The sequence below is a fragment of the Sycon ciliatum genome, chromosome 4 (assembly GCF_964019385.1).
Source record: "Sycon ciliatum chromosome 4, ocSycCili1.1, whole genome shotgun sequence".
Lineage (NCBI taxonomy): Eukaryota > Metazoa > Porifera > Calcarea > Leucosolenida > Sycettidae > Sycon > Sycon ciliatum.
Window position 1 is genome coordinate 14657828 of NC_088646.1, and position 141613 is coordinate 14799440.

At 53.1% G+C, this 141613-nt stretch overlaps 4 protein-coding genes and 2 long non-coding RNA genes across 6 annotated transcripts in view; 2 read left to right on the forward strand and 4 right to left on the reverse strand.

The window, feature by feature from the left end:
• Positions 1-8969, forward strand: part of LOC135813628 (uncharacterized) — a 21690-nt gene extending 12721 nt beyond the window's left edge. The window contains exon 3 of the long non-coding RNA XR_010553054.1: positions 8627-8969. This is a non-coding gene — a long non-coding RNA (uncharacterized LOC135813628). The remainder of the gene's footprint in view (positions 1-8626) is intronic.
• A 1609-nt stretch (positions 8970-10578) lies between these two features.
• Positions 10579-37691, reverse strand: LOC135814613 (uncharacterized). Its single transcript, XM_065327766.1, has 36 exons — positions 34704-37691; positions 33571-33666; positions 30503-30560; positions 30135-30192; positions 29770-29827; positions 29402-29459; positions 29035-29080; positions 28669-28726; positions 28301-28358; positions 27934-27979; positions 27566-27623; positions 27199-27256; positions 26832-26889; positions 26465-26522; positions 26097-26154; positions 25731-25788; positions 25364-25421; positions 24997-25054; positions 24630-24687; positions 24263-24320; positions 23896-23953; positions 23528-23585; positions 23162-23219; positions 22795-22852; positions 22428-22485; positions 22061-22118; positions 21693-21750; positions 21327-21384; positions 20960-21017; positions 20593-20650; positions 20226-20283; positions 19858-19915; positions 19491-19548; positions 19124-19181; positions 12824-12881; positions 10579-11304 (listed from the first exon to the last, which is right to left on the reverse strand). Exons 5-12 carry the CDS (start codon positions 29823-29825, stop codon positions 27226-27228), a joined length of 411 nt encoding a protein of 136 aa, XP_065183838.1. The 5' UTR covers positions 29826-29827; positions 30135-30192; positions 30503-30560; positions 33571-33666; positions 34704-37691; the 3' UTR covers positions 10579-11304; positions 12824-12881; positions 19124-19181; positions 19491-19548; positions 19858-19915; positions 20226-20283; positions 20593-20650; positions 20960-21017; positions 21327-21384; positions 21693-21750; positions 22061-22118; positions 22428-22485; positions 22795-22852; positions 23162-23219; positions 23528-23585; positions 23896-23953; positions 24263-24320; positions 24630-24687; positions 24997-25054; positions 25364-25421; positions 25731-25788; positions 26097-26154; positions 26465-26522; positions 26832-26889; positions 27199-27225.
• Positions 37692-40863: 3172 nt separating this feature from the next.
• LOC135813629 (uncharacterized) lies at positions 40864-59652 on the forward strand. Its single transcript, XR_010553055.1, has 4 exons — positions 40864-41267; positions 51144-51319; positions 57351-57385; positions 58725-59652. It is a non-coding gene; the product is annotated as an uncharacterized LOC135813629 (long non-coding RNA).
• Positions 59653-83482: 23830 nt separating this feature from the next.
• LOC135814617 (uncharacterized) lies at positions 83483-88577 on the reverse strand. The gene is made up of 2 exons (XM_065327767.1): positions 87863-88577; positions 83483-85672 (listed from the first exon to the last, which is right to left on the reverse strand). The coding sequence occupies exons 1-2, from the start codon at positions 88272-88274 to the stop codon at positions 84696-84698; spliced, it is 1389 nt and encodes a 462-aa protein (XP_065183839.1). The 5' UTR covers positions 88275-88577; the 3' UTR covers positions 83483-84695.
• Positions 88578-91303: 2726 nt separating this feature from the next.
• Positions 91304-91858, reverse strand: LOC135813414 (uncharacterized). The gene has a single exon (XM_065326511.1). It carries the CDS (start codon positions 91856-91858, stop codon positions 91304-91306), a length of 555 nt encoding a protein of 184 aa, XP_065182583.1.
• Positions 91859-92216: 358 nt separating this feature from the next.
• Positions 92217-94594, reverse strand: LOC135813415 (uncharacterized). Its single transcript, XM_065326512.1, has 2 exons — positions 94510-94594; positions 92217-93034 (listed from the first exon to the last, which is right to left on the reverse strand). Exons 1-2 carry the CDS (start codon positions 94592-94594, stop codon positions 92217-92219), a joined length of 903 nt encoding a protein of 300 aa, XP_065182584.1.
• Between the last annotated feature and the right edge of the window lie 47019 nt (positions 94595-141613).

Below are 141613 nucleotides of genomic sequence, written 5' to 3' on the forward strand. Positions count from 1 at the left end.
TGGAGTGAATGTATACAGGGTGATCATTGGGCTTTCTGTACATGTAGTGTTGACCAGTATTCAAGTTGAGAGTCACATCTAGATAGATGACTATCTTTCGGTTTATATCGATCGTAATGCGCAGCCCCAACACATTAAATGTTTGAATCAATATTTTCCTAGTGCAATCTGCCTCACTCCCGGTGTTGTGGCGCAATACTACAAATCCATCGTCACGATACAGGCTGATGTCCTCCTTCTTCAAATCCTGCGTCAGCTTGTGTGGCGCGGAACTGCCAATTAGCTCGCACAGCTCTGCACCTTCGTAACACCCCATCGTAACATCAAATAGCCCGTTACCGTCTCTCTTCCAGCTATTTGATGCAGATTGGGGTGTTACGAAGGTGCAGAGCTGTGCGAGCTAATTGGCAGTTTCGCGCCACACAAGCTGACGCAGGATTTGAAGAAGGAGGACATCGGTCTGTATCGTAACGACGGATTTGTAGTATTGCGCAACAACACCGGGAGTGAGGCAGATTGCACTAGGAAAATATTGATTCAAACATTTAATGTGTTGGGGCTGCGCATTACGATCGATAAAAACCGAAAGATAGTCATCTATCTAGATGTAACTCTCAACTTGAATACTGGTCAACACTGCCCGTGCAGAAAGCTCAATGATAACCCTATCTACATTCACTCCAAGTCCAAAAATCCGCCCAACATCATAGGACAACTCCCCGCTGCTATAAGTCGCCGGGTGACAGATCTGTCACACGACAACGAGACTTTTAATCTGGCTGCCCCTCTCTACGATAAGGCCCTCCACGCCAATGGATCTGAGGAGGAGGTTGAATATGAAAGAAAACGGAAAGAAGGGCGAAACCAGAAGAGGAGAAACCATCAGCGCAACATAACGTGGTTCAACCCTCCGTTCAGCAAAAACGTACAAACATAGGCGAAAATTCTTATGTCTTATTGATAAACACTTCCAGAAAGGCTCACCACTCAATAAAGTATTCAACAGGAACACAGTCCAGGTCAGTTATAGCTGCATGCAAAACGTACGAGGCATTATCAGTGCCAGTAACAAACGAGTTCTCACAGCGACTACAAACCACCCACAACCCCCTGCCAAGAAATGTACCTGCCTGCCGTAGCGCCGCACAGTGCCCCCTTGATGGTGATTGCCTGTCGAGATCAATAGTGCACCAAACAACAGGAAATGACGACAGAGAGTACATTGGGCTCACCGAGCCTCCCTTTAAGAACCAATGAGTTTCCGCCACGAACGGTATCAGAACAAGACTGAACGGTCAAATCATGTGTGGACCTGAAGCATGTGGGGACACCATTCTCTGTTCGGTGGCATGTTCACACAAGGACACAGGCGTATTCCAACAAGTCGAAAAGGTGCAACCTATGCAGAATCGAGAAGCTTACTACAGTCAGACCTCGCTTATCCGGTCCTCTTTTATCCGGATCCCTCGCCATCCGGAAGAAGATCATTGGTTACCGATTTACAGCATGTGCCATGCATACATACAGTATGTGTGTTCGATTATCCGGTTCCCTCACCTATCCGGATATTTTTGTGGAAAACAGATGTTAGCACCATATCCCTCACACACTCATACTCAGCCCAAGGCAACAAGGAATTTTATTAATGCGATTAATAGTATAAGTGAAGCGGACATTACAAAATGATGAATGAGAATACATGTATCTAAAATGGTTGTTCCTAATCGATTTTCTTGAGACTATCATCAGGGAAAATCGTCTCACAATAGAGGCTATACGGAGAAACAAACTACTTATAGGTTAATGGATAGTGGGAAGTATACAAGGTGAGGTGTGAAAAAAAACTAAAGTGGGAGAGAAGACGAAAGAAATTAGAAGAAAAGATGTGAGAGTGTTCTGACGGTGTGAGCTACTACAAAAGGTGAGTGAAATGAAGGCGTGGAAGCAGGTGAATGTGATAGAGTGAGGAACTGTGAGGTGTAGGTGTATGCGAATGAATACGTGTGTGAATGCTAGGTGAAGAGTCTCAGTTTTGTGACATTTTCTTTCTGAATGCATAGATTAGGATTGTGTTTACGGATGAAAACAGCTTCTAATACCTTAAGTTCACGAAACCTACGAGCACGACACAAAACAGTGAAGCATGAATCATCATACACTGAGCGGCATTGGCTACTAGACAAGAGGTGTTTCTTAATGGCTGACCCTTTCGTTGTGGTCTCACCTTCAGTCCGGTCATCTTCATCTTGGTTGTCCAACTCACTCTCTTCATCACTGCTCTCACCTTCCTCATCCTCCTCCGCTTCCATCCCGTCCTCTGCACCCAACGACATTCATTCATCATTTTGTAATGTCCGCTTCACTTATACTATTAATCGCATTAATAAAGTTATTGTCTCCTCGTCGCCTTTTCATTTACAACAAGGAATTGTTTTGGAGATAGTGTGCTGTTTCGAGTAACTGGTCTTGTAATGCAAAAGCTCACAGAGCTGGAAAGCAATGCCAGGCCCCTGGCAGCAACTGGCTCACGAGGAGCCGCAATAAACCCATATTGTGCCACAATGGGGTTGCAAGGCAAAGCCAATGCAATTGGCAACAACTGGCTCGTGAAGAGCCACAACTAGCGAAGCAAATGCAAATGGCCAGTTAGGAGCGATAGAGCTAAATGTCGCTAGTACCATTAGCAAGATGATAAGATGGGAGGGATGGAGGGTGAAATTTGATGCTGGCACAAGCTAAACGTCACCACTAATTAGACTTTGAAGTGAAGCCAACAGCAAGAAAGAAAAAGAAAGTTCAAAGGAAGCAGTTGTGTGACGTCAGGCTAAGCGCGCCCAAATCCATGCGCTGGCAGTGTGAGTGCAGTGAGCAAAAGTCCAAAGGAAGCAGTTGTGTGACGTCAGGCTAAGCGTGCCCAAATCTATGCGCTGGCAGTGTGAGTGCAGTGCGCAATGCACTGATGCAGCGGTGCGTGGCAGATGCAAATATGGCAGTGTGATCGGTGGATGCTAACACACACTAACTACATTACTGGCAGTGTGATCGGTGGATGCTAATACACACTAACTACATTACTGGCAGTGTGATCGGTGGATGCTAACACACACTAACTACATTACTGGCAGTGTGATCGGTGGATGCTAACACACACTAACTACATTACTGGCAGTGTGATCGGTGGATGCTTACACACACTAACTACATTACTGGCAGTGTGATCGGTGGATGCTAATACACACTAACTACATTACTGCGACATTTTCAGTTTATTTTTAATTTTTTACTATTATTCCCAAACCCAACTGGTAAAATAAATAAGTTATGCGACGTCTGACTGTATACTGAACAATGCCAACAACCCGAAGAGCCTGAGCAAAAGAAACGAACTAGTGTCAAATATTACATAAAACACTTCACACCTAGAGTGACATAGTGGAACAAGTAGCAGCCAGTCGCAGCTGCCGCGCAAGGACAGTACCCGGCACAGTCACGACTGGTTTTGGCAAATATCAGTGCTAATATTATATTTATCCATCACAACCATGACTGGTTTGGCATACGTCAGTGCCAACATTGTTCCATTACTTATCCCTCACATCATCCATAACGTCTGTGTGATATTGACCTTCATTCGTTGAATCGTGTAGAGTAACGTCAATCTAAGTGCCAAGTATCACGCATGATCTTATTATGGTAAAAACGGAGAAGGACAAGAGCTTATGAGTTATGATTAACTGTCCACCAACGTAACCAGATCTTATACAGTCGGCGAGTACGACAAAATGGCACAAAACTGACATGGAGTACTGAGGCATTCGGCGATCTGACGCCGAATGCCTTAGTATTCCTTGTCAGTTTTGTGCCACTTTGTCGCACTCGCTGACTGTGTATGATCTGGTTACGTTGATGGACAGTAGTCATAGCTCGTAACATTTTCTCCTTCTCCTTTTTCCAGAATTAAATTGGCTCACCATCCGAGTTCAACCATGATCTTATTCATAATGATTAGTCTTAAGTTCTTATTATCAGTTGTCTGATGATTGCAGTTGCATGATACTTTGAAAGGAATTTGGGTGGACGCACCCATTCCCATAGCGCTGCACATCCGAACCAGTTCTGTTATTTCTACAACGTTTCGGCACTTGGCCATCGTCAGGTAATAACAATGAATACCGTGAAAGCCACACAAGAGCAGTATATATACGCAAAGTGTAGCGCCAAAAAAATGCGAATTATGTCACCTAGTATGCAGAAGGGGGGGGGCAGAGAGAGAGAAGGTGCAACTAGCACATCAGGGAGAAGACGCAGCAGAAGGTAGCGCGCCATTGCATTGTGCTCTGTGAAGTAAGGGCGCGTGCCGTGGCGTTATACAGAGTGTAGCGCCTAAAAAAGGATGTGAGTTATGTCACCTCTATGCAGAGGGGGGAGAGAAGGTGTAACTGTGCACATCACGGAGAAGAAGCAGCAGAACTGATACTTTGAGTTACGACAAATCCAAACTGCACCTATTTCTCTTCTTCCTTTTTTCGTGTGAAACGCTCTGCAGTTTGTGCAGCATTGAGCACTTTGCCGGTAATTGCCAAATTACTCCTTTGCACTCGTACTCACATGTAGTTACTTGGTCAAGTGGTGACAAACAAAAGTTGTGTCACTTGTATGATTGTACAGCCACGGTGTATGCGGTACAGTGCTTGGTCTGACTGTAAAAGAGCTGGTAGGCGACACAGCAGGGATGGTGATCTATTGACTGTAGTTTACGGTAGAACAGGGCCGAGGGGGGGGGGGGGGGTGTGAGGCTGCAAGAACATGTCAAATTATCATCTTGTGGTTTATCACTCCCTTAGTATTGACTCACATAGATTTTTGCCATACCTAAGCAGTCAAACATTCCTGCATATTTCACTCCTTAGGGCTATATTGACTGCTTATATTTGACTGCTTAGGGGTTGCGCAGTTTAACGGTGCCTAGTGCAGCATTGTCACTGCATGGGTAGGTGGTGGTGCAACGGTTGTGCAATCATAAAACCGGGATTCATGAGGTTATTGTTCTGGAATTTGAAATACGGACTGTTTGTCGTGATAAATCTAATATTGACTTCGTACTTGGTCAGTATAGGAAATAAAAACCTTGTAAAAGACCTCGGCTTCGCCTCGGTCTTTTACTCGGCCTTTATTTCCTATATTGACCTCGTACTCAGTCAATATTAGATACATAACGTCAATCGCATCAAAACCCTTCTGGGCAGACATTGTTCAGAAGGGGCTCAGATGGGGGAAATGTTCGTATAATGAAGGAGTGACAAATAAGCTTGTAGCATAGGGCTCATAGAATGACCATGTACAAATAAGCTTGTAGCATAGGGCTCATAGAATGACCATGTACAAATAAGCTTGTAGCATAGGGCTCATAGAATGACCATGTACAAATAAGCTTGTAGCATAGGGCTCAAAAAATGACCATGTACAAATAAGTTTGTAGCATAGGGCTCATAGAATGACCATGTACAAATAAGTTTGTAGCATAGGGCTCATAGAATGACCATGTGCATGCGTGTGATACAGATTCATCATCGAAAATACGTGTTGGACTCAGTAGAGCGTCCAGCCCCTATATGATGTCCAACCCCTATATAGAGTCCATTGGTCCAAAATCCACTGTACAGAGTCCAAACATGGAATCAACTGTGAGCTCAAAGTTTAGATGGACATCACTCCCTGTATAGAGTCCAGCCAATTGGCTTCACCCCTATATAGAGTCCATTGGTCCAAAATCAACTGTATGGAGTCCAAACTTTGAAATCAACTATAAGGAGTCTTTATGTGGACAACACTCCCTGTATAAAGTCCAGCCAATTAGGCATCCCCTATCCAGAGTTCGAAATTAGACAAAGGATCTGCTGTAAGCAGTGAATATTAACCAAAAAACGGCCTCTCCCTTTAATCCTTTACATCATTCACTTCTCAAGATAAAAAATAAGTATTGAGGCGCCACTGCAGCCACTTCATTACATGAAAAACCCTACAAACACCATCCTCAAATCAAGTGGTCTTTTCGCAGACACTGCAAATTACAATATCTCAATCATGTAGTGTTGCCAAATTATTGTGCACGCACACACACACATGCACATACCCACACAACGCCAAGAAAATACCTAGAAAAAAACCAAGAATCGAAAGAGAATAATGGAGAGCCAAGGATTAATTATTTGTTTTCAAATTATTGTGCACGCGCACACACACAAACACACACACACACACACACACAAACTTATACAACGCCAGGAAAACACCAAAAAAAGAGTAGAGACACAATACACACGCAACTCCAACAGCCATGCAAACGTCCACCCATTTACACGTAAAGTCAAGAGGGATAACAAATAATTATACGAAACGAATGCATACATGGGCGGATGCGCGCACGTTTACATACGTGTAGTAGCGTAAGAGAGTAACATAGTGCAGTAGTCAGCATAATACTAGGACATGCTGAGAGTGCAATAGCAAGCTTCACCATTGCTCATGGCCATGCGAATGTTCAGCAGCACTCAGTTCCGCAATCTTCTGAAGATCAGCACACCTGCAACAAATAGATAGCACAAGGATACGCGTATTACCGTAATGATGCATGGAAGCACACAACTACCAAGTTCTCAACGAATGTAATGCTCAATGAAAATCCATCCACTCAAAGACCTGTGAACAGGTGACGGTGGGGACAATAATCTATTAGTAATACGAGGAATACTGTAAGACATGTATAATATTACGAGGAAGCAAATCTACCGTTTTAACGGATGACATTTCTTCGTTATAATAAGATCCGTTGAGGCCGTACTGATTCATATTATGCTGTGTGTGGATATGGCAGAATACTGCAAGATCGTTAACATATCTTCTCGTTAACCTATGAATTTTGGACAATCGTTAAATTTGCGACTCGTTATAATAACATGTCTTACAGTAAGATCGTTTGTGCACACTCAAGATGCACAGACACACCACCATACATGTAGTGTACACAGTGTTTCACTTCACTGCAACTAAATTGAAATGAGATGATTTGAACAATCTGTACAGCGTTGCCGTCAGTCAGTCTTCCCCAAGATGGAAATGCAATGATTTGTTGTCACGAGGCAGTTTCACTGACACAATGTCATGTTTGTGACATCAAAACGGTTACTTCATGGAATACGAGTACATGTATTAGCTTGAGAAGCTTTTTCTTGTCATCGGCATACGAGAAATCCTCCTACTACTACTACTACGGTACACTGGCACTGCGTTTGTGGATCCCATTGTACTTGACATCATACTAGAGCCAAGTAGAGGAAGAGTGTCGTGGAGTTCACATAATTATCACAGGGATAAAAATACATTTCTCATGAAATAAAATAATAATTGATGATAGCTAGACGATCGTATACGATTGATGCAAGTCCTTGCAGTCCTTGAGGACTATTACGAAGTGGTTGATTACTTTTAGGGCATTCATTCAAGCAACATCAAACAAACGCGATACGATCCTTGAAAATGGAAAAAAATTCAAGCATAACGACAGAATAGCAGACGAATCGAAACGAGTAAAAGCTTCCTTACCTCAGTCATCGTCCTGCCATGTAGTTGGACAGCCTTTTGACACGGTGGTACAGGCAGCTCTTGTCCAGTCAAACAGGGTATCCTTGTGGCGTCGAACGAAAGAGAGTGTCAGTGTATCTGACTCGTCAGATTGGAACTGTGCTGAACTTTTCTCGTTCTCCGCTTTCTGCTTTCATCCCTCGCTCTGATGAAACCGTTCAAACGCCTTACTGGCAGCAATGGCCAGCCAAACAGGGGATCCTTGTGGCGTCGAACGAAAGAGAGTGGCAGTGTACCTGACTCGTCAGATTTGAACTGTGCTGAACTTTTCTCGTTCTGCAATTTCTGCTTTCATCCCGCGCACTGATGAAACGTCTTCAGAGAACCACAAGACGCTTTCCAGATTTGATTTTGAACGTCTCCTTATCCTCCTTGGTTACCTCGAGACAGATTACTGTCAGCAACTGCACAGCAGAACTGGCAGCCATGGCTGAAGTGAAGAAAGGAATGCGCTGCCACCAGGCAAGCAAAACTGAAAAGGTGTTTGTTCTCTTCAGTTTCGGGCACAACACACAGGACGGCGTGACTGGATAAACTGGACCCCTGGACCGTGAATAGGGGACTTGTAGAAAAAGTGTACTCCTTATAGGGGATTGCGCGGCAGGATGAAACTGATCAAAACTGAGTGGACTCCTGGACTCTGTATAGTGGATTTTGGACCAATGGACTCTATATAGGGTGCTGGACATCATATAGTGCATGGACTCTATACTGAGTCCTACATACGTACTACCATGCATTGACGACGGGCATGCTAGCAGCACACACTTACCTGGTATATGTACAGACTACACGAGTGCATTGGTGAAATCAAGTACTGCGTTGTCATCTTTTTATTGTTTATATTTTTTGGAATTTTTGGATGACCTGCCATTCCGGGTAATCGGCCTTCCGGCTGCCATTCCGATACTTGATCTTGCGGATAGTTGATGTGGGGATAATCTATGTTCCACTGTATTTGTGTGATCTTTTTCTTTGCCTTCAGAAGTGCATCGGACTGAACTGTGGGCCACTGTAACGCACGCTATTACTGCTGCAAACATCTACAGTGATGCAGAGGACATCAACGGTCAACGTTCAATTTTGCATGTGTCTGAAAAAAATAATTTTCCGAGTGTGCTGCTTGTTGCCGCTTGTTGCTGCTTGCTGCTGCTGCTATCTTGCTTGTTGTGCGTGGATCATGGTCGTCGTTATGTCATAGCAGTGGGCTTGTGCGCATGTCTGTGTGTGTGTGTGTGTGTGTCTGTGTGTGTGTGTGTGTGTGTGTGTGTGTGTGTGTGTGTGTGTGTGTGTGTGTGTGTGTGTGTGTGTGTGTGTGTGTGTGTGTGTGTGTGTGTGTGTGTGTGTGTGTGTGTGTGTGTGTGTGTGTGTGTGTGTGTGTGTGTGTGTGTGTGTGTGTGTGTGTGTGTGTGTGTGTGTGTGTGTGTGTGTGTGTGTGTGTGTGTGTGTGTGTGTGTGTGTGTGTGTGTGTGTGTGTGTGTGTGTGTGTGTGTGTGTGTGTGTGTGTGTGTGTGTGTGTGTGTGTGTGTGTGTGTGTGTGTGTGTGTGTGTGTGTGTGTGTGTGTGTGTGTGTGTGTGTGTGTGTGTGTGTGTGTGTGTGTGTGTGTGTGTGTGTGTGTGTGTGTGTGTGTGTGTGTGTGTGTGTAGCTGTGTGGTGTAGCGGTCAATTCTTCAGCCTTGCAAGCTGTTGAATGGTGCAATCCCAGCACAAGCTGATATGGCTTCTGCTGTAGCATCGCTATCATCACCTCCGGCGATGGGCGTCCAATGGTGTGTGTGTGTACGTGTGTGTGTGTGTGTGTGTGTGTGTGTGTGTGTGTGTGTGTGTACTGAGGAGATGCTACCTGCATGAAACTCACGGTTGCTAGCATGGCTGCTTGTACCCCATGGGCTTACAAGGAGCGCAGCATGGATGCTTCCCCTATCGTCAACCACTCAGCAGTTTACAGCTAGCTTTTTATATTCTAATGCCGGGAGAGAACTGGCCAGAAAAAGCCACTTCATAGCTGTGTGGTGTAGACCAGGCTGAATAGTGGCAGTCAATTCTTCAGCCTTGCAAGCTGTTGAATTGTGCAATCCCAGCACAAGTGGCTATAGCTGTTGTAGCATCATTAGCATCGCTTCGGGCAATGGGCGTCCAATGAGCCAATAGTGTGTGTGTGTGTGTGTATGTGTGAGTGATGGCAGAAAGGAGATATTTGGATGTAACGGCACTCAGTGTCTAGCTCGAGTGCTGTTTGAAATAGGGTTGTGATTGGGTACTAGGGTATACGTCCCTGCTTCAGGTAGAGTGAACTCTGATTGACTGAATTTTAGAATTCTCTAAGCCGGCAGAGAGAATTCTAAAAATTCTGAAATGGCTGGTGTCAACCACCCTCAACCAATCAGAGTTCAACAAGTGTTATCTTCTTGGCCTGCTGATGGCTGAATTCTTGTTTTTTTTCTGGAGGAGAAACAAGCCTGGAGAAGAAAATCTAACCCCGAACCCAAACCCCGACCACCATCCCCATTCTACCCTCATGCAGAAACAGCAGTGTTTCTCCTTCCTCATGCAGAAGTTTAAGCTGAGAAGAAAATCAAAATCTGCCATCCCAAACCCCGACCACCATCCCCTCCTGGAATGATTACTTTTATAGCCTATCCTGGCTCAGCACTTCACACCTGAAACGACTGGCCAATCAGAGTTCAGCATGTGTTTTTTTTCTTAGCCTGCTGATGGCTGAACGCTTATTGTTTCTGCATGAAGGAGCAGAAACAAGCAGGAAAACTCCACTGGAGCAGAAAATCTTAGAAGCCTCTTCTCAGGCTTGCTGATTGGTCTCTCCCCCCCCCCCTCTCTCTCTTCCCCCACCCACCCTTCTCTCTCTCTCCCTCTATATAATTATATCTTTCAATCAATCCATCTCCTTCTCCCTCTCTCTCCATTTACAAAAGGAGTAAATTTTGACAAAATCTATCTCCACTTATCTGTCTCGCCATGCTGGACATGGCAATCTTTCTTGGCCGAGGTATCGAAAAGTTGGAAACTCAAATTTACAAGGCTTTGTCTAGACGGAGTAGGAATTTTGCATGTTAGCAACAGTAAATAGCATACACCAAGGTCATCACAAATCTCCATACATAAAGGACACTACATTGGCACCAGCTATGCAATGCAGTATATAATCCGGTGGAGTGCGGGCCACCGGATTTTGTCCCGTGACCAAAGCAGTCGAGTGTGCACATCCTTGGCAGCCTGGCAGTATCTGATTCATAGGAGTGAAGTCCAAGTTCCATTATAATCCAAAAGGCCACTCATCCCAATACAATCAAGTGCTGGTCATATTTCGCTATACCAGACACAATGTATCTGCACAGTAACAAGGCATATGTATATTCTAAACGCCAAGCAGTGTGCGGGCCAACAAGCAAAAAAAACCGTTCGCGTGTGTGCGCGTGCGGAGTGTTCTTTCAAGATGGTAAGAGTCATTGTAATGTTCAGGTACCTTGTCAACTCTTCCTTATAGAAACATGTTCAGATGTAATTGAAGCTGGTCGAGGTCCTGTTCATTTGGCTCCCGGTCTGCAGGGTTGTAGTTGGAAATTCTTTGAACAGCCTTTTGCTTGTATTCATCATTGCCCAACTTTCATCATCACAACTATAGTGTCTCAGCTGGCCTCCTCCTGAGAAAAACGAGAGTAACGAACAAGAAAAATACACCCGTGCCACGCATGCACAAGTGCACGCATTTACACAGGCACACACACACACATACACACACACACCAAACATGGCAATGAACTACACATATATCCGTATTACAGTAGAGTTGCACGTCCAAGAACGTTGTTTCCAAGCGATTGGCCTGGGGCGTTCTTATTATTTTTCTTGGGCAATCTTGCTGCATTCTTATAGCACGTTCTTGGAAACAATTCGTTGTGGATCATATGTATCCCAAACGCTGCCGGACAACCAACACTGCCGTTCTTAACTTTAGGCTGTGGCGTTCTTAGCATTTTATGCCGGACGTTCTTTGGCTCGACGTTCTTCATCGAGCGTCTCTACCGTACTAGTATTACCTAATGATCATCGTAGTCTACACATCCTACCCGCTATCACATGCTTATCAACATCATCGTAGTCTACACATCCTACCCGCTATCACATGCTTGTCAACATAATTATTATGTTGTACAATATATTTGGCTACGGCCATTGTAAGAATAAAGATCAATCAAAAGTCAGCAGGGAAGACCTGTGATACACCTTGCAAAAGGTGTCATTTGAAATCTGACCCGCAATATAAAAGCTATCGCCGAGCTTGTCCCAATCACTTCACCCGACAGTACGTGTCCCATGTTGTGAATCAACCAGTGTTACAACACAGTATGCATCTGATGTGCATGTGTCATTCAACTATTTTATTCATGTGTCATTCAACTATTTTTCATGTAGTGTAATACATCATTGTACTAGCAAGACGCTTCTACATGTTGTCAGTACTGAGTGCAGGATAACTGGGTAACTTTTGTTACAACTCTGGTCGTACTTCTCAACTTTTAACCACTGGCAACGCGTTGCGCATATACCGATACCTAGTTAGGTTGACAAAACATTCAAAGTTGGACGTGCCTGTTATACACTGAATATCAACAAAGATACAAATGCTGGGCTCGAAAGGAGGGGAGACGGGGGTGCAGCTTAAACATGGATGCAGCTGTCAAACCCGCAAAATGCAGCATGTACACAAGCGGAATGTTCACTGAATAGCGTTAGCCTGGGTGAGTTTGTACGTGCATAGCACCATTCATACGAGTACAATCATACAATTTTCAGGTCGTCAAGATAGCATGCAACTTCCGTCTTTTTCGTTAGACAGGTTCCTCTGTCCAAACACACAATGAGAACAGTATGATTGAACGGCATTCACAAGATACAAATTGCCCAGGTCTGCTCAAACCTGAAATCAATCTACTAGTATCTCGAAGTTTTGGGCCTTTTTGCCCGTGATTCTTCACTTTGCGACTAAACTATTCACAGCAGTCCCAAATTTCCGGCGTCGCTGAATGCGGGTGCCAGCGGCCTACAAGTAAACTAAAAATGAAATCAATGCGACCACTCACATCACAGCTGGGTCATGTTGTACAGAGGTACGTTGGACGTGACATGTCACCAAATGGTCAAAAAGCGACAATTTCTCACCTTCCTGCCCGTTCGAAGCTCAAGAACCGACCATCGCCACCCTGATCTTGTTGCATAGCTGGACATAGGGAAGTGCACCAAGACAAATTTTCACATTTCAATAAACACTTCGCCCAGGGCTACTCAAAGCTGAAATCCATCTATCTCGAAGTTTCGGGCCCTTTTGCCTGTGATTCTTCACTTTGCCAATAAACTATTCACAGCAGTGCCAAATTTTCAGCGTCACTGAATGCGGGTGCCAGCGGCCTACAAGTAAACCAAAAACTAAATCAGTGCTGTTGGTACGACCAAGTCACCCCACAGATCTCCACTAGTAACTTGCTCAGTTTAGACCAAGACATGAATAACCTTGGGTAGTAGTAAACCTAGGTGCTGTTGTGCACATGTCTGTACTGTTCCCCGGCCCTCAGTTACCTCAGCCTGCTCATGACTACTGTGTGTTGTGTCTTGTTGATGTCCCTATTCATAACTGCTGCATGCATTCATTGCTAGTTCCATGCATAGTTCTTTGCCCTGCTGTGGCGGGAAGGTCGTCTCGTGCAGCCGCAATGATCAGCTGCGCTATGGAGGTTCAGTTCCGGCAAACATGCGTGTGGATTTGCATTTTGCTGCTTGATTTTGATGTATTTTGTAGTGAGTGCAAGGAAAGAGCTTGCTGGTGCAGTGGTGGTGTTCTTGGTCTTTGGCTGTTTCTGTTACTACCAGGTAGTAGCTAGCCTTTTTGAAGTATTGCAATCAGTTTGCAATGGATACAGTCTTCTCCTAGTGATAATATTCTATAAACCTCAGACTCTGTGTTGTGAGTGAGAATACCGGCGCAAACATTGGTCCTTCGAGCCGGATCGCGAATGGCGGAGGAACAAAGAACGAGTGCTCGTTCAACCAAGGGAGTTGCTCCCAGGCGACTGGGGTTTGAGGACGAAGAGAGTGCGACCAGTCCAAGAACCAGCTTCAGCAGGCAGACACCGTCGCTCGCATCAAGCCGCACGTCAGGAAGTGCGCCATCAGTGATGGAAGCAAGGGGCGCCCTGCTAGAAGCGAGAAAGAGGGTCGCAGAGGCGGAGGCTGACCTGGCCAGCTTGAATCTCGAGAGGGCGTCCAGACGCTCTGGCACCCCGAAGTCTTCATCGCCCGCGATGAGAGAGGAAGTGTTCGAGGAAGAGCGACGATCTGAAATGCAAGCGCCCACAGCTGCAAATGGCAGCGATGAGGTGAGCGTGTTGTACCCTGCTAAATCCGTACAGTCAGGGCAAACTAGTGACCCGGACTTGATAGACCTGAGTGCAGATAGTGTCTGCGACCCACGTACAGTCAAGTCCCGTTCTACAAGCGGTAGGACAGTAGAGCGACTTCAAGGAGTTGGCAAAAACTCAGTTTTAGTGTCAGACTCAGTAAGTACCGGTACACAGCGCACGGAGCAGGTAGAGCAAGGTACTAGTGCCTCTTCACACATTCCGTACAGCATGGCAGAACGCGCAGATGCCACACCGCTAGCTCTAGCGCCACCAGCGCTCCAAACACTGCACAGTAGTCCTGAACCTGTGAATCTCCCTGAGCAGTCAGCTGTAACCGCACACAATGCACAGTCACAGGCCAACGAAGACGCACTCAGTCACGCACACCGGATGATTGATTGCCTGCAGCAAAGTTTACAACAGTCCGCTGACGAAAGTCATGAGAAGGATCTTGTCGTGCAACAACTTCAGTCTGAATTGCGGCGAACACGTCGCGAGCTAGACCTCCACAAGAGCACAGCTCAAGCTGAGAACAGCGACCTGTATGATTGCAACACCGAACTGCGGGCTGAACTCGACAAGATGAAGCGCGTATCGGAGCAGCGCAAGGTAGAGTTCGAGGCGATGGCCTGCCAGAGACAGCGGTCACGCGAAGAACTCCAGGAGATCGAGGAGCAGGCTGCGCGCGCGGAGGGTGACAAGGATCACCTACGTGAGCTCCTGAGTCAAGCCAGGCAATCTGCGGAGCAGCAGCAAAGGAAAGCTGACCAGTGGCGCCAGCTGTTCCTAGAGGAATGCGCAGCGCGAGGTAGCCCTGCAGACCGGGCAGTCGAACAGAGACGTGATACCGTGACTGACACGAGTAGTCCTGGTAACGATGCTCTATTCCACGCCGTCCACGAGTACGAGCCTCGACCTGCAGAACTCAGGGGAGCGAGGTCTGTGGACAAGTCATCGTCATACCACCGCCGGACTCCAGCTGAGTACCACCAACCCGTCCCGAAAGATACTGAGGATGTGGAGTCCCTTGGCGACAAGGCTGAGCCGACACAACACCTGCCGCCCGCAGCACGCGCTAGGGACCAGCCAATCGCAGATGAAGAGCACACCCCGGCCCAGGCCGCTCAGACTTCAGTGGTGACAGCTGTCAGCCAGCTTGCGGAAGCCTTGGCCGGACACCTGACGACAGCCACGCAGAGACATGGCTCCCAAGATACTGGCAGCGACCTTCAGAAGATAGTCGCCCGACAGTCCACCGCAAAGGACCTCCCAGAGTTTAACGGCGACCCGGCGTCCTGGCCGATGTTCCGCCATATGTTCACGTCATCGACGAGTGAATGCAAATTCTCCAATGCGGAGAATATGGCCAGGCTACAGAAAGCCCTCAAAGGGAAGGCTAAGGACACCGTCAAAGCCATGCTCATTGTACCTGATAACGTCGATCGTGTCATGCAGACTCTGGAAATGCGGTTCGGGCAGCCAGAGCAGGTGATACAGACCATAATTGACGGCGTCAAGAAACTGAAGCCAGCTGGAGAAGAGGACTTCGAGGCCCTCATCGACACGGCAAATGCGGTCGGCAACCTCGTCGCAACAATGCAGCTCATGGACGATACCGGACATCTCACAAATCCCACCCTGCGGCAGGAAGTGATCATGAAACTTCCCAACAGCCTGAAGCGGCAATGGGGGGAGTTCGTCCATACCCAACAGACCGGAGTGACCCTGGCAACACTCTCCGAATGGCTATCACAACGAGCGGACGCTATCAGCCACGTCAGAAGACTCACCGCCACTGACAGAGCTGAAAAAGCCGCCATCTGGCAGGCGACCAGGCGGCCTCCGTGGGAACACCTTCACCGCACGAGAAGAACAATGTGGTTTCTGCAAGAAATCCGGGCACTCCGCTGCCAACTGCAACACCTTGAAGAAGGCGCTAGTCAAGGACAGGTGGAAGTGGATCAAGAATGAGAACCGCTGCTTCGTCTGTTTTGGCTGTGGACACCAAGTCAAGGACTGCCCGAAGAAAGCACGGTGCAGACGTGACGGGTGCGAAAGGCTACACCACCGACTCCTCCATCTGCCGCAACCGAGCACGCAGGAGAGGACGGGGGACCAGCCAGCGCCGTGCAACGCAACTCGACGACCTACCAGTGGGAGGGTGATGCTGCGCACAGTACCCATCAACGTCACAGGCACGAAGGGGACGGTCCACACGTTCGCTCTGCTCGACGAAGCATCTACAGTCACGTTGCTTGACGCTAGCCTAGCCAAGGAGATCGGCGCCAAGGGGACGCACTGCCCGCTGACACTGACCTGGACGGACGACACCAGCCAGACTGACAACAACTCCAGGAAGGAGGAGGTTTCGGTGTTCGGAAGCGGGCAGGAGTTCTACCTGAACGATGTACGAACCGTTACACTGGATCTACCCAAGCAAGACCTCGACGTCAACAGCACCTGCCAGCACTGGAAACACCTCCGAGACGCTGATCTGACAGTGGAGGATATGCAGAAGCCCAGAATGCTCATCGGGCAGGACAATTGTGACCTGATCATGCCCCGAGAGTGGGTCGAGGGACCGCCCGGATCGCCGGTAGCCACGCGGTGCAAGCTAGGCTGGGCAATCCACGGCAGAGTCGATGACCTCAGCACCGAAAACGCCCACAGCAGCCTGTCAGGGCAAATCAAAGATGGCTGCTTCGATGACGACCTACATCTGCTCGTCAAGTCTTTCTTCACCACAGACTCGTTTGGTGTCAAGGTCACCAGCACTAAGATCCGGTCCCGACAGGAAGCGCGAGCTGAGAGGATCATGGAATCGACCACCAGACGAGTCGGAGACCGCTGGGAAACCGGACTCCTGTGGAGAGAAAGTGGCATACTCCTACCAGAGAGCAAGCCCATGGCCCTCCGGCGGCTGTTCTCCTTCGAGCGAAAGATGGACAGGGATCAAGTCTTCGCTGACGCGTACTGCAGTAAGATCGAACAGTACCTGGCTGCCGGTTATGCCTTCAAGCTGACACCAGAAGAGGAGACAGCATTCCACGAGCGCAAGTGGTACCAGCCGCACTTTGGTGTCACGAACCCGAACAAACCAGGGAAGCTGCGACTAGTCTTCGACGCGGCAGCCTCAAGCAACGGCATGAGCCTAAACGACGCCCTGGTTCCGGGTCCGGATCTGCTGAATTCTCTCACCGGCGTTCTATTCAAGTTCAGGGAGCACCGTATTGCCTTCGGCGGCGATATACAGCAGATGTTCCACCAGGTTCAGATTCGGGAAAAAGATCAACCATCCCAACGCTTCCTTTGGCGAGGCATGAAACGTGACAGAGAGCCGGACGCGTACCAAATGAAGGCGATGACGTTCGGAGCGGTATGCTCGCCTGCCTCGGCCCAGTTCGTGATGCGGAGGAATGCTGAGGAGTTCAGGGACCACCACGAAGAAGCTGTCTATGCAATCAACCGCAAGCACTACATGGACGACTACTTCGATTCAACGCCAACCGTGGAGACAGCTGTCGCCAGAGCGCTTCAAGTCGTCAAGATCCACAAAGCCGGCGGGTTCACCATTCGTAGCTGGGTAAGCAACTCGTCAGAGGTCCTAGCAAGCGTGCCACCCGAGCTCAGGTCCGACAGCGCTCTCACGATCGACAGCGGTGAAACGGCCACCCCGACCGAAAAGACCCTTGGCCTCAAATGGATGCCGCGGGAGGACATCTTCAGCTTCAAGCTAAGTGCACGACTGGTGACACAAGAAGCAGAAGTGACGCAGCCGACAAAGCGACATGTGCTACGCATGTGCATGTCAGTATTTGATCCGCTTGGCTACCTGGCATTTCACACGGTATCGGCAAAGGTACTTCTCCAGCGGATATGGCGCACCGGAGTCAGCTGGGACCAGCCGCTACCGGATGACCTCGTGACACGCTGGAAAGAGTGGTGGCAAATGCTACTCAAGCTGAGCGAGCTGTCTGTGCCACGCCCCTACAGTGAAGATATGACCAAGAGAGCCCAAGTTCAACTACACGTCTTTGGAGACGCCAGCGAGTCGGCCTTTGCGGCTGCAGCCTACCTCATAGTCACCTTCGCCGACGGGAGTGCCCAGGTCGCTTTCGTGCTGGGAAAAGGAGGAGGTGGCTGCATGAATACCTGCCGACGTTGACGAGAAGGACGAAGTGGCATCAGCGACAGCAGAAAGAAGTCAAGGTCAATGACATAGTCGTGATTGCCGACAGAGACCTACCCAGAGGCAGCTGGCCGAAAGGTACCATTACGGCCGTCTATCCCGGCACCGATGGACATGTCAGAGTGGCCGACGTCAAGACAGCGTCCGGGACATACCGCAGGCCGGTGTCAAATATCTGTGTGCTGGACGTTCTGAATAAGGGTGACGCTTGAAGACGTCACCGGGGGGAGGATGTTGGTACAACCAAGTCACCCCACAGATCTCCACTAGTAACTTGCTCAGTTTAGACCAAGACATGAATAACCTTAGGTAGTAGTAAACCTAGGTGCTGTTGTGCACATGTCTGTACTGTTCCCCGGCCCTCAGTTACCTCGGCCTGCTCATGACTACTGTGTGTTGTGTCTTGTTGATGTCCCTATTCATAACTGCTGCATGCATTCATTGCTAGTTCCATGCATAGTTCTTTGCCCTGCTGTGGCGGGAAGGTCGTCTCGTGCAGCCGCAATGATCAGCTGCGCTATGGAGGTTCAGTTCCGGCAAACATGCGTGTGGATTTGCATTTTGCTGCTTGATTTTGATGTATTTTGTAGTGAGTGCAAGGAAAGAGCTTGCTGGTGCAGTGGTGGTGTTCTTGGTCTTTGGCTGTTTCTGTTACTACCAGGTAGTAGCTAGCCTTTTTGAAGTATTGCAATCAGTTTGCAATGGATACAGTCTTCTCCTAGTGATAATATTCTATAAACCTCAGACTCTGTGTTGTGAGTGAGAATACCGGCGCAAACAAATGCGATCCCTCCCATCTCAGCTGGGTCATGTTATAGAGAGGTACGTTGGAAGTGACACGTGGGCACAAATGGTCAAAAAGCGGCAATTTCTTACCTTTCTGCCCGTTCGAAGCTCAAGAACTGACGATAGCCACCCTGAACCTTTTGCATAGCTGGACATAGGGAAGTGCACCAAGAAAAAATTCCACATTTCAATAAACACTTCCCCCAGGGCTGCTCAAAGCTGAAATCTATATATCTCGAAGTTTTGGCCCTTTTGGCCCGTGATTCTTCACTTTGCGACTAAACTATTCACAGCAGTGCCAAATTATAGGCGTCACTAACAGCGGATGGCAGCGGCCTATAAGCAAACCAAAAATCAAATCAATGCGACCACTCACATCACAGCTGGGTCATGTTATAGAGAGGTACGTTGAAAGTGACACGTGTGCACAAATGGTCAAAACGCGACAATTTCTCACCTTTCTGCCAGTTCGAAGCTCAAGAACTGACCATCGCCACCCTGATCTTGTTGCATAGCTGGACGTAGGGAAGTGCACCAAGAAAAAATTCCACACTTCAATAAAAACTTCCACCAGGGCTACTCAAAGCTGAAATCAATCCATCTCGAAGTTTTGGGCCCTTTTGCCCGTGATTCTTCACTTTGCGACTAAACTGTTCATAGCAGTCCCAAATTTTCGGCGTCGCTGAATGCGGGTGCCAGCTGCCTACAAGTAAACCAAAAATTAATTCAATGCGACCACTCACATCACAGCTGGGTCATGTTATACAGAGACACGTTGAAAGTGACACGTGGGCACAAATGGTCAAAAAGCGACAATTTCTCACCTTTCTGCCAGTTCGAAGCTCAAGAAATGACCATCGCCACCCTGATCTTGTTGTATAGCTGGACATAGGGAAGTGCACCAAGAAAAAATTCCACATTTCAATAAACAACTCGCCTACGTCTGCTCAAAGCTGAAATCAATCAATCTCGAAGTTTTGGGCCCTTTTGCAGGTGATTCTTCACTTTGCGAATAAACTATTCACAAGCGGTGCTAAATTTTCGGCCTCACTGAATGCGGGTGCCAGCGGCCTACAAGCAAACCAAAAATGAAATCAATGCGACCACTTGCATCCCAGCTGGGTCATGTTATAGAGAGGTACGCTGGAAGTGACACGTGGGCACAAATGGTCAAAACGCGACAATTTCTCACCTTTCGGCCAGTTCGAAGCTCAAGAACTGACCATCGCCACCCTGATCTTGTTGCATAGCTGGACATAGGGAAGTGGACCAAGACAAAATTCCACATTTCAATAAACACTTCCCCCAGGGCTGCTCAAAGCTGAAATCAATCCATCTCGAAGTTTTGGGCCTTTTTGCCCGTGATTCTTCACTTTGCGACTAGACTATTCACAGCAGTGCCAAATTTTCGGCGTCACTAACAGCGGGTGGCAGCGGCCTATAAGCAAACCAAAAATCAAATCAATGCGACCACTCACATCACAGCTGGGTCATGTTATAGAGAGGTACGTTGAAAGTGACACGTGTGCACAAATGGTCAAAACGCGACAGTTTCTCACCTTTCTGCCTGTTCGAAGCTCAAGAACTAACCATCTCCACCCTGATCTTTTTGTATAGCTGGACATAGGGAAGTGCACCACGAAAAAATTCCACACTTCAATAAAGACTTCCCCCAGGGCTACTCAAAGCTGAAATCAATCCATCTCGAAGTTTTGGGCCCTTTTGCCCGTGATTCTTCACTTTGCGACTAAACTATACACAGCAGTCCCAAATTTTCGGCGTCGCTGAATGCGGGTGCCAGCGGCCTACAAGTAAACCAAAAATTAAATCAATGCGATCACTCACATCACAGCTGGGTCATGTTATAGAGAGGTACGTTGAAAGTGACACGTGTGCACAAATGGTCAAAAAGCGACACTTTCTCACCTTTCTGCCCGTTCGAAGCTCAAGAACTGACCATCAACACCCTGATCTTGTTGCATAGCTGGACATAGGAAAGTGCACCAAGAAAAGATTCCACATTTCAATAAACATTTTGCCGAGGGCTGCTCAAAGCTGATATCTATCTATCTCAAAGTTTTGGGCCTTTTGGCCCGTGATTCAACACTTTGCGAATAAACTATTCACAGCAGTGCCAAATTTTCGGCGTCACTGAATGCGGGTGCCAGCGGCCTACAAGCAAACCAAAAATGAAATCAATGCGACCACTTACATCCCAGCTGGGTTATGTTATAGAGAGGCACGCTGGAAGTGACACGTGGGCACAAATGGTCAAAAAGCGACAATTTCTCACCTTTCTGCCCGTTCGAAGCTTAAGAACTGACCATCGCCACCCTGATCTTGTTGCATAGCTGGACAAAGGGAAGTGGACCAAGAAAAAATTCCACATTCAATAAACACTTCCCCCAGGGCTGCCCAAAGCTGAAATCTATCTATCTCGAAGTTTTGGGCCTTTTTGCCCGTGATTCTTCACTTTGCGACTAAACTATTCACAGCAGTGCCAAATTTTCGGCGTCACTAACAGCGGGTGACAGCGGCCTATAAGCAAACCAAAAATCAAATCAATGCGACCACTCACATCACAGCTGGGTCATGTTATAGAGAGGTACGTTGAAAGTGACACGTGTGCACAAATGGTCAAAACGCGACAATTTCTCACCTTTCTGCCTGTTCGAAGCTCAACAACTGACCATCGCCGCCCTGATCTTTTTGTACAGCTGGACATAGGGAAGTGCACCAAGAACAAATTCCAAACTTCAATAAACACTTCCCCCAGGGCTGCTCAAAGCTGAAATCTATATATCTCGAAGTTTTGGCCCTTTTGGCCCGTGATTCTTCACTTTGCGACTAAACTATTCACAACAGTCCCAAATTTTCGGCGTCGCTGAATGCGGGTGCCAGTGGCCTACAAGCAAACCAAAAATCAAATCAATGCGACCACTCACATCACAGCTGGGTCATGTTGTACAGAGGTAGAGTTGAAAGTGACACGTGGGCACAAATGGTCAAAAAGCGACAATTTCTCACCTTTCTGCCCGTTCGAAGCTCAACAACTGGCCATCTCCTCCCTGATCTTGTTGCATAGCTGGACATAGGGAAGTGCACCAAGAAAAAATTCCACATTTCAATAAACACTTCGCCCAGGGCTGCACAAAGCTGAAATCAATCCATCTCGAAGTTTTGGGGTCTTTTTCCTGTGATTCTTCACTTTGCGACTAAACTATTCACAGCAGTGCTAAATTTTCAACGTCACTGAATGCGGGTGCCAGTGGCCTACAAGTAAACCAAAAATTAAATCAATGCGATCACTCACATCACACCTGGGTCATGTTATAGAGAGGTACATTGGAAGTGACACGTGGGCACAAATGGTCAAAAAGCGACAATTTCTCACCTTTCTGCCAGTTCGAAGCTCAAGAACTGACCATCGCCACCCTGATCTTGTTGCATAGCTGGACATAGGGAAGTGCACCAAGAAAAAATTCCACATTTCAATAAACAACTCGCCTACGTCTGCTCAAAGCTGAAATCAATCAATCTCGAAGTTTTGGGCCCTTTTGCAGGTGATTCTTCACTTTGCGAATAAACTATTCACAGCAGTGCTAAATTTTCGGCGTCACAGAATGCGGGTGCCAGCGGCCTACAAGCAAACCAAAAATGAAATCAATGCGACCACTTACATGCCAGCTGGGTCATGTTATAGAGAGGCACGCTGGAAGTGACACGTTGGCACAAATGGTCAAAAAGCGACAATTTCTCACCTTTCTGCCCGTTCGAAGCTCAAGAACTGACCATCGACACCCTGATCTTGTTGCATAGCTGGACATAGGAAAGTGCACCAAGAAAAGATTCCACATTTCAATAAACATTTTGCCGAGGGCTGCTCAAAGCTGATATCTATCTATCTCAAAGTTTTGGGCCTTTTGGCCCGTGATTCAACACTTTGCGAATAAACTATTCACAGCAGTGCCAAATTTTCGGCGTCACTGAATGCGGGTGCCAGCGGCCTACAAGCAAACCAAAAATGAAATCAATGCGACCACTTACATCCCAGCTGGGTTATGTTATAGAGAGGCACGCTGGAAGTGACACGTGGGCACAAATGGTCAAAAAGCGACAATTTCTCACCTTTCTGCCCGTTCGAAGCTTAAGAACTGACCATCGCCACCCTGATCTTGTTGCATAGCTGGACAAAGGGAAGTGGACCAAGAAAAAATTCCACATTCAATAAACACTTCCCCCAGGGCTGCCCAAAGCTGAAATCTATCTATCTCGAAGTTTTGGGCCTTTTTGCCCGTGATTCTTCACTTTGCGACTAAACTATTCACAGCAGTGCCAAATTTTCGGCGTCACTAACAGCGGGTGACAGCGGCCTATAAGCAAACCAAAAATCAAATCAATGCGACCACTCACATCACAGCTGGGTCATGTTATAGAGAGGTACGTTGAAAGTGACACGTGTGCACAAATGGTCAAAACGCGACAATTTCTCACCTTTCTGCCTGTTCGAAGCTCAACAACTGACCATCGCCGCCCTGATCTTTTTGTACAGCTGGACATAGGGAAGTGCACCAAGAACAAATTCCAAACTTCAATAAACACTTCCCCCAGGGCTGCTCAAAGCTGAAATCTATATATCTCGAAGTTTTGGCCCTTTTGGCCCGTGATTCTTCACTTTGCGACTAAACTATTCACAACAGTCCCAAATTTTCGGCGTCGCTGAATGCGGGTGCCAGTGGCCTACAAGCAAACCAAAAATCAAATCAATGCGACCACTCACATCACAGCTGGGTCATGTTGTACAGAGGTAGAGTTGAAAGTGACACGTGGGCACAAATGGTCAAAAAGCGACAATTTCTCACCTTTCTGCCCGTTCGAAGCTCAACAACTGGCCATCTCCTCCCTGATCTTGTTGCATAGCTGGACATAGGGAAGTGCACCAAGAAAAAATTCCACATTTCAATAAACACTTCGCCCAGGGCTGCACAAAGCTGAAATCAATCCATCTCGAAGTTTTGGGGTCTTTTTCCTGTGATTCTTCACTTTGCGACTAAACTATTCACAGCAGTGCTAAATTTTCAACGTCACTGAATGCGGGTGCCAGTGGCCTACAAGTAAACCAAAAATTAAATCAATGCGATCACTCACATCACACCTGGGTCATGTTATAGAGAGGTACATTGGAAGTGACACGTGGGCACAAATGGTCAAAAAGCGACAATTTCTCACCTTTCTGCCAGTTCGAAGCTCAAGAACTGACCATCGCCACCCTGATCTTGTTGCATAGCTGGACATAGGGAAGTGCACCAAGAAAAAATTCCACATTTCAATAAACAACTCGCCTACGTCTGCTCAAAGCTGAAATCAATCAATCTCGAAGTTTTGGGCCCTTTTGCAGGTGATTCTTCACTTTGCGAATAAACTATTCACAGCAGTGCTAAATTTTCGGCGTCACAGAATGCGGGTGCCAGCGGCCTACAAGCAAACCAAAAATGAAATCAATGCGACCACTTACATGCCAGCTGGGTCATGTTATAGAGAGGCACGCTGGAAGTGACACGTTGGCACAAATGGTCAAAAAGCGACAATTTCTCACCTTTCTGCCCGTTCGAAGCTCAAGAACTGACCATCGACACCCTGATCTTGTTGCACAGCTGGACATAGGAAAGTGCACCAAGAAAAGATTCCACATTTCAATAAACATTTTGCCGAGGGCTGCTCAAAGCTGATATCTATCTATCTCAAAGTTTTGGGCCTTTTGGCCCGTGATTCAACACTTTGCGAATAAACTATTCACAGCAGTGCCAAATTTTCGGCGTCACTAACAGTGGGTGACAGCGGCCTATAAGTAAACCAAAAATCAAATCAATGCGACCACTCACATCACAGCTGGGTCATGTTATAGATAGGTACGTTGAAAGTAACACGTGTGCACAAATGGTCAAAACGCGACAATTTCTCACCTTTCTGCCTGTTCGAAGCTCAACAACTGACCATCGCCGCCCTGATCTTTTTGTACAGCTGGACATAGGGAAGTGCACCAAGAACAAATTCCACACTTCAATAAAGACTTCCCCCAGGGCTACTCAAAGCTGAAATCAATCCATCTCGAAGTTTTGGGCCCTTTTGCCCGTGATTCTTCACTTTGCGACTAAACTATACACAGCAGTCCCAAATTTTCGGCGTCGCTGAATGCGGGTGCCAGCGGCCTACAAGTAAACCAAAAATTAAATCAATGCGATCACTCACATCACAGCTGGGTCATGTTATAGAGAGGTACGTTGAAAGTGACACGTGTGCACAAATGGTCAAAAAGCGACACTTTCTCACCTTTCTGCCCGTTCGAAGCTCAAGAACTGACCATCAACACCCTGATCTTGTTGCATAGCTGGACATAGGAAAGTGCACCAAGAAAAGATTCCACATTTCAATAAACATTTTGCCGAGGGCTGCTCAAAGCTGATATCTATCTATCTCAAAGTTTTGGGCCTTTTGGCCCGTGATTCAACACTTTGCGAATAAACTATTCACAGCAGTGCCAAATTTTCGGCGTCACTGAATGCGGGTGCCAGCGGCCTACAAGCAAACCAAAAATGAAATCAATGCGACCACTTACATCCCAGCTGGGTTATGTTATAGAGAGGCACGCTGGAAGTGACACGTGGGCACAAATGGTCAAAAAGCGACAATTTCTCACCTTTCTGCCCGTTCGAAGCTTAAGAACTGACCATCGCCACCCTGATCTTGTTGCATAGCTGGACAAAGGGAAGTGGACCAAGAAAAAATTCCACATTCAATAAACACTTCCCCCAGGGCTGCCCAAAGCTGAAATCTATCTATCTCGAAGTTTTGGGCCTTTTTGCCCGTGATTCTTCACTTTGCGACTAAACTATTCACAGCAGTGCCAAATTTTCGGCGTCACTAACAGCGGGTGACAGCGGCCTATAAGCAAACCAAAAATCAAATCAATGCGACCACTCACATCACAGCTGGGTCATGTTATAGAGAGGTACGTTGAAAGTGACACGTGTGCACAAATGGTCAAAACGCGACAATTTCTCACCTTTCTGCCTGTTCGAAGCTCAACAACTGACCATCGCCGCCCTGATCTTTTTGTACAGCTGGACATAGGGAAGTGCACCAAGAACAAATTCCAAACTTCAATAAACACTTCCCCCAGGGCTGCTCAAAGCTGAAATCTATATATCTCGAAGTTTTGGCCCTTTTGGCCCGTGATTCTTCACTTTGCGACTAAACTATTCACAACAGTCCCAAATTTTCGGCGTCGCTGAATGCGGGTGCCAGTGGCCTACAAGCAAACCAAAAATCAAATCAATGCGACCACTCACATCACAGCTGGGTCATGTTGTACAGAGGTAGAGTTGAAAGTGACACGTGGGCACAAATGGTCAAAAAGCGACAATTTCTCACCTTTCTGCCCGTTCGAAGCTCAACAACTGGCCATCTCCTCCCTGATCTTGTTGCATAGCTGGACATAGGGAAGTGCACCAAGAAAAAATTCCACATTTCAATAAACACTTCGCCCAGGGCTGCACAAAGCTGAAATCAATCCATCTCGAAGTTTTGGGGTCTTTTTCCTGTGATTCTTCACTTTGCGACTAAACTATTCACAGCAGTGCTAAATTTTCAACGTCACTGAATGCGGGTGCCAGTGGCCTACAAGTAAACCAAAAATTAAATCAATGCGATCACTCACATCACACCTGGGTCATGTTATAGAGAGGTACATTGGAAGTGACACGTGGGCACAAATGGTCAAAAAGCGACAATTTCTCACCTTTCTGCCAGTTCGAAGCTCAAGAACTGACCATCGCCACCCTGATCTTGTTGCATAGCTGGACATAGGGAAGTGCACCAAGAAAAAATTCCACATTTCAATAAACAACTCGCCTACGTCTGCTCAAAGCTGAAATCAATCAATCTCGAAGTTTTGGGCCCTTTTGCAGGTGATTCTTCACTTTGCGAATAAACTATTCACAGCAGTGCTAAATTTTCGGCGTCACAGAATGCGGGTGCCAGCGGCCTACAAGCAAACCAAAAATGAAATCAATGCGACCACTTACATGCCAGCTGGGTCATGTTATAGAGAGGCACGCTGGAAGTGACACGTTGGCACAAATGGTCAAAAAGCGACAATTTCTCACCTTTCTGCCCGTTCGAAGCTCAAGAACTCACCATCGACACCCTGATCTTGTTGCACAGCTGGACATAGGAAAGTGCACCAAGAAAAGATTCCACATTTCAATAAACATTTTGCCGAGGGCTGCTCAAAGCTGATATCTATCTATCTCAAAGTTTTGGGCCTTTTGGCCCGTGATTCAACACTTTGCGAATAAACTATTCACAGCAGTGCCAAATTTTCGGCGTCACTAACAGTGGGTGACAGCGGCCTATAAGTAAACCAAAAATCAAATCAATGCGACCACTCACATCACAGCTGGGTCATGTTATAGAGAGGTACGTTGAAAGTAACACGTGTGCACAAATGGTCAAAACGCGACAATTTCTCACCTTTCTGCCTGTTCGAAGCTCAACAACTGACCATCGCCGCCCTGATCTTTTTGTACAGCTGGACATAGGGAAGTGCACCAAGAACAAATTCCAAACTTCAATAAAGACTTCCCCCAGGGTTACTCAAAGCTGAAATCAATCCATCTCGAAGTTTTGGGCCCTTTTGCCCGTGATTCTTCACTTTGCGACTAAACTATTCACAACAGTCCCAAATTTTCGGCGTCGCTGAATGCGGGTGCCAGTGGCCTACAAGCAAACCAAAAATCAAATCAATGCGACCACTCACATCACAGCTGGGTCATGTTGTACAGAGGTAGAGTTGAAAGTGAAACGTGGGCACAAATGGTCAAAAAGCGACAATTTCTCACCTTTCTGCCAGTTCGAAGCTCGAGAACTGACCATCGCCACCCTCATCTTTTTGTACAGGTGGGCATAGGGAAGTGCACCAAGAAAAAATTCCAAACTTCAATAAAGACTTCCCCCAGGGCTACTCAAAGCTGAAGTCAATCCATCTCGAAGTTTTGGGCCCTTTTGCCGGTGATTCTTCACTTTGCGACTAAACTATTCACAGCAGTCCCAAATTTTCGGCGTCGCTTAATGCGGGTGCCAGCGGCCTACAAGTAAACAAAAAATTAAATCAATGCGATCACTCACATCACAGCTGGGTCATGTTATACAGAGGTACGTTGAAAGTGACACGTGGGCACAAATGGTCAAAAAGCGACAATTTCTCACCTTTCTGCCCGTTCGAAGTTCAAGAACTGACCATCGACACCTTGATCTTGTTGCATAGCTGGACATAGGAAAGAGCACCAAGAAAAGATTCAACATTTCAATAAACACTTCGCCCAGGGCTGCTCAAAGCTGATATCTATCTATCTCAAAGTTTTGGGCCTTTTTGCCCGTGATTCTTCACTTTGCGAATAAACTATTCACAGCAGTGCCAAATTTTCGGCGTCACTTAATGCGGGTGCCAGCGGCCTACAAGTAAACCAAAAATCAAATCAATGCGACCAATCACATCACAGCTGGGTTATGTTGTACAGAGGTAGAGTTGAAAGTGACACGTGGGCACAACTGGTCAAAAAGCGACAATTTCTCACCTTTCTGCCCGTTCGAAGCTCAACAACTGGCCATCTCCTCCCTGATCTTGTTGCATAGCTGGACATAGGGAAGTGCACCAAGAAAATTTCCCCATTTCAATAAACACTTCGCCCAGAGCTGCTCAAAGTTGATATCAACCTGTCTCGAAGTTTTGGGCCTTTTTGCCCGTGATTCTTCACTTTGCGACTAAACTATTCACAGCAGTGCCAAATTTTCGGCGTCACTGAATGCGGGTGCCAGCGGCCTACAAGTAAACCAAAAATGAAATCAATGCGATCACTCACATCACACCTGGGTCATGTTATAGAGAGGTACGTTGGAAGTGACACGTGGGCACAAATGGTCAAAAAGCGACAATTTCTCACCTTTCTGCCAGTTCGAAGCACAAGAACTGACCATCGCCACCCTGATCTTGTAGCATAGTGTGACATAGGAAAGTGCACCAAGAAAAAATTCCACATTTCAATAAACAACTCGCCTACGTCTGCTCAAAGCTGAAATCAATCAATCTCGAAGTTTTGGGCCCTTTTAGAGGTGATTCTTCACTTTGCGAATAAACTATTCACAGCAGAGCTAAATTTTCGGCGTCACTGAATGCGGGTGCCAGCGGCCTACAAGCAAACCAAAAATCAAATCAATGCGACCACTTACATCCCAGCTGGGTCATGTTATAGAGAGGTACGCTGGAAGTGACACGTGGGCACAAATGGTCAAAAAGCAACAATTTCTCACCTTTCTGCCCGTTCGAAGCTCAAGAACTAACCATCGCCACCCTGATCTTGTTGCATAGCTGGACATAGGGAAGTGGACCAAGAAAAAATTCCACATTTCAATAAACACTTCCCCCAGGGCTGCTCAAAGCTGAAATCTATCTATCTGGAAGTTTTGGGCCTTTTTGCCCGTGATTCTTCACTTTGCGACTAAACTATTCACAGCAGTCCCAAATTTTCAGCGTCACTGAATGCGGGTGCCAGCGGCCTACCAGCAAACCAAAAATCAAATCAATGCGACCACTCACATCACAGCTGGGTCATGTTGTACAGAGGTAGAGTTGAAAGTGACAGGTGGGCACAAATGGTCAAAGCGCGACAATTTCTCACCTTTCTGCCCGTTCGAAGCTCAACAACTGGCCATCTCCTTCCTGATCTTGTTGCATAGCTGGACATAGGGAAGTGCACCAAGAAAATTTCCCCATTTCAATAAACACTTCGCCCAGAGCTGCTCAAAGCTGATATCAACCTGTCTCGAAGTTTTGGCCTTTTTGCCCGTGATTCTTCACTTTGCGACTAAACTATTCACAGCAGTGCCAAATTTTCAGCGTCACTAACAGCGGGTGACAGCGGCCTATAAGCAAACTAAAAATCAAATCAATGCGACCACTCACATCACAGCTGGGTCATGTTATAGATAGGTACGTTGAAAGTGACACGTGTGCACAAATGGTCAAAACGCGACAATTTCTCACCTTTTTGCCTGTTCGAAGCTCAAGAACTGACCATCGCCACCCTGATCTTTTTGTACAGCTGGACATAGGGAAGTGCACCAAGAAATAATTCCAAACTTCAATAAAGATTTCCCCCAGGGTTACTCAAAGCTGAAATCAATCCATCTCGAAGTTTTGGGCCCTTTTGCCCGTGATTCTTCACTTTGCGACTAAACTATTCACAGCAGTCCCAAATTTTCGGCGTCGCTGAATGCGGGTGCCAGTGGCCTACAAGCAAACCAAAAATCAAATCAATGCGACCACTCACATCACAGCTGGGTCATGTTGTACAGAGGTAGAGTTGAAAGTGACACGTGGGCACAAATGGTCAAAAAGCGACAATTTCTCACCTTTCTGCCCGTTCGAAGCTCAACAACTGGCCATCTCCTCCCTGATCTTGTTGCATAGCTGGACATAGGGAAGTGCACCAAGAAAAAATTCCACATTTCAATAAACAATTCGCCTACGTCTGCTCAAAGCTGAAATCAATCAATCTCGAAGTTTTGGGCCCTTTTGCAGGTGATTCTTCACTTTGCGAATAAACTATTCACAGCAGTGCTAAATTGTCAGTGTATCTGACGCGTCAGATTGGAACTGTGCTGAACTTTTCTCGTTCTCCTCTTTCTGCTTTCATCCCTCGCTCTGATGAAACCGTTCAAACGTCTTACTGGCAGCAATGGCCAGCCAAACAGGGGATCTTTGTGGCGTCGAACGAAAGAGAGTGTCAGTGTACCTGACTCGTCCGATTTGAACTTTGCTGAACTTTTCTCGTTCTGCAATTTCTGCTATCATCCCGCGCACTGCTGAAACGTCTTCAGAGAACCACAAGACGCTTTCCAGATACGATTTGGAACGTCTCCTTATCCTCCTTGGTTACCTCGAGACAGATTACTGTCAGCAACTGCACAGCAGAACTGACAGCCATGGCTGAAGTGAAGAAAGGAATGCGCTGCCACGAGGCAAGCAAAACTGAAAAGGTGTTTGTTCTCTTTCGGGCACAACACACAGTACAGAACGGCGTGACTGGATAAACTGGACTCCTGGACCGTGAATAGGGGACTTGTAGAAAAGTGTACTCCTTAGGGGATTGCGCGGCAGGATGAAGCTGATCAAAACTGAGTGGACTCCTGGACTCTGTATAGTGGATTTTGGACCAATGGACTCTATATAGGGTGCTGGACATTATAGTGCATGGACTCTATACTGAGTCCTACATAGATGTTCGCGCTGTACTTGTTCGCACTGTACTTGTTCGCACTGTATATGTTCGCACTGTACTTGTTCGCACTGCACTTGTTCGCACTGTATTTGTTCGCACTGTACTTGTTTGCGCTGTACTTGTTTGCGCTGTACTTGTTTGCGCTGTACTTGTTTGCGCTGTACTTGTTCGCACTGTACTTGTTTGCACTGTACTTGTTCGCACTGTACTTGTTCGCACTGTACTTGTTCGCGCTGTACTTGTTTGCACTGTACTTGTTCGCGTTGTACTTGTTCGCGCTGTACTTGTTCGCGCTGTACTTGTTTGCGCTGTACTTGTTCGCACTGTTCTTGTTCGCGCTGTACTTGTTCGCACGGTACTTGTTCGCACTGTACTTGTTCGCACTGCACTTGTTCGCACTGTACTTGTTCGCACTGTACTTGTTTGCACTGTACTTGTTTGCGCTGTACTTGTTTGCGCTGTACTTGTTTGCGCTGTACTTGTTTGCGCTGTACTTGTTTGCGCTGTACTTGTTCGCACTGTACTTGTTTGCGCTGTACTTGTTCGCACTGTACTTGTTCGCGCTGTACTTGTTCGCGCTGTACTTGTTCGCGCTGTACTTGTTCGCGCTGTACTTGTTCGCGCTGTACTTGTTCGCGCTGTACTTGTTCGCGCTTTACTTGTTCGCGCTGTACTTGTTCGCGCTGTACTTGTTCGCGCTGTACTTGTTCGCGCTGTACTTGTTTGCGCTGTACTTGTTCGCGCTGTACTTGTTCGCACTGTATATGTTCGCGCTGTACTTGTTGGCGCTGTACTTGTTCGCACTGTACTTGTTTGCGCTGTACTTGTTTGCGCTGTACTTGTTTGCGCTGTACTTGTTCGCCCTGTACTTGTTTGCGCTGTACTTGTTCGCACTGTGCTTGTTTGCACTGTACTTGTTGGCGCTGTACTTGTTGGCGCTGTACTTGTTCGCACTGTAATTGTTCGCACTGTGCTTGTTTGCACTGTACTTGTTGGCGCTGTACTTGTTGGCGCTGTACTTGTTCGCACTAAGTCCACACGGCCACAGACTCGTAGTACATGGCACATGCAGTACCCTCATGATCTCCAGAAAACTTGACATTAAGGGGGCAGCCTGGTCGTAAAATCCCTGAAAAATCGAATTTGTGAATTCATATCGAGGACTACATCAGTTGAAAGAGCATGAACAGCTGCAAAATCTCTGGAACTTTTGTCTCGATCTCACCAGCCGCAAGAGTTATGGCCGAAAATGTGCCCTTGTAAGGAAAGATTTGCACGCTGTCATTTGTTGGCAGCACTGTATTTGAATGTGAGCAGACCGTGCGCAACTTGTCGTATCATAGAAACACGCGAAAGTGTGCACAATTTTGCTCCAAGTCCAAAAGATCACGTTTTTAAGCCACGTATTGAGCTGCACGGCTTCACCCGCCGCCGTGCAGCAGGAATTTTGCCAACACCCTCGTGACGTTGTAGATATGTGGCTTGATTATTGTAGTTGACGTTGATTTAGTGACTTTGGCAAGTTTGAGTCGTGTCAAGAAGTCAGATAGGATTCCGTACTAGGCAGTAGTGGAACGTGAGTGGAAGTCTTTGCCGATTTTTGAGGGTATCCTGAATTCGGTTTGCAGCGCTTTGGAAATGGCTTGCTGTGGAGGTTCCAGCACTGGATGTTGTATCAAAGGTACGACCTCGTAGCACACCCTAAACCAAAAAAAATCCAAAAATGACTTGGGTTTGTGGGAGTCTGTGAAACAACGCCCACTCCTGCCGTTGTGACAGATTCCAGGGCCACGTTGAAGGGCCCTATCCCACCACCCATGGCTGCTTCTGGACTTTTTTTAGGTTTGGATCCGCGCACGGACACAATGGGCAAGAAAATGTGAAAAAAATTGTAAATGCATTTTTTGGCTCCTGGGTGGCTCGCACACCGTGGCACTATGCCGGAATTTTGAGTTTTTCCGGCCTGGAAAGCCTGTCAGTGAGGCGCAAGAACTTTTAAATCATGTCCAGAGGGCCAGCATAGTGGCAGGAGTGTGTGGTGAAAATTTCACTCAAATCCATTGAGAGACACCAAAGTTACGGTCAATTCAATGCCATATGAAATTTACGACCAGGCTGCTGTCGTAACAAAACAAATATTATGCCATGGTCCAAACCAAGCGGAATTGCACAATCTTGTATATGTACTCTTGATAGTACCTTAAATGTTGAAGTTGAATTGGCAGACTGGCCTTCACTCAGCACAGGATAAGAAGATGTCTATGAAGACATCAGACTTCGAACAGTGCAGTTAGTCTGCAGCAGAGATGGAACATAAGACACAAACCAAGTCCATTGTCATCAACTACAGTGTAAACACAGATACAATATACATGCTCAAGATGTTATGCTGCTGTTCTCGGATGTTATGCTTCTGCTAGTAAACAGAGCCCCACACTTCTCTTGAAGGAGTGAGGTTTGTTGTAAAACTGACTCAAAGCTGAATGCCCAGCAATACATAGCCCGAATCACCGGTTTTGTGATCACAAGGCTGGCCCACATTGTCAAGCTTATCAGAGCCCCACACTTCCCTTGAAGGAGTGAGGTTGAATGGAAGACTGGCTGATAGCTCAATACCAAGTAATACACGGCCCGAATCACCGGGTTTGTGCTCGCAAGGCTGCCCCACATTTTCAAGCATATCAGAGCCCCACACTTCCCTTGAAGGAGTGAGGTTGAATGCAAGACTGACTCATACCTCACTGCCAAGCGATACACGGCCCGAATCACCGGGTATGTGTTATCACAAGGCTGCCGACAACGTCAAGCACATCAGAGCACCACACTTTCCTTGAAGTACTGAGTTCAAATGCAAGTCTAACTAGTCGCTCTTTGCTAGTAACAGACGCCACGAATCACGGGGTATGTAGTCCCAAGTCTTCACCCCGTTATCGAGGATATCAGAGCTCCTCCACTTTCATTGAAGTGCACTACTGAGGTGCGAGGATTGCTCGGGATAGTACTCATAATCCTTCACTTCAAAATGCCAGAATATTTACACCTCATTCTCAACATGAGGGACAAAGGCCATTGTCCTTAAAACCTCATCATCCATCATGAAGTAACATATAACCATGGAATGGATGCTGCTAGTTCGTCTCTCTGCTCATTCCTTGCCATGTCCAACGTATTTTGAATCACTGCGTTCGGAGTCACAACATTGCCCCACATTGCAAAGCATACGAGAACCTCAAGATAGACATTATAGGAATGAGGCTGAATGCGAGAAAGACTCATTCCATTGCCAAATAACGGACACTCCGAATCAGCGGGTATGCAGTCACTAGACTTACCGACATGGTCAAGCACATCACCGGGCAACACTTCTCTTCGAGGAGTGAGGTTGAATGGAAGACTGACTCATAGCTCACTGCCAAGGAATACACGGCCCGAATCACCGGGTATGTGTTTTCACAAGGCTGCCCCACATTGTCAAGCATATCAGAGCCCCACACTTCCCTTGAAGGAGTGAGGTTGAATGCAAAACTCATAGCTCACTGCCAAGCAATACGTAGCCCGAATCACCAGGTATCTGATCACAAGGCTGCCTCTCATTTTCAAGCTTATCAGAGCCCCACACTTCCCTTGAAGGAGAATGTTTAATCGCAAGGCTGACCCACATTGTCAAGCATATCAGAGCCCCACACTTCCCTTGAAGGAGTGAGGTTGAATGCAAGACTGAGTGATAGCTCAATTCCAAGTAATAAACGGCCCGAATCACCGGGTCTGTGTTATCACAAGGCTGCCGACAACGTCAAGCACATCAGAGCACCACACTTTCCTTGAAGTACTGAGTTCAAATGCAAGTCTAACTCGTCGCTCTTTGCTAGTAACAGACGCCACGAATCACGGGGTATGTAGTCCCAAGTCTTCACCCCGTTATCAAGGATATCAGAGCCCCTCCACTTTCATTGAAGTGCACTACTGAGGTGCGAGGATTGCTCGGGATAGTACTCATAATCCTTCACTTCAAAATGTCAGAGGATTTACACCTCATTCTCAACATGAGCGACAAAGGCCATTGTCGTTAAAACCTCATCATCCATCATGAAGTAACATACAACCATGGAATGGATGCTGTTAGTTCCGTCTCTCTGCTCATTCCTTGCCATGTCCACAGAAATTTTGAATCACTGCGTTCGGTGTCACAACATTGCCCCACATTGCAAAGCATACGAGAACCTCAAGATAGACATTATAGGAATGAGGCTGAATGCGAGTGGAGACTCATTCCATTGTCAGATAACGGACACACCGAATCAGCGGGTATGTGTAATCACAAGGCTGCCCATAATTGTCAAGCTTGTCAGAGCCCCCCACTTCCCTTGAAGGAGTGAGGTTGAATGCAAAACTCACAGCTCACTGCCAAGCAATACGTAGCCCGAATCACCGGGTATCTGATCACAAGGCTGCCCCACATTGTCAAGCATATCAGAGCACCACACTTCCCTTGAAGGAGTGAGGTTGAACGCAAGAGTGACTCATAGCTCAATGCCAATTAATACACGGCCCGAATCACCGGGTATGTGTAATCGCAAGGCTGAACCACATTGTGAAGCATATCAGAGCCCCACACTTTCCTTGAAGGAGTGAGGTTGAATGCAAGAGTGAATCATAGCTCAATGCCAAACAATACACGGCCCGAATCACAGGGTATGTGTAATCGCAAGGCTGAACCACATTGTCAAGCATATCAGAGCCCCACACTTCCCTTGAAGGAGTGAGGTTGAGAGCAAGATTGACTCATAGCAGACTGCCAAGTGGTACACGGCCCAAATCACCGGGTATGTGTTATCACAAGGCTGCCCCACATAGCCAAATAAACAGAGCCCCACACTTCCCTTGAAGGAGTGAGGTTGAATGTAAGACTGACTCAAAGCTTAATACCCAGCAATACATGGACCGAATCACCGGGTTTGTGATCACGAGGCTGCCCTACATTGTCAATCATATCAGAGCCCCACACTTCCCTCGAAGGGTTGAGGTTGAGAGCAAGACCGACTCATAGCTGACTGCCAAGTGGTACACGGTCCGAATCACCGGGTATGTGTAATCACAAGGCTGGCCCACATTGTCAAGCATATCAGAGCCCCACACTTCCCTTGAAGGAGTGAGGTTGAATGCAAGACTGACTCATAGCTCAATGCCAAGTAATATACGGCCCGAATCACCGGGTATGTGTAATCACAAGGCTGGCCCACATTGTCAAGCATATCAGAGCCTCACACTTCCCTTGAAGGAGTGAGGTTGAATGCAAGACTGAATCATAGCTCAAAGCCAAGTAATACATGGCTCGAATCACCGGGTTTGTGATCACGAGGCTGCCCCACATAGCCAAATAAACAGAGCCCCACACTTCCCTTGAAGGAGTGAGGTTGAATGTAAGACTGACTCAAAGCTTAATACCCAGCAATACATGGACCGAATCACCGGGTTTGTGATCACGAGGCTGCCCTACATTGTCAATCATATCAGAGCCCCACACTTCCCTCGAAGGGTTGAGGTTGAGAGCAAGACCGACTCATAGCTGACTGCCAAGTGGTACACGGTCCGAATCACCGGGTATGTGTAATCACAAGGCTGGCCCACATTGTCAAGCATATCAGAGCCCCACACTTCCCTTGAAGGAGTGAGGTTGAATGCAAGACTGACTCATAGCAGACTGCTAAGTGGTACATGGCCCGAATCACCAGGTATGTGTTATCACAAGGCTGCCCCACATTGTCAAGCATACCAGAGCCCCACACTTCCCTTGAAGGAGTTAGGTTGAATGGAAGACTGACTCAAAGCTCAATACCCAGCAATACATGGACCGAATCACCGCGTATGTGTAATCACAAGGCTGCCCTACATTGTCAAGCATATCAGAGCCCCACACTTCCCTTGAAGGAGTTAGGTTGAATGGAAGACTGGCTGTCCGTTTACAGGAAAGTAGCACACGCCCCGAAACACTGGGTTTGCAGGTCCTAGGCTTGCCTAATCGTTACAAATTTCAAGGAATAAAATATTTAGAATTGATCTATCGAGCCGAAACGACTTACTGGTATCTTTTTTTCGCATCCACGACCACCCGCTATCCATTGCTGCCTTTTTTTCCTGATATCAATTCAGACGTCAACGACCTCGCTTCTCTGGGTATTATTTCTCTAGCAAGCCTACCATTGAAATGGTAAGTTGATGCACTTCTTGTGTCTGGTCTAGCGGCATTAGTCACATTGAAAGAGGCTCTCATGGATCCAGGCGATGATCAAACAAATGTACAAACTACTTCTCTGAATCAAGTCAAGAAGATGCTGTGCTACTTGGTATACGGCGCATGCGTACTTAGCCCTAATTGGCGCGATAATCCGTTGAAACCGGTGCAAACCTGCCGAGACCAGTTAGAACTGGGTGAAACTGGTTGGAACTGGGCGAAACTGGTTGGAACTGGATGAAACTGAGGGCCGCCCTGGTTCCGGGCTTCACTATGTGACTTGCCCTATACCATGTATACTGTATACATCAGTTTGTCCTCTTCGCGTTTCGCCAGATGCCGGCGCATACACACGTACATACTGACATAGAGCGGTGCTGTGGAACAGGTGGAAGGACGTATGGAATCGTCGTTTGGGACACCATATTTTCTTTATTGCATGGTCTTCCGTGTGGAAAGACAACATTGAGAATGAGTGTGTTTTGTTAGACAGATTCCACTGGACACAAGCAAGTGAAATCTCGACCGAGAACCACAGTGTGGTTGTGCTCGCAGGACGAGGAGGAGACAACCCTACTCGCAGGCAACGCACTCAGTAACAGCGCAGTCACATAGTTTCGACCAGGGAGTCATACAAACTCCCTGGTTTCAACCTGCGCTTGGGCAGTGCCTGTACCGTTGTGTAGATCTACGAGACCAGAGTTCATGCCGGCGTGAGTGAGTGAGTGCAGTGCCACAGTACAAACTCAGTGCGCCCGCACGAAACCCAGGCGTGACAGCTGTCGTGTAGAGACTCTAGACTAGTCTAGAGCAGGGAGTCGTAAAAGCCCTTACGACTCCCTGGTCTAGAGAGTAGATCTGCAGCATGCGGACGAGCTAGTAATAATAATTATATAACTGCAGTGCCATGCAGGGCGAGAGCGAGTCCATTTGGGATCCGGCCTTCACGTCGCCGAACGGAAGTCAAAACTCAAAGTCCAATGTTACAGTCAGCGCATCCGATCTGTGTGAATGTGTGACCGGTCTACTTCTACAAATCTACATGACTGTACCAAACTCCAAAGGCCAAAGGCCAACGGCCACTTCACCGGACCAAATCACCCGTTATATCAAACTAATTATTTGTCATACCCTCAGTCTTAGGAATATCTCAGTAATGATATTGATTTTCAACGTCTTTCTAGATTTACCCTGCAATCCACCTCAAAAGACAAAAAAATGATGCAGTTTGAAATCTTGAATCTTGTTGCCGAGCACGTGCCACATGCAGAGAAGGTACGCTTTCCAACGGCCAAAGAGAGTTGGAACGCTTGTGTCTTTGTGGGTAACTTGAACAGTGGGGCTCATGCAAAATCGCATCGATTTTGGGATTTTCCCGCAACTTTTTGCTTCAGCAAAAATGTTGTGCTGGACCACATTCCTGTCACTTCGCAGTGGCTTATTGTTGGTGCAGTTAGTCTCCCACCCTCCCATCCCTGACTTCTGGGTGTGTGTTTATCGATATATCTAATTGGTTTTCTTATTGCCAATATTGGCCATGTGGCTGTGGCAGTTACGACTGCTTTTCTTTCTTAGTTAAAGGGGAAGTTAAGGCAAAAATTAAAATTTCACCAGTTGTAGTCTTCGGGGTACCGGGTGCTGAGTCGAATGGTCTTGGTCCGAGAAAGCTGAGACGCTCCCTTCCTACTTGAATCCCAATCGAACTCGCGCACTTCCACCGAAACTGGGTGACTGCGCCCTACTAGATGGGGATTTGTATGCAAAATGTCACTAAAAGCGCCATTTCGTTCTTATTAAAGCACGGATGACCGCGATTGGCCCATATGTTGTACTTTTTTGGATGCTGAGTCGACTGGTTTTGGTCCGAAAAGGCTGCGATGCAGCGTTCCTCCTTTATTCCCAATCGAACATGGTTGAACAAGCGGTCACGTGCTCCTGGGTGCCCAAATCACCTGGTCACCACGCCAGCAGGCGACAACTTTCACACCAAGGTTCAACTCGAGTTCAACTCGAGTGACAGGACTGCACCCAAAAAAGGTCAAACAGGCTAGTAAGTTGTACCCTGCAGGCACGGTGACCAGGTGACTGGTGTACGCAGCAGCACGTGACCACTTGTTCGACCATGTTCGATTGGGAATAAAGGAGGAACGCTGCATCGCAGCCTTTTCGGACCAAAACCAGTCGACTCAGCGTCCAAAAGAGTACAACATATGGGCCAATCGCGGTCATCCGTGCTTTTATAAGAACGCAATGGCGCTTTTAGTGACATTTTGCATACAAATCCCCATCTAGTAGGGCGCAGTCACCCAGTTTCGGTGGAAGTGCGCGAGTTCGATTGGGATTCAAGTAGGAAGGGAGCGTCTCAGCTTCCTCGGACCAAGACCATTCGACTCAGCACCCCGAAGACTACAATAGGGGAGGTGTGCGTCGTGGGCCATTGTATGCCGTGGTTACATACAGCTTCAGAATGTATGGCTAGTATAGTGACAGGGGGGGGGGGGGGAGTCTGCAGGGGAAGAATACAGTGATTGAACTGAAGCTGGATGATGACCGTGTGGTCAATGTGTGGAGATTTAGAGATGCCGTCCTTGGGCAGGGATATAGGTCCTTTAGCATGGACGGTTGTTGTTACAATTCATTGTAACATTTTGTCGTTTTCTGTGTGTTTTGCTGTGGGACTACAGTAGCAGCAGTGTCTTGTACATATTTTTTTCTTACCAGGCTCTATGCATACAATTATGCAAGGAAAAAAAGAAGAAGAAAAATCAGGAAAGAGATAGTATTATAATAATATCAATAAATAAAGCCGTTGCCGAGCCACCGTGCTCACAGCAGCTAGCAGAGACTTCTGTGCATGTTTGTGTTATTGTTGTGAAAGTGGAGTCCTTAGTGGACCACAAAGACCACGATATCTGCACGTAGTCTACATACTGTAAAAGCAGAAATTTTCGGTGGTGTAATATTTTCGGTATTCTCCAAAATCGGCGGTTCGGTGGAGGGAAATTTTCGGTAAAACCCGTTTTCCAGGTAAGTGTACTAGTTCTGCATGTATACAGTACAGGTAGTACCGAAATTTTCGGTGCGTTTTATTTTGGGTAAAAATTGTCAGCACCGACGTTACCGAAAATAGACACCACCGAAAATGTCTGCTTTTACAGTAGCTGAGTAGGTGCGTGTACGTGTGACATCATGTTCGCGCGGATGATATGTGCACCGCGAATTAATGATTTTAACTTTTACTCGGCACAATCATACTTCTACTTGCTTGCTTTTCTCCTGTTCTCATTATCTTCTTGCTTTTGGTCTTGCGTTCTAGCCGCGGTGTTGGTTCAAGCAAGCTTTAACTGGTTTAGTTTGCAAGAGCTTTTTAACTGGTTTAGTTTCCAAGAGCTTCGAGTGAAATTCCCGATACAAACACCCCTCTCCTCCCGGTGTGGCCTAGTCAGCTTCTTTCCTGGCAAATACTTGAGCAATGTTTGGAATATTATTTGACAAGCAAGGAGGAGAGAATTATTTTTACTGCTGTCAGCACGCGAGCAGTGGCAAATAACTCAAGCTGTCTTCTGGAGCTGTGGCACTAGGCTTGTGGGCCGTCGTATTTGCCCATAACGGAGAAACTCGCGGAATACGTTATGTGCTGACGACCTCTGTTCTACTGCTCAAGGTAAATTAAAATTTATTGACGTTGAGTGAGGACAAGAGTGGACCATGTGTATGGCCAATCAGCAGTGGTGCTCACCGGCCTTCCCTTCCTTACCGCGAAATAAGCCTTTACGAAATTATCAATGAAATACTGTAGTCCCTGGACTCACGACGAAGGCACTGTACATGTACTTGAAACTATTTTGAATATTTTCACTTTGCTACATATTCATACCGGTACTACGGAAGTACACTAACAACAGGGCCAATTACCTATCGGTATCCGTTGACGGACAGCGCTTCCTCAAGCTCCAATAACAGGCATCACGCTAGAGACCTGTATGCCAAACACTGCAGCATGGTCACCTCTAAGCAGTCTAACAAAACATGCACAGACAGTCCTTGTCACTCCAAACAGCAAGCATATCCTCTCTGGGGCCACATATCCTGACAGTATGACCGAAGTCAAGCGTGACACTCTTGCGTCATGAGAGCGGTGCTGCAGGGCCTGCACTGACCATGTGTCATAGTAGAATAGCGAGTTTGACTGATCTTCCCAAATCAATGAGATCACACTAATCGGGATTTGTTCAATACCTTTTGGACTCCAACAAAGCATTGCTGCTGGTGAAACTCGAGTCACTTCGGAGAGGATGTATTGTATTTTGAGTGACGCAGGATGTTTGTGCAGATGTCTTGTTAGACTGCATAGAGGTGACCAGGCTGCAAGGTTTGGCATACAAGCGTCTGGTGTGGTGCCTGTTGTTGGAGCTTGATGAAGTGCTTTCCGTCATCGGGTAGGTAAAATTAATATATTTTCAGGAAAACCTGGAACACACCCAAGATGTTCACTATCTTGCAGTGCATGGTTCAGAAAGTATGAGCCATACACTGATACCTCAGTTGTCCGGAGACCGAAGTCACGGGCACTTCGGTCTACCGGGCACCCTTTGGACGAGTTTCGGTTGAAATATTACTACTCTTTTGTCACTTTTCGTGGAAATAGTGACATCATGTGCCATATCTATAGCCTTTCCCCATCAAGATGTACATGACTCAGAGTTACAGACATTTCAAAGTTACGGGCAGTGCTCGGTCCCGGACCACCCTGGATAAACCAGGTGTGAGTGTAACTTATTCCTGTTGGGGCGCTTGAATTTTGGCAATTTTGTGATGCAGTCCATTGAAGTCTGCACATGATGGCTATTGCCTTCCAGGATGTAGGCCTGGTTTTGTGTGGTGGTGATGTGACTGAGGTGGTGATTTCACTCATAATTATGGTTTGTTTTTAGCTTTTGTCATGTGCTGGTCGGATGTTGTACCAGCATTTACTTCAGTCGTTTCAAAGTTATTTTGTTGTTTTTTTGGGTTCGGGGGGGGGGGGGTATTTTGAGGCGTACCCCGATTCCAAGGTGTAGCCAGGCTGTAAGTTGAGCTACGAATCATTTTGCATGGTTGTTGTAGACCCCAAAAGAAGCATACTTTGCAACATTTGATAAGAGTATTTCGGTGGCACGGGAATGTACCATGGTAGTCACATGGAACTCTACGGGGAAAAAAATCACGGTTCGCGTCAGACTCGGCTTGAGGCCAAGTTTTGCGCATCCGTAGAAATGCCACCACCCTTTGGGATCAAGGCACCGGTGCGTAGAAATGCCACCACCCTCTGGGATCAAGGCACCGGTGCGTAGAAATGCCACCAGCCTCTGGGATCAAGGCACCGGTGCAGCTCCTAAAGCGGTGGTAACTATACAGCTATACAAACTATTCAGCAAGCGGACAGTGTAATAAAAACACATACATGGACAGTGTAATAATAACACATACATGGACAGTGTAATAATAACACATGCAGGGTTTCAGGCACTGGTACTCGGTTCTTGCTACGTGTACTAGAACTAAGTTTCACAATACATCTCATTATCCTCAGCTACAAGCACAAATCAATACCAGTCATTATCGCCTTCTTAGTATAATGGATGGCGGCAGATAATCTGAAGGAGTCGCCACAACTGGCGGATATTGACATACATATATTGGACAGAGCTAGACAACAGCAGCGGAAGCATGTACAGCACGGCTGTGCATGTTGTACGCGTATCTGTGTTATTATTATTATTATTATTTCTCCTTTATTCACTTCTTTCGAAGGCGATAAGCCAGACCCACCGGGAAATATTTCCATGGGTGGGACAGCAAAAAGAAAGTGAAAAAACAAAAACAAAAATAAATAAATAAATAAAACCTAAAAACCAAAGGGACAAGAACTAGTTGAAGGAAGAGGAAGAAAGGAAAGAAACTCAATCCGAACTCCAACATCAAAACAATAATAAAGAATTTGCAGCGACAGGCAAAATACATCAACCAATGAAGGGAGTAGTAACAAAGGAAATATCAGTCTTTATCAGTCGTTATTCAAGTCTCTTAGCTATTGAACATGCAAACGCAGCAGAGGTGCATCTACATGTTAAGGATAGTTCTCAGTATTTTAATCGAACCTTGTATAGCCTCCTGTTGCACAATAGCCAGGTCTCCTCCCTGCACAGTCCGAAGGCATTGAGGAGTCTCCCCCACCAAGCCTCCCAGGGCACCGACAACCACAGGGACCACGTCAACCTGGTTGAGGGACCAAATCCTCGAAATCTCCCGCTTCAAATCATAATATTTCGAGCGCTTTTCAGCCATTTTCTTATTGATGTTGTTCTCACCAGGAACGCTGATGTCTATAATGTAGGCGATGCGCTCCTTGTCATCAACAAGGAGCAGATCGGGCCTGTTTGCTGATAGTTTCAGGTCAGTTGGGACCGAATACTCCCAATAGAGGCGATACTGATTACTCTTGACCAATGCCTTGAGCTGGTGGTCGAATCGTGAAGCACCAGTAGGTAGATCTCGTGCTTTACACATTTCGAAGTGCACATACTTTACTATCCGGTTATGTCGTTCAATGTAACTGGTCCGAGCAAGAACTGGGCAGGCACTGACAATGTGGTCAATTGTTTCTAAGCTGCCCTTGCAAAGCCTGCAATTGGCATCAGTTCGAGGAATTGACTTCATTATGGCGTATTGGTAATTTTTCGTTTTGAGGGATTGGTCTTGTGCTGCCATAATCATGCCTTCAGTTGAAGGTTTCAGTGTCCTTGATTTCAACCACATGAAGGTAAGCTCCTTATCTAGGCGATTCTCCTCCAATCGGCTCCAATATCTCCCATGCAGCGGCATAGTGGAAAGTGTTTTGGATTTTCGCTCAGCGCACGCTTGTTTAATGGTATGCTTATTGGGTAAAGCTGGTCCAGCTGCTGGCAGATCCAAACTCGACAGGAACTTAGCGGCCTTTGCAGTTATTGAGTGGCTTTTTGTTGTAGGTTTTTGTTGATGATACTGATAAAGCAGGCTTATTCTGTCTATTGGGCTGGTACTCATGTAGCGGGCCAGGCCACACATGCTCCGGCCGTGCATATCCTCACAAGAGACCAAGCCCCGGCCTCCATCTCCCCTCTTCATGTAGAGCCTGTTGACTGAGGCTTTGGGGTGGTGAAATCCAGACGCAGTCAAGGCTGATCTTGTCACTCGATCTGTGGTCTTGATTTCAGCCTCGGTCCAATTTACGATTCCATAACTATATGTCATAACCGGCAGAGCATACGTATTGATGGCCTTGATCATGTTTCGCGCATTCAATCCACTGTTAAGAAGCAAATACAATCTCTTTTTGTATTCTGCAGTGAGTTGCGTCTTGAGCTTCGGGTGAGGTATCATGGCTGCTTGCACTACTCCAAGGTACTTGTATGTTTCATTGAGTCGTAGCGACTCTGCAATGGTCTCATCGCCAACCTGGATAGAGCATCCTTCATCTGGTTTTCCTCTCCTGACGTGCATTATTATTATTATTATTATTATTATTATTATTATTATTATTGTTATTATTCGGATGGTGAGCCAATCAAATAATTGTGAAAAGAAGAAAGACAAAATGTTACAAGTTATGACTAACTGTCCACCAAAGTAACCAGATCTTATACAGTCAGTGAGTGCGACAAAATGGCACAAAACTGACATTGCGTTGCGCTTTCCTTCCCCTCTTGGACCTTTCCGAACATGAGCCTTCCAAGTTGGAAGGTTGTTGGTTTGCGCCTTGGAGAAGTATTGGAGCTAGGTGTCAGGTCGCCGAATGTCTCAGTACTCCTTGTCAGTTTTGTGCCATTTTGTTGCACTCGCTGACTGTATAAGATCTGGTTACGTTGGTGGATAGTTAGTCATAACTTGTAACATTTTGTCCTTCTTCTTTTCACAATTGTTATTATTACTATTATTATTATTATTTAAAGAGTCGGCGTGGAGAATTATTATTAGTACCGGTATGTAGTTGTCCGTGGTGTACATGCATGCATACACATTATACATGTGATATGATGATGATGTGATACATTAGATATGATGATGATGTGATAAATGTGATATGATGATGATGTGATACATTAGATATGATGATGATGTGATACATTAGATATGATGATGATGTGATACATTAGATATGATGATGATGTGATACATTAGATATGATGATGATGTGATACATTAGATATGATGATGATGTGATAAATGTGATAATTATGATGATGATGTGATACATTAGATATGATGATGATGTGATAAATGTGATATGATGATGATGTGATACATTAGATATGATGATGATGTGATACATTAGATATGATGATGATGTGATACATTAGATATGATGATGATGTGATACATTAGATATGATGATGATGTGATACATTAGATATGATGATGATGTGATACATGTGATATGATGATGTAGTGATACATGTGATATGATGATGAAAACGCTGAAATATAAAGAGTAGGCTATGGTCAGTACAGACTGTACTGTGAAGGTGATAATGACTGGTATGACTTGTGCTTGTAGCTAAGGATAATGAGATGTATTGTGAAACTTAGTTGCAGTACACGACGAAAGAACCGAGTACCAGTGCCTGAAACCCTGTATGTGTTATTCTTTCACTGGACCGGCTTTAGTGCCGTTGCTGCACAGTTCAATGTGCCTCCCATTGTACATTCCCATCCCACCGAAATACTTATCAAATGTTTCAAAGTATGTTTCCTTTGGGGTCCACAACAACCATGCAAAACGATTCGTTGCTCAACTTACGGCCCGGCTACATCTTGGAATAGGGTACGCCTCAAATATGCCCCCCCCCCCTCAAAAAATTGAAACGACTGAAGTATGGGACACAGGGTAAGTGCTGGTACAACATACGACGAGCACATGACAAAAAGCTACTAACAAACCATAACTATGAGTCAAATCATCACCTCAGTCACATCACCACCACACAAAACCAGGCCTACATCCTTATTATTATTATTATTATTTATTCTTCTTTTACTAGGGAATTCCCAACAGGCGTCAGCTGGAAGGCAACAGCCATCATGTGCAGACTTCAATGGACTGCATCACAAAATTGCCAAAATTCAAGCGCCCCAACAGGAATAAGTTACACTCACACCTCGTTTATCCAGGGTGGTCCGGGACCGAGCACTGCCCGTAACTTTGAAATGTCTGTAACTCTGAGTCACGTACATTTGAGGGAATGGCTAGATCTATGGCATGATGTCACTACAGAGGTTCCGCACTACGTAAGTGGGCGGGAAACCCGTAAATTCGCGAGTTTTCACTCCACTTTTGGAAAGTTGTCTACGAAGACTACATAAATTGAGCTCTACTAATGGAGGTGCTCCGTAAGTGGATTAGGGTGTAAATTTATGACTCTCCCTCCGTAAGTGGATTGGGGTATACATTTATGACTCTCTCCCTAAGCCGTACACTGTCGCGTTTGGAGTTGCCAAGGGCAGCTACATGATTGGAAACTGCGTATGGCGGAACACGGATCCATATGCAGTGTACGTAAGACTTTCCATAGATCGACTACGTTATAACGTTAGTACTAACTTAATTGCGTTGTGCGGATCCACGAAAGTGACAAAAGAGTAGCAATTTTTCGACTTGAAGTTTCCCAAAGAGTGCCCGGTAGACCGAAGTGCCCGTGACTTTGGTGTTAGGGTAATGAGGTATCAGTGTACACCTCATATTATCTCAACCATGCACTGCAAGATACCTGTGACTTTGGTGTCAGGGTAATCAGGTATCAGTGTACACCTCATATTATCTGAACCCCGCACTGCAAGATACCCGTGACTTTGGTGTTAGGGTAATCAGGTATCAGTGTACACCTCATATTATCTGAACCCCGCACTGCAAGATACCTGTGACTTTGGTGTCAGGTTAATGAGGTATCAGTGTACACCTCATATTATCTGAACCCCGCACTGCAAGATACCCGTGACTTTGGTGTCAGGTTAATCAGGTATCAGTGTACACCTCATATTATCTGAACCCCGCACTGCAAGATACCCGTGACTTTGGTGTCAGGGTAATCAGGTATCAGTGTACACCTCATATTATCTGAACCCCGCACTGCAAGATACCCGTGACTTTGGTGTCAGGGTAATCAGGTATCAGTGTACACCTCATATTATCTGAACCCCGCACTGCAAGATACCCGTGACTTTGGTGTTAGGGTAATCAGGTATCAGTGTACACCTCATATTATCTCAACCACGCACTGAGTGACCATGCACTGCAAGATACTGTAAGTCTACAAATTTTCGCCCATTCAAATTTCAGCTTCCCAGGGCTAAAACACATTTTGGCTGCAACAAATTTTCGGCCTGTTCTGCTGCTGCCTGTATACACTGTCACACTAAACTTTGCAGAACAAAATTTCGGCTGCAACCAATTTTCAGGCAAATATGATCAGGGGAAGAGTGTGTTGCTCCCTACATGGGAGCTCGCGGTTTTCCTGCCGACTTGAATTCTCACTTGACTGACTCACGACTGCCATCCAGAGAACACGAGAAGTCCATCGAACCGTCCACTCGGCAAACCTGCAAGAAGGCACCGCTCCCTGCTCAATACACAGTGTTTCGGTGAATTCACGCCTCATCAGTTGAGCTTGAGTAGGCTGAGGAACTGTGTATGTTTGTGCCTGAAGAGCACCACTTATACAGTGCTCTCCAGGCACAAACGTCACCAGTACAGGGATACAAACTTACGGAGACGCTCCGTTTCCAGCGCGACAAACACCTCGTGAACACCAGATAGCAGCGTGAGTCAGTGTCGCTCATGGAGGTGCTGAACAAACGCTGAGGAGCGTTGGCCATTCACAACGTTGTTGCCTCCAAACCATTTAATTTGCAAGCCCGCGCTGGGGACAACAATGTGAAGAAGAGGTTGGTGCGACTTTGGCGATATTGGTTGACTTCCAGTAGTGAACATCTCTATCAACGTCCAATACATGGGTATACCCGATGACGGAAAGCACTTCCTCAAGCTCCAACAACAGGCACCACACCAGACACCTGTATGCCAAACCTTGCAGCCTGGTCACCTCTATGCAGTCTAACAAGACATCTGCAAAAACATCCTGTGTCACTCAATATACAAGATATCCTCTCCGAAGTGACTCGAGTTTCACCAGCAGCAATGCTTTGCTGGGGTCCAAAAGGTATTGAACAAATCCTGATTAGTGTGATCTCATTGATCTGGGAAGATCAGTCAAACTCGCTATTCTACTATGACACATGGTCAGTGCAGGCCCTGCAGCACCGCTCTCATGATGCAACAGTGTCACGCTTGACTTCGGTCATACTGTCAGGATATGTGGCCCCAGAGAGGATATGCTTGCTGTTTGGAGTAACAAGGACTGTCTGTGCATATGTTTTGTTAGACTGCGTAGAGGTGACCATGCTGCAGTGTTTGGCATACATGTCTCTAGCATGATGCCTGTTATCGGAGCTTAAGAAAGCACTGTCCGTCGTCAATGGATAGTCAATGGATAGGAAATTTATCTTGTTGTTAGTGCAAGTAGTATGTGGTAAAGTGTGAACATATTCTAATATGCCTATTTCAAGTAAACGTGCAATAGTTTTTGGACAGTATGCCCCATATTCTAATATGCCTATTTCAAGTAAACGTGCACTAGTTTTTGGACAGCATGTCCCAGTTCCCTTCGGGGAACGGACACGATAATTTACTCTTTTTTTAATGTCCCAGGTGGTAACGGAGACAGTCCACTATCTTGTAGTGTATGGTTCAGAAAATACGAGTCCTCACTCCTTCCTGTTGGGCTGCTTGAAGCTTAGCTATTTTGTTACGGATGCAATTCATTGACATCTGGACATGATTATGGGTATTGCCTTCCAGGTTGTAGGCATGGATTGGTATGGTGATAGTGTGATTCGGATGAGGCAATGCAGCAATTATGCTTGCATAGTGATGATGTGTTCTTAGTTCTATCATGCATGTTGCACTAGCGCTCGGTTTCTGTCCCCAAAGTCGTTTTTTGTGGGGGGGGGGGGGGGGGAGGCATAGCTACATTTCTGCCACTCTCATCTCCATCTATCTTCTTCTCCTTCTCGACATCATACTCCGTTTCACAACCACCGTATTTTCCTGGTTAGAAGTCGACCTTTTAGTATGACCTACAGAAAAAATTAAAAGAAGGTGGTCGACTTGCTTGAGTTACTGGCAAACAGCTTTTGATCATATTGATATTGAACCGGTGAATCGAGACCCCATGTAGTGGGATAGATTTATCACGGGTAAAATACGGTGCTCTCGGCTCCATCTTCCTCATCTACAGAGAGCCAGAGACAGGCAGACAGAGAGAGAGAGAGAGAGGGGGGGGGGGGCAGCAACAGAGCGAGAAAAAAAACTTACCTTAGTGTACGCAAACTCATTTGTGCCAGCCTGGTGGCAATCTGGTTATCCAAAATCCACATACCGTAATCTAGCGCATATAAGACCATGGTGTCATATTCGAATATTAGACCACCTCTGTGAATGAAAATCAGATGCGTACACTGTACATTGATCTCCGTCCCGATGCACATGCTAGCATGTGATATGTGTGGAGCATGCATGCATGCTGTGTGCCGCTGCACATGTACTAGTATATATGATAACAAGGAACCGAGTGACCGAGTGTCTATTGAGTGTATCTACACATATATACACCAATATGAAAACCCAGGCGAAGCCGAGGTTTTTATAACTGGTGTATATATCTCGGTATACACGAGGTTCATGTGTTATGATATACTTATACCTCTTCATATTCACCGTGTGTGACCTCCTAACGGCTTGTTCCCCGCCGACAACTACTGCTAATTTCCCTTAGCGGTGTATATGGAGATACACACACCGCTAAGGGAGAGCATGCCTAAGACGGTAAGTGCATATGGAGTGAGGTATAATTGCACATATACATGTTGATGCCATGTTTGTCTCTCGCATATAAGACCATGTTCTTATATGCGATGTTTGTCTCTGGCATAAAAGACCATGTTCTTATATTTGACCATGTTCTTCTATTTGAAGGTAAAAGCACTAGTGAAAGGACAGAAAACAGCGATTTTTCCACTATAAGGGGCCGTCCAAGGTTACCAATAGTATTTTCAAAACGAAAAGTTTTCGTTTGGGGGTGGGTGGGTTTGAAGGAGTTTCGTTTTGAAAATAATTATTGAATGCAGATGGAGAATACCCAGTTACTTCTGGGTGTCGAAAATTGACATCAATATTTTATTGGAATTCGTTTTACCTGCAGAAAAGGTAGGTGGGTGGGTGGGTGCTGAAAAATACTAAAACTTTTCGTTTAGCAAAAACTATTGGTAACCCCGGACAGCCCCTAAGACGGCGGGCGCAAGATTACGGTAATTAGAGTGGAGTGCACATCAGCGCTCACCATACCCTTTGTGGCGATTTTGTAACATTTCTTTTTGTCCAGTATCTGCTTTTATAATTGGTGTACAGGCCAACTCTTGACTCCTTTCCAAGTACGATGCCACTTGGGCTTAGCGGTCCCTGCATCAAGTGGAATCCTGTCCGTATCGGACAAATTTTCATGCACGGAAGGGCTGCCATAGAAAACTCACCGCAGCAAGCGGAATACTGTCGAACGTGGAAAGCAGAACGGATTTCATGCACAGGTGAGCACAGATAGTTTCAAAACTGACATTGAATTGCTAGTTGAACAAACTGTTGTGATTGTACATTTGTTTGTAGGATGTGTTTAGGTTGGGTGTGTGATGTAGAGGGTGTGGCATGTAGAGGGTGTGTGATGTAGAGGGTGTGGCATGGGGGGGGGGGGGGGGGGAAGGGGGGCATACTATCATGCGAAAAAGGGAGAAGGGGAGAGTTTTTGTTGGCAGAAGTTGTTTACTGTTTGGCGTTTGGAACTTACAGAAAGGGGGGGGGGGGGCGGGGGCAGTGCCCTCCTACTCTGATTGACCTCCCCCCCCCCCCCCCGTGAAAAAGTGGCGCTCCCTCCTTTGTCGATTTTTGGTGTTTTTCATGTCATTCAACGAAAACGCAGTCGATAGTCATGAGGGGGCTCAGAAAGGCACATTTGTCTGGGGTGAAGGGTTCGCCACCGTACGTTGCTTTCGGCATGGCACGACAATATTTGCAAAATGGGTTACTGGGTAACTGTTTCCCCTGCCCCCCCCCCCCCCCCCCGACCCCACTATTTTGATCTGGCTTGAACCCTGCACACTCAAATAACTACTGAAATACTGTAAAAGTCATATATATATATATATATATATATATATACACACAACAACAAGGTTGTCAGTTTCATAACACTAAAAGCTTTTCACCCATTTTCATCAGTAGATACATGGGAATGAGCAAGAACGAAAACGAAGCCAGAATTTATACTGGGGGTAGAGAATCAGCAAGAATATTCTTACGCGCCTCAAGTTCACACTACACTACCATAAGAATGTATGGAGCAGTGGAAAAATGCGGGAAACAACACATGAGGGGAATGCAGTACCAGAACAAACACGTGATAAAGTTTTCAGTCCGGTTGCAGCTTGAACAGCCGCAGCACCTTGATGTGCTTCTTTTGTCGACACAGCTCTGGCCTCAAACTGCGAATGTACAGCGCCTCCAGTGTGAATCTGTGCACGCTGTTCCGGGCTGGTGTGATGACACTGAAGCTGCTGTTGCGTTCTTGCGGGATGCATTCAGGTTGCGCCTGCAAATGCTTTGTGATGGCGCTATCACTTGTTGCCACACGTTTGTCAGGCGGCTTCTTGTACAGCTTGTCTGGGATATGCTGCTTGATCCTTTCCGAGAATCGCTGACATGTCTCACCAACGTACGTTCGCTCACAGCGACACGCATACTTATAAATAAAATTACTATTTTCAAGAGTTGGTGAAACATCCTTCGCGATAGACCTGAATGCGGGCCTGGTTGTATAAATTACAATGGGGGATACTGTAGGATAGCAGTTCAAAATTGCAGCTTTAATCTTTTTGCGGAAGGCAATGCAATTTTGCCCTTTCCACGGCAATTTTGTGATAATACGCGTTGCAGGTTCAAGTTGTGCAGAAGCTGTATCTGGGCTAGGTTCAAGAACGCTTGTCATGACTCGCTTGAGTACTTTGAGTGGGTAACCGTTAGAACACAGAATATCCTCTAGCTTAGCAATTTCAGCTGATAATAGTGATGGTGAGCAGATGGTTTTAGCTCTGAAAGTTAATGATCTGATCAAATTGATTTTGTTTCTAGTGTCACAAAACGAGTCCCAGCGGGTGTAAAGACCTGTGAACGTCGGCTTTCTATATACTGTGGTGAGCAATTCTGTGGAAGAATGCTTAATCAATACATCAAGAAACGGCAATTCTCCATTATTCTCCTCCTCCATTGTAAACTGGAGAGCTGGGTGAAGATTATTTAAACGCTCAGAGAATTCCAATGCCAGTTTCCGGTTGTGAAATGCTGCGAATGTGTCATCCACATAACGCCTATAGAATTGGGGCCAATGACTGTCTGGAATTGTGTTCTCAAAATATCCAACAAAGATATTGGCTAGCACGGGGCCCAAGGGTGAACCCATGGCTACTCCGTCCCTCTGTGCGTACATATTGCCATTGAAACTGAACTGCACGTCTGATGTGGCTTTGAAAAGCAGCTTCTTGAAAAGATCTTGGGGTATTTGCGGGGCTGATATTTCATCATCATGGTATAGCGACTGTATGCAGATATCTATTGTTTCCTTGAGAGGCACGTTTGTAAAGAGGCTGACTACATCGAAAGAGCACAGGAACAGCGATCCAGAGTTCTCTGCCTGCTGCTGGCCAAATTCCCGTACATCATCCACGAACTCGAATGTATCCTTAGTTGCGTGGGCGGAATATTTGTTCAGGACTGGTTTTAGTAATTCAGCTAACCACTTGGCCATTTCGTGTTGGGGAGCATTGATCATGGACAGGATTGGTCGAAGTGGCACGTCTTTCTTATGTATTTTCGGTACGCCATAGAGCACAGGTCGGCACGAGCCAACGGGTCGGATCCGGTCGTAATCTATATTGAGTATTTTTCCAGCCTTTTTGTATCGCAATAGGTATGCCTGCAAGGCGCGTTCATCCAGGTAAGTGCGGTCATGCGTTTCCGTCGGTCCCAGGAGTTGAAACTTCGATGCATCAGCCAGAATAGCATTCATCTTGTCATTGTAATCACTTCGCTGCATTATCACCACTCCATTCCCTTTGTCCGGCCTGCTGATTATTATATCTTTGTTATTCTTTATTTTCCTGATGGCTGCCATATGCTTGTCGTTGAGAGGATAATCGGTTTTATCTGCTTTACTGTTACTAAACTCTTCTGCAAGATTCGCCAACGCTGCTTGACACGTATCCCTCTTGGCATCACTCACTGGTACGCAGCGCTCCAATTGATCATTTGTTAGTTCGAATTCTGCCTGCAAAATTGCATTGCCTTCCGCAAAAAGATTAAAGCTGCAATTTTGAACTGCTATCCTACAGTATCCCCCATTGTAATTTATACAACCAGGCCCGCATTCAGGTCTATCGCGAAGGATGTTTCACCAACTCTTGAAAATAGTAATTTTATTTATAAGTATGCGTGTCGCTGTGAGCGAACGTACGTTGGTGAGACATGTCAGCGATTCTCGGAAAGGATCAAGCAGCATATCCCAGACAAGCTGTACAAGAAGCCGCCTGACAAACGTGTGGCAACAAGTGATAGCGCCATCACAAAGCATTTGCAGGCGCAACCTGAATGCATCCCGCAAGAACGCAACAGCAGCTTCAGTGTCATCACACCAGCCCGGAACAGCGCGCACAGATTCACACTGGAGGCGCTGTACATTCGCAGTTTGAGGCCAGAGCTGTGTCGACAAAAGAAGCACATCAAGGTGCTGCGGCTGTTCAAGCTGCAACCGGACTGAAAACTTTATCACGTGTTTGTTCTGGTACTGCATTCCCCTCATGTGTTGTTTCCCGCATTTTTCCACTGCTCCATACATTCTTATGGTAGTGTAGTGTGAACTTGAGGCGCGTAAGAATATTCTTGCTGATTCTCTACCCCCAGTATAAATTCTGGCTTCGTTTTCGTTCTTGCTCATTCCCATGTATCTACTGATGAAAATGGGTGAAAAGCTTTTAGTGTTATGAAACTGACAACCTTGTTGTTGTGTGTATACAAATTTTGTTCGCCTACGTCTCTATTTAAATATATATATATATATATATATATAACGAAGTGCTAACTCCAACGAGTTAAAGGGGAAGTATACCCTAAAATCAAATTTTCACCAGTTGTCTTCTGGGTGCTGAGTCGAATGGTCTTGGTCCGAGGAAGCTGCGACGCTCCCTTCCTACTTGAATCCCAATCGAACTCGCGCACTTCCACCGAAACTGGGTGACTGCGCCCTACTAGATGGGGATTTGTATGCAAAATGTCACTAAAAGCGCCATTTCGTTCTTATTAAAGCACGGATGACCGCGATTGGCCCATATGTTGTAGTCTTTTGGACGCTGAGTCGACTGGTTTTGGTCCGAAAAGGCTGCGATGCAGCGTTCCTCCTTTATTTCCAATCGAACATGGTTGAACAAGCGGTCACGTGCTCCTGGGTGCCCAAATCACCTGGTCACCGCGCCAGCAGGCGACAACTTTCACACCAAGGTTCAACTCGAGTTCAACTCGAGTGACAGGACTGCACCCAAAAAAGGTCAAACAGGCTAGTAAGTTGTACCCTGCAGGCACGGTGACCAGGTGACTGGTGTACGCAGGAGCACGTGACCGCTTGTTCAACCATGTTCGATTGGGAATAAAGGAGGAACGCTGCATCGCAGCCTTTTCGGACCAAAACCAGTTGACTCAGCGTCCAAAAGACTACAACATATGGGCCAATGGCGGTCATCCGTGCTTTTATAAGAACGAAATGGTGCTTTTAGTGACATTTTGCATACAAATCCCCATCTAGTAGGGCGCAGTCACCCAGTTTCGGTGGAAGTGCACGAGTTCAATTGGGAATAAAGGAGGAAGGGAGCGTCTCAGCTTCCTCGGACCAAGACCATTCGACTCAGCACCCCGAAGACTACAACTGGTGAAAATTTGATTTTAGGGTATACTTCCCCTTTAACGAGGAGAAATCTGTCGTTAAAATATAAATCGTTATACAGAAATCGATACATATACTGTTCTATTGAGCGTTGAGAATGCGCGAGAATCGTCACCTTTGGTACACGTAAACTAGTCAATTTTGGGAAATGGTTATATATGCGCCTCGTTAGAATAATGGCTTTTACAGTATGATATTCATAAGGTTGAGGGAGTTGAAAATGGGAAAAAGTCTGAAGATAAAATTGACTGTCTCCACTAGGACTCGAATCAGGGACCCACGCTTATGTCCAGAGATGCTCCACCACTAAGAAGTAACTGTTTATGATAAAGAATGAAGCAATGAAGCCTCAACTGATAATACTTAGTATTGATAAATGTTTGATAATTTGGGGCTCTCCTCGTACTAGTTTGGGCGTTAACATTAGCCTGTGTAGTGTCACAGAAAGCATGAGTTTCGAAGTCTGAAGAAAATGTTGAAAGGTCTCTGCTGGTATGTCAGCTACACCATAGCTCGGTGGTTAGAGCATTGTTGGCCTATAGCGAAGGTCCCTGGTTCCAACCCTGGTTCTGATGGTGACAATCAAATTTTCTTCAGACCCTTTCCCTTTTCAACACCCTGAACTGAAAAATAAATAATAAATTAGAATTTGTTTGACACTTTATGCAGCTTCATATCAGGCCAAGCAGCCACAACTGAAAAATTATATTTTGTGGATAAACCGGTGTGCAGCGCTGCATCAAACATCGTACAGTACTTGTGCATGAAATGGATTTGTGATTTGAGTGCGACGCCTCCTTGTCCGAGTCCTGAGATTGATGTCTCCGTGGTGGATTAAAATGAATCTTCAACAGTATATTTTCCTTGTGTCTGCTGCTGCACCGTAGCAATCGCTTTCTTTCAAATATTTATAATTATGCTACTTTGCGCGTTGGTGCATCTACAAAATATATCTAGCCAAACCTAGTTGACTGTGCTCGCATCGGGACGATTGCTCCTCGAAACTTGTCTCCAACAACTAGTCAGGACTCTAGCCAGGTGAAAATAGCAGAAGGGAGGGGGGGGGGCAGGGGAAACAGTTACCCATTTTCCCTTTCCAAAATTATCTTGCCACCCAAAATGCAACGTACCCCAACTTCACCCCAGACAAGGGTGCCTTTGTGAATCCTCTGTTAGTGACTGTCGACTGTATTTTCGCTGAATAGCCCGGAAAAACACAAACAAACGACAAGTGAGAAGGGGGGGGGCACCACTTTGTTTACAGGAGGGCGCTCAATCAGAGTACGGGGTGCTCCGCCACCGTACCCCCTTTTGGCTAGAACTCTGCTGATGTTCAGAAAAGGATACGGGAAGATGTGGAAGCATAGTATGATGCTGAACTAGTTTTTTGAATTGGCTGGGTAGGTGGTTGCCATTCAGTGAGATGTAGCCTAACAGTTGTGATGGAGTAAGTTGTTGCTATCCTCTACACACTTTCCTCCTCGCTATTTAAAATGTTCCATTTATGTCTTGCTTTTTTTGCTGCCGATAGCGAAGATGTGACATGACTTCTTATAGTTGATGTTTTTGTCCTTTTACAGGAAACAGTGAACGGGGCATTCAAATTTATGAGATGGTGAGTGCATGGAAAGAATAGCAGACTGACAGCGATGACAGAATTGAATTTCAGGTTGTATCGCTGTTGCAATTGCACACGAGTGTTAAGTTGCTGGAAGTTTCGCATGTGCCATCCACAATGTGGTCTTATCTGGTGAGATGTTTCGGCAGGGGGCGGGAATTAGATCAAGGCTGTCAAGTGCAGTACGATGTACAACAACATGGAAGTTCAGACTCGATGTGCTGAATTGTGCACATGTTCATCCTGCACTGGCACGTATTGTGCACAGCAGTGCATGCGTCGGTTCAACATCGTATTTCCTTGTATACGCCGAAGTCCTTCACAGGCAGAAAATCGACAGGGGGTGGCAACTAGAGAGGGGGCGGTTCAACAGTACTTTACGGTGGAAATAGTGACGTCACATGCCATATCTATGGCCTTTCCCTATCAAAGTGTATGTGATTCGGATTTACGGACATTTCAATTTCAAAGTTACGGTCAGTGCCCTGTCCCAGGCCGCCTGGATAAACTAGGCATGAATGTATACCGTGTTTTCCTGTTTGTTAGCCGCACCGGGGTCTAAGATACCGGTTTTTTTTCTTGTGCATGCGTACATGCACAGGGGTGTGTGTGTGTGTGTGTGTGTGTGTGTGTGTGTGTGTGTGTGTGTGTGTGTGTGGGCATGTGTGTGTGTGTGTGTGTGTGTGTGTGTGTGTGTGTGTGTGTGTGTGTGTGTGTCCTCACCCACTTACTGAGGTGTGGTGAGCCCATAAGTGGGATCATTCCAAGTCCACTCTAGTTTGGGGATTTCAGGGGGTGTCGGCCGCTGGGTGGTTCAATGGCCATTTGAGTCATCTTTCCAAGATTCCTTTTGAGTCTCTCTCCCCTCTCCCGGGGATACCCACGTGACCAGTTTTGGCAGTGAGCAAGTACAAGTACAAGTGTGTGTGTGGGGGGGGGGGGGGCATGTCTGAGGTCTGAGGTGTGTGTGTGTGTGTGGAAAAAAAGACCAAAAATAGGGATTCACTGGCCAGAAAAAGTCACTTCAAATAGCTGTATGGTGTAGACCAGGCTGTATAGTGACGGTCAATTCTTCAGCCTTGCAAGCTGTTGAATGGTGCAATCCCAGCACAAGTTGCTATGGCTTCTGCCATAGCATTGCTATCATCGCCTCCAGCGATGGTCGTCAAAAGGTGTGTGTGTGTGTACGACTGTGCGTGCGTGTGTATGTGTGTGCGCGTGGGTGGGTGTTTGTGTGTGTATTAATTTTAAAAGTGTGTGCATGTGTGTTTTACGTACGTGTTTGTGCGTGGGTGTGCATGTGGGTGTGCATGTGTTTGTGCATCCATTTTCTTAGGTTGATAGCAAGCTAATTGTACTCTGACAACACTTCTTGTATGGCAGTACGCGGCCATAGATGGAAACATATGCTTTGCAAGATACTGTCTTCGACGGGAGGAGTACTCTCTGAGTTATTGTCGGCTGAGCTACACTATGGCAGAGGCTGCACAAACTTCCACAAGGTGGTCTGGAAGTGAGACATCATTGTAGTAATGCTAGAGCTATGCTATATTTGAAAATGTCTTATATATTTTTCTTTTGTGTATCACTTAATAACCACTGTAGGAGGTGCTCCATTTACGCTGCAAGTACCATAGGGAAAGTGTGCAAGTACCATAGGGAAAGTGTGCTGCTCATGATGGGGAAAGTGTGCAAGTACCATAGGGAAAGTGTGCTGCTCAGGATGGGGAAAGTGTGCAAGTACCATAGGGAAAGTGTGCTGCTCAGGATGGGGAAAGTGTGCAAGTACCATAGGGAAAGTGTGCTGCTCAGGATGGGGAAAGTGTGCTAATGGTAGGGAAAGGGTAGAAAATGCTACTGCTGCAGGGACATAACTAAGTAAATTCTCCATGTTCAGTAAACAAATAGGCCCACCAGTGCAGATAGACCACACTAGAGCGGAGAGACCACACTAGGGCAGAGAGACCACACTAGAGCGGAGAGACCACACTAGAGCGGAGAGACCACACTAGGGCAGAGAGACCACACTAGAGCAGAGAGACCACACTAGGGCAGAGAGACCACACTAGGGCAGAGAGACCACACTAGAGCAGAGAGACTACACTAGAGCGGAGAGACCACACTAGAGCGGAGAGACCACACTAGAGCGGAGAGACCACACTAGAGCGGAGAGACCACACTAGAGCGGAGAGACCACACTAGAGAGACCACACTAGAGCGGAGAGACCACACTAGAGCAGAGAGACCACACTAGAGCAGAGAGACCACACTAGAGCGGAGAGACCACACTAGAGCGGAGAGACCACACTAGAGCAGAGAGACCACACTAGAGCGGAGAGACCATACTAGAGCGGAGAGACCACACTAGAGCAGAGAGACCACACTAGAGTGGAGAGACCACATTGTACCGGCATGCAAGACACACTAGTCAACCAAGACATGAAAGTTGACCAAGAATGTAGTGCCATGTATGTGACTGCTATTGCCATCAGACCTGGCCATCAGACCTGGCCATGAGAAAACAAGGCGAGTGTGCCTGTGCTATAGTATGTCAATAGCCATGTACATGACAATGCAGCCATTATATGCAACAAAGACAGATCATCAATAATGATGGAAATGTTTGCCCACAGCTCCTTGTTTCTAGTCCAAGGCCTGGGTTGAATAGTGACATATTGGAAATAAAGACACTTTTCCTTGTCTGCCGGAGTGTACATCCATGCCTCACGGGATAAGCGGGGCCAGCTTTAAAGAATATTGATATGCATATCAAGTTACATGTAGTCAGCTTAGTGAATCAGGTGCAAGCATCCCGCTCACACCAAGGTGAACTTACCGACATTGCTACACTGTACTGGACCAGTTTGTCATGGCATTGAATTGGAAAGTTGTCTATTGAGACCACCGTCAACAGTAGAGTACACACTCAATTCATTTGTTTCAATTTAGCTAGCAGTGAATTCCAGAGAAAAGAAAATGTTGGCCGTTTGGCCTGTCTCTCCAGCATGGTTCAACCGAAATTTGACTCTGAATAAAGACACAAAGTTATAGGAATTACTGCTAGTGCCTGTCAGTCAACATAGTCAACATAGTCAACATAGTCAACATGGTCAACATGGTCAACATAGTCAACATGGTCAACATAGTCAACATGGTCAACATAGTCAACATGGTCAACATAGTCAACATGGTGTGTTGCGTTGTCTGTCTACATTTACAAGAATCAACTCAAACCCTCAAACTAGTGAGAGAAAAAATAATAATAATAATAATCACTCAATCTGCGGACAGAACTGTTTCGTCCTTTGTGGACTCGTAATAATAATAATGGTACTATGGGATTATACTTTAGTAGAAGTAGTACTTGCAGCGTAAATGAACCATTTTGACTCTCCGATAACCCACCGTTGTTTTGTGATATCATGCCGTGGCTTTATGATCCTGTATACTCGTACGTATATTGCTATTCCCCCATTCACATTGTGCAAGTACACGGAACAGTCACCCCATTCACATTGTGCAAGTACACGGAGCAGTCAGTTTTCAGAGCATAAGATTTTTAGATACTTTGCTATGGGCTAGAATTCCCTGGTTCTGTTGCCGTCCTAGCAAACAGAATGGTTTTGTGCATGTACTCACAATGTACTGCATAGTAAAGCAGTTTAAGTAAGTTATACTGTATCGAGATCAACACTGATTTTTGTGATCTTGCTCCTTTACAATTCTTGCATCCTGATAACTATTTACATGTGGCCTTGTAAACTTTTCAGTCTTCCATGTTCATTTCAAGTTCTTGTTTTCTACGTGTATTTCTTAGAGACAATCAGTTTACTTTTTTTTTTTGTGTGTTTTGTTTCAACTTCAATTGAGTCCTTCCGTTTTTGTATCTTTAACATGCCGGATTTCCACAAATCACTGTTTTCCCCCTGTAATGATGTACAGGTTTATCTTCTTTTTAATCCTTTTTATTTCTTGCTTCTCATTACTTTTATCTTGCTTGTCCTCTCCTCTCCTCTCTTCCTTCCACACTCTTGCCATTACAATTAAACTTCACTTTATAAAACTAAAATCAATACTGTGCACTGTGCATGTGGTTGGGTCATTCTGCATAAAAAAAATTACGCAGGTAAAAAAATTCCAGGGCTTTCCAGAATCGGATCGTTTTAGGCAAAAACAACCAGGTTTATCAGAGAAATTGTATGGGTTACCATGGAAACAAACCTAATTCGCAACGAAATCCTGGTTGCCATGGCAACCGCTGTAAGCCTGGAAAATGGGCTAAAATACAGCATGGTTACCATGGCAACCGTGGCTTTTTTGCCTGGTTGCCATGGTAACTGTGTATTTTCTTCGAAAAACTGTGTTTTTATCGTTTTTTACATCTGAAATCGGAAGATTTTCCCATTTTTCGTCTTGATATTGGACAGCTGAGACAGACTCGGCCATGAATAGTGTGAACACAGTGCAGCTCTATAACACATGTCCATGTACATGGCTGGTGATATGCAATACAACTGATGACCATGGCATCTGCAGTATACACTTTACAGTCGTGTGATAATGAAGCCCTGCAAGGAATGGACATGCACAAGCATAAACAGTTTCAATCGAAGAGGAAAAAAATAAACGGTTTGCATACACACATAGTTCTGCAGATAGAACTCAGGACCTGTTCAGTGTACAAGCACATGCTTTTGGTTGTACTCGCTTGTACTCAAAATCAGCATGTAAATACAGAGCAGAGTGCGAGCCCAGAGTACAAGTATGAATACAGTGCAATACTTGAAGTACATACATGTAGTACCCGTAGTAGCCGTAGTAGCATTTTAGAGACTCAGCGAATAAACCGGTCACTGATCTAAAGTAGAACTCAGACCAGTAATATGTACAAGGTCATACTGTTCAGATTCTGCAGACGGAGTAGTATAGCATCTCATCTGAATATGATCATGCTTAAGCAGAGCGGCGCGGATGCAGTACAGTGCACAGATTATAATGACTGCAGGGTAGTCTTCAGCCTATGTACTGGGGTAGAGATACAGTAGTGCAGGGTAGTCTTCAGCCTATGTACTGGGGTAGAGATACAGCAGTGCAGGGTAGTCTTCAGCCTATGTACTGGGGTAGAGATACAGCACTGCAGGTTAGTCCTCAGCCTATGTACTGGGGTAGAGATACAGCACTGCAGGGTAGTCTTCAGCCTATGTACTGGGGTAGAGATACAGCACTGCAGGTTAGTCCTCAGCCTATGTACTGGGGTAGAGATACAGCACTGCAGGGTAGTCTTCAGCCTATGTACTGGGGTAGAGATACAGCAATGCAGGTTAGTCCTCAGCCTATGTACTGGGGTAGAGATATAGCACTGCAGGGTAGTCTTCAGCCTATGTACTGGGGTAGAGATACAGCACTGCAGGTTAGTCTTCAGCCTATGTACTGGGGTAGAGATACAGCAGTGCAGGGTAGTCCTCAGCCTATGTACTGGGGTAGAGATACAGCACTGCAGGGTAGTCTTCAGCCTATGTACTGGGGTAGAGATACAGCAATGCAGGGTAGTCTTCAGCCTATGTACTGGGGTAGAGATACAGCACTGCAGGGTAGTCTTCAGCCTATGTACTGGGGTAGAGATACAGCACTGCAGGTTAGTCCTCAGCCTATGTACTGGGGTAGAGATGCAGCACTGCAGGGTAGTCCTCAGCCTATGTACTGGGGTAGAGATACAGCAATGCAGGTTAGTCTTCAGCCTATGTACTGGGGTAGAGATACAGCAGTGCAGGGTAGTCCTCAGCCTATGTACTGGGGTAGAGATACTGCACTGCAGGTTAGTCTTCAGCCTATGTACTGGGGTAGAGATACAGCACTGCAGGTTAGTCTTCAGCCTATGTACTGGGGTAGAGATACAGCAATGCAGGGTAGTCTTCAGCCTATGTACTGGGGTAGAGATACGGCACTGCAGGTTAGTCCTCAGCCTATGTACTGGGGTAGAGATACAGCACTGCAGGTTAGTCCTCAGCCTATGTACTGGGGTAGAGATACAGCAGTGCAGGGTAGTCTTCAGCCTATGTACTGGGGTAGAGATACAGTAGTGCAGGGTAGTCTTCAGCCTATGTACTGGGGTAGAGATATAGTGTAGAGAACTGACGGATAGAGATCATAATCAACACCAATATGCTGTACTACAGCTGCTGTATCAACACACTCAAATTCTACCACACATGTACTAGCTGCACAAGAAGTCACACTACCATATTTGCCGGAGTTAGTGCGCACTTTAGAGGCACTATTCGTTCTGGCCCCAAATCGCAGGTGCACACTATGCAAATATGAAAATGCATGTACTGTACTTCGAGAACTAGTACAATTACAAGTAGTAAAACTGCTGTGAAGTGTGCCACCTCTGACCTCTGACCCTGCGCAAGCCATAAATAAAAAAATAAATTTCACGGTTCGCGTGAGACTCGGCTGGAAGCCGAGTTTTCCGCATCCGCCGTGGGAACGCCACCACCCTCTAGGATCAAAGGCGCAGATGCAGCGCCTAAACGGTGGCAAGCCATACGCATGCTCATTTTTTTTAGGATAAATTCTGACAATGGTCGCACTATAGTACTGCCTTTACCATCGATAATGTTCTCAAATCTCAAATCTAGGCGGCGGCGGCGCATTATACTCAGGATATCCGGATGTACCATGAGTTGCCAAAACCTTGCTCAAAAGAGGGGGTGCGCCTTATATACTCAGGTGCGCATCATACTCCGGCAAATACGGTATGTATTCCGTGCATTGGCAAAGCAGTAGATTATTACTTAGCGGCTGGCTACATACTAGTGGTACGCACATTTGCAAAAGACATCAGTACCAGTGCCTACTGATGGTCATGGGTAGAATGGTGACAACGGCGACGGCAGTAGCAGCAGCAGCTGTACACTATGCAGTCCAGCACTGACCAATCACTGGTCCCGCTGTACTCTGCGTTCTGCATCCGCAGCACTGACCAATCACTGGTCCCGCTGTACTCTGCGTTCTGCATCAGCAGCACTGACCAATCACTGGTTCCGCTGTACTCTGCGTTCTGCATCAGCAGCACTGACCAATCACTGGTCCCGCTGTACTCTGCGTTCTGCATCAGCAGCACTGACCAATCACTGGTTCCGCTGTACTCTGCGTTCTGCATCAGCAGCACTGACCAATCACTCTTCCCGCTGTACTCTGCGTTCTGCATCAGCAGCACTGACCAATCACTGGTCCCGCTGTACTCTGCGTTCTGCATCAGCAGCACTGACCAATCACTGGTTCCGCTGTACTCTGCGTTCTGCATCAGCAGCACTGACCAATCACTGGTTCCGCTGTACTCTGCGTTCTGCATCAGCAGCACTGACCAATCACTGGTCCCGTTGTACTCTGCGTTCTGCATCAGCAGCACTGACCAATCACTGGTCCCGTTGTACTCTGTGTTCTGCATAAGCAGCACTGACCAATCACTGGTTCCGCTGTACTCTGCGTTCTGCATCAGCAGCACTGACCAATCACTGGTCCCGTTGTACTCTGCGTTCTGCATCAGCAGCACTGACCAATCACTGGTCCCGTTGTACTCTGCGTTCTGCATCAGCAGCACTGACCAATCACTGGTCCCGTTGTACTCTGCGTTCTGCATCAGCAGCACTGACCAATCACTGGTCCCGTTGTACTCTGCGTTCTGCATCAGCAGCACTGACCAATCACTGGTCCCGTTGTACTCTGCGTTCTGCATCAGCAGCACTGACCAATCACTGTTCCCGCTGTACTCTGCGTTCTGCATCAGCAGCACTGACCAATCACTGGTCCCGCTGTACTCTGCGTTCTGCATCACCAGCACTGACCAATCACTGGTTCCGCTGTACTCTGCGTTCTGCATCAGCAGCACTGACCAATCACTGGTCCCGCTGTACTCTGCGTTTTGCATCAGCAGCACTGACCAATCACTGGTTCCGTTGTACTCTGCGTTCTGCATCAGCAGCACTGACCAATCACTGGTCCCGTTGTACTCTGCGTTCTGCATCAGCAGCACTGACCAATCACTGGTCCCGTTGTACTCTGCGTTCTGCATCAGCAGCACTGACCAATCACTGGTCCCGCTGTACTCTGCGTTCTGCATCAGCAGCACTGACCAATCACTGGTCCCGCTGTACTCTGCGTTCTGCATCAGCAGCACTGACCAATCACTGGTCCCGCTGTACTCTGTGTTCTGCATCAGCAGCACTGACCAATCACTGGTCCCGCTGTACTCTGCGTTCTGCATCAGCAGCACTGACCAATCACTGGTCCCGCTGTACTCTGCGTTCTGCATCAGCAGCACTGACCAATCACTGGTCCCGCTGTACTCTGTGTTCTGCATCAGCAGCACTGACCAATCACTGGTCCCGCTGTACTCTGCGTTCTGCATCAGCAGCACTGACCAATCACTGGTCCCGCTGTACTCCGCGTTCTGCATCAGCAGCACTGACCAATCACTGGTCCCGCTGTACTCTGTGTTCTGCATCAGCAGCACTGACCAATCACTGGTCCCGCTGTACTCTGCGTTCTGCATCAGCAGCACTGACCAATCACTGTTCCCGCTGTACTCCGCGTTCTGCATCAGCAGCACTGACCAATCACTGGTCCCGCTGTACTCCGCGTTCTGCATCAGCAGCACTGACCAATCACTGGTCCCGCTGTACTCTGCGTTCTGCATCAGCAGCACTGACCAATCACTGGTCCCGTTGTACTCTGCGTTCTGCATCAGCAGCACTGACCAATCACTGGTCCCGCTGTACTCTGCGTTCTGCATCAGCAGCACTGACCAATCACTGGTCCCGTTGTACTCTGTGTTCTGCATCAGCAGCACTGACCAATCACTGGTTCCGCTGTACTCTGCGTTCTGCATCAGCAGCACTGACCAATCACTGGTCCCGTTGTACTCTGTGTTCTGCATCAGCAGCACTGACCAATCACTGGTCCCGTTGTACTCCGCGTTCTGCATCAGCAGCACTGACCAATCACTGGTTCCGCTGTACTCTGCGTTCTGCATCAGCAGCACTGACCAATCACTGGTCCCGCTGTACTCTGTGTTCTGCATCAGCAGCACTGACCAATCACTGGTCCCGTTGTACTCCGCGTTCTGCATCAGCAGCACTGACCAATCACTGGTTCCGCTGTACTCTGCGTTCTGCATCAGCAGCACTGACCAATCACTGGTCCCGCTGTACTCTGCGTTCTGCATCAGCAGCACTGACCAATCACTGGTCCCGCTGTACTCTGCGTTCTGCATCAGCAGCACTGACCAATCACTGGTCCCGTTGTACTCTGCGTTCTGCATCAGCAGCACTGACCAATCACTGGTCCCGTTGTACTCTGCGTTCTGCATCAGCAGCACTGACCAATCACTGTTCCCGCTGTACTCCGCGTTCTGCATCAGCAGCACTGACCAATCACTGTTCCCGCTGTACTCCGCGTTCTGCATCAGCAGCACTGACCAATCACTGTTCCCGCTGTACTCCGCGTTCTGCATCAGCAGTACTGACCAATCACTGTTCCCGCTGTACTCCGCGTTCTGCATCAGCAGCACTGACCAATCACTGGTCCCGCGCTACTCCGCGTTCTGCATCAGCAGCACTGACCAATCACTGGTCCCGCTGTACTCTGCGTTCTGCATCAGCAGCACTGACCAATCACTGGTCCCGCGCTACTCCGCGTTCTGCATCAGCAGCACTGACCAATCACTGGTCCCGCTGTACTCCGCGTTCTGCATCAGCAGCACTGACCAATCACTGTTCCGCTGTACTCCGCGTTCTGCATCACCAGCACTTCGTCATGTCACAAGTTGCACTGGTGCTTGAACTGCTCGGTCCATGCAGTCTCTGTGACAATGTGCGCACACAAGCTGCAAGACAATAGGTGCATACAGCAGAGGTTTCTCAAGACAAGGAGCTGTTGCAAAATGCACCGTAGCGTTACAACATGTACATCCATCTTTGACATCACACAATCACACAATCACACAGTCACACAGTCACACAGTCACACAGTCACACAGGGCCATGGGATTGGGATTCCAGGTGCTCCGGCCAAACGGGATGATTGACCGAGAATGAAAATTATTGAAGGCTTTTTGCCCATGCATCCGGCCTTGGAATTCAAGCCAGTTACGGCTGGGTCAGATTTCGTGGGGCACTGCCTACGACTGCAAGCGGCCTACTAGCAAACCAAAAATCTAAGCAATTCCAGCGCCCACATTGCAGCTGAACCCATTTACCCATAGGTACATTGAAAGGAACAGGCGCGCACATATGGTAAAAGTTTCACCATTTCTCACCTTTCCGACTATTCACAGCGGCAACATGGACAGTGACCATCGTAAATTCCTGCAATAAGCACACAAAGGGTAGTGCGAAACAGAAATGACACACATTGTCATAAACGACTTGCCCAGGGCTGCTAAACCCTGAAAATAACCTACCTCCAAGTTTAGGGCTTTTTACCCGTACAGTCAACTTCGCTAATAACGACTTCGGATATAACGACAATTCGCGAATAACGACCGAATTTCCATGCCCAGAGCAAAGTCCCATCTAACTGTATACATTTAACTTCGGATATAACGACTATCTGAATAACGACAATTCGCGTATAGCGACATGCTTTTAGTGCCCCGAGGTCATATTCACTGCTTGAATAACGACTTTCTGGGCTTTTGACAGCTATTTCAAGTACCTGTCAGTCAAGTACATGTACCTGTCATGCAGAAGTACCAGAACCTATGGTGATGGATATTATTATTATAAAGGCACACATGCAAGAAAATGCAGCCAAGGGGGGCTTTTTCTTCCTTTTTTATGTTGGCTTCAAAATTGTTGGATTTACCAGTAGGCCTTGACGGATTATGCTAATATTTTCGTTAAATTATGCTTTTCGCATTGCTGAAAAAATTGCAAAATTATGCTATTTTTATGCTAAAAGTTATCATAATTATGCCGCATTATGCTCACATATGCTGCTAATGTATGATGGTTCTGTGCAGAATAACTGCGGAATTTTTTTGTAGAGGGCGCTGTACTGTAGTAGCAAAAGCTCAACGGGGTCAACGCACCGTGTGACCTAGCGCTAGCTACGACCGTCATTGATTGTAGTGGACTGGACATGTTACCAAGGGAGTCGAAAACCTACGACTTCCTGGTGCATCTACTTGTACTTGTACTTGTAGAACATGTACAGCTGTATGGAATTTGATGCGAACAGGCGGATTTATGCGATTCGTATGCAATTTGCCTCGAATTATGCGATTATTCGATTTTGGTAGGAATTATGCGAAAAATTATGCTAGCATAATCCGTCAAGGCCTATTTACCAGCACACCTATATGTATACAATGTACATGTAGTTGTACATGATTGTACAGAAATCATCATACATGTACATGTCTCTGGCCCTGTAGATGGCTCAAAAAGGCATATTTTTCAATTGATTTCCCTTGCATATTGAATTTTTAGTTCCTTTCAACTGCAATATGAAAATAAAGTACACATTGACATAGAGCAAGAAAAGAGCTTGATTTTGATATGCATGTCATACTATACAAAATATGGGTTCACATACATTCAAATGGGACTTCGGTTATAAGGACACTTCGTGAATAAGGACACTTTTCTGTTGCCCCGCCGAATGTCGTTATTGGCGAAGTTGACTGTACATCCGGACTTGGAACTCAAGCCAGTTACAGCAGGGTCAAATTTCCTGGGGCATTGCGTACCAGTGCAAGCGGCCGACTAGCAAACCAAAAATTTAAGCAAACCCAGCACCCACATTGAAGCTGGGTCCACTTTTCCATAGGTACATTGAAAGAACACAAGTGCAGAAATGGTCCAAAATTCACCATTTCTCACCTTTCCCACTATTCACACCTGCAACTTGGACAGTGACCATCGTGAATTCCTACAACAGACACACAAAGAGAAGTGCACAACAGAAATGACACACCGTCAGGCGAAATTACTGGTCAGTCGGCGACACGCATTTTTCACAAAAATTTGCGTTTCACCTGCTGGGAGAGTATGCGTGTACTCGAGTCTCGTCCTGAGCACGTTTTTTCTTCTTTTTTTCAGCGCCAGTATAGCTGTATTTTTCATTGCCAAGCCGTCCTCGATTGTTGTGTTCGTTATTCAAACGAAGTGGACATTCAATCATGAAGGCAGAGGACATAGGAGCCTGATTGAAGTTTCTCGTGGCATAGGACGGCCACACAGAGACACTTTGGGATTTTCTGAATATAAAATACCGTACGCACGATGCTGAGATCAATTTGTGCGATATCAAATTGTTTGTGATCTACCACATCGAGCAGAACGGGATCCAAACACAAGCTTACCGGCGGTTAGGCTGCCGACCTGACTGGAAAAATGATCCCTGGCTTCACCAGACGCCAGAAGTCGGACACCATGTCCTTTGCCGCGATGTCCATCTCCAAAAAGAACTCCATCTTCGTCGTGAAAAGGCTTGAAATACTCAATATTCAACCGAGATTCGCGGTCTCACCCTTTCTCAGATCGAATCATTTTTTGTTGTAGCAGTTGCAGGGCAGATCCCCGCCACTACTTCAACAGGCGATGGCTCCAAAGCATGCCTGGAACAAGCCATATCGAGGTTGCAAGCCACCCCTCTCAGCAAAAAATTCGAAGAAATTCGAAATTTCAATGGTGGAAGATAAACTATGAAGAGAATTTCAAAAAGTATGTTTCGCGGAGCGATCGCTCAACCTACGTCATTCAAACTTTGCAGGATGGTTCAGACGTACATGCTAGGCATGGAACCACAGGCGATGATGCCATAGCTGACACACAGAGTAACACACACAGCAGATTTGTGTGCACAGATACTAAATTAGTGGACGTCGTCATCTTCTTCCCGCTGATCTCGAATGTACTATGACGTGCTATTTCGCCTGACGCATTGTCATACCCGACCTGCCCAGGGCTGCTGAACCCTAAAATTGACCTATCTACCAGCTTGGGGCTTTTTGCCCGTGCATCCAGACTTGGAGCTCAAGCCAGTTACAGCAGGGTCAAATGTTTTGGGGCATTGCGTACGAGTGCAAGCGCCCGACAAGCAAACCAAAAGTTTAAGCAAATCCAGCACCCACATTGAAGCTGGGCCCATTTATCCACATGAACATTGAAAAGAACACAAGCGCAAAAATGGCCCAAAATTCACCATTTCTCACCTTTCCCACTATTCACACTGCAACTTGACCAGTGACCATCGTGAATTCCTACAACAGACATGCAAAGGGTAGTGCACAACAGAAATGACACACATTGTCATAAACGACCTGCCCAGGGCTGCTGAACCCTAAAATGACCTATCTCCCAGCTTTGGGCTTTTTGCCCGTGCATCCGGACTTGGAACTCAAGCAGGGTCAAATTTCCTGGGGCACTACCTACGAGTGCAATCACCAGACTAGCAAACTAAAAATTTAAGCAAATCCAGCTCCCACATTCAAGCTGGGCCCGTTTACAGATAGGTACATTGAAAAGAACACAAGCGCAGAAATGGTCCAAAATTCACCATTTCTCACCTTTCCCACTATTCACACCTGCAACTTGGACAGTGACCATCGTGAATTCCTACAACAGACACGCAAAGGGAAGTGCACAACAGAAATGACACACATTGTCATAAATGACCTGCCCAGGGCTGCTGAACCCCAAATATTACCTATCTCCCAGTTTGGGGCTTTTTGCCCGTGCATCCGGACTTGGAACTCAAGCCAGTAAGAGCAGGGTCAATTTTTTTGGGGCATTGCGTACGAGCGCAAGGGCCCGACAAGCAAACCAAAAGTTTAAGCAAATCCAGCACCCATATTGAAGCTGGGCCCATTTATCCACATGAACATTGAAAAGAACACAAGCGCAGAAATGGTCCAAAATTCACCATTTCTCACCTTTCCGACCATTCACGCTGGCAAATTGGACAGTGACCATCGTGAATTTCTACAAAAGACAGGCAAAGGGTAGTGCACAACAGAAATGACACACATTGTCATAAACGACCTGCCCAGGGCTGCTGAACCCTAAAATGACCTATCTCCCAGTTTGGGACTTTTGCCCGTGCATCCAAACTTGGAACTCAAGGCAGTAAGAGCAGGGTCAAATTTTTTGGGGCATTGCGTACGGGTGCAAGCGCCCGATAAGCAAACCAAAAGTTTCAGCAAATCCAGCACCCACATTGAAGCTGGGCCCATTTATCCACATGAACATTGAAAAGAACACAAGCGCAGAAATGGTCCAAAATTCACCATTTCTCACCTTTCCGACTATTCACACCTGCAACTTGGACAGTGACCATCGTGAATTCCTACAACAGGCACACAAAGGGTAGTGCAAAACAGAAAATGACACACATTGTCATAAACGACCTGCCCAGGGCTGGTGAAACGTAAAAATGACCTATCTCCCAGTTTGGGGCTTTTTGCCCGTGCTTGGAACTCAAGCCAGTTACAGCAGGGTCAAATTTTCTGGGGCACTGCCTACAAGTGCAAGCGGCCTACTAGCAAACCAAAAATTTAAGCAAATCCAGCATCCACATTGAAGCTGGGGTCTTTTACCCATAGGTACATTGAAAGAACAGAAGCGCAGAAATGGTCCAAAATTCATCATTTCTCACCTTTCCGAATATTCACACCTGCAACTTGGACAGTGACCATCGTGAATTCCTATAACAGACACGCAAAGGGAAGTGCACAACAGAAATTGCATACATTGTCATAAACGACCTGCCCAGGGCTGCTGAACCCTAAAAATACCTATCTCCCAGTTTGGGGCTTTTTGCCCGTGCATCCGGACTTGGACCTCAAGCCAGTTACAGCAGGGTCAAATTTCCTGAGGCACTGCCTATGAGTGCAAGCGGCCTACTAGCAAACCAAAAATTTAAGCAAATCCAGCCGCCACATTGAAGCTGGGCCCATTTACTAGGGGTGAAAGGGGTGATCCGGGTAACCCGGGTACCCGTCTGTTTAGCTGCTGATCCGTTAGCAAACGAGTACCCGTTAGTCGTGTACGACGGTATGGTACGTTATAATTAGCTGGCTTGTACAGTCGTACAGTTCGATGTACAGTTTGAATGTGTTGTTGCTAGTTTGATCCTGCTACATATGACAATTTGGACTGTTTTGCATGTAGCGCAGTAAGTGGGCGTGCTGCGGTTGTCGCGATGTAGTGCATTCGCTGTGAATTGCATGACATCGCATGTCCTCCTGGCACGAAATGCGAAAGGCTATTGTATAGCAACTGTTACTATTGGCTGCTAAAGGATACCCGATAGCCCGCCCGTTAAGCCACGTACCCGTTTGTAACCTCGAAGAGTAACCGTTTCACCCCTACCATTTACCCATAGGTACATTGAAAGAACACAAGTGCAGAAATGGTCCAAAAATTCACCATTTCTCACCTTTCCCACTATTCACACCTGCAACTTGGACAGTGACCATCGTGAATTCCTACCACAGACACACAAAGGGAAGTGCAGAACAGAAATGACACACATTGTCATAAACGACCTGCCAAGGGCTGCCGAACTCTAAAAATTACCTATCTCCCAGTTTGGGGCTTTTGCCCGTGCATCCGGACTTGGAATTCAAGCCAGTTACAGCAGGGTCAAATTTCCTGGGACACTGCCTACGACTGCAAGGGGCCGACTAACAAACCGAAATTTAAGCAAATCCAGCATCTACATTGAAGCTGAGCCCATTTACCCACAGGTACAGTGAAAGAACACAAGCGCAGAAATGGTCCAAAATTCACCATTTCTCGCCTTTCCCACTATTCACACCTGCAACTTGGACAGTGATCATCGTGAATTCCTACAACAGACACGCAAAGGGAAGTGCCAAACAGAAATGACACACATTGTCATAAACGACCTGCCAAGGGCTGCCGAACTCTAAAAATTACCTATCTCCCAGTTTGGGGCTTTTTGTCCGTGCAACCGCACTTGGAACTCAAGACAGTTACAGCAGGGTCAAATTTCCTGGGGCATTGCCTACGAGTGCAAGCGGCCGACGAGCAAGCCACAATTTTAAGCAAATCCAGCAGCCACATTGAAGCTGGGCCCATTTACCCATAGGTACATTGAAAGAACACAAGTGCAGAAATGGTCCAAAATTCACCATTTCTCACCTTTCCCACTATTCACACCTGCAACTTGGACAGTGACTATCGTGAATTCCGACAACAGACACACAAAGGGAAGTGCACAACAGAAATGACACACATTGTCATAAACGGCCTGCCCAGGGCTGGTGAACCGTAAAAATGACCTATCTCCCAGTTTGGGGCTTTTTGCCCGTGCATCCGGACTTGGAACTCAAGCCAGTTACAGCAGGGTCAAATTTCCTGAGGCACTGCCTACGAGTGCGAGCGGCCTACTAGCAAACCAAACATTTAAGCAAATCCAGCACCCACATTAAAGCTGGGTCCATTTACCCATAGGTACATTGAAAGAACACAAGCGCAGAAATGGTCCAAATTTCACATTTTTTTCACCTTTCCCACTATTCACACCTGCAACTTGGACAGTGACCATCGTGAATTCCTACAACAGACACACAAAGAGAAGTGCACAACAGAAATGACACACATCGTCATAAACGACCTGCCCAGGGCTGCTGAACCCTAAAAATTACCTATCTCCCAGTTTGGGACTTTTTGCCCGTTCTTCCGGACTTGGAACTCAAGCCAGTTACAGCAGGGTCAATTTTTTGGGGCATTGCGTCCGAGTGAAAGCGCCCGACAAGCAAACTAAAAATTTAAGCAAATCCAGCACCCACATTCAAGCTGGGCCCATTTACAGATAGGTACATTGAAAGAACACAAGTGCAGAAATGGTCCAAAATTCACCATTTCTCACCTTTCCCACTATTCACACCTGCAACTTGGACAGTGACCATCGTGAATTCCTACAACAGACACGCAAAGGGAAGTGCCAAACAGAAATGACACACATCGTCAGAAACGACCTGCCCAGGGCTGCTGAACCCTAAATATCACCTATCTGCCAGTTTGGGTCTTTTTGCCCGTGCATCTGGACTTGGAACTCAAGCCAGTAAGAGCAGGGTCAAATTTTTTGGGGCATTGCGTACGAGTGCAAGCCCCCGACAAGCAAACAAAAAGTTTAAGGAAATCCAGCACCCACATTGAAGCTGGGCCCATTTATCCACACGAACATTGAAAATAACACATGTGCAGAAATGGTCCAAAATTCACCATTTCTCACCTTTCCGACTATTCACACCGGCAGCTTGGACAGTGACCATCGTGAATTCCTACAACAGACACGCAAAGGGTAGTGCAGAACAGAAATGACACACATTGTCATAAACGACCTGCCCAGGGCTGCTGAACCCTAAAATGACCTATCTCCCAGTTTGGGTCTTTTTGCCCGTGCATCCGTACTTGGAACTCAAGCCAGTTACAGCAGGGTCAAATTTCTTCGGGCACTGCCTACGAGTGCAAGCGGCCTACTAGCAAACCAAAAATTTAAACAAATCCAGCAGCAACATTGAAGCTGGGGTCTTTTACCCATAGGTACATGAAGAGAACAGAAGCGCAGAAATGGTCCAAAATTCATCATTTCTCACCTTTCCGAATATTCACACCTGCAACTTGGACAGTGACCATCGTGAATTCCTACAACAGACACGCAAAGGGTAGTGCACAACAGAAATGACACACATTGTCATAAACGACCTGCCCAGGGCTGCTGAACCCTAAAAATTACCTATTTCCCAGTTACGGGCTTTTTGCCCGTGCATCCGGACTTGGATCTCAAGCCAGTTACAGCAGGGTCAAATTTCCTGGGGCACTGCCCATGAGTGCAAGCGGCCTACTAGCAAACTAAAAATTTAAGCAAATCCAGCCGCCACATTGAAGCTGGGCCCATTTACCCATAGATACATTGAAAGAACACAAGCGCAGAAATGGTCCAAAAATTCACCAGTTCTCACCTTTCCCACTATTCACACCTGCAACTTGGACAGTGACCACCGTGAATTCCTACCACAGACACACAAAGGGTAATGCACAACAGAAATGACACACATTGTCACAAACGACCTGCCAAGGGCTGCCGAACTCTAAAAATTACCTATCTCCCAGTTTGGGGCTTTTGCCCGTGCATCCGGACTTGGAATTCAAGCCAGTTACAGCAGGCTCAAATTTCCTGGGACACTGCCTACGAATGCAAGGGGCCGACTAGCAAACCGAAATTTAAGCAAATCCAGCAACCACATTGAAGCTGGGCCCATTTACCCATAGGTACAGTGAAAGAACACAAGCGCAGGAATGGTCCAAAATTCACCATTTCTCGCCTTTCCCACTATTCACACCTGCAACTTGGACAGTGACCATCGTGAATTCCTACAACAGACACGCAAAGGGAAGTGCCAAACAGAAATGACACACATTGTCATAAATGACCTGCCCAGGGTTGCTGAACCCTACAAATTACCTATCTCCCAGTTTGGGGCTTTTTATCCGTGCATCCGGACTTGGAACTCACTCCAGTTACAGCAGGGTCAAATTTCCTGGGGCACTACCTACGAGTGCAATCGCCAGACTAGCAAACTCAAAATTTAAGCAAATCCAGCACCCACATTGAATCTGGGCCCATTTACAGATAGGTACTTTGAAAGAACATTTACAGATAGGTGCTTTGAAAGAACACAAGCGCAGAAATGGTCCAAAATTCACCATTTCTCACCTTTCCGACTATTCACACCTGCAACTTGGACAGTGACCATCGTGAATTCCTACAACAGACACGCAAAGGGTAGTGCACAACAGAAAAGACACACATTGTCAGAAACGACCTGCTCAGGGCTGCTGAACCCCAAATATTACCTATCTCCCAGTTTGGAGCTTTTTGCCCGTGCATCCGGACTTGGAACTCAAGCCAGTAAGAGCAGGGTCAATTTTTTTGGAGCATTGCGTACGAGTGCAAGCAGCCGGCAAGCAAACTAAAAATTTAAGCAAATCCAGCAGCCACATGACCTATCTCCCAGTTTGGGGCTTTTTGCCCGTGCATCCGGACTTGGAACTGAAGCCAGTTACAGCAGGGTCAAATTTCCTGAGGCACTGCCTACGAGTGCGAGCGGCCTACTAGCAAACCAAACATTTAAACAAACCCAGCACCCACATTTAAGCTGGGCCCATTTATCCACATGAACATTGAAAAGAACACAAGCGCAGAATCGGTCCAAAATTCACCATTTCTCACCTTTCAGACTATTCACACCGGCAACTTGGACAGTGACCATCGTGAATTCCTACAACAGACACGCAAAGGGTAGTGCAGAACAGAAATGACACACATTGTCATAAACGACCTGCCCAGGGCTGCTGAACCCTAAAATGACCTATCTCCCAGTTTGGGGCTTTTGCCCGTGCATCCGGACTTGGAACTCAAGCCAGTTACAGCAGGGTCAAATTTCCTGGGGCACTGCCTACGAGTGCAAGCGGCCTACTAGCAAACCAAAAATTTAAGCAAATCCAGCAGCCACATTGAAGCTGGGGTCTTTTACCCATAGGTACATTGAAAGAACAGAAGCGCAGAAATGGTCCAAAATTCATCATTGCTCACCTTTCCGAATATTCACACCTGCAACTTGGACAGTGAGCATCGTGAATTCCTACAACAGACACGCAAAGGGTAGTGCACAACAGAAATGACACACATTGTCATAAACGACCTGCCCAGGGCTGCTGAACCCTCAAAATTACCTATCTCCCAGTTACGGGCTTTTTGCCCGTGCATCCGGACTTGGATCTCAAGCCAGTTACAGCAGGGTCAAATTTCTTGGGGCACTGCCTATGAGTGCAAGCGGCCTACTGGCAAACTAAAAATTTAAGCAAATCCAGCCGCCACATTGAAGCTGGGCCCATTTACCCATAGGTACATTGAAAGAATACAAGTGCAGAAATGGTCCAAAAATTCACCAGTTCTCACCTTTCCGACTATTCACACCTGCAACTTGGACAGTGACCATCGTGAATTCCTACCACAGACACAAAGGGTAGTGCACAACAGAAATGACACACATTGTCATAAACGACCTGCCAAGGGCTGCCGAACTCTGAAAATTACCTATCTCCCAGTTTGGGGCTTTTGCCCGTGCATCCGGACTTGGAATTCAAGCCAGTTACAGCAGGCTCAAATTTCCTGGGACACTGCCTACGAATGCAAGGGGCCGACTAGCAAACCGAAATTTAAGCAAATCCAGCATCCACATTGAAGCTGGGCCCATTTACCCATAGGTACAGTGAAAGAACACAAGCGCAGGAATGGTCCAAATATCACCATTTGGTATGGTATTTTTGGTATTGATTTATTTGAATTCAGTATCTCAACAGTACATTGTACAACTTGGGAAGATCCGAATGACATAGATACATAAACATAAAAGTGGAGTAGGTGCTACAGCGGATCATTTTATCGCAGATTGTGGGACTAAACTAATACCAGTATGCAAGTACACAAGAAATAAAAGCTGAATAAATACGACTGCATGACATTGGAGAAAAGCACCAATTAGAGCAAAACAAAGCGACACATCACTCATCGAAAACGTTTTCAAAAAGGAGCTGTTTTAACCGGGTACATTGTGGCCCGTCACTAAGAAGGCAGGCAAGATGGGCGTTAAATGCAGAAGACGTATTGCAAGACTTCATTTCGAAGGGCAGAGCATTCCAAAGTAAAGCAATCCTACTAGACAATGAGCGATACCCGCATGCAGTCTTATATCGGCATAACGAAAGATTATTTGCAGAAGAGCAGCGAGTGGTGTAAGCAGGTGTACTGTGCCTACAAATTAGAGAATCTAAACTGGCAACCGGGTGAGCTACTTTACACTGAAAGATAAATTTAATGAACAACTGTAAGAAACGGTGGTCCAGAGGACATAGCTTAAGAGAGTGGTAAAGGGGGTCCACGTCAGCACAGTAATGGGCACCACAGGCAGCTCGGATCGCACGACGGTGAACAGCAAATAGGCGCCCACGGTCTTTTGCAGATAAGCAGGGTAAGAACGATTGAAATGCAAATTCTAGATCAGATTGAATTACGCATAGCACATAAAGGCGACAAGCGCACGGGGACAGTTGACGAAAAGAACGCCGTAGAGCACCAATTTTGCGTGACACCTTGGCAACAAGCTTATCACAATGAGGTGTGAACGAGAGCTTGTTGTCAATTACAACCCCCAGACAGCGAGCACTGGACACTTCTGTCAGCACTTTACCATCGATACAGATAGTGGGCGTGGGACAGACCGGCGAGCGCTTGGGAGCGATGAACATTACAACAGTCTTATTCTCATTGATAGTCAGGCCAAGTTGCTGAAGATCAGTAGCGAGTGCTGATAACGTGTGGGAAACTAAATCTGCAGCCTCCTTTGCCGTCGGGCAGGATGCGTACACAGTTTTGTCGTCCGCAAAAGCGAGCAATTTCGTCCCGGATGTGTCAGCAGTTGCAGGAAGGCGGCGAACATAGATGTTAAACAGAGTTGGGCCCAAGACACTGCCTTGCGGGACCCCACGAGTGACAGGTAGAAATGGAGAGACCTCACCGCACCTGAGGACCCGCTGGGCTCTGCCAGAAAGGTAGGATTTAAACCATGAGAGTGCTGATCCGCTGATACCAATCTCGTGCAAAGCCAAGAGTAGCTGCTGATGCTGCACACGATCGAACGCTTTACTAAGGTCAACAAACGCGACAGCAGAGGTCAGGCTCTGGTCCCGAGCAAGACACCAGTCATTAATTACGAGTGTCACTATTATTTATCTACTGTGTTTATTCTATATTTTGTTAATCCTTCGTTCTTCCGAGAGCACAGTCAAAGCGTTTACTAGGAGTTAGTTACTAGTACATCACTGATTGTTACAAGCAGTTTACAGGTTACAAAACAGCTGGTGTTGTTTCTAAGTTGATTATCTCGAATTTGAATTGTTACTTATCTTTGCATTCCTTCAGAAAGTCCGTTCTGCAGCTCTAGTCCGTCCTAGTGTAGGCTCTGCTCTGACAAGGCTTGCCTTCAACCTGTGGGTTCTAACACTCTCTGACAGGACATGGTTGAAATTGCTTTGAGTTCCTATCAGCACAGATCTTCGTTTTCCTTGTTCTTTGAACTTCCTTTGACTTCTACTTTCGAATTTCACTGTTTGTATTATTTTCTGACATTTCTCGCCTTTCCCACTATTCACACCTGCAACTTGGACAGTGACCATCGTGAATTCCTACAACAGACACGCAAATGGAGGTGCCAAAAAGAAATGACACACATTGTCAGAAATGACCTGCCCAGGGTTGCTGAACCCTACAAATTACCTATCTCCCAGTTTGGGGCTTTTTGCCCGTGCATCCGGACTTGGAACTCAAGCCAGTTACAGCAGGGTCAAATTTCCTGGGGCACTACCTACGAGTGCAATCGCCAGACTAGCAAACTAAACATTTAAGCGAATCCAGCACCCACATTGAATCTGGGCCCATTTACAGATAGGTACTTTGAAAGAACATTTACAGATAGGTGCTTTGAAAGAACACAAGCGCAGAAATGGTCCAAAATTCACCATTTCTCACCTTTCCGACTATTCACACCTGCAACTTGGACAGTGACCATCGTGAATTCCTACAACAGACACGCAAAGGGTAGTGCACAACAGAAATGACACACATTGTCAGAAACGACCTGCCCAGGGCTGCTGAACCCCAAATATTACCTATCTCCCAGTTTGGAGCTTTTTGCCCGTGCATCCGGACTTGGAACTCAAGCCAGTAAGAGCAGGGTCAATTTGTTTGGAGCATTGCGTACGAGTGCAAGCGGCCGGCAAGCAAACTGAAAATTTAAGCAAATCCAGCAGCCCAATTGAACCTAGGCCTATTTCCAGATAGGTACATTGAAAGAACACAAGTGCAGAAATGGTCCAAAATTCACCATTTCTCACCTTTCCGACTATTCACACCTGCAACTTGGACAGTGACCATCGTGAATTCCTACAACAGACATGCTAAGGGTAGTGCACAACAGAAATGACACACATTGTCAGAAACGACCTGCCCAGGGCTGCTGAACCCTAAAAATTACCTACCTCCCAGTTTGGGACTTTTTGCCCGTGCATCTGGACTTGGAACTCAAGCCAGTAAGAGCATGGTCAAATTTTTTGGGGCATTGCGTACGAATGCAAGCGCCCGACAAGCAAACCAAAAGTTTAAGCAAATCCAGTACCCACATTGAAGCTGGGCCCATTTATCCACATGAACATTGAAAAGAACACAAGCGCAGAAATGGTCCAAAATTCACCATTTCTCACCTTTCCGACTATTGACACCGGCAAATTGGACAGTGACCATCGTGAATTCCTACCACACACACGCAAAGGGTAGTGCACAACAGAAATGACACACATTGTCATAAACGACCTGCCCAGGCCTGCTGAACCCGAAAATGACCTATCTCCCAGTTTGGGGGTTTTTGCCCGTTCTTCCGGACTTGGAACTCAAGCCAGTTACAGCAGGGTCAAATTTCCCGGGGCACTGCCTACGAGTGCAAGCGGCCTACTAGCAAACCAAATATTTAAGCAAATCCAGCATCCACATTGAAGCTGGGCCCATTTACCCATAGGTACATTGAAAGAACACAAGTGCAGAAATGGTCCAAAATTCACCATTTCTCACCTTTCCGACTATTCACACCTGCAACTTGGACAGTTACTATCGTGAATTCCGACAACAGACACACAAAGGGAAGTGCACAACAGAAATGGCACACATTGTTATAAACGACCTGCCCAGGGCTGCTGAACCCTAAAAATTCCCTGTCTCCCAGTTTGGGGCTTTTTGCCCGTGCATCCGGACTTGGAACTCAAGCCAGTTACAGCAGGGTCGAATTTCCTGGGGTGTTGCGTACGAGTGCAAGCGCCCGACGAGCAATCCAAAATTATAAGCAAATCCAGCAGCCACATTGAAGGTGGGGTCATTTCCCCATAGGTACATTGAAAAGAACACAAGCGCAGAAATGGTCCAAAATTCACCATTTCTCACCTTTCCCACTATTCACACCTGCAACTTGGACAGTGACCATCGTGAATTCCTACAACAGAAATGCAAAGGGTAGTGCACAACAGAAATGACACACATTGTCATAAACAACCTGCCCAGAGCTGCTGAAACGTAAAAAAAATACCTGCCTGCTGTGCATCACATTAATTTATGCGTACGCCATCACAATAATTAATTCAGTTTTGATCGGGTCCGAGTCCGCAACGTGGCACATCTCCTTGCCATTCTCAGTTTTGAGTCTTCTCTGCTTTGGCTCATGCCCGACTTGCATCCTGCTGCCTTTGTCTTTTGCTGACCGAACTGTCATTGCCTAGTCATTTCGGGCACCAGGAAGAGAACCCGTCGCGCAGCACCTAGCCCTGTTCCCGACCCACCTGTTTCTTCGGCTGCGGACCCCGAGCTGCCGAGTAACGCTGCCTCACCACTCGATCGTGAATTCCGACAACAGACACACAAAGGGAAGTGCACAACATAAATGACACACATTGTCATAAACGACCTGCCCAGGGCTGCTGAACCCTAAAAATGACCTATCTCCCAGTTTGGAGCTTTTGGCCCGTGCATCCGGACTTGGAACTCAAGCCAGTTACAGCAGGGTCAAATTTCCTGGGGCACTGCCTACGAGTGCAAGCGGTCTACTAGCAAACCAAAAATTTAACCATATCCAGCCGCCACATTGAAGCTGGGCCCATTTACCCATAGGTACATTGAAAGAACACAAGCGCAGAAATGGTCCAAAATTCACCATTTCTCACCTTTCCCACTATTCACACCTGCAACTTGGACAGTGACCATCGTGAATTCCTACAACAGACACGCAAAGGGTAGTGCACAACAGAAATGACACACATTGTCATAAATGACCTGCCCAGGGCTGCTGATCCCTATAATATTACTTATCTCCCAGTTTGGGGCTTTTTGCCCGTGCATCCGGACTTGGCACTCAAGCCAGTTACAGCAGGATCAAATTTCCTGGGGTGTTGCGTACGAGTTTATGCGGCAGAATAGCAAAGTAAAAGTTAAAGCAAATCCAGTACCCACATTGAAGCTGGGCCCATTTTCCCACAGGCACATTGAAAAAAACACAAGCGCAGAAATGGTCCAAAATGCACCATTTCTCACCTTTCCGACTATTAACACCTGCAACTTGGACAGTGACCATCGTGAATTTCTACAACAGACACGCAAAGGGTATTGCAGAACAGATATCACACACATTGTCATAAATGACCTGCCCAGGGCTGCTGAACCCTAAAATGACCTATCTCCCAGTTTGCTGCTTTTTGCCCGTGCATCCGGACTTGGAACTCAAGCCAGTTACAGCAGGGTCAAATTTCCTTGGGCAATGCGTACGAGTGCAACCGGCCTACCAGGAAACTAAAAATTTAAGCAAATCCAGCACCCACATTGAAGCTGGGCCCATTTACCCATAGGTACATGGAAAAGAACACAAGCGCAGAAATGGTCCAAAATTCACCATTTCTCACCCTTCCGACTATTCACACCGGCAACTTGGACAGTGACCATCGTGAATTCCTACAACAGACACGCAAAGGGTAGTGCACAACAGAAATGACACACTTTGTCATAAACGACCTGCCCAGGGCTGCTGAACCCTAAAATGACCTATCTCCCAGTTTGGGGCTTTTTACCCGTGCATCCGGACTTGGAACTCAAGCCAGTTACAGCAGGGTCAAATTTCCTGGGGCACTGCGTACGAGTGCAAGCGGCCTACTAGCAAACCAAAAATTTAAGCAAATCCAGCACCCACATTGAAGCTGGGGTCATTTACCCATAGGTACATTGAAAGAACACAAGCGCAGAAATGGTCCAAAATTCACCATTTCTCACCTTTCCGACTATTCACACCTGCAACTTGGACAGTGACTATCGTGAATTCCTACAACAGACACGCAAAGGGTAATGCACAACAGAAATGACACACATTGTCAGAAATGACCTGCCCAGGGCTGCTGAACGCTAAAATTTACCTTTAACAACCACACAACAAGCCGACCTGTTTGGGAGCTATTACGCGTTGTATTATCAGGGCATAGGCAACAATTGCCGCATACAGTATGCAATACTATGGTCCAATGCCGTAGTATCGCAAGCACCAATGTGCGTTAGACTGGCCAATGCCAGGGCTAATGGGGGCAACAATTGCCCGGCGTGTCAATACACGAGCGTACGGTAGGGATGCACTTGTGAGCACATGTAGGCGCACTTGGCTCAATGCCGGCCTGACCCACGATCCCTACCGTTCTTAGGCGTGTCAATACGTGAGCATACGGTAGGGATGCACTTGTGAGCACATGTAGGCGCACTTGGCTCAATGCCGGCCTGACCCACGATCCCTACCGTTCTCCCTTCCGGGATGGCTTAGAATAGAATGATGGTTAGAGATGATGGGGTGGGTGGTGGTGTTCAAAAACTGGCCAAGGTTGTCAAGCGATCTGACTGTTGGTGCAGCAAGGATGAAGAAACAGCATCGAGAGCCGGAGTAATGCGCATGCTCCGCGTGGTCCCGTGCCGGAGCGCGGGAGTTCGGAGTGCGTGTTCTGCACGGGCACGTGATGCGCTATGGCAAGTACGTGCAAATTATGTTAGGAATGTAATTGTTGGTGGGTTGCTAACTTCACTTACCGTGCCATGCACGGAAACTTATATTTAACAACCACACAACAAGCCGACCTGTTTGGGAGCTATTACGCGTTGTATTATCAGGGCATAGGCAACAATTGCCGCATACAGTATGCAATACTATGGTCCAATGCCGTAGTATCGCAAGCACCAATGTGCGTTAGACTGGCCAATGCCAGGGCTAATGGGGGCAACAATTGCCCGGCGTGTCAATACACGAGCGTACGGTAGGGATGCACTTGTGAGCACATGTAGGCGCACTTGGCTCAATGCCGGCCTGACCCACGATCCCTACCGTTCTTAGGCGTGTCAATACGTGAGCATACGGTAGGGATGCACTTGTGAGCACATGTAGGCGCACTTGGCTCAATGCCGGCCTGACCCACGATCCCTACCGGTCTCCCAAAAATACAACATGACCCAAACAGGAATTATCGGCATTACTATAGTTATAGTAGCATTACCATAGTTATAGTATAATATGTATATCATATGTACACTACAGCTGTCGCTAGGGCCGTCCAATGCGGCTACCCATTAGCATAACGGGCAGAGACTAGAACAACGCCGCTGGCAATGCTCTGTCTGCGACAGGGGTGCGGACATAGCGGAGGTAGGCAGAGCTTTGCCACCTGCCGGCGGTCTTCAGCACATACTCAGGCACGCCAGCTTTGCCTGCCAGCGTTGCAGCGCCTCGTCTGAGGCTGTGGCTGCGCACGTCTTTGTTAGGCAAGGCTGTTTGTAGTAGCCTGTTGATGTTATGCGGCTTCAGGGGCGTGCCGTCATCATAGCGATAGAGCGGGCCAGGTGCCGAGCCACGGGCTGCTAGGTAGCTGGTGGCTGCCGTGTGCGGGCATGTCGGCGAGCCTGTCCTCCTGACGCTGATGTCCTGGCCGCTGCCGTATTGGCTCGTCTTTGTCAAGCGCAGGCGCAGCTCCACGCGGTCTGGGTACATGGTCGCATCGCTGTACTCAAGGCCGGCGCCCCGTGCCGTGAAGGTGTACTCGCTGACCCTGAGCAGCCCGTGGAAGGCCAGAGTCACGGCGCTCCAGAGCATGGCGCGGTTGTGCGGGCTAGGCACAGTGGACTGCAGGTAGTGCTGTACGCCAGCCAGATCGTCCAAAGTTGCGGCCGTTAGCACTTTCCGGACTGCCGTCTGGGATCTGAGCGCCCCCTGCTGGAGCAGCCGGACACGCGGTGAGGCGAAAACATCCAGGCAGAGGCCCTGCAGGACGTGCTGATGTCTCAGCGCCTGGGTGTAGAGTTTCAGAGACGAGCCAGACGAGCCGGACGAGAATTTCCAATTCAGAAAGTTAATCAGGCTGGGCTCCGTCACCGGGTACGGCGCGACCTGCCGTAGGGCAGCAAAGCGTTCGTAGGAACGCTGCACTGAAGCGTACGTCGCGCTGGAGCTGTCTGCCAGGCCGTGACGGATGAGCTCCATGGCTGCGTCATCAACTGATGGAGGGTGGACTGCGCTGGTGGTGTAGGCGCTGCGTCGGCAGTTGGGTTGAGGGTCCGGAAGCGCCGTACCTGCAGACGGGAGAGAGAATCAGCAAGATCATTGCAGTGTCCGGCGATGTGGCGAAGCAGGAGGACAATGTTATGCTGGGCGGCTTTCAATAAGCCGGCCCTGACCAAGTTCATGACCGCTCTATTTGGGGACGTGCCAGAGCGCCAGATGTAGCAGATTGCTTCGTTGTCAGTGTAGAGTAGCACTCGTCTGTCCTCCAACGTGTGTGCCCAGGTACAGAGGGCCAACATCACGGCGTACAATTCTTTCCATTCAATAGTGTGCTCAGCTTGGTCAGGAGACCATGCGCCATAGGACCACTTGCTGCCGAAAACCAGACCGAAACCGTGTTGACCCGAAGCGTCGGTGTACAGCCCGATATCTTCGGCTGTGCTCCAGGACGGCTCGATGAGGGGCTTCCGACCATTCCATTGGCTGATGCAGGCATCCCACCACAGGATGTCAAGCTTCGCCTCCGAGGGTACGGCTACCGGTGCATCTAGGCTAGGGAGCGTTGCTGCGCTGTCGAACAGGCGTCTGCAGAACGTGCGACCCGCTGGAATGACTTTGGCTGCGAAAGACAGGCTACCGGCCAGGGACAGCAGTTCCCTCTTGGTGCACATCTGCTTCGACAGCCACGCGGCAAGTGCTAGCCGTAGTTCCGCCAGTTTCGCAGCCGGGAGGCGCAGCTCCCAGGCGGCTGTGTCGAGCTCGATACCCAGGAACGTTATTGAAGTTGACGGCGGGCACACTTTGTCCTCTCCGTCGGCCAATGGGATGTTCAGCATGTCAAATACAGCCAGCAGTGTCTTGAATTTGAGCATAGCTGCGGAGTTGGGCGGCTGGACGTGAAAGAAATCATCTAGGTAATGCAGCAAATCAACAATATCGTAATTATTAACTGCAATCCATGCCACAGCGTCGGCAAGTCTGTTGAACAGAAACGGGGAGGATCTGAGGCCAAATGGTAGTACCTTATCGACATAGTACGAACCTTCCCAAAAAATGCCAAGTAGGGGCCAGTCGTCAGGGGAAACAGGGCAGAGCCGGAAGGCGTGCTTCATGTCAACCTTAGAGAGGAGAGCTCCGGGGCCGTGCTGGAAGATACAGCGTATTGCGTCATCTACCGTAACGTAATGCAGGGAGAATTCGTCAGGGTAAATGCCATCGTTAATGCTAGAGCCGCTAGGGGCAGATAAATGCATGATGAGGCGTACGCCGCCAGACTTCTTGGGCACGATGCCAACGCCAGAACATCGGATATTAGGGAATGGGGGTTGGGAATAAGGCCCGGCCATGTGGCCACGCGTGCATTCAGACTGAAGGTAAGCAGAGACGGCGGCAGGGTTGAGCAATGCGGAAGGGAGATTAGGGGCGATGAGGCGGGATCTGTTACCGTGATAGCCAATGCGGGCCCCGAAGCGCATGTCGTGACAGAGAGAATGCACAAAATCGTTATCGGGGTGCTGGGATAGCTCTTCAAACAGCAGGGGAATATTTACAGGGGACCAAGGCGCGTGTGAGCTAATTGGAGCTGCGGGGTTGGCCAGCAGAGCATGTGGATTGGCCATGACCGAGGCGGCCGCAAGAGAGGCAGGTGTGGGCGAAGCGGCAGTTGGAGCGGGCGCACTTTCCTTGGTTGAAGAGGCGGCATACTTCTTTGTCGACCGTGTCGTTGCCGCTGCTGGGCCGAAAGGAACGAGCGTCGTTGCTGCTGTTGGGCCGAAAGGAACGAGCGTCATTGCTGACGGTGGGCCGAAAGGGACGAAATGCCCGCGCGTCAAATATAATTGTGTATAGGTCCTGGACTATTGCGTCCCACCGCATGGTTGGGTCCGCGGCCAGGAGTGAGCGGAATGATCGGTCATACTCCTGCACGGCCTCAAATCGAAATTTCCGGGCTACTTTCAGGATAATCTGCTGGTACGCAAACAGCTCTGGGGCCCTGGAGGGGTGTGCTGTGGCGTAAATCGCGCAGTATGTTGTCCAGGCGTCGAGCCAGGTATCGATGTCCTCGACCTTCCTGGAGGGCCTGTTGGCCGGTGCTAGGACCACTGCGCCTTGCGAGCTGTCGTGGTCGATCTGGAGAATGCTGCGGCTGGTGTCCCCTTGGGACGGGTTAGGCAACAATGAGCCCAATTCAACAAATTGGCCAGTTACTACTTTATCGTGAATGGCTTTCGGCACGGTTGCATAAAACGTTCTCTTACCTGCGGGGTTCATTGGCGGTGAGACGGCAGCCGCCAAATGCGGAGCAGGCAGAGCGTCCTGCGGAGTTGCTGGTGCTTGCCGTGGGAGTGCCGCTGTGTGAGCTGGCGGTGGGGGTGCCGCTGCGTGAGCTGCCGGCGGGACTGGAGCTGCGGCCTGATTTCCAAGGGCAGCACGGACCTCCTCCCGGATAATGTCCCTCAGGGACGGAGCAGCAGTTGCCTGGGGTAGGTTCTGCTCGGCTGCCTGAGTGGCCAAGTCCTCGCGCACTGCAGTGAACTCCAATGACTCGAGCAGGCGAGTCAACAGCCTGGGTTTGGTCCCCGTCGTGTCTAAATTGCGGGCCGCCAGTTCTTGTCGCAGCTCTACAGAGCGCATTTTCTTGGCGTCGTTCACTGACAGAGATTCAGACATGGTTGCTCGGAAATGGAAAGTGCTCAATGCTCAAAAACTGGCCGAGGTTGTCAAGCGAAGTCACTCAAAAACTGTTCAAAAACTGGCCAAGGTTGTCAAGCGATCTGACTGTTGGTGCAGCAAGGATGAAGAAACAGCATCGAGAGCCGGAGTAATGCGCATGCTCCGCGTGGTCCCGTGCCGGAGCGCGGGAGTTCGGAGTGCGTGTTCTGCACGGGCACGTGATGCGCTATGGCAAGTACGTGCAAATTATGTTAGGAATGTAATTGTTGGTGGGTTGCTAACTTCACTTACCGTGCCATGCACGGAAACTTATATATCTCGCAGCTTTGGGCTTTTTGCCCGTGCATCCGGACTTGGAACTCAAGCCAGTTACAGCAGGGTCAAAATTCCTGGGGCACTGCCTACGAGTGCAAGCGGCCTACTAGCAAACCAAAAATTTAAGCAAATCCAGCACCCACATTGAAGCTGGGCCCATTTACCCATAGGTACATTGAAAGAACACAAGTGCAGAAATGGTGCAAAATTCACCATTATTTTCTCACCTTTCCGACTATTCACACCTGCAACTTCGACAGTGACCATCGTGAATTCCTACAACAGACACGCAAAGGGTAGTGCACAACAAATATGACACACATTGTCAGAAATGACCTGCCCAGGGCTCCTGAACGCTAAAAATTACCTATCTCGCAGCTTTGGGCTTTTTGCCCGTGCATCCGGACTTGGAACTCAAGCCAGTTACAGCAGGGTCAAAATTCCTGGGGCACTGCCTACGAGTGCAAGCGGCCTACTAGCAAACCAAAAATTTAAGCAAATCCAGCACCCACATTGAAGCTGGGGTCATTTACCCATAGGTACATTGAAAGAACACAGCCGCAGAAATGGTCCAAAATTCACCTTTTCTCACCTTTCCGACTATTCACATCTGCAACTTGGACAGTGACCATCGTGAATTCCTACAACAGACACGCATAGGGTAGTGCACAACAGAAATGACACACATTGTCATAAACGACCTGCCCAGGGCTGCTGAACCCTTAAAATTGCCTACATGTATCTCCCAGTTTGGGGCTTTTTGCCCGTGCTTCCGGACTTGGAACTCAAGCCAGTTACAGCAGGGTCAAATTTCCTGGGGCACTGCCTACGAGTGCAAGCGGCCTACTAGCAAACCAAAAATTTAAACAAACCCAGCACCCACATTGAAGCCGGGCCCATTTACCCATAGGTAAATTGAAAGAACACAAGCGCAGAAATGGTCCAAAATTCACCATTATTTTCTCACCTTTCCGACTATTCACACCTGCAACTTGCACAGTGACCATCGTAAATTCCTACAACAGACACGCAAAGGGTAGTGCACAACAAAAATGACACACATTCTCAGAAACAACCTGCCCAGAGCTGCTGAAACGTAAAAATACCTATCTCCCAGTTTGGGGCTGTTTGCCCGTGCATCCGGACTTGGAACTCAAGCCAGTTACAGCAGGATCAAATTTCCTGAAGCACTGCCTACGAGTGCTCACGAACTACTAGCAAACCAAATATTTATACAAATCAAGCACCCACATTGAAGCTGGGCCCGTTTTCCCATAGGTACATTGAAAGAACACAAGCGCAGAAATGGTACAAAATTCACCATTTCTCACCTTTCCGACTATTCACACCTGCAACTTGGACAGTGACCATCGTGAATTCCTACAACAGACACGCAAAGGGTAGTGCACAACAGAAATGACACACATTGTCATAAATGACCTGCCCAGGGCTGTTGATCCCTAAATATTACTTATCTCCCAGTTTGGGGCTTTTTGCCCGTGCATCCGGACTTGGAACTCAAGCCAGTTACAGCAGGATCAAATTTCCTGGGGTATTGCGTACGAGTTTAAGCGGCAGAAGAGCAAAGTAAAAATTAGCATTCCGCGCACGCAGACGGCATGCGGGCAGGCATACATCATTAGCATTCCGCGCACGCAGACGGTATGCAGACAGGCATACACCACACGAATAAGGCTAGGTTGTGTTGGGTAAGTACTGGTGACGAGGAACTTGTTGGTCTTTGCCGCAAGGTAGGCACGAGCCCGTGAGGCTGCGAGTGCCGCAGAAAGGCAGAAGCCCGGAGGCTGTGATTGCCGCAGGAAGGCAGAAGCCCGGAGGCTGTGATTGCCGCAATGGAAAGGCAGGACCATAAGGCCATAATGCCGCAATAGAAAGGCAGACCAGTTATGAGTGACTCGCCACCAGGTTTATTGTACTTGAAGTAGGAATGATGCAATGTAGTATTAATGGTTAGTGGTGGGATGGTGGGTCAGCAAAAGACAAAGGCAGCAGGATGCAAGTCGGGCATGAGCCAAAGCAGAGAAGACTCAAAACTGAGAATGGCAAGGAGATGTGCCACGTTGCGGACTCGGACCCGATCAAAACTGAATTAATTATTGTGATGACGTACGCATAAATTAATGTGATGCACAGCAGGCGGTCTTGCCGGTCGCGGCAAGGCGCGCTAAACAAGTGCCGCGGCCAGAACGTAGAGGGCGCTGTTGCGCAGCAGATACGTAGTTGCGAGATGTGCGCCTACGCTAAACTGAATTCATTACATGAATACATCATTAGCATTCCGCGCACGCAGACGCCATGCGGGCAGGCATACATCATTAGCATTCCGCGCACGCAGACGGCATGCAGACAGGCATACACCACACGAATAAGGCTAGGTTGTGTTGGGTAAGTACTGGTGACGAGGAACTGGTTGGTCTTTGCCGCAAGGTAGGCACGAGCCCGTGAGGCTGCGAGTGCCGCAGAAAGGCAGAAGCCCGGAGGCTGTGATTGCCGCAGGAAGGCAGAAGCCCGGAGGCTGTGATTGCCGCAATGGAAAGGCAGGACCATAAGGCCATAATGCCGCAATAGAAAGGCAGACCAGTTATGAGTGACTCGCCATACCGCCAGTACATACCCATACCCAACAGTATTGCAGTGCAGCATAGCATAGTTCATTATGAGGGAATTGTGTGAATCGAGAAACATCGGTGTCAGGGAGATGATCTTACTGAGGATAGTTTGCTGGCCAGCGTTCGGGCCGATGACGGTGGTGTCCGGATGTAGCGTAGGAATGCATCACTGCGCCACCGCCCCACGGAGCGGATCTGGTGGTCGGGGACGCCAGCAAGGGCAGCAGTGGTAGCGGCCCCGATACGGAAGCTGTGGCCTGCATAGTCCTGCCAGTTTGCCACGCCGCTGGTGCTAAGCAGCGTGCGTACGTGGGCTGTAAAAGTGCTGCGGTTGAGGCGTTGCCCGTTGGCCAGGATGAACACAGCACTGCCTGGACGAGCAGAGGCGGTTGCAGTGAGGTAGGTGAGCATGGCTCTCACAGCGCAGTATGGCGGCACCGCTGGCCCGATCAGCACCGTCGTACCTTCCCCGGACGGGTCTGTCTTCGAGCGTGGTAGGTGCACATGGAGCATCCCTGACTCGAATGTCAAACAGCCGCGCGTGGTAGGTGCTTCTAGCAGTTCACCGCACCTGAAGAAACCAAAGAACACGGCAAGCATAGCGGCATGCAGGCAGCGCTTGTCGTGAGGGCACATGGTTGGAGCAGCTAGGCAGGTGTCAACCAGACTGCAGAGAATAGGAAACGTGATTGGCAGCCTGGGGCGGACAGCGGCTACTCCATGGCAACGGCAAATACCGCGTACCACTCGCTTGAGGAAGTGCGCGCCCTCGGTCGGGTCGACATAACCGAGCTCCAGGTGCAGGTTCTTGATAGCACCGACTGGGTTAGGGAGGCAGCAAAACTACTCAGCATTAGGTCTGAAGCGGGAAACGGGGACCATCTTTGAAGTTGGCAGAACTTGAGATACTTAGATTCGCCGGCGGATTACGTTCGTCTGGTGTTGTCGGATAGAGCGTGAGCAGCATATCGTGCTGCTAATTCGTCCGCGGCAGTTAGAATGACTGGAACAGGTCGGCTGTCGCCCGAGCTCCCGGAACCGCCTCGCGAAATGCCTGCATGTTAAAACGAGACAGAGCATCAGCGGCTTTGTTAGTGCATCCTGGAATATGCTTTGCTGACAGAATGAAGCCAAAGTTAGCACACATGAAGAACAGCCGTCGTATCAGATCCATGACTGGGGGGGAGCGGCTACAACCATTGGACAGGCATGCCACTACGGCTTCGTTATCGCAGTACACGATTATGCGGAGCTTGCGCCATTCAAGGCCCCAGGAGGAGCAAGCTGCGGCAATGGCGAACATCTCCTTCCACTCGATGGAGTAGTCGGCTTGTTCCGGCAACCACTGTCCCTGGATCCAGCGATGGCCATAACATGCGCCCCAGCCGATCGAACCGCTGGCATCAGTAAACAATTGGATGTCGGGAGACGGGGTCCAATTTGGCATATGAAAGAAGGACTTTCCGTTCCATTGCGAGAGGAGGCGTTGCCACCACTTCAGGTCTTCCAGAGCCTCGACTGAGAGTTTGATCTTATAGTGTGGCTGACTGTAACGGTGACAAATATCCCAGAGTCGGCGCATGAATGTCCGACCAGGTATAATTACCCGAGCTGCGAAGGAGAGTTTTCCCAATAGTGAGTCGAGTTCGCGTTGGGTCATGTCGCCACGGTTGACATACTGGTCGAGCAAGGTGCGGAGATCTTGCAACTTGGTGTCTGGTAGCCGGGCCTCCAGTCTGCCACAGTCCAGCTCGATGCCCAGGAACGACAGCACTTGAGCTGGACCTTCCACTTTGTCAGGTGCCAAGGGGACTTGGACATAGTTAAAACAGCGAAGCAGGATTGAAGCATGTTGGTTCGCCACCAGCTCCGATGGAGAAATGCAAAGGAAATCATCTAGATAATGGAGCAGGTCAGTAATAGAAAACTCATAGCGAGCAATCCATTCAAGGCAGTCGGCAATAGAGTTAAAAATGGCAGGGCTGGAGCGTAAGCCAAAGGGGAGCACAGTGTCGAAATAATATTGGTTTTGCAGGTGAATACCTAGCAGAGGCCAGTCTTCCTGCCGCACAGGTACAATGCGGAAAGCACTTCGAATGTCAAGTTTGAAAAGATAAGCAGAACGACCGTACTGCATAATTGCATCGATCGCGTGATCAATAGTGATATTTGTCACTCTGGGATATTTGTCACTCTGGGATATTTGTCACCGTTACAGTCAGCCACACTATAAGATCAAACTCTCAGTCGAGGCTCTGGAAGACCTGAAGTGGTGGCAACGCCTCCTCTCGCAATGGAACGGAAAGTCCTTCTTTCATATGCCAAATTGGACCCCGTCTCCCGACATCCAATTGTTTACTGATGCCAGCGGTTCGATCGGCTGGGGCGCATGTTATGGCCATCGCTGGATCCAGGGACAGTGGTTGCCGGAACAAGCCGACTACTCCATCGAGTGGAAGGAGATGTTCGCCATTGCCGCAGCTTGCTCCTCCTGGGGCCTTGAATGGCGCAAGCTCCGCATAATCGTGTACTGCGATAACGAAGCCGTAGTGGCATGCCTGTCCAATGGTTGTAGCCGCTCCCCCCCAGTCATGGATCTGATACGACGGCTGTTCTTCATGTGTGCTAACTTTGGCTTCATTCTGTCAGCAAAGCATATTCCAGGATGCACTAACAAAGCCGCTGATGCTCTGTCTCGTTTTAACATGCAGGCATTTCGCGAGGCGGTTCCGGGAGCTCGGGCGACAGCCGACCTGTTCCAGTCATTCTAACTGCCGCGGACGAATTAGCAGCACGATATGCTGCTCACGCTCTATCCGACAACACCAGACGAACGTATTCCGCCGGCGAATCTAAGTATCTCAAGTTCTGCCAACTTCAAAGATGGTCCCCGTTTCCCGCTTTAGACCTAATGCTGAGTAGTTTTGCTGCCTCCCTAACCCAGTCGGTGCTATCAAGAACCTGCACCTGGAGCTCGGTTATGTCGACCCGACCGAGGGCGCGCACTTCCTCAAGCGAGTGGTACGCGGTATTTGCCGTTGCCATGGAGTAGCCGCTGTCCGCCCCAGGCTGCCAATCACGTTTCCTATTCTCTGCAGTCTGGTTGACACCTGCCTAGCTGCTCCAACCATGTGCCCTCACGACAAGCGCTGCCTGCATGCCGCTATGCTTGCCGTGTTCCGTTTGTTTTTTTGGGTTTGGTTTCTTCAGGTGCGGTGAACTGCTAGAAGCACCTACCACGCGCGGCTGTTTGACATTCGAGTCAGGGATGCTCCATGTGCACCTACCACGCTCGAAGACAGACCCGTCCGGGGAAGGTACGACGGTGCTGATCGGGCCAGCGGTGCCGCCATACTGCGCTGTGAGAGCCATGCTCACCTACCTCACTGCAACCGCCTCTGCTCGTCCAGGCAGTGCTGTGTTCATCCTGGCCAACGGGCAACGCCTCAACCGCAGCACTTTTACAGCCCACGTACGCACGCTGCTTAGCACCAGCGGCGTGGCAAACTGGCAGGACTATGCAGGCCACAGCTTCCGTATCGGGGCCGCTACCACTGCTGCCCTTGCTGGCGTCCCCGACCACCAAATCCGCTCCGCGGGGCGGTGGCGCAGTGATGCATTCCTACGCTACATCCGGACACCACCGTCATCGGCCCGAACGCTGGCCAGCAAACTATCCTCAGTAAGATCATCTCCCTGACACCGATGTTTCTCGATTCACACAATTCCCTCATAATGAACTATGCTATGCTGCACTGCAATACTGTTGGGTATGGGTATGTACTGGCGGTATGGCGAGTCACTCATAACTGGTCTGCCTTTCTATTGCGGCATTATGGCCTTATGGTCCTGCCTTTCCATTGCGGCAATCACAGCCTCCGGGCTTCTGCCTTCCTGCGGCAATCACAGCCTCCGGGCTTCTGCCTTTCTGCGGCACTCGCAGCCTCACGGGCTCGTGCCTACCTTGCGGCAAAGACCAACCAGTTCCTCGTCACCAGTACTTACCCAACACAACCTAGCCTTATTCGTGTGGTGTATGCCTGTCTGCATGCCGTCTGCGTGCGCGGAATGCTAATGATGTATGCCTGCCCGCATGGCGTCTGCGTGCGCGGAATGCTAATGATGTATTCATGTAATGAATTCAGTTTAGCGTAGGCGCACATCTCGCAACTACGTATCTGCTGCGCAACAGCGCCCTCTACGTTCTGGCCGCGGCACTTGTTTAGCGCGCCTTGCCGCGACCGGCAAGACCGCCTGCTGTGCATCACATTAATTTATGCGTACGTCATCACAATAATTAATTCAGTTTTGATCGGGTCCGAGTCCGCAACGTGGCACATCTCCTTGCCATTCTCAGTTTGAGTCTTCTCTGCTTTGGCTCATGCCCGACTTGCATCCTGCTGCCTTTGTCTTTTGCTGACCCACCATCCCACCACTAACCATTAATACTACATTGCATCATTCCTACTTCAAGTACAATAAACCTGGTGGCGAGTCACTCATAACTGGTCTGCCTTTCTATTGCGGCATTATGGCCTTATGGTCCTGCCTTTCCATTGCGGCAATCACAGCCTCTAGGCTTCTGCCTTCCTGCGGCAATCACAGCCTCCGGGCTTCTGCCTTTCTGCGGCACTCGCAGCCTCACGGGCTCGTGCCTACCTTGCGGCAAAGACCAACCAGTTCCTCGTCACCAGTACTTGCCCAACACAACCTAGCCTTATTCGTGTGGTGTATGCCTGTCTGCATGCCGTCTGTGTGCGCGGAATGCTAATGATGTATGCCTGCCTGCATGCCGTCTGCGTGCGCGGAATGCTAAAGCCAGTTACAGCAGGGTCAAATTTCCTGGGGCACTGCCTATGAGTGCAAGCGGCCTACTAGCAAACCAAAAAGTTGAACAATCCAGCAATCACATTGAAGTTGGGCCCATTTACCCATAGGTACATTGAAAGAACACAAGCACAGAAATGGTCCAAAATTCACCATTTCTCACCTTTCCGACTACAGTTGTCCCTCTCTAATCCGGCACTTGTTTATCCGGAACCCTTGCCAACTGGCGCATTTTCCGACGAAACCGATTTTTTTCGTTCAATTCCTACATCTTAATCCGGCACTTGAATTCCGCCTCCGGCAGTGACTTTTTGAAACGAATCGCTCAAACTGCACGTAGTTTGATTTCATAATCCGGCAGTCGTAAATCGCGTACCGTACAGGTGCACTCCTTGCCAGGCCAGGCTAGGCCAGTCTGGTCAGTGCCGCGCGCGCAGGGCCACTTCAGAGTTCAGTTCAGTTGACAACTGTACTCGACCTCGCTCGGGAGAGTTCAGTTCGGTTGGTTGTTAGGACTTTTCCGAACCCTAATTCAATTTATACAAAGAGAAAGACCAAGGAACTACAAGTTACGCTATACTGTCCACTAACACCACCAGTTACTAAACAATCAGCTCATGCGATAACATTGCACGACACTGACCGATGGTACTGACGTTCTACAACTAACTACAACGTGCGACCTGCATGATGTCGACTGCTTGCGTGGCCTTCTCAAGAGGGTCAATGTTGTCCAGGAGACAACAGCTAAGCAGTCAACCATACTTTCTTATTTTAGCAAGGAGTAGTGTCCTGCCAATTTTCAGGTGTGTGTGTGTGTGCGTGTGTGTGCAAGAGTACATGTGAACATGTTCTCTGTTTTACTTTATCACTTTATCACTGTGTATATTCCTGGAGAACAGTTGAGAATATAAAGCCGTGCACCAAATACTTGGGTCGACACGGAAAAACCCTGCGTTTTGACGTACGATACATGCATGCAATTGGGTAGGGCCGGGTCAGAGGGCAGGATTTCTTAATCCAGCACCCTCGTTAATCCAGCAGAAAACGCCGTAGAAAAAGGTACCGGATTAGAGAGGGACGACTGTATTCATACCTGCAACTTGGACAGTGACCATCGTGAATTCCTACAACAGACACGCAGAGGGTAGTGCTTAACAGAAATGACACACATTATCAGAAACGACCTGCCCAGGGCTGCTGAACCCTAAAAAATACCTATCTCCCAGTTTGGGGCTTTCAGCCCGTGCATCCGGACTTGGAACTCAAGCCAGTTACAGCAGGGTCAAATTTCCTGGGGCACTGCCTACGAGTGCAAGCGGCCTACTAGCAAACGAAAAATTTAAGCAAATCCAGCACCCACATTGAAGCTGGGCCCATTTACCCATAGGTACATTGAATGAACACAAGCGCAGAAATGGTGCAAAATTCACCATTTCTCACCTTTCCCACTATTCACACCTGCAACTTGGACAGTGACCATCGTGAATTCATACAACAGACATGCAAAGGGTAGTGCACAACAGAAATGACACACATTGTCATAAATGACCTGCCCAGGGCTGCTGAAATGACACACATTGTCATAAACGACCAGTCGAGGGCTGCTGAACCCTAAAATATTACCTATCTCCCAGTTTGGGGATTTTTGCCGGTGCATCCGGACTTGGAACTCAAGCCAGTTACAGCAGGGTCAAATTTCTTGGGGCACTGCCTATGAGTGCAAGCGGCCTACTAGCAAACCAAAAAGTTACACAATCCAGTAACCACATTGAAGTTGGGCCCATTTACCCATAAAAAAAAGTAAATTATCGTATCCGTTCCCGAAGGGAACTCACGACGGCCGCTAACACCCGATAAACCCTAGCGGCAGATGCAGCGCCTAACGGTAGGGGTGAGTGGGTAAGTCTCACAACCACTGGCACAAGTGCCGACAACGACCGCATTAGCTGCATCCATGTACCCCTTGTGCCTGGCCACAAGTTCTCAGTTGACTGTGGGTAGCAGCACGGCTGGAAAAACCGCTCCCAGGCAGGACTTGAACCAGGTACCTCTCGTATCTCGATCATGGTCTTTGACCAACCCCGTGCGCCTGCCTGCCTAAATTTACCCATAAAGCGGGATTCACAGAAGCTTTTTTGCGATGCGACACGCGATGCGACAGCCGCGAAACCGGGAAATCCCCAAATCGCAACCATCGCGGACCCCACGCAACTGCCGCAACAGGGCCATCGCAGGCCATCGCAGAAGTTGAGCTTGGCTCAACTTTTGCGATGCGATGCGATGCGACAAGCGATTTGGCGTACGAATTTGACCTTTTCTACAGCAAAGTTGTACAAAGGTTCAAGAGTTGCCTATAAATTTGTACAAGTTGTATCAAACCGCGCGAATATCATGGTGACGTAGCCAAATCAGCAAGATGTTGTCGCATCACTGACTTCTTCTGTGAATGGTATTTCGCGAGTTCGCATCGCACGCGTCCGTCGCAGATCGCGTCGCATCGCGTGTCGCATCGCACAAAAGCTTCTGTGAATCCCGCTTAAGTACATTGAAAGAACACAAGCGCAAAAATGGTCCAAAATTCACCATTTCTCACCTTTCCGACTATTCACATCTGCAACTTGGACAGTGACCATCGTAAATTCCTACAACAGACACGCAAAGGGCAGTGCACAACAAAAATGACACACATTGTCATAAACGACCTGCCCAGGGCTGCTGAACCCTAAATATTACCTATCTCCCAGTTTGGGGCTTTTTGCCTGTGCATCCGGACTTGGAACTCAAGCCAGTTACAGCAGGGTCAAGTTTCCTGGGTCACTGCCTATGAGTGCAAGCGGCCTACTAGCAAACCAAAAATCTAAGCAATTTCAGCACCCACATTGCAGCTGGGCCCATTTACCCACGGGTACATTGAAAAGAACACATGCGCACAAATGGTCAAAAATTCACTATTTCTCACCTTTCCGACGGTTCACATCTGCAACATGGACAGTGGCCACCGTGATTTCCTGCAATAGTCACACAAAGTGTAGTGCACAACAGAAATGGCACACATTGTCATTGTCACACATCGTCATAAACGACTTGCCCAGGGCTGCTGAACCTGGAAAATATCCTATGTCCAGGTTTGGGGCTTTTTGCCCGTACATCCGATTTGGGAACTCCAGCCAGTTACAGCAAGGTCAAAGTTCCTGGGGGACTGCCTACGAGTGCAAGCGGCCTACCAGCAAATCAAAAATCTAAGCAATTCCAGCACCCACATTGCAACTGGCGCCATTTACCCACAGGTACATTGAAATGAAGAGGTGGGCACAAATGGTCTAAAATTCACCATTTTTCACCTTTCCAACTGTTCACAGCTGCAACGTGGACAGTGACCACCGTGAATTCTTGCAATAGGCACACAAAGGGTAGTGCACGACGTTTATGACACTTTGTCATAAACGACCTGCCCAGGGCTGCTGAGACCTGAAAATTGTTAGGGGTCATTGCGATAATTTTGGGGTGAGTGCGTGTGGGTGCCAGCGGCCTACCAGGAAACCAAGAATATGATCAATGTGAGCATCACATAGGTAAGGAGTCACACACACACAGAGTTATAAAGACAGAGAGACAGAGAGACAGAGAGAGACACACACACACACGTAGCTAACCTGTTCATTGATAGTGTCTAGGTCGTCAAATATGCACTTCATAGGTCGTCAAATATGCACGTCATAATGTCGTCAAATATGCACTTCATAACTCGTGCTGGCAGTGAACCATACTTAAGGCTGTCAATAGCAATCGGAGCACAGTCATACAGAAAGACACATACAGATACACACACACATGTGCAGCATGTGCACAGGCTCACACATGGACCGAAAGAATATACGCATACCGTAAAGTCTTGTATAAAAGCCGCACTCGAATAGAAGCCGCAATTTTGGACCCATCAAATCACACATAAGCCTAGCTTTAGTGTTGACATACATAGCAATACCTGTCTTGTATAGAAGCCTGTCTCATATAGAAGCCTGCAAAATTTCACCAAGAACGTCATAGAAGCCGCGGCTTTTATAATTATAAGACTTTACGGTATGTACCGAAAAACAAATCAGCCACTCAAGTCAGAGAGAGAGGAGAGAGAGAGAGAGAGAGAGAGAGAGAGAGAGAAATGAACATACAGATAGATGGACACACATACACTCGCAGACACACGAACAGACAGACAGATAAACACACATACAAGCAGGCACACCGATGGAGAGACAGTGAGACAGAGAGAGAGACAACGAGACAGAAACAGAGAGGCAGAAACAGAGAGGCAGAAACAGAGAGACGGAGAGAGTATGTCTGGTGATATGTGTATGTGCGTGTGCGTGTGTGTGCGCGCGCGTGTGCATGCGTGCGCGCGTGCGTGTGTGCGTGTGTGTGTGTGTGCTAGGTGTGTAGTGCCAGCTAGTTCGGTTGGTGGGTACACTTATTCCAGATGGTGTTGGGGTCTGTTGCCAAAAGGCTCTGCTGTTTGAAGGTGTATTGTTGTACCTGCCACCTTTGTTGGTTTCAGGGTTCATATACTTGCTATAAGAAGTATACGTACATGCGTGTTAACCATGGACTGCTTCTGGCTAGATCATGTTTTTGGCTAATCAATGACGGTGCTAGTCAAGCTTATGTCACTTCCACTCTGTTTTAGCCACCCACACTACACTAGCAAGTATTAACTTCGCTGGGGGCCTGGGGTCCCGGCACGGATACCCTGATGCCGTCAAACCGTTTCCTTATCCTCGCCCATTTACTGACGTGTGGTGAGCCGTAAAATGGGAAATTTTCATCTCCAACACTCCCCCCCCCCCCCCACACCCAGAGTCTGGTCATTTCAGGGGGTGTCGGCTGTTGGGCGCTTCAATAGGCAATTGAGCCAACTTTCCATGCTCTTTTTAATTCTCTCTCCTCTCTCCCGGGGAGAACCACTCGACCAGTTTTGGCATTGAGCATGTACAAGTACAAGTGTGCTAGGGGTGAAACTGACTGAGTTGCTAAGTCGTCTGGCCAGTTGATAAGGCTGATTCGGTAGAAGGAAGCCGCCGGTATCAATTTGCATTTATGCTAACATACAGTACATGTAAAATGCCGCCCAGAATTCTATGTAGTTCATGCATGTGTCCTGCTGCCATATAAGGTGATGTGCTGAGAAGTACGCTTGGCACCAGAATACAGTTTGCTTTAACCCTTTCCGGACTGATGCCGCACATGTGCGTCAAAACGTCATACCCTGATTTCCTGATGCCGCATATGTACGTCAAAACGTCATACCCTGATTTCCTCATGCCGCATATGTGCGTCAAGTAGAAGCGCATACTTGTACAGTGCATATACATACCTGTCCAAATTGTCGTAACTCCATTGTCCTTTATCCGATTGTCGCGAATGATGGCTCATTGGAAAGGTGAGAGAATAAGCTTTCCAGTAGTATGTCGTTTGATATAACGCGGTGCGGAATCACTGAGTATCGAAGAACGAAACACGGATATGCTTGAAATTGTTTCGAAAATTTGTACGCAGAGCGCTTCAAAGTGCGTCGGCGTGCCTCAAACGGGGACTTTCCCAGTGACTCATCGCTGCACAGCGCATGCGAAGTAGAGATCAAATGAATCGCTTGAGCTTCATGAATCTGCAGGACTTTGAATCATCGTTCTACGTTGAGTAAAAATTGAGAAACGATAAAATTTGTGGAGGTGGGTACAGAATCTCGCTCAGGCGCAATAGGGCAGCTCTCAACAGGCTTGAAGGCGATTCTGTTGCTCCTGCCGGGTGTCTAGTGGCGATATTCAGAGAGAGAACATCTGTAGCTTTCCAATGCGACCAAAAAGAAATAATTACGAAACTGGTGAGTGAAATTAGATAATTTTCGAATGCATACTGGGACTATTGCGTATGGCAGGGCGGCCGGTGGCAGGAATCAGGGGATTTAGCACCAGGGCGCAAAAGGTTAATAAAAAGCCGAGTACCAGAACAGTGCAAAACTCAATCCGCATGGAGATGTTTTAACGTTGAAATCTACAATGTGCTCATATTGTACTTCGATTTGCTTGTGCGTGGGTGTGACCATGCATGTGATAGTGTGCTGCGCTTGTGTTCATATGTGACAGCAATATCAGTCAATAACCAGTCGGTAGTCTGTCGATAGGATTGCATCTACTGTAAAACCGGAAAGTTTAACAACCAAAATGTTTAACGTTTTTGTGATTTTGGCATGATAACGTGCAGAAGGTTTAACAATGGCTACCTGGCCACGCATCTGTATGCGCATCTTTACACAGACATCTCAAACCGGGTTTGCGATCACGTTTCTTCACATAACCAATTGGTCGTTGAAACGTTAGACTTTGTGACTCGTTAGACTTTCCGGTTTTACAGTAGTCAATAAGGAATATGGGTCAATCATTTCACCCCGCGTGTGTGTGTCTGTCTGTGTGTGTACAGGGGTGGGGGGTTGTGTGTGTGTGTGTGTGTGTGTGTGTTTGTGCGGGGAGGGGTGCGTGTGTGCGTGTGCGCGTGGGTGCGGGTACATGCATGAATGCGTGGGTGCGTGAGTGTGTATATGTGTGTGTGTGTATGGGGGTGCGTGTGTACGTGGGTGCGTGTGTGTGTGCGTGTGCATTTGTGCGAGCGCGCATGCATGAGCAGGTGTGTGTGTGCGTGTGCGCATGCGTGCGCGGACGTGTGCGTATGTGTGCTTGTGGGTCAGAGACAGAAAGAGAGAGGCAGAGGGATGATAGACAAAACAACATTTCAATCTGAGCACTAACTTTGTAGTTGGATCCAAATATACAGAGGTACAAGTGCAATCCTGGCTTCTTCGCATGCTGAAATGCAGCAACAGCCACGTCGTCCTGAGCCTTGTCCCAATCACCCATGGGAATCGCCACGTTGGCTGCTCCTCAACCATCAAACCCCACGAACTACGCACGCTGCATGTGCCAGTGCCGCTCCACCAAGTGGCCCGCCATTCTGAACCTTACGCTGAACTTAGCGAACCTTTGCTCCTTCCACCACGAAGGGCCTTAGGTTCGTCTTCAATATCGAGCAGCTCGACTTCGATGTCCGTCTGCGTCATCTCTACGTCTGCGTGTGCCTCAGATTATGCCTCGTGCGCCAGCTCGTCAGCATGGATGATCAGAATCAGCATATCAAACCTCTATGTTTCCGTAAAATGCAGATCCTTCCTCCGCCACAATCTCGAACAACTAGCCATCCCGATCATTCTCTTCAGCAGCATCCACTACGGCTTCATCATCTTCATACGAGACCGAGGAACTGGAGGCGGGTTCACCGAGGAGGCGGTAATACAGCTCGATCGCCTCTCCTGGAGGGATTTCGCCGTGACGGACACTGCGCATTTCCAGGATCGACCGCTCAGCCACAAACTCAAATGGGACCTACCGAGGTCAGTGGATATGCTGTGTAGACCCTCTACGGCTTTTCTAAGTCCTACGTCATTAGGTCTGTGTAGGCGCACGCCCGGCCGCACGGTCGCTACAGCGACTTGGCGCGATGGCATGGCCACAACAAAAAAAGTTGTAGCTGCGACCGTAGATCTACGCGCCAGGCGGACGTGTTTAGCCTTTAGCCTTAGGTGGTGAAATCCCCGTGCCGCAAGGTTAGGTTCCGCCACACAAGTACCGGTATCGGCATCTGAAACCACCCATGCGTTATGTCCGGTCCGCACTAGGCCGATTTTATGCCGACATGGACTCGTATGAAAAATTGTCGTTATCCGGGCGAACATAATAATTGCCTCATGTGGACGGTGTTGTCATACAAGTATTAGTTTCCGACAAATCTGCGGCGAGTTTCTTGCCGCATTCGTACCTGGGTCTTCGGCCAAGTATCGACTGGTCGATATTTTGCCGATTTGTAGTGCTTGCACATGGTGGAGCGGGCCTCCAACCAATCACTAAAGAGTAAAGTTGGCCATGAACAGTTGATGGTCAAGAATGTGGTTCGACACTTTCCATGGTTTCGTCCACTTCCGCATATAGCTGAGAATTATTTACCAATATAGAAAACCGAGCAGTTTGCGCAATCTGATAATTCCCAGAATGCGCAAGCATGCCTGCGCGCAAATCTGCAGATTATGCAAGAAGAATACATCTCCTTAATGTGCAGCCAAACCTGCGCAATCTGCAAATCTGGTCGCAGATTGCCCCCCACACGGATTCGGAGTGCTCTTTATGTTTTTTCCACGAAATTCACAGTTTGCACCCTCACATTGCGTCCCACATGGATTCGCTGTTAGTGCTCTTCATACTTTTTCAGGGAAATCCAAAGATTGCGCTCCACTTGGGTTCGCTGAGCTCTTCTAATGTCTTTTTTCAATACTGGTTGCCCCCACAGATTGCGTCACACATGGATTCGCTGCGCTCTCTATGTTTTTAAAGGAAATTCACTAATACTAGCGCCCCACACAGATTCGCTGTGATCCGTATGTTCTTTTTCAGGAAAATCGGGCCACAGATTGTTGCCCCACACGGATTCGCTGTACTCTTCATGATTTTCAGGGAAAATCAAAGACAGCGCCCCACACGGATTCCCGGTGCCATGCACTTTGCAGAGGCGCGCAGAGGCGCGCAGGGCCGCGCAAAAGCGCACAGAGTCGCGCAGAGTCGGCGCGCAGAGGCTCGCAGAGGCGCGCAGCGCAGCGCAAAGGCACGCAAAGGCGCGCCTGACCATGCAGAGGCGTGCAGGGGCGCGGAAAGTGGCGCACAGAGGGACGCAGGGGCGTGAGGGCTGCGCAGAGGCGGGCAGAGGCGCGCGCAAAGGCGAGCAGAGGCGCGCAGAGATGTGTAGGGGCGCGTAGTGCGGCGCAGAGGCGCGTAGGGCCGCGCAGAGGCGCGCGCAAAGGTGAGCAGAGGCACCCAGAGGCGCGCGCAAAGGCGAGCAGAGGCGCGGAGAGGCGCTCAGAGGCGCGCAGAAGCGCTCAGAGGCGCGCAGAAGCGTGAAGAGGCGCGGTTGAGTGGGCACAGGCGCGCAGAAGGCGCACAGAGGTGCGCAGAGGGGCACAGAGACGCGTAGGTCCGCGCAAAGGCGCGCAGAGGCGTGCGCAGAGGCGCATAGGTCAGCGCAAAGGCGCAGAGGTTCGCAGAGGCGTGCAGTGGCGCGCAGAGGCGTGCAGAGCCGTGCAGAGGCGCGCAGGGGCGAGCAGGGGCGTGAAGAGGCGCGCAGAGACGCACAAAGGAGCGTAAAGGCGCGCAGAGGGGCGCAGGGGCGCGAAGAGGCGCGACGAGATGCGCAACGGCGAGGAGAGGCGCGCAGAGGCGCACAGAGGCGCGTAGAGGCGCGCAGAGGAACGCAGAGACGCGTAGGTCCGCGCAAAGGCGTGCAGAGGCGCGCAGAGGTTCGCAGAGGCACGCAGAGGCACACAGAGGCGAGCAGAGGCGCGCAGAGGCACGCAAAGACGAGGAGAGGCGCGCAGAGGTGAATCTGCGCGCTTGAGCGTGCAGATTCGCGCAGAGGTGCGCAGAGGCGCACAGAGGGGCGTAGAGGCGCGAAGAGACGCGCAGAGGTGCGCAAAGGCGAGGAGAGGCGTGCAGAGTGGCGTAGAGGCGCGCAGAGACGCGTAGGTCCGCGTAAAGGCGCACAAAGGAGCGCAGAGGCGCCCAGAGGTTCGCAGAGGCGCGCAAACGCGCGCACAGAGGCGCGCCTGAGCACGCAAATGTCCGCAAAGTCGGGCAGAGGCACGCAGAGGCGCGAAGAGTCGCGCAGTTGTTGTTGTTTCTTTATTTTACTTCACCATATGAACAGGCAAGACTGCCTTCTCACCGGGGTTATTGGCCCACGGCTCTCACAGTATAATGAAAATGTTTAAAATATGTATGAAGAAGAAAGGAACGGAAAAGAAGATGAAAGGAAAGGAAAGAAAACAGTAGTTATTCATTTTATGAATTTTTTTATTAACTACTGTTTTCTTTCCTTTCATTTCATATTCTTTTCCGTTCCTTTCTTCTTCATACACATTTTAAGCAGAGATGCACAGAGGGGCGTAGCGGCGCGCAGAGGGGCGTACAGGCGCGCGCAGAGGCAAACAGGGCCGCACAGAGGCGCGAAAAGGCGCTCAGAGGCGCGCAGAGGCGCGTAGTGCAGCGCAGAGGCGCAGAGGCGCGCAGAGGCGCGCAGGGGCGCATAGGGCCACGCCAAGGCGCGCAGAGGTGCAAAGAAAAGGTGCGCATGAATGGTCAAAAAGTATTCATTTCTCACCTTTCCGACTATTCACAGCTGCAACATGGACAGTGACCACCGTGAATTCCTGCAATATTCACACAAAGTGTAGTGCACAACAGAATTGACACACATTGTCATAAACGACCTGCCCAGGGCTACTGAACCCGGAAAATAAACTATGCCCAGGTTTGGGGCGCGCAAAGGCCGGCAGAGGCGCGCCTGAGCGCCCAAAGGTCCGCCGAGGCGCGCAGAGGCGCTCAGATGCGCGCAGAGGCGCACAAAGAGGCACGTACAGGCACACAGAGGCGCGCAAAGGCGCACAGACGCGCGCCTTGGCTTGCGCAGAGGCGCGCAGTGGCGCACAGAGGCTCGCAGAGGCGCGCAGGGCAACGCAAAAGCGCGCAGAGGCGCGCTTGGGCTTGCGGAGGCGCGCAAAGGCGCGCAAAGGCGCGCAAAGGCGCGGAAAGGCGCGCACAGGCACGCGCACAGGCACACATGGCCTCGCAGCGACGCGCAAAGGTGCGCACAGGCGCGCAGGGTAGCACAGAGGCGCCCAGAGGCGCGCCTGAGCATGCAGAGGCGCGCAGAGTCGCGAATATGCACACAGAGGCGCGTAGGGCTACGCAAAGACACGCAGAGGCGTGCGGAGGCACGCGGAGGCGCGCAGAGGCTCGCAGAGGCGCGCAGAGGGCCCCAGGGGCGCGCAGAGGCTCACTGAGGCGCGCAAATGCGCACAGAGGCGCGAGAGAGGCGCACAGAGGCACGCAGAGGCGCGAGAGAGGCGCACAGAGGCGTTCAAAGGTGCGCAAAGGCGCGTAGAGGCACCCAGAGGCGTGCAGAGGCGCGCAAACGCGAGGAGAGGCTCGCAGAGGCGCGTAGAACCGCGCAAAGGCGAGGAGAGGCGCCTCTGCGCGCTTGAGTGCGCAGAGGTGAGCAGACGGGCGCGCAGAAGCGCACAGATTTGCGCAGAGGCGCACAGATTTGCGCAGAGGCACGCAGAGGGGCGTAGAGGCGAGCAGAGGCACGCAGAGACACGTAGGCTCGCGGAAAGGCGCGCAGTGGCGTGTAGAGGCGCGCAGAGGCGTGCAGAGGCGCGCAGAGGCATGCAGATGCGCGCAGAGGCGAGCAGGGCAGCGCAGAGGCGCACCTGAGCATGCAGAGGCGCGCACCGGCGAGCACAGGCGCGCACAGGCGCGCGCAGAGGTACGCAGGGGCGTGTAGGGCCACTCAAAGGCGCGCAGAGGCGCACAGGGCAGCGCAAAGGCGCGCAGTGGCATGCAAAGGCGCACCTGAGCATGCAGAGGAGCGGGGAGGACTGTGCAGAGGCACACAGGGCCGCGCAGAGGCGCGCAGAGGCGCGCCCAGGCGCACACAGTCGCGCACATAGGCACGCAGGGGCACGTAGGGCCACGCAAAGGCGCGAAGAGGCGCGCAGAGGCGCGCAGAGGCGCGCAGAGGCGCGCAGAGGAGCGCAGAGGCGCAAAGAAAAGGTGCGCATGAATGGTCAGAAAATATTCCTTTCTCACCTTTCCGACTATTCACAGCTGCAACGTGGACAGTGACCATCGTGAATTCCTACAACAGACACATTAAGGGTAGTGCACAACAGAAATGACACACATTGTCATAAACGACCTGCCCGAAGCTGCTGAACCCGGTAAATAAACTACTACCAGGTTTGGGGCGCGCAGAGGCGACCAGAGGCGCGCCTGCGCGCCCAAGGGTCCGCAGAGGCGAGCAGAGGCGCGCCTGAGCGCCCAAAGGTCCGCAGAGGCTCGCAGAGGCTCGCAGAGGTGCACAAAGGCGCTCAGAGGTGCGCAGAGGCAGGTACAGTCGCACGCAGGGCACGCAGGGGCGAGTAGGGCCATTCAAAGTTACGCAGAGGCGCACAGAGGCGTGCAGAGTAGCGCAGAGGAGCGCAGAGGCGCCCAAAGGCGCACGCCTCTGCAAAACTTTAAAGGCGAGCAGAAGAGCAGAGAGGTGCTCAGAGGCGCGCAGAGGCACGCAGAGGCGGCCAAAGGCGAGAAGAGACGTGAAAAGGCGCGCAGAGGCTCGCAGAGGCGCGTGCAAAGGCGAGCAGAGGCGCAGAGAGGTGCTCAGAGGCACGCAGAGGCGTGGAGAGGCACGCTGAAGCGCGCAGAGGCGCGAAAAGGCACGCAGACACGCACAAAGGCGCGCAGAGGCACGCAGAGGCACGCAGAAGCCCGCAGAGGTGCGCAGAGGCGCACAGAGGCGCGAAGAGGCGCGCAGAGACGAGCGGAGGCACGCAGAGACGAGCGGAGGCGCGCAGAGGCGGGGAAAGGCGCGCCTGAGCGCGCAAAGGTCCGCAGAGGCGCGCAGAGGCGTGCAGAGGCGTGCAGAGGCGCGCAGAGGCGCGCAGAGGCGCGTGCAAAGGTGAGCAGAGGCGCAGAGAGGTGCTCAGAGGCATGCAGAGGCGCAGAGAGGCACGCTGAAGCGCGCAGAGGCACGGAGAGGCGCACAAAGGCACGCAGAGACGCGTAGGTCTGCGCAAAGTCGCGCAGAGGCGCGCAAAGACGCGCAGAGGCACACAGAGGCGCGCGGAGGCACGCAGAAGCCCGCAGAGGTGCGAAGAGGCGCAAAGAGGCGTGCAGATACGCGCAGAGACGCGCAGAGACGTGTAGGTCCGCGCAAAGGCGCGCAGAGGCGTGCAGAGACGAGCAGAGACGTGCAAAGACGCGCAAAGACGCGCAGAGGCACGCAGACGCTCGCAGAGGCGCGCTCAGGCGCGCAGAAGCCCGCAGAGGCGAGCAGAGGCGCGCAGACGCGAGCAGAGGCGCGCGACGCGAGCAGAGGCGCGCGACGCGAGCAGAGGCGCACCTGAGCGCGCAAAGGTCCGCAGAGGCGTGCAAAGGCGCGCAGAGGCGGCAGAGGCGCGCAGAAGCACGCAGAGGCGCGCAGAGGCGTGCAGAGACGCACAGAGACATGTTCGTCCGCGCAAAGGCACGCAGAGGCGCGCAGAGGCGTGCAGAGGCGTGCAGAGACGCGAAGGTCCGCGCAAAAGCGAGCAGACGCACGCAGTGGAGCGCGGAGGCGGGAGGAAGCCTGCGGAGGTGCGCAGAGGCGCGGAGACGCGAGCAGAGGCGCGCAGAGGCGAGCAGAGGCGCGCAGAGGCACGCCTGAGCACGCAAAGGTTCGCAGAGGCGTGCAAAGGCGCGCCAAGGCACACAGAGGCACGCAGAGGCGCGCAGAGACGCAGAGAGGCGCGCACAGGCATGCAGAGGCGCGCAGAGGCGGGCAGAGGTGCGCAGAGGCGTGCAGAAGCGCGCAGAGGCGTGCAGAGACGCGCAGAGACGTGTAGGTCCGCGCAAAGGCGCGCAGAGGCGAGCAGAGACGCGCAAAGACGCGCACAGACGCGGAAAGACGCGCAGAGGCACGCAGACGCTCGCAGAGGCGCGCTCAGGCGCGCAGAAGCCCGCGGAGGTGCGCAGAGGCGAGCAGAGGCGCGCCTGAGCGCGCAAAGGTCCGCAGAGGCGTGCAAAGGCGCGCAGAGGCCCGCAAAGGCACGCAGAGGCGGGGAAAGGCGCGCCTGAGCGCGCAAAGGTCGGCAGAGGCACGCAGAAGCGCGCAGAGGCGTGCAGAGACGCGCAGAGACGTGTAGGTCCGCGCAAAGGCGCGCAGAGGCGTGGAGAGGGGTGCAGAGACGCATAGGTCCGCGCAAAGGCGAGCAGAGGCACGCAGATGCACGCAGAGGAGCACGGAGGCGCGCGGAAGGCCGTGGAGGTGCGCAGAGGCGAGCAGAGGCGTGCAGAGGCGAGCAGAGGCGCGCAGAGACGCACAGGGGCGCGCAGAGGTGAGCAGAGGCGAGCGTAAAGGCGAGCAGAGGCGCTCAGAGGCGCTCAAAGGTGTGCAGAGGTAAGCAGTGGCGAGCAGAGGCGCGCAGAGGCACGCAGAGGCGCGCAGCGGCGAGGAGAGGCGCGCAGAGGCGCGTAGAGGCGCGCAGGGCCAGAGGCGCGCAGAGGCGCGCCTGAGCATGCAGAGCAGCGGAGGCGCGCGCAGAGGCACACAGGGCCGCGCAAAGGCGTGCAGAGGCGCGCCTGAGCATGCAGAGGCGCGCACAGGCGCACACAGGCGCTCACAGGCGCAAGCAGAGGCACGCAGGGGCACGAAGGGCCACGCAAAGGCGCACAGAGGCGCGCAGAGGAGGGCAAAGGCGAGTGGGTGCGTGTATGTGTGTGCGGGTGCATTTGTGCGAGTATTTTCACGTTTGTGCACATGGGTGCATGCGTGCGCGTGGGCATGTGAGTGCTCGCATGCATGAGCAGGTGTGTGTGTGTGCGCATGCGTGCGTGCGCGGACGTGTGCGTACGTGTGTTTGTGGGTCAGAGACAGAAAGAGAGAGGCAGAGGGATGATAGACAAAACAACATTTCAATCTGAGCACTAACTTTGTAGTTGGATCCAAATATACAGAGGTACAAGTGCAATCCTGGCTTCTTCGCATGCTGAAATGCAGTAACAGCCACATCGTTCTTAGCCTTGTCCCATTCACCCATGGGAATCGCCACGTTGGCTGCTCCTCAACCATCAAACCCCACGAACTAAGCGCGCTGCATGCGCCAGTGCCGCTCCACCAAGTGGCCCGCCATTCTGAACCTTACGCTGAACTTAGCGAACCTTTGCTCCTGCCACCACGAAGGGCCTTAGGTTCGTCTTCAACATCGAGCAGCTCGACTTCGATGTCCGTCTGCGACATCTCTACGTCTGCGTGTGCCTCAGATTATGCCTCGTGCGCCAGCTCGTCAGCATGGATGATCAGAATCGGCATATCAAAGCTCTCTGCTTCCGTAAAATGCAGTGCTTCCTCCGCTACAATCTCAAACAACTTGGCATCCCGATCATTCTCTTCAGCAGCATCCACTACGGCTTCATCATCTTCATATGAGACCGAGGAACTGGAGGCGGGTTCACCGAGGAGGCGGTAATACAGCTCGATCGCCTCAGCTCAAGGATTCGCTGTGCTCTTCATGATTTTCAACGAAATCCACAGATTGCCCCACACGAATTTCCTGTGCTCTTCATGTTTTTCAGTTAAATTCACGGATCCACGGATTGCCCCCACACGGATTCGCTGTGCTCTGTATATAACCTTTCTGAAATGGGTCCACAGATTGCCCCACACACGGATTCGCTGTGCTCTCCATGATATTCAAGGAAATTCACAGATTCTCCCCACAAGGATTCGCTGTGCTCGTTAAGATTTTCAGGGAAATTCAGAGAGAGCGACCCACACGGATCCGCTGCACTGTTCATGATTTTTCACGAAATCCACAGATTCCGACCCACACGGATATGCTGTGCTTCATGTTTTTTTTTCAGGGATAATCACACACAGCGCCCCACACGGATTCACTGTGCTCTGCATGTTCTTTTCAGGGAAATCGAGCCACAGATTGACCAAGCACGAATTTGATGTGCTCTTCATCTGTGGACCGATTTTCCTGGAAAGGAATCTACAGAGCACAGCGAATCCGTGTGGGGCGCTATCTGTGATTTTAACTGAAAAACATCAAGAGCACAGCGAATCCGTGTGGGGCACAATCTTTGAAATTCGTGGGAAATCATGAACAGCACAGCCAATCCGTGTGGGCTCAGTCTGTGGGCCGATTTCCCTGAAAAAGGACATGCAGAGCACAGTGAATTTCAGCGACAATCCAGTTCGTGGCGTGCAGCCGATGGTTTTCGTCAAAGTCTAGGAAAACTTCAAACTCCCTATGGTGTAAACGAGGAAAGGGGACGGCAAACTGCTGCACGGCATATTTCATTGCCGTTTCTCTGTGGGATGGGTAGAAAGAATAATTAGGCGCGCAGAGTCACGCAGAGACGCGTAGCGCGCAGAGGTGCGCAGAGGTGCACAGAGGTGCGCAGAGGCGCGCAGAGGCGCGCAGAGGGGCGCAGAGGCGCTCAGAGGCACGCAGAGACGCATAGGCGAGCAGAGGCGCAAAGGCGAGCAGATGCGCGGATAGGCGCTCTGAGGCGACCAGAGGCGAGAAAAGGCGAGCAGAGGTGCGCAGAGGCGAGCAGAGGCGCTCAAAGGCGCCCAGAGGCACGCAGAGGCGCGCGGAGGCGGGCATAGGCGTGCAGAGGCGCGCAGAGGCGCGCAGAGGGGAGCAGAGGCACTCAGAGGCGCTCAGAGGCGAGCAGAGGCGCGCAGAGGCGTGCAAAGGCGAGTAGAGGCGCACAGAGACACGCAGAGGGGCGCACAGGCGCAGAGGCGCGCGCAAAGGCGAGCAGGCGTGCAGAGGTGCGCAGAGGCGCGTAGAGGCGCGCAGAGGGGAGCAGAGCCACTCAGAGGCGCTCAGAGGCGAGCAGAGGCGAGCAGAGGCGCGCAAAGGCGCATAGAGGCGCACAGAGGCACGCAGAGACGCGTAGGTCCGCGCAGAGGCGCGCAGAGACGCGCAAAGGCACGCAGAGGCACGCGCAGGCGAGCGGACACACGCAGAGCCGTGTGGAAGCGCACAGAGGCGCGCAGACGCGCAGAGGCGCGCAGACGCGCAGAGGCGCGCACAGGCACGCAGAGGCGCATAGAGGCGCACAAAGGCGTGCAGAGGAGCGCCTGAGGCACGCGCAGAGGCGCTCAGAGGCGGACAGAGGCGCGCAGAGGCGAGCAGAGGCGCGCAGAGGCGCGTATAGGCGCGCAGAGGCGAACAGAGGAGCACGTGAGCGCGCAAAGGCGTCCGCAGAGGCGCGCAGGGGTGGGAAGAGGCGCGCAGAGGCGTGCAGAGGCGCGCAGAGGGGAGCAAAGGCGCACAGAGGCAAGCAGAGGCGCACAGAGGCGAGCAGAGGCCCGCAAAGGCGCGTAGAGGCAAGCAGAGGCGCACAGAGGCACGCAGAGGCGCGCAGAGGCGAGCAGAGGCGCCCAGAGGCGCACGCAAAAAAGAGCAGAGGCGCAGAGGCGAGCGCAAAGGCGTGCAGAGGCGCGGATAGGCGCTCAGAGGCGACCAGAGGCGAGCAGAGGGGAGCATAGGTGCGCAGAGACGAGCAGAGGCGCGCAAAGGCGCTCAGAGGCGCCCAGAGGCGCCCAGAGGCGAGCAGAGGCGCGAAGAGGCGCGCAGAGGCGAGCATAGGCGTGCAGAGGTGCGCAGTCACGTAGAGGCGCGCAGAGGGGAGCAGAGGTGCGCAGAGGCGAGCAGAGGCGTGCAAAGGCGCTCAGAGGCGCCCAGAGGCGTGCAGAGGCGCGCAGGGGCGTGCAGAGGCGCGAAGAGGCGCGCAGAGGGGAGCAGAGGCGAGCAGAGGCGCACATAGGTGAGCAGAGGCGAGCAGAGGCGCGCAAAGGCGCGTAGAGGCGCACAGAGGCACGCAGAGGCGCGCACAGGCGTGCAGAGGCGCGCACAGGCGTGCAGAGGCGCGCACAGGCGCGAAGAGGCGTGCGCAAAGGCGAGCAGAGGCGCAGAGGCGCGCGCAAAGGCGAGCAGAGGCACAGAGGCGCGCGCAAAGGCAAGTAGAGGCATGGAAAAGCGAGAGTAGAGGCATGGAGGCGCGCAGAGGTGCGCAGAGGCGCGCAAAGGTGCGTAGAGGCGCGCAGAGGTGGGCAGAGGCACGCAGAGATGCGTAGGTCCGCGCAGAGGCGCGCAGACACGCGCAAAGGCATGCAGAGGCACGCAGAGGCAAGCGGACGCACGCAGAGGCGTGTGGAAGCGCAGAGGCGCGCAGGGGCACGCAGAGACGCGTAGGTCCGCGCAGAGGCGCGCAGAGATACGCAGAGACACGCACAGGCACGCATAGGCAAGCGGACGCACGCAGAGGCGTGTGGAAGCGCACAGAGGTGCGCAGAGACGCGCAGAGGCGCTAAGGAGCGCCTGAGCGCAAAGGCGAGAAGAGGCGCAGAGGGGAGCGCAAATGCGAGCAGAGGCGCGGATAGGCGCTCTGAGACGAGCAGAGGCGAGAAAAGGCGAGCAAAGGTGCGCAGAGGCGAGCAGAGGCGAGTAGAGGCGCACAAAGGCACGCAGAGGCGCGCACAAGGGCGGGCAGAGGCGCACAGCGGCGTGCGCAAAGGCGAATAGAGGCGCAGAGGAGCGCGCAAAAGCGAGCAGACGCGCAGAGGTGCGCAGAGGCGAGCAGAGGAGCGCCTGAGGCACGCGCAGAGGCGCACAGAGGCGGAAAGAGGCGCGCAGAGGCACGCAGAGGCAACAGAGGCAAGCAGAGGCAAGCAGAGGGAAGCAGAGGCACACAGAGGCACGCAGAGGCGCGCAGAGGCGCGCCTAGGCGCGCAAAGGCGAGCAGAGGCGCACAGGCGCGCGCAAAGACCAGCAGAGGCGCGGATAGGCGCTCAGAGGCGAGCAGAGGCGAGAAGAGGCAAGCAGAGGCGCGCAAAGGCACTCAGAGGCACGCAGAGGGACGCAGAGGAACACAGAGGCACGCAGAGACGCGTAGGTCCGTGCAGAAGCGCACAGAGACGCGCAAAGACACGCAGAGGCACGCGCAGGCCAGCGGACGCACGCAGAGCCGTGTGGAAGCGCACAGAGGCGCGCAGACGCGCAGAGGCGCACACAGGCACGCAGAGGCGCGTAGAGGCGCGCAGAGGCGTGCAGAGGAGCGCATGAGGCACGCGCAGAGGCGCACAGAGGCGGACAGAGGCGCGCAGAGGCACGCAGAGGCGAGCAGAGAAGCGCAGAGGTGCGCAGAGGCACGCAGAGGCGCGTATAGGCGCGCAAAGGCGAGCAGAGGAGCGCCTGAGCACGCAAAGGCGTTCGCAGAGGCGCGCAGGGGCGGGAAGAGGCGCGCAGAGGCGCGCAGAGGAGTGCAGAGGCGCGCAGAGGGGAGTAAAGGCGCACAGAGGCAAGCAGAGGCGCACAGAGGCGAGCAGAGGCCCGCAAAGGCGCGTAGAGGCAAGCAGAGGCGCACAGAGGAACGAAGAGGCGTGGAGAGGCGCCCAGAGGCGCGCGCAAAAAAACAGCAGAGGGGCAGAGGCGTGCGCAAAGGCGCGCAGAGGCGCGGATAGGCGCACAGAGGCACGCAGAGGCGCGCACAGGCGCGCACAGGGGTGCGGAGGCGCGCACAGGCGCGAAGAGGCGTGCGCAAAGGCAAGCAGAGGCGCAGAGGCGCGCTCAAAGGCGAGCAGAGGCACAGAGGCGCGCGCAAAGGCAAGTTGAGGGGTGGAAAAGTGCTCAGAGGCGCTCAGAGGCGCTCAGAGGCGCGCAGAGGGACGCAGAGGCACGCAGAGACGCGTAGGTCCGCGCAGAGGCGCAAAGAGACGCGCAAAGGCACGCAGAGGCACTCGCAGGCGAGCGGACGCACGCAGAGCCGTGTGGAAGCGCACAGAGGCGCGCAGACGCGCAGAGGCGCACACAGGCACGCAGAGGCGCGTAGAGGCGCGCAGAGGCGTGCAGAGGAGCGCATGAGGCACGCGCAGAGGCGCACAGAGGCGGACAGAGGCGCGCAGAGGCACGCAGAGGCGAGCAGAGAAGCGCAGAGGCGCGCAGAGGCACTCAGAGGCGCGTATAGGCGCGCAGAATCGAGCAGAGGAGCGCCTGAGCGCGCAAAGGCGTACGCAGAGGCGCGCAGGGGCGGGAAGAGGTGCGCAGAGGCGTGCAGAGGCGCGCAGAGGGGAGCAAAGGCGCACAGAGGCAAGCAGAGGCGCACAGAGGCGAGCAGAGGCCCGCAAAGGCGCGTAGAGGCAAGCAGAGGCGCACAGAGGCATGAAGAGGCGCGCAGAGGCGAGCAGAGGCGCCCAGAGGCGCGCGCAAAAAACAGCAGAGGCGCAGAGATGCGCGCAAAGGCGCGCAGAGGCGCGGATAGGCGCACAGAGGCACGCAGAGGCGCGCACAGGCGCGCACAGGGGTGCGGAGGCGCGCACAGGCGCGAAGAGGCGCGCACAGGCGCGAAGAGGCGTGCGCAAAGGCAAGCAGAGGCGCAGAGGCGCGCTCAAAGGCGAGCAGAGGCACAGAGGCGCGCGCAAAGGCAAGTTGAGGCGTGGAAAAGCGCTCAGAGGCGCGCAGAGGTGCGCAGAGGCGCGCAAAGGTGCGTAGAGGCGCGCAGAGGGGCGCAGAGGCACGCAGAGACGCGCAAAGGCACGCAGAGGCTAGCGGACGCACGCAGAGCCGTGTGGAAGTGCACAGAGGCGCGCAGAGGTTCGCAGATGCGCGTAGAGGCGCGCAGAGGCGAGCAGAGGAGCGAATGAGACACGAGCAGAGGCGCACAGAGGCGGACAGAGGCGCGCAGAGGCACGCAGAGGCGAGCAGTGGAGCGCAGAGGCGCGCAGATGCGCGAAGAGGCGGGCAGGGGCGCAGAGGCGCGCAGAGGCACGCAGAGGCGCGCAGAGGCGAGCAGAGGCAAGCAGAGGCGCGCAGAGGCGCGCAAAGGCTCGCAGAGGCGCTCAGAGGCGCCCAGAGGCGCGCAGAGGCGCGCAAAGGCGCTCAGAGGCGCACAGAGGGACGCAGAGGCACGCAGAGGCACGCAGAGACGCGTAGGTCCGCGCAGAGGCGCACAGAGACACGCAAAGGCACGCAGAGGCACGCGCAGGCGAGCGGACGCACGTAGAGCCGTGTGGAAGCGCACAGAGGCGCGCAGACGCGCAGAGGCGCACACAGGCACGCAGAGGCGCGTAGAGGCGCGCAGAGGTGTGCAAAGGAGCGCATGAGGCACGCGCAGAGGCGCACAGAGGCGGACAGAGGCGCGCAGAGGCACGCAGAGGCGAGCAGAGAAGCGCAGAGGCGCGCAGAGGCACGCAGAGGCGCGTATAGGCGCGCAAAGGCGAGCAGAGGAGCGCCTGAGCGCGCAAAGGCGTACGCAGAGGCGCGCAGGGGCGGGAAGAGGCGCGCAGAGGCGCGCAGAGGAGTGCAGAGGCGCGCAGAGGGGAGTAAAGGCGCACAGAGGCAAGCAGAGGCGCACAGAGGCGAGCAGAGGCCCGCAAAGGCGCGTAGAGGCAAGCAGAGGCGCACAGAGGAACGAAGAGGCGTGGAGAGGCGCCCAGAGGCGCGCTCAAAAAAACAGCAGAGGGGCAGAGGCGTGCGCAAAGGCGCGCAGAGGCGCGGATAGGCGCACAGAGGCACGCAGAGGCGCGCACAGGCGCGCACAGGGGTGCGGAGGCGCGCACAGGCGCGAAGAGGCGTGCGCAAAGGCAAGCAGAGGCGCAGAGGCGCGCGCAAAGGCAAGTTGAGGGGTGGAAAAGTGCTCAGAGGCGCTCAGAGGCGCTCAGAGGCGCGCAGAGGGACGCAGAGGCACGCAGAGACGCGTAGGTCCGCGCAGAGGCGCACAGAGACGCGCAAAGGCACGCAGAGGCACTCGCAGGCGAGCGGACGCACGCAGAGTCGTGTGGAAGCGCACAGAGGCGCGCAGACGCGCACACAGGCACGCAGAGGCGCGTAGAGGCGCGCAGAGGCGTGCAGAGGAGAGCATGAGGCACGCGCAGAGGCGCACAGAGGCGGACAGAGGCGCGCAGAGGCACGCAGAGGCGAGCAGAGAAGCGCAGAGGCGCGCAGAGGCACGCAGAGGCGCGTATAGGCGCGCAGAATCGAGCAGAGGAGCGCCTGAGCGCGCAAAGGCGTACGCAGAGGCGCGCAGGGGCGGGAAGAGGTGCGCAGAGGCGTGCAGAGGCGCGCAGAGGGGAGCAAAGGCGCACAGAGGCAAGCAGAGGCGCACAGAGGCGAGCAGAGGCCCGCAAAGGCGCGTAGAGGCAAGCAGAGGCGCACAGAGGCATGAAGAGGCGCGCAGAGGCGAGCAGAGGCGCCCAGAGGCGCGCGCAAAAAACAGCAGAGGCGCAGAGATGCGCGCAAAGGCGCGCAGAGGCGCGGATAGGCGCACAGAGGCACGCAGAGGCGCGCACAGGCGCGCACAGGGGTGCGGAGGCGCGCACAGGCGCGAAGAGGCGCGCACAGGCGCGAAGAGGCGTGCGCAAAGGCAAGCAGAGGCGCAGAGGCGCGCTCAAAGGCGAGCAGAGGCACAGAGGCGCGCGCAAAGGCAAGTTGAGGCGTGGAAAAGCGCTCAGAGGCGCGCAGAGGTGCGCAGAGGCGCGCAAAGGTGCGTAGAGGCGCGCAGAGGGGCGCAGAGGCACGCAGAGACGCGTAGGTCCGCGAAGAGGCGAGCAGACACGCGCAAAAGGCACGCAGAGGCTCGCATAGGCAAGCGGACGCACGCAGAGGCGTGTGGAAGCGCACAGAGGCGCGCAGACGCGCAGAGGCGCACACAGGCACGCAGAGGCGCGTAGAGGCGCGCAGAGGCGTGCAGAGGAGCGCATGAGGCATGCGCAGAGGCGCACAGAGGCGGACAGAGGCGCGCAGAGGCACGCAGAGGCGAGCAGAGAAGCGCAGAGGCGCGCAGAGGCACGCAGAGGCGCGTATAGGCGCGCAGAATCGAGCAGAGGAGCGCCTGAGCGCGCAAAGGCGTACGCAGAGGCGCGCAGGGGCGGGAAGAGGTGCGCAGAGGCGTGCAGAGGCGCGCAGAGGGGAGCAAAGGCGCACAGAGGCAAGCAGAGGCGCACAGAGGCGAGCAGAGGCCCGCAAAGGCGCGTAGAGGCAAGCAGAGGCGCACAGAGGCATGAAGAGGCGCGCAGAGGCGAGCAGAGGCGCCCAGAGGCGCGCGCAAAAAACAGCAGAGGCGCAGAGATGCGCGCAAAGGCGCGCAGAGGCGCGGATAGGCGCACAGAGGCACGCAGAGGCGCGCACAGGCGCGCACAGGGGTGCGGAGGCGCGCACAGGCGCGAAGAGGCGCGCACAGGCGCGAAGAGGCGTGCGCAAAGGCAAGCAGAGGCGCAGAGGCGCGCTCAAAGGCGAGCAGAGGCACAGAGGCGCGCGCAAAGGCAAGTTGAGGCGTGGAAAAGCGCTCAGAGGCGCGCAGAGGTGCGCAGAGGCGCGCAAAGGTGCGTAGAGGCGCGCAGAGGGGCGCAGAGGCACGCAGAGACGCGTAGGTCCGCGAAGAGGCGAGCAGACACGCGCAAAAGGCACGCAGAGGCTCGCATAGGCAAGCGGACGCACGCAGAGGCGTGTGGAAGCGCACAGAGGCGCGCAGACGCGCAGAGGCGCACACAGGCACGCAGAGGCGCGTAGAGGCGCGCAGAGGCGTGCAGAGGAGCGCATGAGGCACGCGCAGAGGCGCACAGAGGCGGACAGAGGCGCGCAGAGGCACGCAGAGGCGAGCAGAGAAGCGCAGAGGCGCGCAGAGGCACGCAGAGGCTCGTATAGGCGCGCAGAAGCGAGCAGAGGAGCGCCTGAGCGCGCAAAGGCGTACGCAGAGGCGCGCAGGGGCGGGAAGAGGCGCGCAGAGGCGTGCAGAGGCGCGCAGAGGGGAGCAAAGGCGCACAGAGGCAAGCAGAGGCAAGCAGAGGCGAGCAGAGGCCCGCAAAGGCGCGTAGAGGCAAGCAGAGGCGCACAGAGGCATGAAGAGGTGCGCAGAGGCGAGCAGAGGCGCCCAGAGGCGCGCGCAAAAAACAGCAGAGGCGCAGAGATGCGCGCAAAGGCGCGCAGAGGCGCGGATAGGCGCACAGAGGCACGCAGAGGCGCGCACAGGCGCGCACAGGGGTGCGGAGGCGCGCACAGGCGCGAAGAGGCGCGCACAGGCGCGAAGAGGCGTGCGCAAAGGCAAGCAGAGGCGCAGAGGCGCGCTCAAAGGCGAGCAGAGGCACAGAGGCGCGCGCAAAGGCAAGTTGAGGCGTGGAAAAGCGCTCAGAGGCGCGCAGAGGTGCGCAGAGGCGCGCAAAGGTGCGTAGAGGCGCGCAGAGGGGCGCAGAGGCACGCAGAGACGCGTAGGTCCGCGAAGAGGCGAGCAGACACGCGCAAAAGGCACGCAGAGGCTCGCATAGGCAAGCGGACGCACGCAGAGGCGTGTGGAAGCGCACAGAGGCGCGCAGACGCGCAGAGGCGCACACAGGCACGCAGAGGCGCGTAGAGGCGCGCAGAGGCGTGCAGAGGAGCGCATGAGGCACGCGCAGAGGCGCACAGAGGCGGACAGAGGCGCGCAGAGGCACGCAGAGGCGAGCAGAGAAGCGCAGAGGCGCGCAGAGGCACGCAGAGGCTCGTATAGGCGCGCAGAAGCGAGCAGAGGAGCGCCTGAGCGCGCAAAGGCGTACGCAGAGGCGCGCAGGGGCGGGAAGAGGCGCGCAGAGGCGTGCAGAGGCGCGCAGAGGGGAGCAAAGGCGCACAGAGGCAAGCAGAGGCAAGCAGAGGCGAGCAGAGGCCCGCAAAGGCGCGTAGAGGCAAGCAGAGGCGCACAGAGGCATGAAGAGGCGCGCAGAGGCGAGCAGAGGCGAGCAGAGGCGCCCAGAGGCGCGCGCAAAAAACAGCAGAGGCGCAGAGATGCGCGCAAAGGCGCGCAGAGGCGCGGATAGGCGCACAGAGGCACGCAGAGGCGCGCACAGGCGCGCACAGGGGTGCGGAGGCGCGCACAGGCGCGAAGAGGCGCGCACAGGCGCGAAGAGGCGTGCGCAAAGGCAAGCAGAGGCGCAGAGGCGCGCTCAAAGGCGAGCAGAGGCACAGAGGCGCGCGCAAAGGCAAGTTGAGGCGTGGAAAAGCGCTCAGAGGCGCGCAGAGGTGCGCAGAGGCGCGCAAAGGTGCGTAGAGGCGCGCAGAGGGGCGCAGAGGCACGCAGAGACGCGCAAAGGCACGCAGAGGCTAGCGGACGCACGCAGAGCCGTGTGGAAGTGCACAGAGGCGCGCAGAGGTTCGCAGATGCGCGTAGAGGCGCGCAGAGGCGAGCAGAGGAGCGAATGAGACACGAGCAGAGGCGCACAGAGGCGGACAGAGGCGCGCAGAGGCACGCAGAGGCGAGCAGTGGAGCGCAGAGGCGCGCAGAGGCGCGCAGAGGCGCGCAGATGCGCGAAGAGGCGGGCAGGGGCGCAGAGGCGCGCAGAGGCACGCAGAGGCGCGCAGAGGCGAGCAGAGGCAAGCAGAGGCGCGCAGAGGCGCGCAAAGGCTTGCAGAGGCGCTCAGAGGCGCCCAGAGGCGCGCAGAGGCGCGCAAAGGCGCTCAGAGGCGCACAGAGGGACGCAGAGGCACGCAGAGGCACGCAGAGACGCGTAGGTCCGCGCAGAGGCGCACAGAGACACGCAAAGGCACGCAGAGGCACGCGCAGGCGAGCGGACGCAGAGCCGTGTGGAAGCGCACAGAGGCGCGCAGACGCGCAGAGGCGCACACAGGCACGCAGAGGCGCGTAGAGGCGCGCAGAGGTGTGCAAAGGAGCGCATGAGGCACGCGCAGAGGCGCACAGAGGCGGACAGAGGCGCGCAGAGGCACGCAGAGGCGAGCAGAGAAGCGCAGAGGCACGCAGAAGCACTCAGAGGCGCGTATAGGCGCGCAGAGGCGAGCAGAGGAGCGCCTGAGCGCGCAAAGGCGTACGCAGAGGCGAGCAGGGGCGGGAAAAGGCGCGCAGAGGCGTGCAGAGGTGCGCAGAGGGGATCAAAGGCGCACAGAGACAAGCAGAGGCGCGTAGAGGCAAGCAGAGGCGCACAGAGGCACAAAGAGGCGCGCAGAGGCGAGCAGAGGCGCCCCGAGGCGCGCGCAAAAAACAGCAGAGGCGCAGAGATGTGCGCAAAGGCGCGGATAGGCGCACAGAGGCACGCAGAGGCGCGCAGAGGCGCGCACAGCGGTGCGGAGGCGCGCACAGGCGCGAAGAGGCGCGAACAGGCGCGAAGAGGCGTGCGCAAAGGCAAGCAGAGGCGCAGAGGCGCGCTCAAAGGCGAGCAGAGGCACAGAGGCGCGCGCAAAGGCAAGTTGAGGCGTGGAAAAGCGCTCAGAGGCGCGCAGAGGTGCGCAGAGGCGCGCAAAGGTGCGTAGAGGCGCGCAGAGGGGCGCAGAGGCACGCAGAGACGCGTAGGTCCGCGAAGAGGCGAGCAGACACGCGCAAAAGGCACGCAGAGGCTCGCATAGGCAAGCGGACGCACGCAGAGGCGTGTGGAAGCGCACAGAGACGCGCAGAGACGCGCAGAGGCGCGCACAGGCACGCAGAGGCGCGTAGAGGCGCGCAGAGGCGCGCAGAGGCGAGCAGAGTAGCGCCTGTGCGCAGAAAGGCGCGCGCAGAGGCGAGCAGAGGCGAGCAGAGGTGCGCAGAGGCAAGCAGATGCGCGCAAAGGCGCGCAGAGGCGCTCAGAGGCGCCCAGAGGCACGCAGAGGCGCGCAGAGGCGCGCAGAGGCGGGCATAGGCGTGCAGAGACGAGCAGAGGCGCGTAGAGGTGCGCAGAGGTGCGCAGAGGCGCGCAGAGGGGAGCAGAGGCGCACAGAGGCGAGCAGAGGCGAGCAAAGGCGCGTAGAGGCACGCAGAGGCGCGCACAGGCGCGCATAGGTGTGCAGAGGCGCGCAGAGGCGTGCAGAGTCGTGCGCAAAGGCGAGCAGAGGCGCAGAGGCGCGCGCAAAGGCAAGCAGAGGCACACAGGCGAGCGCAAAGGCAAGAAGAGGCGCGGAAAAGCGCTCAGAGGCGGGCAGAGGTGCGCAGAGGCGAGCAGAGGCGAGCAGAGGCGAGCAGAGGTGCGCAGAGGCGAGCAGAGGCGCGCAAAGGTGAGCAGACGCGCACAGAGGCGCGCAGAGGCGGGCATAGGCGTGCAGAGGTGCGCAAAGGCGCGTAGAGGTGCGCAGAGGCGCGCAGAGGGGAGCAGAGGCGAGCAGAGGCGCACAAAGGCGCGTAGAGGCGCACAGAGGCACGAACAGGTGCGCATAGGCGCGAACAGGCGGGCAGAGGGGTGCAGAGGCATGCGCAAAGGCGAGCAGAGGCGCAGAGGCACACGCAAAGGCGAGCAGAGATGCTCAGAGGCGCGCAGAGACGAGCAGAGGAGCGCCTGTGTGCCCAAAGGCGCGCGCAGAGGCGAGCAGCGGAGCGCAGAGGCGCGCAGATGCGAGCAGAGGCGCACAGAGACGCGCAGAGGCTCGCACAGGCACGCAGACGCCCGTAGAGGCGCGCAGGGGCGAGCAGAGGAGCGGAAAGGCGCTCAGAGGCGCGCAGCGGTGAGCAGAGGCGCGCAGAGGCACGCAGAGGCGCGTAGGTCCGCGCAGAGATGCGCAGAGACGCGCAAAGGCACGCAGAGGCGAGCGGACGCACGCAGAGCCGTGTGGAAGCGCACAGAGGCACGCAGAGGTTCGAAGAGGCGCGTAGAGGCGCGCAGAGGCGAGCAGAGGAGCGAATGAGACACGAGCAGAGGCGCACAGAGGCGGACAGAGGCGCGCAGAGGCGCGCAGAGGCGAGCAGTGGAGCGCAGAGGCGCGCAGAGGCGCGCAGAGGCGCGCAGATGCGCGAAGAGGCGGGCAGGGGCGCGCAGAGGCGCGCAGAGGCACGCAGAGGCGCGCAGAGGCGAGCAGAGGCGCGCAGAGGCGAGCAGAGGCGAGCAGATGCCAGCAAAGGCCAGCAGAGGCGCGCAAAGGCAAGCAGAGGCGCGCAAAGGCAAGCAGAGGCGCGCAAAGGCTCGCAGAGGCGCTCAGAGGCGCCCAGAGGTACGCAGAGGTGCGCACGGGCGGGCATAGGCGTGCAGAGGCGCGCAAAGGCGCGTAAAGGTGCGCAGAGGCGTGCATAGGGGAGCAGAGGCACGCAGAGGCGCACAGAGGCGAGCAGAGGCAAGCAAAGGCGCGTAAAGGCGCGTAGAGGCGCACAGAGTCACGCACAGGCGTGCAGAGGCGGGCAGAGGGGCGCAGAGGCGTGCGCAAAGGCGAGCAGAGATGCAGAGGCGCACGCAAAGGCGAGCTGAGACGCGCAGAGGCGCACACAGGCACGCAGAGGCGCGTAGAGGCGCGCAGAGGAGCGCCTGTGCGCCCAAAGGCGCGCGCAGAGGCGCGCAGAGGCGAGCAGAGGCGAGCCGAGGCGAGCAGAGGCGAGCAGAGGCGAGCAGAGGCGAGCAGCGGTGCGCAGATTCAAGCAGAGGCGCGCAAAGGCTCGCAGAGGCGCTCAGAGGCGCCCAGAGGCACGCAGAGGCTCGCAGAGGCGTGTAGAGGTGCGCAGAGGCGCCCATAGGGGAGCAGAGGCACGCAGAGGCGCACAGAGGCGAGCAAAGGCAAGCAGAGGCGCGCAAAGGCGCAAAGAGGCGCATAGAGGCACGCACAGCTGCGCACGGGCGTGCAGAGGCGCGCAGAGGCGCGAAGAGGCGTGCGCAAAGGCGAGCAGAGGCGCAGAGGCGCGCGCAAAGGCGAGCAGAGGCACAGAGGCGCGGGTAACCGCAAGCAGAGGCGCGGAAAGGCGCTCAGAAGCGCGCAGCGGTGCGCAGAGGCGCGCAGAGGTGCGCAGAGGCGCGCAGAGGGGCGCAGAGGCGCGCAAAGGCACGCCGAGACGCGTAGATCCGCGCAGAGGCGCGCAGAGACGCGCAAAGGCACGTAGAGGCACGCAGAGGCGAGCAGACGCACGCAGAGCCGTGTGGAAGCGCACAGAGGCGCGCAGAGGTGCACAGAGGCACGCAGAGGCGCGTAGAGGCGAGCAGAGGCGAGCAGAGGCGCGTAGATGCGCACAGAGGCGATCAGAGGCGCGCAGAGGCACGCATAGCCGAGCAGTGGAGCGCAGAGGCGCGCAGAGGTGCGCATAGGCACGCAGAGGCGCGCAGAAATGCGCAGAGGCGCGCAGAGGCACGCAGAGGCGCGCAGAGGCGAGCAGAGGCCAGCAGAGGCACGTAGAGGCAAGAAGAGGCGCGCAGAGGCTCGCAGAGGCGCTCAGAGGCGCGCAGAGGCGCGCAGAGGCACGCAGAGGCGCGCAGAGGTGCGCAGAGGCGAGCAGAGGCGAGCAGCGGTGCGCAGAGGCAAGCAGAGGCGCGCAAAGGCTCGCAGAGGCGCTCAGAGGCGCCCAGAGGCACTCAGAGGCGCGCAGAGGCGCGCAGAGGCGGCTATAGGCGTGCAGAGGCGCGCAAAGGCGCGTAGAGGTGCGCAGAGGCGCGCAGAGGGGAGCAGAGGAAAGGCAGAGGCGCACAGAGGCGAGCAGAGGCAAGCAGAGGCGCGCAAAGCCGTGTAGAGCCGCACAGAGGCACGCACAGGCCGGCAGAGGCGCGCAGAAGCGTGCGCAAAAGTGAGCAGAGAAGCAGAGGCACAAAGGCGCGGGCAACGGCAAGCAGAGGCGCGGAAAGGCGCTCAGAGGCCCATAGCGGTGCGCAGAGGCGCGCAGAGGCACGCAGAGGCGCTTAGGTCCGCGCAGAGGCGCGCAGAGACACGCAAAGGCACGCAGAGGCATGCAGAGGCGAGCGGACGCACGCAGAGGTGTGTGGCAGCGCACAGAGGCGCGCAGAGGTGCGCAGAGGCGCGTAGAGGTGCGCAGAGGCGAGCAGAGGAGCGCCTGAGACACGAGCAGAGGCGCACAGAGGCGGACAGAGGCACGCAGAGGCACGCAGAAGCGAGCAGTGGAGCGCAGAGGCACGCAGAGGCGCGCAGAGGCGCGCAGAGGCACGCACAGGCACGCAGAGGCCAGCAGAGGCCAGCAGAGGCGCGCAGAGGCAGGCAGAGGCGCGCAAAGGCTCGCAGCGGCGCTCAGAGGCACGCAGAGGCGCGGAGAGGCGCCCAGAGGCGCGCAAGGGCGGGCATAGGCGCGCAAAGGCGCGTAGAGGTGCGAAGAGGCGCGCATAGGGGAGCAGAGGCACGCAGAGGCGCACAGAGGCGAGCAGAGGCAAGCAGAGGCGTGCAAAGGCGCGCAGAGGCGTGCGCAAAGGCGAGCAGAGGCGCAGATGCGTGCGCAAAGGCGAGCAGAGGCATAGAGGCGCGGGCAACCGCAAGCAGAGGCGCGGAAAGGCGCTCAGAAGCGCATAGGCGGGCATAGGCGCGCAAAGGCGCGTAGAGGTGCGCAGAGGCGCGCATAGGGGAGCAGAGGCACGCAGAGGCGCACAGAGGCGAGCAGAGGCAAGCAGAGGCGTGCAAAGGCGCGCAGAGGCGTGCGCAAAGGCGAGCAGAGGCGCAGATGCGTGCGCAAAGGCGAGCAGAGGCATAGAGGCGCGGGCAACCGCAAGCAGAGGCGCGGAAAGGCGCTCAGAAGCGCGCAGAGGCGCGCATAGGTGCGCAGAGGGGCGCAGAGGCAGGCAGAGACGCGTAGGTCCGCGCAGAGGCGCGCAAAGACACGCAAAGGCTCACAGAGGCACGCAGAGGCGAACGGAGGCACGCAGAGCCGTGTGGAAGCGCACAGAGGCGCGCAGAGGTGCACAGAGGTGCGCAGAGGCATGTAGAGGCGCGCAGAGGCGAGCAGAGGATCGCCTGAGACACGCGCAGAGGCGCACAGAGGCGAGCAGAGGCACGCATAGCCGAGCAGTGGAGCGCAGAGGCGCGCAGAGGCACGCAGAGGCGCGCAGAGGCACGCAGAGGCGCGCAGAGGCACGCAGAGGCGCTCAGAGATGCACAGAGGCGCGCAGAGGCGGGCAGAGGCACGCAGAGGCGCGCAGAGGCCAGCAGAGGCCAGCAGAGGCGCGATGAGGCGCGCAAAGGCTCGCAGAGGTGCTCAGAGGCGCCCAGAGGCGCGCAGAGGCGCGCAGAGGCGCGCAGAGGCGCGCAGAGGCGCGCCAATGCGCGCACAGGTGAGGAAAGGGCGGGCATAGGCGTGCAGAGGCGCGCAAAGGCGCGTAGAGGTGCGCAGAGGCGCGCAGAGGGGAGCAGAGGCACGCAGAGGCGAGCAGAGGCAAGCAGAGGCGCGCAAAGGCGCGTAGAGGCCCACAGAGGCACGCACCGGTGCGCATATTCGCGCAGAGGCGGGCAGAGGGGCGCAAAGGCGTGCGCAAAGGCGAGCAGAGGTGCAGAGGCGCGCGCAAAGGCGAGCAGAGACGCGCAGAGGCGCGCACAGGCACGCAGGGGCGCGTAGAGGCGCGCAGAGGCGAGCAGAGGAGCGCCTGTGCGCCCAAAGGCGAGCTCAGAGGCGAGCAGAGGCACGCAGAGGCGAGCAGTTAAGCGCAGAGGCGCGCAGATGCGCGCAGAGGCGCACAGAGACGCGCAGAGGCGCACACAGGCACGCAGACGCGTGTAGAGGCGCGTAGACGCGCGTAGCGGCGCGCAGAGGCGAGCAGAGGGGCGCCTGTGCGCCCAAAGGCGCGCGCAGAGGGGCGCAGAGGCGCGCATAGGCTCGCAAAGGCGCGCAAAGGCTCGCAGAGGCGCTCAAAGGCGCTCAAAGGCGCGCAGAGGCGCGCAAAGGCGCGCAGAGTCGCGCAAAGGCGCGCAAAGGCGCGTGGAGGTGCGCAGAGGCGCGCAGAGGGGAGCATAGGAAAGGCAGAGGCGCACAGAGGCGAGCAGAGGCAAGCAGAGGCGCGCAAAGGCGCGCAAAGGCGCACAGAAGCACGCACAGGTGCGCACAGGCGGGCAGGTGCGCGCAGAGGCGCGCAGAGGCGTGCGCAAAGGCGAGCAGAGGCGCAGATGCGCGGGCAACGGCAAGCAGAGGCGCGGAAAGGCGCTCAGAGGGGCGCAGCGGTGCGCAGAGGCGCGCAGCTGTGCGCAGAGGCGCGCAGAGGCGCGTAGGTCCGCGCAGAGGCGCGCAGAGACGCGCAAGGGCACGCAGAGACACACAGAGGCGAGCGGACGCACGCAGAGCCGTGTTGAAGCGCACAGAGACGCGTAGGGGCGCGCAGACGCGAGCAGAGTAGCGCCTGAGAAACGCGCAGAGGCGCACAGAGGCGAACAGAGGCGCGCAGAAGCACGCATAGCCGAGCAGTGGAGCGCAGAGGCGCGCAGAGGCACGCAGAGGCGCGCAGAGGCGAGCAGAGGCCAGCAGAGGCGCGCAGAGGCGCGCAAAGGCTCGCAGAGGCGCACAGAGGCGCGCAGACGCGCGTAGCGGCGCGCAGAGGCGAGCAGAGGGGCGCCTGTGCGCCCAAAGGCGCGCGCAGAGGCGCGCAGAGGCGCGCATAGGCTCGCAAAGGCGCGCAAAGGCTCGCAGAGGCGCTCAAAGGCGCGCAGAGGCGCTCAAAGGCGCGCAGAGGCGCGCAAAGGCGCGCAGAGGCGCGCAAAGGCGCGCAAAGGCGCGTAGAGGTGCGCAGAGGCGCGCAGAGGGGAGCATAGGAAAGGCAGAGGCGCACAGAGGCGAGCAGAGGCGAGCAGAGGCGCGCAAAGGCGCGCAAAGGCGCACAGAGGCACGCACAGGTGCGCACAGGCGGGCAGGTGCGCGCAGAGGCGCGCAGAGGCGTGCGCAAAGGCGAGCAGAGGCGCAGATGCGCGGGCAACGGCAAGAAGAGGCGCGGAAAGGCGCTCAGAGGGGCGCAGCGGTGCGCAGAGGCGCGCAGCTGTGCGCAGAGATGCACAGAGGCGCGCAGAGGCGGGCAGAGGCACGCAGAGGCGTGCAGAGGCGAGCAGAGGCCAGCAGAGGCGCGCAGAGGCGCGCAAAGGCTCGCAGAGGCGCACAGAGGCGCGCAGACGCGCGTAGCGGCGCGCAGAGGCGAGCAGAGGGGCGCCTGTGCGCCCAAAGGCGCGCGCAGAGGCGCGCAGAGGCGCGCATAGGCTCGCAAAGGCGCGCAAAGGCTCGCAGAGGCGCTCAAAGGCGCGCAGAGGCGCGCAAAGGCGCGCAGAGACGCGCAAAGGCGCGCAAAGGCGCGTATAGGTGCGCAGAGGCGCGCAGAGGGGAGCATAGGAAAGGCAGAGGCGCACAGAGGCGAGCAGAGGCGAGCAGAGGCGCGCAAAGGCGCACAGAGGCACGCACAGGTGCGCACAGGCGGGCAGGTGCGCGCAGCGGCGTGCGCAAAGGCGAGCAGAGGCGCAGATGCGCGGGCAACGGCAAGCAGAGGCGCGGAAAGGCGCTCAGAGGGGCGCAGCGGTGCGCAGAGGCGCGCAGCTGTGCGCAGAGGCGCGCAGAGGCGCACAGAGGCACACAGAGGCGCGTAGGTCCGCGCAGAGCCGCGCAGAGACGCGCAAGGGCACGCAGAGACACACAGAGGCGAGCGGACGCACGCAGAGCCGTGTTGAAGCGCACAGAGGCGCGTAGGGGCGCGCAGAGGCGAGCAGAGTAGCGCCTGAGAAACGCGCAGAGGCGCACAGAGGCAAACAGAGGCGCGCAGAAGCACGCATAGCCGAGCAGTGGAGCGCAGAGGCGCGCAGAGGCACGCAGAGGCGCGCAGAGATGCACAGAGGCGCGCAGAGGCGCGCAGAGGCGGGCAGAGGCACGCAGAGGCAAGCAGAGGCCAGCAGAGGCGCGCAGAGGCGCGCAAAGGCTCGCAGAGGCGCTCAGAGGCGCCCAGAGGCGCACAGAGGCGCGCAGAGGCGCGCCGAGGTGCGCAGAGGCGTGCAGAGGCGCGCCGAGGCGCGCAGAGGTGCGCAGAGGCGGGCATAGGCGTGCAGAGGCGCGCAAAGGCGCGTAGAGGTGCGCAGAGGCGCGCAGAGGGGAGCAGAGGCACGCAGAGGCGAGCAGAGGCAAGCAGAGGCGCGCAAAGGCGCGTAGAGGCGCATAGAGGCACGGACAGGTGCGCATAGGCGCGCAGAGGCGGGCAGAGGGGCGCAAAGGCGTGCGCAAAGGCGAGCAGAGGTGCAGAGGCGCGCGCAAGGGCGAGCAGAGACGCGCAGAGGCGCACACAGGCACGCAGGGGCGCGTAGAGGCGCCCAAAGGAGGCGCCCAAAGGCGAGCTCAGAGGCGAGCAGAGGCACGCAGAGGCGAGCAGTGGAGCGCAGAGGCGTGCAGATGCGCGCAGAGGCGCACAGAGACGCGCAGAGGCGCACACAGGCACGCAGACGCGTGTAGAGGCGCGCAGACGCGCGTAGCGGCGAGCAGAGGCGAGCAGAGGGGCGCCTGTGCGCCCAAAGGCGCGCACAGAGGCGCGCAGAGGCGCGCATAGGCGAGCAAAGGCGCGCAAAGGCTCGCAGAGGCGCTCAAAGGCGCGCAGAGGCGCGCAAAGGCGCGCAGAGGCGCGCAAAGGCTCAGAGGCGCGCAAAGGCGCGCAGAGGCGGGTATAGACATGCAGAGGCGCGTAAAGGCGCGTAGAGGTGCGCAGAGGCGCGCAGAGGGGAGCATAGGAAAGGCAGAGGCGCACAGAGGCGAGCAGAGGCGAGCAGAGGCGCGCAAAGGCGCACAGAGGCAAGCACAGGTGCGCACAGGCAGGCAGGTGCGCGCAGAGGCGCGCAGAGGCGTGCGCAAAGGCGAGCAGAGGCGCAGATGCGCGGGCAACGGCAAGCAGAGGCGCGGAAAGGCGCTGAGAGGGGCGCAGCGGTGCGCAGAGGCGCGCAGCGGTGCGCAGAGGCGCGCAGAGGCGCGCAGAGGCACGCAGAGGCGCGTAGGTCCGCGCAGAGGCGCGCAGAGACGCGCAAAGGGACGCAGAGACACGCAGAGGCGAGCGGACGCATGCAGAGCCGTGTTGAAGCGCACAGAGGCGCGCAGAGGCGCGTAGGGGCGCGCAGAGGCGAGCAGAGTAGCGCCTGAGAAACGTGCAGAGGCGCACAGAGGCGAACAGAGGCGCGCAGAAGCACGCATAGCCGAGCAGTGGAGCGCAGAGGCGCGCAGAGGCACGCAGAGGCGCGCAGAGATGCACAGAGGCGCGCAGAGGCGGGCAGAGGCACGCAGAGGCGCGCAGAGGTGAGCAGAGGCCAGCAGAGGCGCGCAGAGGCGCGCAAAGGCTCGCAGAGGCGCTCAGAGGCGCCCAGAGGCGCGCAGAGGCGCGCAGAGGCGCGCAGAGGCGCGCAGAGGCGCGCAGAGGCGCGCAGAGGCGCGCAGAGGCGGGCATAGGCGTGCAGAGGCACGCAAAGGCGCGTAGAGGTGCGCAGAGGCGCGCAGAGGGGAGCAGAGGCACGCAGAGGCGAGCAGAGGCAAGCAGAGGCGCGCAAAGGCGCGTAGAGGCGCATAGAGGCACGCACAGGTGCGCATAGGCGCGCAGAGGCGGGCAGAGGGGCGCAAAGGCGTGCGCAAAGGCGAGCAGAGGTGCAGAGGCGCGCGCAAAGGCGAGCAGAGACGCGCAGAGGCGCGCACAGGCACGCAGGGGCGCGTAGAGGCGCGCAGAGGCGAGCAGAGGAGCGCCTGTGCGCCCAAAGGCGAGCTCAGAGGCGAGCAGAGGCACGCAGAGGCGAGCAGTGGAGCGCAAAGGCGTGCAGATGCGCGCAGAGGGGCACAGAGACGCGCAGAGGCGCACACAGGCACGCAGACGCGTGTAGAGGCGCGCAGACGCGCGTAGCGGCGAGCAGAGGCGAGCAGAGGGGCGCCTGTGCGCCCAAAGGCGCCCGCAGAGGCGCGCATAGGCGAGCAAAGGCGCGCAAAGGCTCGCAGAGGCGCGCAGAGGCGCGCAAAGGCGCGCAAGCCGCGCAGAGGCGCGCAAAGGCGCGCAGAGGCGCGCAGAGACGCGCAAAGGCACGCAGAGACACGCAGAGGCGAGCGGACGCACGCAGAGCCGTGTTGAAGCGCACAGAGGCGCGCAGAGGCGCGTAGGGGCGCGCAGAGGCGAGCAGAGTAGCGCCTGAGAAACGCGCAGAGGCGCACAGAGGCGAACAGAGGCGAACAGAGGCGCGCAGAAGCACGCATAGCCGAGCAGTGGAGCGCAGAGGCGCGCAGAGGCGCGCAGAGGCACGGAGAGGCGCGCAGAGGTGCGCAGAGGCGCGCAGAGGCACGCAGAGGCGCGCAGAGGCGAGCAGAGGCGAGCAGAGGCGAGCAGAGGCCAGGAGAGGGGACCAGAGGCACGCAAAGGCTCACAGAGGCGCTCAGAGGCGCCCAGAGGCACGCAGAGGCGCGCAGAGGCACAGAGGCACGCAGAGCCGCGCAGAGGCGAGCAGAGGCCAGCAGAGGCCAGCAGAGGCACGCAGAGGCAAGCATAGGCGCGCAAAGGCTCACAGAGGCGCTCAGACGCACGCAGAGGCGCGCAGAGGCGCGCAGAGGCGCGCAGAGACGCGCAGAGGCGCGCAGAGGCGAGCAGAGGCGACCAGAGGCGACCAGCGGTGCACAGAGGCAAGCAGAGGCGCGCAAAGGCTCGCAGAGGCGCTCAGAGGCGCGCAGAGGCGTGCAGAGGCGCGCAGAGGCGCGCAGAGGCATGCAGTGGCGCGCAAAGGCGCGTAGAGGTGCGCAGAGGCGCGCAGAGGGGAGCAGAGGCACGCAGAGGCGCACAGAGGCGAGCAGAGGCGCGCAAAGACGCGTAGAGGCGCACAGAGGCACGCACAGGTGCGCACAGGCGCGCACAGACGGGCAGAGGCGTGCGCAAAGGCGAGCAGAGGCGCAGAGGCGCGCGCAAAGCGAGCAGAGACGCGCAGAAGCGCGCACAGGCACGCAGAGGCGCGTAGAGGCGCGCAGAGGCGAGCAGAGGAGCGCCTGTGCGCCCAAAGGCGCGGGCGCAGAGGCGCGCAGAGGCAAGCAGAGGCGAGCAGAGGCGAGCAGCGGTGCGCAAAGGCTCGCAGAGGCGCTCAGAGGCGCCCACAGGCACGCAGAGGCGCGCAGAGGCGGGTATAGGCGCACAGAGGCGAGCAGAGGCGCGCAAAGACGCGTAGAGGCGCACAGAGGCACGCACAGGTGCGCACAGGCGCGCACAGACGGGCAGAGGCGTGCGCAAAGGCGAGCAGAGGCGCAGAGGCGCGCGCAAAGCGAGCAGAGACGCGCAGAAGCGCGCACAGGCACGCAGAGGCGCGTAGAGGCGCGCAGAGGCGAGCAGAGGAGCGCCTGTGCGCCCAAAGGCGCGGGCGCAGAGGCGCGCAGAGGCAAGCAGAGGCGAGCAGAGGCGAGCAGCGGTGCGCAAAGGCTCGCAGAGGCGCTCAGAGGCGCCCACAGGCACGCAGAGGCGCGCAGAGGCGGGTATAGGCGTGCAGAGGCGCGCAAAGGCGCGTAGAGGTACGCAGAGGCGCGCAGAGGGCAGCAGAGTCACGCAGAGGCGCACAGAGGCGAGCAAAGGCGAGCAGAGGCGCGTAGAGCCGCACAGAGGCACGCACAGGTGCGCACAGGTGCCCACAGGCGGGCAGAGGCGCGCAGAGGCGTGCGCAACGACGAGGAGAGGCGCACAGGCACGCGCAAAGGCGAGCAGAGGCACAGAGGCGCGGGCAACGGCAAGCAGAGGCGCACAGAGGCGCTCAGAGGCGCGCACAGGCGAGGAGAGGAGCGCCTGAGACACGAGCAGAGGCGCACAGAGGCGGACAGAGGCGCGGCGCGCAGAAACGCGCAGAGGCGCGCAGAGGCGCGCAGAGGCCAGCAGAGGCGCGCAGAGGCGGGTATAGGCGTGCAGAGGCGCAAAGGCGCGTAGAGGTGCGCAGAGGCACGCAGAGGGGAGCAGAGGAAAGGCAGAGGCGCACAGAGGCGAGCAGAGGCAAGCAGAGGCGAGCAGAGGCAAGCAGAGGCGCGCAAAGGCGTGTAGAGGCGCACAGAGGCGCGCACAGAGGCACGCACAGGTGCGCACAGGCGCGCAGCAGAGGCGCGCAGAGGCGTGAGCAAAGGCGAGCTGAGAAGCAGATGCGCGCCCAAAGGCGAGCAGAGGCACAGAGGCGCGGGCAACGGCAAGCAGAGGCGCGGAAAGGCGCTCAGAGGTGCGCAGCGGTCAGACGCGCAGAGGCACGCAGAGGCGCGTAGGCCCGCGCAGAGGCGCGTAGAGGTGCGCAGAGGCGCGGATAGGGGAGCAGAGGCACGCAGAGGCGCACAGAGGCGAGCAGAGGCAAGCAGGGGCGTGCAAAGGCGCGTAGAGGCGCCACAGAGGCACGCACAGGTGCGCACAGGCGTGCAGAGGCGCGCAGAGGCGTGCGCAAAGGCGAGCAGAGGCGCAGATGCGCGCGCAAAGGCGAGCAGAGGCACAGAGGCGCGGGCAACCGCAAGCAGAGGCGCGGAAAGGCGCTCAGAAGCGCGCAGAGGCGCGCATAGGTGCGCAGAGGGGCGCAGACGCGCGCAGAGGCACGCAGAGACGCGTAGGTCTGCGCAGAGACGCGCAAAGACGCGCAAAGGCTCACAGAGGCACGCAGAGGCCAACGAACGCACGCAGAGCCGTGTGGAAGCGCACAGAGGCACGCAGAGGTGCACAGAGGCGCACAGAGGCATGTAGAGGCGCGCAGAGGCGAGCAGAGGATCGCCTGAGACACGCGCAGAGGCGCACAGAGGCGAACAGAGGCGAGCAGAGGCACGCATAACCGAGCAGTGGAGCGCAGAGGCGCGCAGAGGCGCGCAGATGCACGCAGAGGCACGCAGAGATGCACAGAGGCGCGCAGAGGCGGGCAGAGGCACGCAGAGGCGAGCAGAGGCCAGCAGAGGCACGCAGAGGCAAGCAGAGGTGCGCAAAGGCTCGCAGAAGCGCTCAGAGGCGCCCAGAGGCACGCAGAGGCGCGCAGAGGCGGGCATAGGCGTGCAGAGGCGCGCAAAAGCGCGTAGAGGTGCGCAGAGGCGCGCAGAGGCGCGCAGAGGCACGCAGAGGCGAGCAGAGGCGCGCAAAGGCGCGTAGAGGCGCACAGAGGCACGCACAGGTGCGCATAGGCGCGCAGAGGCGGGCAGAGGGGCGCAAAGGCGTGCGCAAAGGCGAGCAGAGGCGCAGAGGCGCGCGCAAAGGCGCACAGAGGCACGCACAGGTGCGCACAGGCGGGCAGGTGCGCGCAGAGGCGCGCAGAGGCGTGCTCAAAGGCGAGCAGAGGCGCAGATGCGCGGGCAACGGCAAGCAGAGGCGCGGAAAGGCGCTCAGAGGGGCGCGCGGTGCGCAGAGGCGCGCAGCGGTGCGCAGAGGCGCGCAGAGGCGCGCAGAGGCACGCAGAGGCGCGTAGGTCCGCGCAGAGGCGCGCAGAGACGCGCAAAGGCACGCAGAGGCGAGCGGACGCACGCAGAGCCGTGTGAAAGCGCACAAGGGTGCGCCGAGGCGCGTAGGGGCGCGCAGAGGCGACCAGAGTAGCGCCTGAGAAACGCGCAGAGGCGCACAGAGGCGAACAGAGGCGCGCAGAGGCACGCATAGCCGAGCAGTAGAGCGCAGAGGCGCACAGAGGCGCGCAGAGGTGCGCAGAGGCGCGCAGGGGCACGCAGAGGCGCGCAGAGGCGAGCAGAGGCCAGCAGAGGCCAGAAGAGGCGCCCAGAGGCACGCAAAGGCTCACAGAGGCACCCAGAGGCACGCAGAGGCGCGCAGAGGCACGCAGAGGCGCGCAGAGGCGAGCAGAGGCCAGCAGAGGACAGCAGAGGCATGCAGAGGCAAGCATAGGCGCGCAAAGGCTCACAGAGGCGCTCAGAGGCGCCAAGAGTCGCGCAGAGGCGAGCAGAGGCGACCAGGGGCGACCAGCGGAGCGCAGAGGCAAGCAGAGGCGAGCAAAGGCTCGCAGAGGTGCTCAGAGGCGCCCAGAGGGGAGCAGAGGAAAGGCAGAGGCACACAGAGGCGAGCAGAGGCAAGCAGAGGCGCGCAAAGGCTCACAGAGGCACGCAGAGGCGAACGAACGCACGCAGAGCCGTGTGGAAGCGCACAGAGGCGCGCAGAGGTGCACAGAGGCGCGCAGAGGCATGTAGAGGCGCGCAGAGGCGAGCAGAGGATCGCCTGAGACACGAGCAGAGGCGCACAGAGGCAAACAGAGGCGAGCAGAGGCACGCATAACCGAGCAGTGGAGCGCAGAGGCGCGCAGAGGCACGCAGAGGCGAGCAGAGATGCACAGAGGCGCGCAGAGGCGGGCAGAGGCACGCAGAGGCGCGCAGAGGCGAGCAGAGGCCAGCAAAGGCACGCAGAGGCAAGCAGAGGCGCGCAAAGGCTCGCAGAAGCGCTCAGAGGCGCCCAGAGCCACGCAGAGGCGCGCAGAGGCGCGCAGAGGCGCGCAGAGGCGCGCGGAGGCGCACAGAGGCGCGCCGAGGCGCGCAGAGGTGTGCAGAGGCGGGCATAGGCGTGCAGAGGCGCGCAAAGGCGCGTAGAGGTGCGCAGAGGCGCGCAGAGGGGAGCAGAGGCACGCAGAGGCGAGCAGAGGCGAGCAGAGGCGCGCAAAGGCGCGTAGAGGCGCACAGAGGCACGCATAGGTGCGCATAGGCGCGCAGAGGCGGGCAGAGGGGCGCAAAGGCGTGCGCAAAGGCGAGCAGAGGCGCAGAGGCGCGCAAAGGCGAGCAGAGACTCGCAGAGGCGCGCACAGGCACGCAGGGGCGCGTAGAGGCGCGCAGAGGCGAGCAGAGGAGGGCCTGTGCGCCCAAAGGCGAGCGTAGAGGCGCACAGAGGCACGCACAGGTGCGCATAGGCGCGCAGAGGCGGGCAGAGGGGCGCAAAGGCGTGCGCAAAGGCGAGCAGAGGCGCAGAGGCGTGCGCAAAGGCGCACAGAGGCACGCACAGGCGCGCAGAGGCGGGCAGGTGCGCGCAGAGGCGCGCAGAGGCGTGCTCAAAGGCGAGCAGAGGCGCAGAGGCAAGGAGAGGCGCGCAAAGGCTCGCAGAGGCGCTCAGAGGCGCCCAGAGGCGCGCAGAGGGGCGCAGAGGAAAGGCAGAGGCACACAGAGGCGAGCAGAGGCGCAGAGGCGCGCGCAAAGGCGCACGGAGGCACGCACAGGCGCGCAGAGGCGGGCAGGTGCGCGCAGAGGCGCGCAGAGGCGTGCTCAAAGGCGAGCAGAGGCGCAGAGGCAAGGAGAGGCGCGCAAAGGCTCGCAGAGGCGCTCAGAGGCGAGCAGAGGGGGCAGAGGAAAGGCAGAGGCACACAGAGGCGAGCAGAGGCAAGTAGAGGCGCGCAAAGGCGCGCAGAGGCGCACAGAGGTACGCACAATTGCGCACAGGCGCGCACAGGCGGGCAGAGGCACAGATACGCGCCCAAAGGCGAGCAGAGGCACAGAGGCGCGGGCAACGGCAAGCAGAGGGGCGGAAAGGCGCTCAGAGGCGCGCAGAGGCGCGCAGAGGCACGCAGAGGCGCGTAGGTCCGCGCAGAGGCGCGCAGAGACGCGCAAAGGCACGCAGAGGCGAGCGGACGCACGCAGAGCCGTGTGGAAGCGCACAGAGGCGCGCAGAGGTGCGCAGAGGCGCATACAGGCGCGCAGAGGAGCGCCTGAGACACGAGCAGAGGCGCACAGAGGCGGACAGAGGCGCGCAGAGGCACGCAGAGGCGAGCAGAGGCGCGCAGAGGCACGCAGAGGCGTGCAGAGGCGAGCAGAGGCCAGCAGAGGCCAGCAGAGGCGCGCAGAGGCAGGCAGAGGTGCGCAAAGGCTCGCAGAGGCGCTCAGAGGCGCCCAGAGGCACGCAGAGGCGCGGAGAGGCGCGCAGAGGTGCACAGAGGCGCGCACTGGCGGGCATAGGCGTGCAGAGGCGCGCAAAGGCGCGTAGAGGCGCAGATGCGCGGGCAACGGCAAGCAGAGGCGCGGAAAGGCGCTCAGGGGCGCGCAGCGGTGCGCAGAGGCGCGCAGCGGTGTGCAGAGGCGCGCAGCGGTGCGCAGAGGCGCGCAGAGGCACGCAGAAACGCGCAAAGGCACGCAGAGGCACGCAGAGGCAAGCGGACGCACGCAGAGCCGTATGGAAGCGCACAGAGGCGCGCAGAGGTTCGCAGAGGCGCGTAGAGGCGCGCAGAGGCTAGCAGAGGAGCGCCTGAGACACGAGCAGAGGCGCACAGAGGCGGACAGAGGCGCGCAGAGGCACGCAGAGGCGAGCAGTGGAGCGCAGAGGCGCGCAGATGCGCGCAGGGGCGGGCAGGGGAGCGCAGAGGCGGGCAGAGGCGCGCAGAGGCGCACACAGGCGCGCAGAGGCGCGCAGAGGCGAGCAGAGGCCAGCAGAGGCGCGCAGAGGCAGCAGAGGCGAGCAGAGGCCAGCAGAGGCACGCAGAGGCAAGCAGAGGCGTGCAAAGGCTCGCAGAGGCGCGCAGAGGCGCCCAGAGGCGCCCAGAGGCGCGCAGAGGCACCCAGAGGCGCGCAGAGGCGCGCAGAGGCGCCCAGAGGCGCGCAGAGGCGCGCAGAGGCGCACAGAGGCGCGCATAGGCGCGCAGAGGCGCGCAGAGGCGCGCAGAGGGGAGCAGAGACGCGCAGAGGTGCACAGAGGTGAGCAGATGCGCGCAAAGGGCGCGTAGAGGCGCACAGAGGCACGCAGAGGGGCGCAGAGGTGCGCAGAGGCGCCCAGAGGCGCGCAGAGGCGCGCAGAGGGGAGCAGAGGCACGCAGAGGCGCCCAGAGGCGAGCAGAGGCGAGCAGAGGCGCGCAAAGGCGCGTAGAGGCGCACAGAGGCACGCAAAGGTGCGCACAGGTGCGCACAGACCGGCAGAGGGGCGCAGAGGCGTGCGCAAAGGCGAGCAGAGGCGCAGAGGCGCGCGCAAAGCGTGCAGAGACGCGCAGAAGCGCACTGAGGCACGCAGAGGCGCGTAGAGGCGCGCAGAGGCGAGCAGAGGAGCGCCTGTGCGCCCAAAGGCGCGCGCGCAGAGGCGCGCAGAGGCGAGCAGAGGCGAGCAGCGGTGCGCAGAGGCAAGCAGAGGCGCACAAAGGCTCGCAGAGGCGCTCAGAGGAGCCCAGAGGCACGCAGAGGCGCGCAGAGGCGCGCAGAGGCGGGTATAGGCGTGCAGAGGCGCGCAAAGGCGCGTAGAGGTGCGCAGAGGCGCGCAGAGGGGAGCAGAGTCACGCAGAGGCGCACAGAGGCGAGCAGAGGCGCACAGAGGCGCGTAGAGGCGCACAGAGGCACGCACAGGTGCGCACAGGCGCCCACAGGCGGGAAGAGGCGCGCAGAGGCATGCGCAAAGGCGAGGAGAGGCGCAGAGGCACGCGCAAACGCAAACAGAGGCACAGAGGCGCGGGCAACGGCAAGCAGAGGCGCACAGAGGCGCTCAGAGGCACGCACAGGCGAGGAGAGGAGCGCCTGAGACACGAGCAGAGGCGCACAGAGGTGGACAGAGGCGCGGCGCGCAGAGACGCGCAGAGGCGCGCAGAGGCCAGCAGACGAGCGCAGAGGCGCGCAAAGGCTCGCAGAGGCGCTCAGAGACGCCCAGCAGAGGCGCACAGAGGCGCGCAGAGGCGCGCACGGGCGGGTATAGGCGTGCAGAGGCGCGCAAAGGCGCGTAGAGGTGCGCAGAGGCGCGCATAGGGGAGCAGAGGCGCACAGAGGCGAGCAGAGGCAAGCAGAGGCGCGCAAAGGCGCGTAGAGGCGCACAGAGGCACGCACAGGTGCGCACGAGCGTGCAGAGGCGCGCGGCGGCGAGCAGAGGCGTGCGCAAAGGTGAGTAGAGGCGCAGAGGCGCGCGCAAAGGCGAGCAGAGGCACAGAGGCGCGGGCAACCGCAAGCAGAGGCGCGGAAAGGCGCTCAGAGGCGCGCAGCGGTGCGCAGAGGCGCGCAGAGGGGCGCAGAGGCGCGCAGAGGCACGCCAAGACGCGTAGGTTCGCGCAGAGGCGCGCGGAGACGCGCAAAGGCACGCAGAGGCACGCAGAGGCGAGCGGACGCACGCAGAGCAGTGGGGAAGCGCACAGAGGCGCGCTGAGGTGAACAGAGGCGCGTAGAGGCGCGCAGAGGCGAGCAGAGGAGCACCTGAGAAACGCGCATAGAGGCGAACAGAGGCGCGCAGAGGCACGAATAGCCGAGCAGTGGAGCTCAGAGGCGCGCAGAGGCACGCAGAGGCGCGCAGAGGTTCGCAGAGGCACGCAGAGGCGCGCAGAGGCAGGCAGAGGCGCACAGAGGCTCGCAGAGGCCAGCAGAGGCCTGCAGAGGCCAGCAGAGGCACGCAGAGGGAAGCAGAGGCACGCAGAGGGAAGCAGAGGCGCGCAAAGGCTCGCAGAGGCGCTTAGAGGCGCCCAGAAGCACGCAGAGGCACGCAGAGGCGCGCAGAGGCGCGCAGAGGCGCGCAAAGGCGCGCAGAGACGGGCATAGGCATGCAGAGGCGCGCAAAGACGCATAGAGGTGCGCAGAGGCGCGCAGAGGGGAGCAGAGGCGCGTGAAGGCGCGTAGAGGCGCACAGAGGCACGCACAGGCGCGCACAGGCAGGCAGAGGGGCGCAGAGGCGTGCGCAAAGGCGAGCAGAGGCACAGAGGCGCGGGCAAAGGCGAGGAAAGGTGCTCAGAGGCGCGCAGAGGTGCGCAGAGGCGCGCAGAGGTGCGCAGAGGCGCGCAGAGGGGCGCAGAGGCGCGCAGAGGCGCGCAGAGGCACGCAGAGAGGCGTAGGCAGGCGCAGAGTCGCGCAGAGACGCGCAAAGGCGCACAGAGGCACGCAGAGGCGAGCGGACGTATGCAGAGCCGTGTGGAAGCGCACAAAGGCGCGGAGAGGTGCGCAAAGGCGCGCAGAGGCGGGCAGAGGCGGGCTGAGGAGCGCCTGAGGTACGCGCAGAGGCTCACAGAGGCGGACAGAGGCTCGCAGAGGCACGCAGAGGCGAACAGAGGCGCGCAGAGGCGCGCAGAGGCGCACAGAGGCAAGCAGAGGCGCACAGAGGTACGCAGAGGCGCGCAGAGGCCCGCAGAGGCGCACAGAGGCGCGATGAGGCGCGCGCAAAGGCGAGCAGAGGCGCACAGGCGCGCGCAAAGACGAGCAGAGGCGCGGATAGGCGCTCAGAGGCGAGAAGAGGCGAGCAGAGGTGCTCAGAGGCGCCCAGAGGCACGTAGGGGCGCGCAGAGGCGCGCAGTGGCGCGCAGAGGCGCGCAGAGGCGCGCAGAGGCGTGCAGTGCCGCGTAGAGGCGCACAGAGGCACGCAGAGGGGCGCACAGGCGCGCACAGGCGACCACAGGCGTGCACAGGCGACCACAGGCGCGCAGAGGCGCGCAGAGGCGCGCAGAGGCACACAGAGGCGAGCAAAGGAGCGCAGAGGCGCCCAGAGGCACGCAGAGGCGCGCAGAGGCGCGCAGAGGCGCGCAGAGGCGCACAGAGGCGCGCATAGGCGCGTAGAGGCGCGCAGAGGCGCGCAGAGGGGAGCAGAGACGCGCAGAGGTGCACAGAGGCGAGCAGATGCGCGCAAAGGCGCGTAGAGGCGCACAGAGGCACGCAGAGGCGCGCAGAGGTGCGCAGAGGCGCGCAGAGGTGCGCAGAGGCGCGCAGAGGGGCGCAGAGGCGCGCAGAGGCACGCAGAGACGCGTAGGTCCGCGCAGAGGCGCGCAGAGACGCGCAAAGGCACACAGAGGCACGCAGAGGCGAGCGGACGTGCGCAGAGCCGTGTGGAAGCGCACAGAGACGTGAAGAGGTGCGCAGAGGCGCGTAGAGGCGCGCAGAGGCGAGCAGAGGAGCGCCTGAGACACGCGCAGAGGCGCTTAGAGGCGCCCAGAGGCACGCAGAGGCGCGCATAGGCGCGCAGAGGCGCGTAGAGGCGCGCAGAGGGGATCAGAGACGCGCAGAGGTGCACAGAGGCGAGCAGATGCGCCCAAAGGCGCGTAGAGGCGCACAGAGGCACGCAGAGGCGCGCAGAGGTGCGCAGAGGCGCGCAGAGGTGCGCAGAGGCGCGCAGAGGGGCGCAGAGGCGCGCAGAGGCACGCAGACGCCTAGGTCCGCGCAGAGGCGCGCAGAGACGCGCAAAGGCACACAGAGGCACGCAGAGGCGAGCGGACGTGCGCAGAGCCGTGTGGAAGCGCACAGAGACGTCGAGAGGTGCGCAGAGGCGCGTAGAGGCGCGCAGAGGCGAGCAGAGGAGCGCCTGAGACACGCACAGAGGCGCGCAGAGGCACGCAGAGGCAAGCAGTGGAGCGCAGAGGCGCGCAGAGGCGCGCAGAGGCGGGCAGAGGAGCGCCTGAGGCACGCGCAGAGGCTCACAGAG

What these genes read in the sequence shown, in the direction of transcription:
- LOC135814613 (XM_065327766.1), bottom strand. Translation starts at nt 29,825, where the DNA reads ATGCAACAAGATCAGGAAGGAGATGGCCAGTTGTTGAGCTTCGAACGG. An exon ending in AGCTTCGAACGGGCAGAAAG is followed by an intron (nt 29,081 to 29,401) that starts GTGAGAAATTGT and finishes CTATGCTACAAG; the next exon opens with ATCAGGGTGGCGATGGTCAG. An exon ending in AGCTTCGAACAGGCAGAAAG is followed by an intron (nt 27,257 to 27,565) that starts GTGAGAAATTGT and finishes TCCTATGTCCAG; the next exon opens with CTGTGCAACAAGATCAGGGT.
- LOC135813414 (XM_065326511.1), bottom strand. Translation starts at nt 91,858, where the DNA reads ATGTGCCCTCACGACAAGCGCTGCCTGCATGCCGCTATGCTTGCCGTG.
- LOC135814617 (XM_065327767.1), bottom strand. Translation starts at nt 88,274, where the DNA reads ATGTCTGAATCTCTGTCAGTGAACGACGCCAAGAAAATGCGCTCTGTA. An exon ending in ACCGCCAATGAACCCCGCAG is followed by an intron (nt 85,673 to 87,862) that starts GTAAGAGAACGT and finishes TCCCGTCTGCAG; the next exon opens with GTACGGCGCTTCCGGACCCT.
- LOC135813415 (XM_065326512.1), bottom strand. Translation starts at nt 94,594, where the DNA reads ATGGCTCTCACAGCGCAGTATGGCGGCACCGCTGGCCCGATCAGCACC. An exon ending in CGGGTCTGTCTTCGAGCGTG is followed by an intron (nt 93,035 to 94,509) that starts GTAGGTGCACAT and finishes ACTATGTCCAAG; the next exon opens with TCCCCTTGGCACCTGACAAA.